The sequence below is a fragment of the Nicotiana tabacum genome, chromosome 16 (assembly GCF_000715075.1).
Source record: "Nicotiana tabacum cultivar K326 chromosome 16, ASM71507v2, whole genome shotgun sequence".
Taxonomy (NCBI): domain Eukaryota; kingdom Viridiplantae; phylum Streptophyta; class Magnoliopsida; order Solanales; family Solanaceae; genus Nicotiana; species Nicotiana tabacum.
In genome coordinates, this window is record NC_134095.1 from 76,643,447 (window position 1) to 76,787,625 (window position 144,179).

The following is a 144,179-nucleotide window of genomic DNA, read 5'->3' on the forward strand; positions in this document are numbered from 1 at the left end:
ATAAAAGCTCAAGATATATAAAACAGTAGAATCAATAGGCTACACAAAGTCTTTACACTTTGAATTAGCAATTTGAAGTTAAAAAAGGCCTTTTATAACCTAGAAGAAATTACAGAAAGATTACCTGGAGACACAAGACTTGCCATTTTGATCATATACATTTCTTTGCACTGGATCACTCAAAACCTGATATGCCTCCCCTAATTCCTGTTTGTTACAATTTAAAACATCAAAACGAATAAATTATCATGCCAAGATTATCAGAATAAGTAAATATAAATAAGGAATAAGCAATATGAGTTTGCCTGAAATCTTTGTGCAGCAAGAGGATCATCTGGATTTTTATCAGGGTGAACTTGCCTGGCCTGCACCAGAGGATGAAAGACGCAGATTTTCCATATCATTCAACAAGCACAAGAAATCTTTCTTTTTGCTTTAATCTGAAATGCATTAAGACTTAGGATTGAACACCGAAGGAAAATCAACAGAGATGTCAAGCTATGTTGCACGCACGGACTCTCCAAAATGATGCTATGCCCGTATCGGATCCTCAAAAATACACTATTTTTGGAGGATCTGACACGCACCCGGTAAAATTTTCGGAGAGTCCGAGCAACGTGATGCAAGTTCTTTCATGAATTTACTAAAATTACTATAATGAATCCTGTAACGGTAACTTCAGCGGCTCTTCAAGCAAACATTTCCTTTCAACAGATCAGAGAGGATGAGACAGTTTCCACAACCATTTTGTACTTCAAATCAAAACAAAAGTTGGTACATTAAACTGTCAAAGCAAATAAACCTTCATTTCTAGAATAAACATTCCATGAATTACACTACTTGGATCCATCTATCAAATCCTACAAGTATAGACGACAGATGAAATTTAAACTATATAACAAAGTAAACAAATCAACGACATCACTAAGTAAAGCTACATAAAATCCAATTATAGAAAGTAAAAAGATTAAGACATAGGTTCGAAAACCTTGAGATAATAGGCCTTGCGAATTTCCTCTTCAGATGCTGAAGGACTAACACCAAGAACATCATAATACTCTGTTTCTTTCACCATTTCCTTTTTCCGAAATCCCAAAAAAAAGTTTGAAAAAACTTCACAAATTTTATGATCAACAAAACTTTAAAGAAGAAGAAGAAGAAGAGGCGGGGTGAGAGGTTTTAGGGGGGGGGGGGGGGGGGTCTGATGAAGATGATGAAAGAAGAATGAGAGTCACCCCACGAGACTAATCTACCTTTCCAGTTCTGAACAAGGATTAAACTAATTGCTTTATGATAGCTTTTCGCGGGAGAAAAACAGTATTTTAACTGTCACTTTGTGGCTTTGATCATTCCATCAACTATCTTTTGAAACTTCCCTTTTTGAGTGATGGGCTGTGGGCTTCTGGTTCTCCTTAGTGGACTTTATTTAGATTTGTTTGGGGGCCCATTTGTTGGTGGGGTTTTGGACCTACCTATACCATATCCAATGTAAAAATTCCACGGGGCGCCTTATTTTGTCGCTCTCATTTAATCTATACCCAATTTTTTTAAAACTTTTAACTTGTACCCAATTTTTAAATAACTTCAGCCCCCTTTCTCCTCATCCTTCTCCCAATGATCTCCATATCTCTCCGGAACTTAACATTGATGTAACAATATCTCTCCTTCTGTGGCTTCACTCAATTCTTCAGAAGCCATCTTACTATATATATAGAAGACAGTATGAGTATACTGATTCTTCTTATTCGATTTTCTTAAATGTGTCACTTACCTTTTCGATTTTCCAACATGTCTTTGGTTTGTAATCCAGAGGATTTCTTGCAAAAATTGAAGGAAAGGCTTTCAAATGCTATTATCTTGGAGGAATCTGAGCAAGTTCAATATAAATATCAGCAAGATAAACTGCTGCAGACCTGTTTAGAAGAAAATGAGGTTTCCGAGTATATTAATGAATTACTAGAATAAATCAATGAAGTCGTCTCCATACTTAGAATATGGAATTTGAAAGGTCAATCTTCCTCCCCCAAAAATAGAAACTTCAGCAGTACATACTCAAGGATTTTAAAAACTTCAGCTCTAGAGCTGAAGTTCGCCAGTTACAAACAAAAACTTCAGCTTTTCGACACAAAAACTTCAGCTCTAGAACTGAAGTTCGCCAGTTACAAACAAAAACTTCGCCAGTTACAAAACAAAAACTTCAGCTCTAGAGCTGAACTTCGCCAGTTACAAAACAAAAACTTCAGCTCTAGAGCTGAACTTCAGGCCCTGCTACTAGAATGCTGAATTTTTGCGTGATTGTCTTTGCTACTTCAGCCCCGTATGCTGAAGTTATGCGAAAAAACGGGTATGCTTGCAATTATTTTTACAAAGCAGGCACAAGTTAAAACGTGACACAAAAAACGGGTATAGATGCAACTGCCCGATATCCAATTGTGTAGTCATAAGTCACTAACTACAGAGAACAAAGTAGTTTTATGGTTCTGTTATGATAAATATCACATTATGGTGGATGTTTACTCTTCTTCCTTGATCTTCATCTCAAATGCTTAATGACATATTCAATGACATATTTTGTATGTTCAATGATATATTCCATTACATATGTTCTTTACTTTTTATGCCTATATAAAGGCCTTGTAATAGATAGGAAAATACACACAATTGAAGAAGAAAATCTCTTCCTTCTCTCTATCTCTATTTCTTGTTCATGTTTTACTAAATTGATTTTATTTCTTGTTCATATTTTACTAAATTGCTTTTATTTTATAACACGTTATCAGCACGAGTCTCTAACCAATTGTATATATATCTACAAAAAATTTCCTACATCCAGAAAAATTGCAATTAGAAGCCATACATATCATCTCATGATTAGATGTAAAGATAAACTACATATGGTAAGTAATTAAACATAAGAAGGTATGATTATCTTATACTTGTCATTTCTTTAATATCTCATATGCACACAACTTCGTACTACACCTGTATTGCATAAGCACATATTAATATTACATCTTTTATATCACATTAATGGAATGAAATTTTCGAAGTTCTATATGTGAAAATCATAGTAGCAGTTAATTGTTGATACGATGCATGTCATGGTAACCAAGGATATGTTATATAAGTTGTCTTATGCATATTTGTGTATTAACTATCTTCAATCTGTCCTGACGCTTTTAATATTTTCTTTAACTTGGATGAATATTTTTTTCTTTTGTGTTTTTGCACTTGCATATAGAAAAAAAAAGGAATAAAAAAAAATTGGTCATACTGATTAGAAGCATAAATCATCTTGAAGAAAACAAGAAATACTTCACATCTTTATCTAGTTTGATTAATTACTTCTTTGAAATTTGGAAAACAAACCAGCTATTGAGAAAGTATACTTCATAATATATGATCGTATCTTTGAAAGCAAACAGTGATTAGTATGACTACTAGAAGAGGTATTTTCGAGTATCCATGACCTACTTGATGCTTTCTATTGACTTACCATTTTCAAGTATTTTATATGAATGATGCATAAGCTACAACTAGTAAGTTGTTATCTATAATGTCACTTTTCAAGTAATATAAATGCTAAATTTATGTATTAGTACTATGTATGTGTTGTTACCTATTATTGTACTTTTGATAAATTTATTCACTAATTGATTGGTTGAATTGAGTGAAGGAAAGTCATGGCGTTAAATCAAATCCAATAGGTAGGATATACCCCGAAAACAATAATATTTTTGAGAGAAGCTCAATAAATATTATGACAATGATTTTATGATACATTTAAACTCTAATATAATTTAGAAGAAATATTCTGACTACAAACAGTTGTATTTCATATAGATGCTACAAATAATTGATAAAGCTTTACGATGTTTTGAGATTTGTACACTTATTTAAGAAAATAAATTTGATTTGCTAAGTTGCAAATTAGCTGTGTACAACTTTCTTGGCATGTGATTGAAATTAAGGCTTGAGAATGAATCCCAATATTGTTTAGCTTATTATGCCATTGATTGAGGGTGAGACATCGGGATCAAGTCCTGATGCCCCATAATGATAAGAGTTGGGTTTGAGTCCCAATTTATTATGGCCTAACATGCCTTTATATATGTAAGACATTGGGCTTGAGTCCCACTGTACCATATTGACGATATAATGATGACTAAAGAAAAATAATATATTTTTCATGAAAAGTCATAAATATTTGCCCACTTGATTTGCTCCATTTTTAAAGTGAATATGGTAGCTGGCATAATAAGTCTAAATAGAGACAAGTGATTGACGAATGAACATTGTTGTGACAAATGAAAAAAATAATAATAGTCATCATTATGGTAATTATAAAAAGGGAGAACAATAATGGTTCTCAAAATATATCCTCGAAAAGGTGAGGGTAATGTTCACCTATCAAATTGGTATGGAAAAATAATAAAACACATCGCTATGATTATACTCCATTCTTGGAAGAGAATGTGACTTGTGATAAACATTGAGAATGCATACTAATTCATGAAGGTGAATGTGACAATATGTGATAAAAGTAATGAATAAAGACATGCAATGCATGATTGGATTAATACCACACAACTCACTTTTAAGGGAGATTTGAGTGAAATAAAAATAATAAATATTATTGTGTGGTTACATGAATATGTCATTCGTCGCTTACATGTGATATGCCAAAAATATTTTGCCATGCCTTATAAAAGTTATTAAAGGCAAAATTAAAGCAAAAAATAACTTTTCTTATGATGAGTTTGACCATGATAATTATGATATAATTTTCTCCATAAAAGAGACATTCACCATATGGATGGTGTGATAAAAGATCTTGTAGTAAAAAATTAACTAAGAGCTTCGGAAGAGCTAATTTGTTACTACTCGGATGAAATTATTCATGATATTGATATTGTAGTAAGTCTCAAAAGAAACTTTGAGTTTCAAATATATTAGCCAAAATGGTTGGCATATTGAGACTATAAATGAAATGAAGATTGAATATCTTTTATATTACTATAATCATACCAGGTATATGAAAGGTTACCTGATTTATCTTCTATTTGTACTACACAAGTATAAGCATGGTGATAGAATCACAAGCTACAAGTAACTAGAGGTTTACTGAAATAAATATTAGTTGGCATCACCATTTGGCCAAATCGGTTCAATTATGATGCGAAAAATTAATTGAGAATTACATTGGCATATATTAGAAGAATAAAAGATTCTTCAAGAATTCTCTTGTGCTGCTTATTCTCATGATACATCAGTTAAGGTTGAGATTGAATCCCTTAATTTCTGGAATGAATAAAAGGTGATAAATATATGGGCCCAATCACCTGCCATGTGGACCGTTTACTATTATTTTAATAGATGCATCTATTCTATGGTCACATGTGCATTTGTTATCAACTTGCAGTTTGGCTTTTTCAAGATTGCATGCTCAAATTATTAGAGCATAGTTCCAAATTATAAATTATGATGATTTATCTTGATAATACTAGTTTAAATCCAAGTTGGTTTAGCAGAAATTGTATGCCTCCCCTTATAGATAAATCATTGGTTATGAGAACAACACTGCCAAAAACGAAATTTGGTATGAGATGTATTATTTAATATACAGCAACACTTGTACGCATCTAGCCAAATTATGAAAATTTCTCCCTATCACAATCGATTCAGGGTCAGGAACCAAACAATTTCTATATAGAAATATCGATGTGCTATATGATTTAATTATGCCACCACAATGCACAGAGATGGGTTCCCAAAGAAGGTTGGAAAATGTGTTGGTGATCCCAACATTAGGGAGAGAAAATGGATAGCTGAGAAAGTGATACGTGAAATGAATTATTGTGAATACATATAGATCCTCGTACAAGAAAATATGAACTTGAAGTTCAAGTGATAATTAATTTATAAATTATTGTCAGACATATTTGCTGACCCAAAGCTAAATGTCATATTTCAACTGCTAATGATCAAAATAGAATAAAGTCCATGAGGGACAGAGTCTATGGCATGCATGAAGCGTAACAGACCAATCAGTTCCAAAGATAAAACTTATTGAAGAAGGAGAGGGGCAAATGTTCAAGATGGTCATAATAAGGTGGCAACTGCTCTAGAAGAGCACCATGACATAACACTTTGTAAGACCTCATGTGAGAGGCTCAGGTACCTGAAATAATGAGATAAAGAGATCTCAATAAGTTATGTCTTTATTGTGTAATAATTGAACCGATATAAAATGATCGTCGACGATATTGTTAACATAATGTAGCGCTCAATATTATTAATATTGACGAGGATCTTGAGCTCAAATCTGTCATGAAATTTGGACAGATAAATGATTGGCCAACTGAAAAATACGCAATGAAAATTGACTTCACTTAAAAAATATAAAGTTGGACGGATAGTCTCAACAACTGAAAGTACAAATCCAGTGGAGGTAAATGTGTTCTTGTGCGAAAAAAGTCAAGTCGATAGACATAAAGACGACTTGTGTCACCAGAATATTTGTAAATATCCTGGAATTGATTATATAGAGACATGTTCTCTTGTGGTGGATGTAGTCATTTAAGATTTTAATCTGGCAATATATGAAAAACTTGATATGCGTATAATGGAAATCATTGAAGGATTTAAATTGTTCTGAAGCATATTAATGTTTCCAAGAAATGTATTAAATAAAGCTTCAAAAATCATTATACGGATTGAAACAATCAGGGCGCATGTGGTATAATCGCCCGAGAGAGTACTTGTTGAAAAAAGGGTACAAGAATAATTCAATTTGTCCTTGTGTCTTTATAAAAGGATATGGATTTGAATTTGTTATAATCGTCATGTATGTTGATGATTCAAATATCATTAGAACTCCCGGAGAGCTTCCTAAAGCAGCAGACTCTTTACAGAAAGAATTTGAAATGAAAGATCTTGGAAAGACAAAATTTTGTCTTGGTCTACAAATTGAGTATATAAAAGATGAAATTTTTGTCCATCAATCAGCATACACTGAAAATATTTTAAAGCGATTCTATATAGATAAAGCACATCCATTGAGTACCCCGATGGTTGTGAGATCACTCGATATAAATAAAGATCCATTCCGACCTCATGAAAATAATGAAGAACTTCTTGGTCCTGAAGTACTATATCTTAGTGCAATTGATGCACTAATGTATCTTGCTAACACTACAAGGTGTGATATAACTTTTTCAGTTAATGTCTTAACAAGATATAGCTCCGCTAAAGGAGACATTGAAATGAAATCAAGCACATATTGCGTTATCTAAGGGGGATTACCGATATGGGCTTATTTTATGGGAATGATTACAATACCAATCTTGTTGGTTATGCCGATGTGGGATATTTATCTGACACACACATGACTTGATCTCAAACGTGCTATGTATTTACATATGGAAGCACTGTCATATCTTGGCGATCGACTAAGCAATCAATCGTGACTACTTTATCTAATCATGCTGAGATAATTGCTATTCATAAAGAAAGTCGAGAATGTGTATGGTTGAGGTCTATAATACATATTATTCGAGACAAATGTGGTTTGAAGTGTTATAAACTACCCACAATTTTGTATAAAGACAATACAACATGCATAGCCGAATTGAAGGCAGGATTCATAAAAAGGAGTCAGGACAAAGCACATTTCACCAAAGTTATTTTTCATACATGATCTTCAAAAAAATGGTGATATCAATGTGCAGCAGATTCGTTCAAGTGATAATATGACTGATTTGTTCACCAAATCTCTACCGACGTCAACCTTCAAGAAACTAGTGTACAAGATTGGGATGTGAATGATCAATGATGTGAATTGATGCTCTCATAAGTGGGAGTTAATACACGTTGTACTCTTTTTCCCTTACAAGATTTTGTCCCACTGGGGTTTTCCTTGCAAGGTTTTTAACGAGGCAACCAAAAGGCGTATTTCTAAACATGTGTACTCGTTTTCCTTCACTAGAATTTTTTCCCATAGGGTTTTTTCCTAGTAAGGTTTTAATGAGGCACATTATCTATGGACATCCAAGGAGGAGTGTTATGATAAATATCACATTATGGCGGATGTCTACTCTTCTTCCATGATCTTCATCTCAAATGCTTAATGGCATATTCAATGACATATTTTGTATGTTCAATGACATATTCCACGACATATCTTCTTCACTTTTTATGCCTATATAAAGGCCTTGTAATAGATAGGAAAATACACACAATTGAAGAAGAAAATCTCTTCCTTCTCTCTATCTCTATTTCTTGTTCATGTTTTACTAAATTGCTTTTATTTCTTGTTTATGTTTTACTAAATTGCTTTTATTTCATAACATATTCAGCTTTCTTTCTTTTTTGGGGTGAATAATAGCCTCTGTCCTTAACCTTCTCAAGTGGACCAAAATATAGATATAGATAAAGAGCACTTAAAATGTTAAGTCCAAATGTGTAATTAGGGGAGAAATTTAAAAATAGCCAGATTTACGAGTGGTCATTCAAAAATAGCCACAGTTTCAAAAGTAATCGAAATTTAGCCACTTTTCATGTAAAGATAAATCTGAATGAAAACACTGTTCAAAATCCGGAAAAATACTCAAGCATAATATACTGGAGTTCCAGTATAATATACTGGAGTTTGGAGCACTGGTGCTCCAGTCTCTAGAATATTATATTGGAGCCAACAAAGTATACCGGTCCAGCATAATATACTGGAAGTTCATACACAGGTGCACCGAACTCCAGTATATTATATTGGACCGGTCTCTATTGCAGCAGAATAGTGGCTATTTTTCAATGATTTGGCAAATGTTGGCTATTTTTGAATGATCAGTCCGAAAACTGGCTAGACCATGTTATTTTAATTGTAATTAGGGGTGGCAATTTGAGCCCAAACCCATCTAACCCGCCCAATCTGCTCAGAGATTAATGGGTTGTGCTACAAACATTTTAGCTCATGGGTCAATTTGGGCTGAGCCCAAGTTAACCCATTATTTTATATCTCATTCTGACCCATTAAGCAGCTCAAATACAACACATGAAACTCATCCAATATAAAGGGATGTCAACTCAACTTTATCTAGAAATTTACTTAGTTGCCCAAATTTTATTGTTTTTTTTTTTGTATTTTTAATTTTGTTTTTACTTTTTTACACCACCCAACCACCCTACCCCTACCCTCCACCCCCACAAACCCCCTTAAAACAATTTACTTTTTTTTTTTTTGTATTTTCAATTTTCTTTTTTCTTTTTTATTTTTCTGCACCACCCACCACCCTACCCCCTCCCCCCTCCTCAAACCCCCTCAAAAAAAAAATTCACTTTTTTTTGTATTTAAAATTTTCTTCTTTTTTATTTTTCTGCATCACCCACCCACCCTACCCCCTCCTCCCGCACAAACTCCGTCAAAAAAAAAATTTCTTTTTTTTTTGGTATTTTTTGTTTTGTTTTTCTGCACCACCTCTACACTCTACCTACCCCTCCAAACCCCTTAAAAAAATTTTATACCTTTTTTATTGTATTTTGAATTTTCTGTTTTTTCATTTTTCTGCACCACCCATCCTCACCCTCGCCCGCAAAATATTTTTCAACTTATACATTTTAAGGTAAAAGGTTTTTTTATGCAAGATGAGCATGGTTCTAAAATATGGGTCAAGTTGGGCGGGTTGGGTTATGATTTATTTAGCCCATCTTGACCCAGCCCATCTTAGCCCAAGTACACTTTGGGTTGGGTTGGGCAATGACCCACTTATTGACCTAACCCATCTTGACCCGCCCAAATTCAACCCAACCAGTACATTTGCCACCCGTACGTGTAATGCCCCTTGACATGATAACTTATGAAACCAGAAAGATAATTATCGAGTGATAGGAAAACCCTATATTTCAAACAACATAGGAAATTTAAATGCTAAATAAAAACAGATAAGTATTTTGGGTTTTTCTTATTTTCCGATTTTTATTCAAAGAAATCCACAATCGAACAAAAAAACAAAATATTTGAATTCTTCATCTGAAACCAAACCAAGAAATATATCAAAAATTTCAGTTTCTTTGATTTTTGACTTAATCTGAATAGTGCAGACCCCTAAATAGTTATCTATTGGTATGACATGGATCCTTGGAGCAATGGTAAAGTTATCTCTGTATGACATATAGGTCATGGGTTTGAACTGTGAAATCAGTTATTAATGCTTGCATCAACGTAGGCTACATACATTACACTCTTTAGGGTGTGACCCTTTTTCAGACCCTGCGTGAACTGGGATGGTGTAACGGGCTGCTCCTTTTTTATGACATGGAAAAAGTGGTCAATTATCTCGATCCTCTTAATTAGAACTCGGCTCTCCTTGTAATTGAAAACCCAACAACGACCGTAGGTAAGGTGCAGCTGAAATCCAAGATCTGTAACTTCTTTTGTTGTAGGGTCATGCATATAGCACCAGCTATGAAGTTTCAGTGATTTTGAAAATCATCTTATCATCCTCCCAGATGCCGCGAGGCCAATGAGCATCTATTAGAGGTTGAATAGAAACAACTTTTGTCCTGCTATCCTTTTGTTTCATTACGCACACATCATATATGGATGTCATAGCCTTACCGGCGTCACCAGCTAACATAGAAAGCAAGTCACCACCCCAAGTCAGTTGGAATAGCTTTCCTTGCATCTCCCCCAAACTGTTCACTGCCCATGTCAAACGAGCGTATGCTGTAGATTTCATTGAGGCCCCTCAAAATCCAATAATAAACCCCGTTGACATAAGTGACATCAAGAAGCACAATATATATTAAGGTACTGCTGGAAAGGAATTCAGGTGTAAGGTTCTTCCACGAGTTGTTGCATAAGGAATAGACGGTCATATATGTGGGGTCCAATCCCTATAATGAATAAGTCTAAGTTACCAAATTGGATTTGCTGGCCAAATTGGTGGGCGTTAGGACGGAAAAATTTGCATTGATACTATGGCTGTCCAACGGGACGGGACGGACCGCTTCAAGTTAAATGGGATGGGCCAATGTTAAACGGGACACGGGATGGGACGGGACGGCCATTTCGTCCCGTTTGTCCCGTCCCATTTCGTCCCGTCCCGTCCCGCCAGTTTTTTTAAAAAAATTAGCCATTGGACAACGACTTAAATTGCAAAAAAAGCCGTTACCAACGGTCCAAACAACCCCTACCCCCCGAAACACCCCCTAACCCCCCCAAACTTTTAATATAACCCCTAAGTTTATTAAATTACACTTTGGACCTATTTTCTACTATAAATACCCCTCATTCTTCTTCATTTTTTCCCACAAAAAATCAATCTTCTCTCTCAAATCTCTTACACTCTAATATTTTATCTATATTCTATATTATTCTCTCAATTTTGTTACTATCAAGTATCAACTATCAACTATCAAGTATCAAGTGATAACTTTCAAGTTTCAACTTTCAAGTATTTGGGCAAATGTTTTGGAGCAACTTTCAAGCTTCAAATTAATTCGTCAAGTATTTGGAGCAATATTCTGGGCAATTTCTTCAAGTTTCAATATTTAATCACGGTGCACTCGTTCCATCTCCTAATTTTAATATATAATTTTTGCGTATCATTTTAGTGCTTAATTTTTGTGTTTACTTTACGTGTTATATTTTCGTATTTCATTTGTGTGTGTTAATATTTGTTTTAGCTTTTTTAATTTAATTTCATATTTAAATTATGGCACCTAAAAATGTATTTGGTATTTTTAAAAAAATAGTAAAAAAAATAGTAAAAGTGAAAGTAGTAGTAATCCTAATCATAACCCTTCTCCTAGACCTAGAATTAGAAAGAATATTGATGAAATGACTCATGTTGATGAAACTTCATCCCCCCAACCCCCCACATTTTATGATGTTCATGTCGGAGAACAATTAGATCATGAAACTTTACAAAGACAATTTGGCAATGATATTTTTTTTGAGGATGAAGAAAATGAGGAAGAAGAATTAGATGAAACACCCACTAGTCCCGCAACACAAGCTCCAACTCAAAGTCAATCTCAGTCTGGAGCTTTACCCCCTGTACCCCCTGTAAGGGGTAAGCCTAAGGCTGAACGTCCCAAAACATCACTTGTATGGAAATTTTTTAAACATGATAAAGTCAATCATCGTGCTATATGTGAAAAATGTAAGCAAGTATTTGCACACACAACAAGTGGTGGGACGGGGGGTTTAAGTAGACACTTAATAAGGGATCACAAATCTTTATGGATACAAGCTAACATAGAAGCCGAAAAAATTATAGATCCTACCATCAGTACTGACACTCCTAGTGGATCTAGTTCTAATCAAATTCAACAACAACTTGACCCTGCTTCTTGTCATGTTTTACGCAAATATAACAAAGATAGAGATCGTGAGAACTTAGCAAAAATGGTGGCTGTCTGTGGCTTACCTTTTACTTTCCCTTCTCACCCTGCTTTTGTGCATTATATATAAGAAACTTATAACCCTGCTTTTCAAGGTTTTCCTAAGACCACGGTTAGAAATAATGTTTTTAAATTTCAAATCGAATATCTTCAGTATATTCGTTGTGTATTTTTTCACTTAGATTGTAAAGTGTCTATCACATCTGATATAGGTCGTAGTCCTAATGGTTGTGATTATTTAACTGTTACATGTCATTGGGTTGATCATCACTGGAACTTGCAAAAACGTATTATCGGTTATAAATTTGTTGATTCAAAACACACTGGAGCATATATTGCAACTACTGTTCTACAAATACTTGATTTTTATTGTGACTGTCACACCTCCTTTTTCGCCCGAGCCGCCTGCAAAGGGGCGCGGAAGGGAGTTTTTTTCCAATTAAAGGACAATCGAAACGGGATTTATTTATTTATTTCAGAGTCACCACTTGGGAGATTTATGGTGTCCCAAGTCACCGGTTGAATCCCGAATCGAGGAAAAGAATGACTCTATTTAACAGTCTGCGCACCAGAAATTCGGATAAGGAATTCTGTTAACCCGGGAGAAGGTGTTAGGCATTCCCGAGTTCCGTGGTTCTAGCACAGTCGCTCAACTGTTATATTCGGCTTGATTATCTGATATAATACATGTTAAACATATGTGCGAATTTTGACTTTTAACCGCTTTTATCATTATTATTATTTTTATCGAAAATTACAACATCGTGAAAATATATCTCGAACCACGTCACATCAATGTACCCGTGGTTATCGACATATTTCGACTCTGTTGAGATTTGAATTTGGGTCACATAAATGTGCACCCGAGTTTAAGAAAATAAATTGTTAAAGGCGCGCCTAAAGCGACTAGCGTATCATTATTTTTTGGGTAAGGTCGTGAAATTTGCTAAACGACCGATCTCGAAGTCTATACAATTATTAACCTTTTATTGAGGGCCCCGCAACTTATACGTTTTATTGGGTGAGGCTCATCTCATTTATTTTAACAGGATAATCCTAAAATGCCTATATTTTTTCTATTAAATTTGTCTCTACAAAATGAAAGAGAAAAGGTCCTAATTTATTTACATGCTTACGAGTTGTTATAGTTGGGTTCCGAATATGATTCGTAAAATCTGAAATGATGCAAGCAGGGCAGTCCGTTGTCAATGCGGGCCCAGACCCAATGTGTATGGTACAAACTGGACCCGGGCCATCTCATTCACATGTTACTACCTAATTACATTATACTAGGCATGCTCACAGTTTGTCAAATTAAAAAAAAACTTGGCAATCTAATTTTAATCCTAAACCGTTTTATATGCTGAAATTAACCAATAGTATTTAGCTAAACAATATTCCTACAAGTTCCGAAATGATCTATTCGTTTAATGAACTAACTGTTGAATGTTTAAAAATAGTCTAAATCAGCTAACATGCTTTTTGAGACATGATAATCATCCAACAATAACGAATTAACTAGACAGAGTTACTACACCATTTATTTATTTTTAGGCAATACATAGATAGTTCGTCCGCTAAGCTACCGTCAGATGTTCCATTATATATATTAAACAGCTACATGTTCTGATTAGAGTAAGCTAAATAATGTATATATATAAATAAAATTCAGAATATAATTAAGATAAATTCAGAACTTCAACTCTTCATTTCATATTCATGCTTCATGTTTCAGTTTACAGTAACCAGCGTGTCAGTTGTGTACCTGATATTGGAAGCAAAAGAAAAGGAAGATCAGCAGAAATGCAGTAGCATACAACAACAGCGACACCCAGCAACCAGTAACAACCAGCAATGAGAAACCAGTGACAGATTTTAAAATCAAGATAAAAATCCAGCAAACCAGTGAAGTAGTGGCAAACAACCAACCAAACTCAAGGAACAAATCAAACGAAAATCCAGAGACACCAATAACAATCAAATGGCATAAGTAAAGGGAATCTTTTCAGATTGAAAGACTAGTTAATGTTTAACCCTTAATTTCTGAATCCGTATATCAGAATATTTAGATTGTATATCAGGTGTATACTACTCTCTCTTTAAATTTCCAGAATGTTTTTTTTGAAGTCTTAATATTTTCGGAATTCCCTCTCTTTTCAATCTCCAGCCCCTTTTTATTTGTGTCCAGCCCCTCTATTTATTACAACTTTCAGCATTTTAAAAATTAAATCCCACTATCTTCTACCCATCCCCCTTTAATTTTTCACTACCTAATGTTTTGTCCCCCATTACTGATTAAACAAATACATTATCCCCTCCATTATATCTTATCCCCCATGCCTACCTTAAACAATTATATTATTCCCCCACTATATTATGTCTTGTCACCCACCATGTACTATTTTAATATTATTTAAATATTATTTAATCTTAATGGATAGAGCACTCAAAATAAAAAATTGTTCAGATTTTCAATTCAAAAAATACCCCTCTGAAATTACTGAAATTATCATTTTACCCCTGAAAATACTGCAATTGACCATTCTAACCCCGTCAGCTATAACCAATTCACCTGATCAATTCTAACCAAAATACAGCAGCTATAACCAATTCCTAATTAAATTTTATGAACAAACTTAAACTAAATGATGAACAACAAGGAAACAACTGGAATTATTTTAGAACAATATGTTTTTAATAACAAACCTATTTTCAGATTCAACAACAATAACAAACAAGTATATTCAAATCATTGAGCTCAAATTCAAATTAAACTTAAACAAAACAAAAAAACAGATTCAAATCACTAAACTCAAATAATCAATTGATCTTCAAATTAAATCCAACAACATTACAACAAAGATGCAAGATTCAAACTAAATCAAAAAATTAAAAACCACAACATAAATTCACATTAAATCACTGGATTAAAATGAACTTCAAACAAAAAAATGAACATGAATTAAATCTAAATTAAACAACAAAGAACGGATTCAAGCGATTAAACTAACACTCTATATTAAAACTAAATCCTTTTAAATTAATAAAAACAAACTGAAGAAATAATTAATTGAACTTCAACTTAAATCTAATAACATTATAATTAAACTAACAATTTCTACATAAAATATTAACAAGAAAAAATGAAACAAACTGAAGAAAATAAAATAAAAAAACGATAAACACGAAATTAATATCAAACATATATTGATTTCAGATCCGAAAATATCAAACAAATTAAGGAAAGAAACGAAACTTAAACCAACTAACCGGATCGGAACGACGATGAACTTGAACGAAAACAAATCTGCCCGGAAACAATTATCGCACCAAAATAACTCGATGCCGAAGACGACCACGAACGGACGATCAAAGAAGATGGTCGTTTGGTATTGTTTGAAAACGAGGCAGTGGCAGCCCGTCGAAGCTGGACGAAGCAGAAGGCAGCAGCAGCCCGGTTTGCTTGGGGACGTTCATGGTGGTTTATGGAGGCGGTGAAGCAGCAGTAGCTGCTACTGCTGAACATGGAGCTCGACGAGGCAGCTGGGAGGTGAAGCAGAAGCTCGTCGAGGCAGCTGGAGGTCGACTGGGCAGTGTCGACGATGAAGACGAAGAAGAAAGCAGCCTGCTTGGCTTTTGTTTGGAGCTGCTGTGCTGTTGGTGATCGCCGGCGGAGAAGGTGATGAAGCAGCAGCAGTGGTCGACGTCATTCATGGTGGTTAGTTTCATGACGGAAAATGAAGACGAAGCAGCGTCAGCACTGGTCGTGGAGGTGAGGACGATGGAGGTTGTTCAAGGTTGTTGTTTGAGCTTGAAGAAGATGAAGACGGGGCAACCATGAGATTGGGGTTCGAGGGGTGTTGATGACGAGGGCTGTGTGTGTGTGCGTGTTGTTGTGGGGGGCAGCCATGGGAGAGGTTCTTGGTGAAGCTTGGAGAAGAAGAAGAAAGAGAGGGGGGGGGTAGTTTAGGTTTTTTTTTAGGTTTAGGTTTCCAAAAATGAAAAAAAAAATTAAAATGGAAGAAGAGGGTTGGGATTTGTTTGGGTTATGGGGCGGACCGGGTCGGGTCGACCCGGTGGGGTTTTATTTGATTTGGTCCATTGTTGATTTAAATTAGAAAGTGGCCCAATCCGATTTTCCTTATATTTTTTTTTGTTCTCTTTTCTTTTACTTATTAATAAAACTAAAATGCTAAAATTAAATTATAAAAACCAAAATTATCTTAAAATATTTAATTAACTCCTAATAATAATTATCACCCAAAATTAAACATCAATAAAAATAAAATCACACAATTTGGACATTAAATGCTAAAAATGCAAAAGATGCCTATTTGTAATTTTTATTCTTGTAAAACAAACTTAATTACTTATAATTGCAAACCTAAATCCTAAATGCAAATGCGATATATTTTTGTATTTTTTTATTAATTTAGCAAATAAACATGCACAAACAAAATGCAAACAATACAAGAAAAATAACACAAAATTCACAACAATTGCAAACAATCAAAAAATTGTTTTATTTTTTGAAATTTTTTTGGAGTAATTCTCATATAGGGCAAAAATCACGTGCTTACAGCTGCCCCTCTTTGTCCAAAGACACGAAGAGTTTTCGTGCAAAGATAAAGTGAGTGATTTTTTGCCCATCCGAGTACTCCGTGTGAAGCATTTTTTGAAAAAAGTTTAACCGAACCTTTGCTTCAAAGGTTTCCTACATATCCCTGGCTAGAAGGGAATCAAGTTAATGTAGTTCGGGAAGTTTTGGTAGCTGGGACTACCATGAGACTGCAATGTTACTGCTGTTGCATGTTGTTTTTACTGCTTTTCGATCTCCTTATTACACCATGCTGAAAGAAAACAAGAAGCTAGACTAGACCATAGTCTATGAATTACAAAATCTTATCTAGATCATGCTCTTGTGTCTCTTGTTGCTTTGATGTCTCGGTGACTCCTCTGGTATTTCTTTACTTCCGATTTGTCTTGTATTCTCCCTTGACTGCCGATCTCGAACTGCTTATTTCCTTTTCGCATTATTTTTCCATCGTGTCTTGGACTTCCTTCCTCTGCTGGGGATTCTTGTTGTTTCCCGCTAGGGATTCCGGTTGGATTCTTCTGCTTTACTGACTTGAAATGTATTCCTCTATTATATGGGTGGGCTCCCAACTTCAACCAACAACTTTGAAAAATAAAATCGTCATTCTGTTCTTCAGGGGGGCTCCTGACCTCGACAACAACTTTAAAATAAATCGCCATTCTGTTCTTCAGGGGGGCTCCTGACCATAACCACAACTTTGAAAATAAATCGCCTTTCCTTTCTTCAGGCGGGCTCCTGACCTCATCAACAACTTTGAAAATAAATTGTCATTCCTCTCTTCAGGCGGGCTCCTGACCTCATAAACAACTTTGAAAATAAATCGCCTTTCCTCTCTTCAGGCGGGCTCCTGACCTCATCAACAACTTTTAAAATAAATCGTCTTTCCTCTCTTCAGGCGGGCTCCTGACCTCATCAACAATTTTGAAAATAAATCGCCATTCCTCTCTTCAGGCGGGCTCCTGACCTCAATAATGACTTGGAAAATAAATTGTCATTCCTCTCTTCAAGCGGGCTCCTGACCTCAACAACAACTTTGAAAATAAATTGCCATTCCTCTCTTCAGGCGGGCTCCTGACCTCAACCATAACTTTGAAAATAAATCGTCATTCCTCTCTTCAGGCGGGCTCTTGACCTCAACCACAACTTTGAAAACAAATCGCCATTCCTCTCTTCAGGCGGGCTCCTTACCTCAACCACAACTTTTGAAAATAAATCGTCATTCCTCTTTTCAGGCGGGCTCCTGACCTCAACACCAACTTTGAAAATAAATCGTCATTCCTCTCTTCAGGTGGGCTCCTGACCTCAACCATAACTTTGAAAATAAATCGCCATTGCTTTCTTCAGGCGGGCTCCTGACCTCAACCATAACTTTGAAAATAAATTGCCATTCCTCTCTTCAGGCGGGCTCCTGACCTCATCAACAACTTTGAAAATAAATTGTCATTCCTCTCTTCAGGCGGGCTCCTGACCTCATCCACAACTTTGAAAATAAATTGCCTTTGGCAATGATTTATGAAACATATATTTTGGCAATGTTCATACAAGCAGGACCACTCGGGTCGAAATAAATTAAACGTTCTTTGGAGAAAGGATTAAATTCAATATCCTGTTCAAGGGCGGATGAACCCGAAATATCCTATTCGAGGGTGGATGAACCCAAAATATCCTATTCAAGGGCGGATGAACCCAAAATATCCTATTCGAGGGTGGATGAACCCAAAATATCCTATTCGAGGGCGGATGAACCCAAAATATCCTATTCGAGGGCGGATGAACCCAAAATATCCTATTCGAGGGCGGATGAACCCAAAATATCCTATTCGAGGGCGGATGAACCCAAAATATCCTATTCGAGGGCGGATGAACCCAAAATATCCTATTCGAGGGCGGATGAACCCAAAATTCTTTAACTTAAATGTAAAGACTGAAATATATTCCTCTGTTATATGGGCGGGCTCCCAACTTCAAAACTTGAAATTTAAATCGCCATTCTACAGGTGGGCTCCTGACTTCTTCAACTTAAAATTTAACAACCTCCGTTCTACAGGCGGGCTCCTTACTTCAACAATTTCTTTGAAAATAAATCGAGCTCCTTTCGAGTGATGGAGAAAGATTCATCGGACTAAGATTTGATATCTTAGGAGAAAATTTCATCGGACTAAGATTGTATCGGGAGGGAAATCCATCAGACTAGGACTTTTATCCTAGGAGGAAAATGTAAAGATCAAAGGTTTGAGAAACTTACCTTTGTAATTTATTCTTTTCTTTTCTTTTTTCCTTGCGCTGCTTTGTTCCTGTTTCAACTCTCAAGCAAAGAAAATTTTATCAGTTTTTTAAAATGGTGGCCGATTTGTGGCCTTGCTGGGGATGGCTTTCTCCTTTAAAAGCTCGTGTTGTCTTTCCCCGAGACTTCTGGGGATAACACTGCTGGGGAATTATTTACTTACTTGTTGGGGGATAATATTATTGGGGAATCTCCTTTCTTCCCCTTTTTCCAAAACTACTTCCTTCAAAACTTTTCTTTCTCAACATTGCTGGGAATAAAATGTTATCAGCTGGGGATAATTCTGTCAAGGATAACACTGCTGGGGGATTTTGATTCCTTCCAAACTAGTGCTTCACTCTTCTGAAGGCTGCTGGGAATGACACTGGCCTTTTGCAATTTTCGAGCACAAGTTTCATCCTTTTGTTCTGTCCGCTGGGGAACAACTTCCTTCATTAAAACTTGTTATGCTGGGGGTAACACTGGTTCAAAGACCACTTCCCTTTAGACTGGTGCTATCTTTATTCTTCCCCAAATGGGTATCTGACTTCCAGAAAATTTTCTAAATGAAAGGAAAATTTTCTGCCCCAGTTTGATAATCTCTCTTGTGGCATGCATTTCCGTCATCAATGCCATTTCCTTTACCTGTTTCAAATCAAACAAAATTTGTTAGTTTAAAACGTGGTGGTTGGTTGTGATACTCCTACTGGGGATGGCTTTTCCCTTTCTCCTTCCCTGATCTGCGTTCCTATTACACTATCAAAACTTGCTTGGGATGATGGTATTTGCTGGGGATGATATTCCTGCTGGTCTTAGAATGACTTGCCCTACTTTGCGTCGTTTGGATATCTTGAAACTTGGGTGATAACTTCCGACCTTATTGCCTATTCCTTATTCACCAACCTCTCAACGTTGTTTTTCCCTCTTGACCAGGTATCTTTTCCATGATAGCTGATTCCCCTTGAGGATTTTGCAATGTTTTGCTGATAAACCACATTCTTTGTTCATTCGTGTCACTGAAAACAACCTTTTCTGCTGGGGATATCCCTCCTCTTTTGTGGCATAGCTCGGAAACTGGCATTTCCACGACCTTTTAGTTTCATATGAATTTCTCAAATCATGCCCATTGCTCTCCGTATTGTTCTTTCTTGATTTGTCCATGGGCCTTGGCCTTGAGGTTTATAACCTTTGATTTCGGCGGGGATATCCCTCCTGACACTCGTCCATCCTTTCGTCAATCTCCTTTTGCTGGAGATATCTTTCTTGACACTGGCCTCGCGCTTGTTCATTCCGGACTTAGACCATTTGGATGTTCTAATCGAATCTAGCCTTGCATAATTGGAAAGCTGATGGCAGATTTTGAAGTCATTTGTCACTTGTTCTGACCAAACAGACTCTACTGGGGAATTTTTCTATGAAAGGAGAAAGATAAACAAAAAGGAACCAAATAAAAGACAAAGGAAAAAGAGGACTCTTTACCAAGAAAAACTATAAATAAAAACCTATCAAACGCCGATACCGACTCCAATGGTCATATGTGGCCTATCCTCTGCCGTCAATCGTCTTTCAAGATCTTCATTTGGCGATTCCCCATCTGATTCTCAATCTTATTCGACTTGTAGTGCCCGAAGGGTTTTCACTATCAAGCCTCTCTCATTTTGATTTTTCTCTCAGCTTTCATCGCCTTACGGTGCCCGTGAAGATCTTCACCGATAAGACTCTCTCATTTGTATTACTTTCCAGCTGGGGATTGGGGTGTTACCTAGAAGACTCTCTTTTTATTTCTTTTCTGTTGGGGATTAGAGTCCTTTCTGTTGTGGATCAGAGTGTTATGTTCACCGGTAAGACTCTCATTTGTTTGACTTGGCATCTTTTGAAGACTAATAAGAAGGTCTTTCTTTGGACCGTAATGTGGGATTTTGGATAAGCTAGAAAGAAAGGGTATTAAAAGCTCAAAAACAAATCAATTTGGGGTTCAAAATTACAACCTTCGGAACCATATTTGTTTACAACAAGCGCAACCCTTGCCCCAGTTTCTTGCTTGGGATTTTTTTTTAATTTTTTGTTACACTATGCACACTATGACCGAGCTGTAAAGCGCCTACGTATCCTCTTTGAGGAATCAGGTCAAACGTAGTTCCCAATTCCTTTGTTTTCTTCTGACTTTTGTTTTTGTTATCACTTTCTCTTTTCTTTTCATTTTTTTGTTGTTGTTTTTTTTTCCGTTTTTGTTGCTTTCTTTTCCCTTTTTTTTCTTTTTCTTTTTCTTCCACGTTTGTGTTTCTAACCTTGGCTACGGATTCCGAACGAGGGGTATGAAAGAAAATAAATAAGGCTCAAAAGGGGTAACGAATGATAAAGTGTTTAGGTAGCAGAACAAAATGTCTTCGTCATTCCAGTCTTCAAAACATGCCAAGTGCAAACAACACAATTAAACAAAGATTTGTAGCCTCTTCTGATGGCGCTGGACTTGACAATTATATTCACATGTTCGCCTTTTCATTTATCATTTTTAAAGCACCGTTGGGCAACACTCTCACTTGCTTTTATGGTTTTTCTTTATGTTTTATTTGCCCCAGTTTCACGTGGCTCGGGCTTCAAAGGATATCAAGCTGTTCCTATTTCCCTTAAGTGTCCCGAACATCTCCCAATGGATTTATGATTAACTCTTGAGATTAGGCCTAAACTGTGCACACATGTCATGTCACTAGAATCGGCGTTGAACGAGGACAAAACAAAAGGATAAAAAGAACTAAACAAAGAAAATGACTGGAAATAATAAAAGGCCGGATTTTGCATTAGACTACCGGTGAAATGGTTTAAATAACAAAACAAACAAAAACAAACCAGAATAAAATCCCGAAACAACCTGGACAAAACTAAACAAAACTCTATGACAAAATGGAAAGATAAGAAAGTTTGACACAAGAAAATATCCGTATTACAACCCTAAGAATAATCCGGACAACAGAAATGACATCAAAATAAGCCACCAAAAGCTTCTCTCTTGCTAACCAAGGAATGGAGCGTCCTCCCACTTATCAAACCTGGCATCTTAGCCACTGAGCTTCGCATCAATATTGCCAAGACTATTACCAACTTCAATATCATCAACCTCAGTCAACAAGTTCCCAATAGGATTCGAGTGCTCCCTGTCATCAGGCAGCTTCCCCACAAAGTGTTCATCATGATGTGCAGGTAAAGGATTCTGCGCGATATTTTGGGTGTCACTATCTTGGATCACAATCAGATTTTCCTGGATCATCCTTTCTATTTCTCTTTTCAAATTACGACAGCTCTCAATGCTGTGCCCTATGACGTTGGAGTGGTATGCGCATCGTGCAGCAGGATCAAAGCTTCTTGCACGTGGATCTGGAGTATATGCGGGGAGCGGCTCAATCAGGCCAGCATTCCTTAGCCTTTCAAACAGACTTGCATAAGATACTCCGATAGGGGTGAAATCCTTTTCTCGTTTCAGCAACCTCTCGTTCCTAAATGCTTGATTGGGCCGGAAACCTGATCTAGAGGGCTTTCGGTAGGCTTGTGAGTGTGGATAGGCCTTTTGTGGAGCTGGGTATTTGGAAAGTGAAGCATGTCTTTGGGAGTCTCGTGGAGAAGAGTAGCGTTGGGGAGGGGAGTAGCGTTGACGAGTGATGGAGCTACTCGGGTAGCTGGGAAAGCTACAATAAGTGGGTTGGGATGGAGAGTGTGGGGGATCATCCGTTATGGTGTTGGGTGCTTGGGTAAGGACAGAGTTCAAGAAGCTTGGCGGTGGCGGGGGTGGTGCTTTCCCAGTCATCCATGCCTGATACATGTCTGCCACATGCTGTCTCAGCATTTTCACTTCTTCTACCAACCCGTTGTTCCGTTCGACCAGTTGTTGTCGGTCATCGGTACCGACCCACTCGGTTCTGAGGTTCTGAGTCATTGTCCTTTGACTTTGCTTTGCAGGGAGGAGTTACCACAACCAACCACTTTTCTATATATGAACACAACAAAGTGAAGCCATCACGTTAGTGTTAGGGCATTTGACAGATAATCATATATCAGAGATGCAGTGCACCTAAGCAGTTAAACCGTTCTATCATGCATTCACTTCAGTTACGTGCGTCGTTCTGGCTTCTTGTAATTGTGCCCCTTTGAAAATCTCCCGCACTTTCCTTTATTTCTCATTCTCTTTTTTTTTATTATTCCTTTTTTCTTCAGTGGTGGTCGAATCTTATGGAGATTGCCTACGTATCATGACCCCGCATGAATCAGACCTTGTGTAGTTCGGACCAATAAAAGGTAAATAATAATAAAACATTTTTTTGGAATTTTCAATTTTCATTTTAAACAAACTTGATTACAAAAGTTTAAAAACTGACCATACTAACAGACTTTGACAAAAGACAACAAACGGTCTCGAAAATCAAATAGCCCGCATACTCTAATCAAAGAATTACAAACTCAAAAACAAACAGCCAGATTCCTTCCCCTATATGCCAATTTTAACCAAATGGTTGTTTTTCGACGTGGCCCCTTCTCAATTTCACATGAATTTTAAGGCCGGGAAGGATTATTTTACGACCTTTCACAAACTTGTTCGTTCTTTTACGAAAATAGCCCTTCGACAACTGAAAGATACTCTAAGGCTATCTTGGCAAGAAGGGTTTAAGACATCACCGAAGTCGTGCCGGCTTATTTTAACTAAAAACCAAACGGTATTCACTTGACCACTGACTATTTTCTTGTTTTTCAAAGAATAAAAGACCTGGTTTTGCAAACACGACCTTTCAGCACTTCGGAGACGAAGATTTTAAGGTTGTGCGGGATAACTGGTCACAACCCAAAAGAATGACCAAAGATGGTCGCTTAGGCAAAGTCAGCCTTCCGGCGTCCCTTTCGAGAACATTCGGCTATTTTTGACAAAACGGCGTGACCCAATTTATTTATGACTCTTTTCTTGTTTTTTTTTTCAAATTAGAATAAAAGACCCGGTATTGCAAACACGACATTTCTGCGCCTCAGGGACGAAAATTTTAAGGCTGTGAGGGTCAAAAATCAAAACATAACCAAAGGTGGCTGTTTATGCAAAATCAGCCTTCCGGCACCCCGTTTGGGAACATTTGGCTAATTTTTTAGCTATTTTAGCAAAAGGGGAGGTTGGACCCGATTAGGGTTGCCTACGTATCTCACATCCGGTGAGAATCAAACCGGCGTAGTTCGCCAATCAGAAATAAAGGAAATAAACTAACTCTTTTTTTTTCGAATAAAAATACTTACAAAGAAGAGAGAAAATATTTTTGGATTTCGATTTTTTTTTTTTTATTTTTTTTTTATTTTTTTTTGAAAAGAAACGACGACTAAAGAAATATTTTTTTTAATTTTAACTTCTTTTCCCCTTATTTTTTTTTGGAAAGTTCGAAAAAATTTCTAAAGAAAAAGGAAATATTTTTGGACTATTACTCTGAATTTCTGAAAGAAATACTACAAAAGAAAAGAAAAAATATTTTTGAATTTTGAATTTTCTTTTGAATTTTTAAACAAATCATTTGGATTTTGAGAGAGATTAAAAGGAAATATTTTTGTATTTTTTTTTTAATTGAGGTCTAAAAGAATGAGTAATGGAAAATATTTTTGGATTTTTTGGAATATGGTGGGCCGGAACCGAAGAGGTTTGCCTACGTATCTCACATCCGGTGAGAATCAGACCCGCGTAGTTCGGGCGATTAACTGAACTATTTTAAAACAAGACTCTTTTTTTCATTCATTTTTGGCAGCAAATAACAAAACCACTTTCAAAGCACGACTCTTTTCCTTTTCATTTTTGGCATTTTCATAAACAAATAAAAAAACTATTTTAAAAATAAGACTCTTTTTCATTTTCATTTTTCATGGCAAGACAAACTATTTTCCTTTTCTATTTTTGAAAAAAAGACAGAACAACGACTTTTTTTTCTATTTTTCCTTTGCTTTTAGTAAAACAAACTAATAAAACATTTTTTTTTCTCATTTTCTCAAAATTTCGGCAGAGTTTTGACAGTATTTGGGCATTGGGTTTTTCAAAAATAAACAATTAATTCCCTAACCGCTATTTCTCTCTTTTTTCTTTCAATTTTACAATATTCCTGATATTCAAAAGCCGGTCAGCATGCGGGCGCGAGACAAATAAATGCACGGAAAACAAATAGGATGCATCAGGATGGTCTTTTCATCTCAGGTTGCTAGTCCAAGTCGGACCCAACCCCTGTGTTGAGTCCCCTAAGTCAAATGCAATGTGATGCAAATAAGCATTCCTACTAGGGATCCGGCATGAAGTCACGTTATTCTATGTTCAAAACCTAGGTCGGTGTTCTAGACAGTGTACCCGAGCGGACAACTCGAGTTGAGGAAGGAGCTCCTTTTCGGGAACCAAAAGGCCAGCCGACTTAGAAACTTTCCGAGCCTCTTTTATTTAGGGTATGACACTAACAGAATAGGGAGTCTCAACCAGTAAGCACATCCCCAAAGGTAAGAAGAGAAGGTTTCGGCACAGTTTATATGTATAGTTCAAATAATATCAAAGCAGTAAAAGCATCATTTTGCACATTTTTAAGCTAAAACATGTAATAAGATCAAATAATAAATAAAGCCAAATATAACAATTCATCTAAGCTCGAATTCTGAACCCTGAACTAGAGATTCTAGGCAGTATCCCCAGCAGAGTCGCCAGAGCTGTCACACCTCCTTTTTCGCCCGCGCCGCCTGCAAAGGGGCGCGGAAGGGAGTTTTTTCCAATTAAAGGACAATCAAAACGAGATTTATTTATTTATTTCAGAGTCGCCACTTGGGAGATTTATGGTATCCCAAGTCACCGGTTGAATCCCGAATCGAGGAAAAGAATGACTCTATTTAACAGTCTGCGCACCAGAATTCCGGATAAGGAATTCTGTTAACCCGGGAGAAGGTGTTAGGCATTCCCGAGTTCCGTGGTTCTAGCACGGTCACTCAACTGTTATATTCGGCTTGATTATCTGATATAATACATGTTGAACATATGTGCGAATTTTGACTTTTAACCGCTTTTATCATTATTATTATTTTTATCGAGAATTACAACATCGTGAAAATATATCTCGAACCACGTCACATCAATGTACCCGTGGTTATCGACATATTTCGACTCTGTTGAGATTTGGATTTGGGTCACATAAATGTGCACCCGAGTTTAAGAAAATAAATTGTTAAAGGCGCGCCTAAAGCGACTAACGTATCATTATTTTTTGGGTAAGGTCGTAAAATTTGCTAAACGACCGATCCCGAAGTCTATACAATTATTAACCTTTTATTGAGGGCCCCGCAACTTATACGTTTTATTGGGTGAGGCTCATCTCATTTATATTAACAGGATAATCCTAAAGTGCCTATATTTTTTCTATTAGATTTGTCTCTACAAAATGAAAGAGAAAAGGTCCTAATTTATTTACATGCTTACGAGTTGTTATAGTTGGGTTCCGAATATGATTCGTAAAATCTGAAAATGATGCAAGCAGGGCAGTCCGTTGCCAATGCGGGCCCAGACCCAATGTGTATGGTACAAACTGGACCCGGGCCATCTCATTCACATGTTACTACCTAATTACATTATACTAGGCATGCTCACAGTTTGTCAAATTAAAAAAAACTTGGCAATCTAATTTTAATCCTAAACCGTTTTACATGCTGAAATTAACCAATAGTATTTAGCTAAACAATATTCCTACAAGTTTCGAAATGATCTATTCGTTTAATGAACTAACTGTTGAATGTTTAAAAATAGTCTAAATCAGCTAACATGCTTTTTGAGACATGATAATCATCCAACAATAACGAATTAACTAGACATAGTTACTACACCATTTATTTATTTTTAGGCAATACATAGATAGTTCGTCCGCTAAGCTACCGTCAGATGTTCCATTATATATATTAAACAGCTACATGATTCTGATTAGAGTAAGCTAAATAATGTATATATACAAATAAAATTCAGAATATAATTAAGATAAATTCAGAACTTCAACTCTTCATTTCATATTCATGCTTCATGTTTCAGTTTACAGTAACCAGCGTGTCAGTTGTGTACCTGATATTGGAAGCAAAAGAAAAGGAAGATCAGCAGAAATACAGTAGCATACAACAACAGCGACACCCAGCAACCAGTAACAACCAGCAATGAGAAACCAGTGACAGATTTTAAAATCAAGATAAAAATCTAGCAAACTAGTGAAGTAGTGGCAAACAACCAACCAAACTCAAGGAACAAATCAAACGAAAATCCAGAGACACCAACAACAATCAACGGGCATAAGTAAAGGGAATCTTTTCAGATTGAAAGACTAGTTAATGTTTAACCCTTAATTTTCGAATCCGTATATCAGAATATTTAGATTGTATATCAGGTGTATACTGCTCTCTCTTTAAATTTCCAGAATGTTTTTATTTTATTTTTTTGAAGTCTTAATATTTTCGGAATTCCCTCTCTTTTCAATCTCCAGCCCCTTTTTATTTGTGTCCAGCCCCTCTATTTATTACCAACTTTCAGCATTTTAAAAATTAAATCCCACTATTTTCTACCCATCCCCCTTTAATTTCCCACTTCCTAATGTTTTGTCCCCCATTACTGATTAAACAAATACATTATCCCCTCCACTATATCTTGTCCCCCATGCCTACCTTAAACAATTATATTATTCCCCCACTACATTATGTCTTGTCCCCCACCATGTACTATTTTAATATTATTTAAATATTATTTAATCTTAATGGACAGAGCACTCAAAAGAAAAAATTGTTCAGATTTTCAATTCCAAAAATACCCCTCTGAAATTACTGCAATAACCATTTTACCCCTGAAAATACTGCAATTGACCATTCTAACCATGTCAGCTATAACCAATTCATCTGGTCACTTCTAACCAAAATACAACAGCTATAACCAATTCCTAATTAAATTTTATGAACAAACTTAAACTAAATGATGAACAACAAGGAAACAACTGGAATTATTTTGACTGAACAATATTTTTTTAACAACAAACCTATTTTCAGATTCAACAACAATAACAAACAAGTATATTCAAATCATTGATCTCAAATTCAAATTAAACTTAAACAAAACAAATAAACATATTCAAATCACTAAACTCAAATAATCAATTGATCTTCAAATTAAATCCAACAACATTACAACAAAGATGCAAGATTCAAACTAAATCAAACAATTAAAAACCAAAACATAAACTCACATTAAATCACTGGATTAAAATGAACTTCAAACAAAAAAATGAACACGAATTAAATCTAAATTAAACAACAAAGAACGGATTCAAGCGATTAAACTAACACTCTATATTAAAACTAAATCCTTTTAAATTAATAAAAACAAATTGAAGAAATAATTAATTGAACTTCAACTTAAATCTAACAACATTATAATTAAACTAACAATTTCTACATAAAAAGTAAACAAGAAAAAATGAAACAAACTAAAGAAAATAAAATAAAAAAACGATAAACACGAAATTAATATCAAACATATATTGATTTCAGATCCGAAAATATCAAACAAATTAAGGACAGACACGAAACTTAAACCAACTAACCGGATCGGAACGACGATGAACTTGAACGAAAACAAATCTGCCCGGAAACAATTATCGCAACAAAATATCTCGACGCCGAAGATGACCACGAACGGACGATCAAAGAAGATGGTCGTTTGGTATCGTTTGAAAACGAGGCAGTGGCAGCCCGTCGAAGATAGACGAAGTAGAAGGCAGCAACATCCCGGTTTGCTTGGGGTCGTTCATGGTGGTTTATGGAGGCGGTGAAGCAGTAGTAGCTGCTACTGCTGAACATGGAGCTCGACGAGGCAGCTGGGAGGTGAAGCAGAAGCTCATCGAGGCAGCTGGAGGTCGACTGGGCAGTGTCGACGATGAAGACGAAGAAGAAAGCAGCCTGCTTGGCTTTTGTTTGGAGCTGCTGTGCTGTTGGTAGTCGCCGGCGGAGAAGGTGATGAAGAAGAAGAAGCAGCAGCAGTGGTCGATGTCGTTCATGGTGGTTAGTTTCACGACGGAAAATGAAGACGAAGCAGCGGCAACACTGGTCGTGGAGGTGAGGACGATGAAGGTTGTTCAAGGTTGTCGTTTGAGCTCGAAGAAGATGAAGACGAGGCAGCCATGAGATTGGGGTTCGAGGGGTGTTGATGACGAGGGCTGTGTGTGTGTGTGTTGCTGTGTGTGTGTGTGTGTGTGTTGCTGTGGGGTGTGTGTGTGTTGCTGTGGGGGGCAGCCATGGGAGAGGTTCTTGGAGAATCTTGGAGAAGAAGAAGAAAAAGAGAGGGGGGGGGTAGTTTAGGTTTTTTTTAGGTTTAGGTTTCCAAAAATGAAAAAAAAATGAAAAATGGAAGAAGAGGGTTGGGATTTGTTTGGGTTATGGGGCGGACCGGGTCGGGTCGACCCGGTGAGGTTTTATTTGAATTGGGCCATTGTTGATTTAAATTAGAAAGTGACCCAATCCGATTTTCCTTATATTTTTTTTGTTCTCTTTTCTTTTACTTATTAATAAAACTAAAATGCTAAAATTAAATTATAAAAACCAAAATTATCTTAAAATATTTAATTAACTCCTAATAATAATTATCACCCAAAATTAAACATCAATAAAAATAAAATCACACAATTTGGACATTAAATGCTAAAAATGCAAAAGATGCCTATTTTTGTAATTTTTATTCTTGTAAAACAAACTTAATTACTCATAACTGCAAACCTAAATCCTAAATGCAAATGCGACATATTTTTGTATTTTTTTTATTAATTTAGCAAATAAACATGCACAGACAAAATGCAAACAATACAAGAAAAATAACACAAAATTCACAACAATTGCAAACAATCAAAAAATTGTTTTATTTTTTGGAATTTTTTGGGAGTAATTCTCATATATGGCAAAAATCACGTTCTTACAGTGACGACCCAAAGGTTCATCACCGATTTTCTCCCTTTTCCCGTGCTTCCAAAGCCTTGAAAACCTCACTTTTAGTTTCCTCGATTTGCGTGCACAGTGCGGGCGCGTAGCTGGAAAAGCTTATGTGTTAAATTATGTGAAATTTGATAAATTGTAGCTTTAAAATGGTTAAAGTTGACTTTGGTCAACATTTTGGGTAACCCGGACCCGTGATTTGACGGTCCCAGAGGGTCCGTAGAAAAATATGGGACTTGGGCGTATGCCCAGAATCTAAATACGAGTCCCGATCACGAGAAATGAATTTTTAAAAGAAATTGTTTTCTGAAATTTAATATGAAAATTTGAAATAAAAATGAATTAGAAAGCATTGGTATCGGACCCGTATTTTGGTTCTGGCGCCCGTTACAGGTCTTATATGTGGTTTAAGAGCTTTATGTGAAATTTGGTTGAAATCAGACGTCGTTTGACGTGATTCGGACTTGAATTCCTAAATTTGAAACTTGATGAAGTTTGAGAAAAACTGGTGATTTTGAGGCTTGATTCGTTGTTTTTGATGTTATTTTGGCAATTTAATCGCATGGTTAAGTTCGTAGGATGTTGTTGAGTTAGTGTGTGTGTTTGGTTAGGAGCCCCAAGGGCTCGGGAGTGTTTCGGAGTGGTTTTGGCCTTAGAAAAAAAACTGTAGAAGTTTCAGTTCTGATGTTCTGGTATCCAGTTCTATGCGATCGCATAGGTAGCATTGCGATCACATAGAGTAATCCTTCAGGTTCCCCACATTTGTTCTATGCGATCGCATAGATTCATCCGCGATCGCATAGCTTAGCCAGATCCTTCAATGCGAACACAACCTTTAATCCGCGTTCGCGTTTCATTATGTCCAAACCTGGAATGCACAACCTTTTCTTCTATGCGTTCGCAGCAGCCCTTCCGCGATCACAATGACCGGCTTCCCCTTACCATATGCGATCACATTACCTTCTTCACGATCGCATAGGGCATTTTTGCCCAGTGATTTTAAATACCCAAAACAGAACAATGACGAGATTTAGTCCATATTTCACACGAGTTCTTCTTCTCCACAGCTCTTGAGCGAATTTTTGAGCACTTCTTCACCAAAGCTTCTTGGGTAAGTAAATTCCCACTCATTTCCTTCATCTTCCTTAATTAATTAATGAGTTTCTAAACCTAAATCATGTAATCTAGGGTTGAAATTGGGGGAAAAGGGGTAGAGTTAGGGCTTTTCGATTTTCTTCGATTTAGACCTCGTTTTGGGGTCGAATTTGAAAACAGATTGTATATCCGGGCTCATGGGGGAATGGGTAACATGGAATTGGTTCGAACCTCGTGTTTTGACCAAGCGGGCCCGGGGACGATTTTTGGAATTTTGGGGGGAAATCTTAGAAATTCATATTTAGGCATTAGCTTTAGTTTGTTTAGCTATTATTAATATTGTAAAGTCAATATTTCATAGATTCGACTGAGTTGGAGCCGAATTCGAGGGGTAAAGCTATACTAGAGGCTTGAGTTGAGTTTGGAGCATTCGAGGTAAGTGTTTGTTCTAACTTTGGCTTGAGGGAATAGGATTAGAGTGTTGTTTGCTATTTGCTAATTGTTGAGTACGGTGTATAGGCATGGTGACGAGTATCTATACACCGGAGTCTAGCATGACCGTGAGTCTTATTTGTGTTTATTCGGATTTTGTGATACCTCTTCCTTGTTAAATTGATAAATTTCATATAATGTGAAGAGTTTGAGGAAGAATTATGATTTGTACATTCTTGGAGCATTGGCTCGAGTATATCATAAAGCGTGAAAGTATATGAAATGATTGAACCCCTTTGGAGCGTTGGCTCAGGTGGTAAAGTGAGATAAGAGGTAAAAGTGAAAGAAAGAGAAAGAATTATTGAATTGCTCCCTTGTCGGGATGCTTGTTGCTTTGTTGACTATCTCCCTTGCCGGGATGCTGAGATTATTGATATTGTTCCCTTGCCGGGTTTTTAACTGCTTAATTGTGCTCCCTTGCCGGGAGTTAGCTGTTTATTTGTATTCCCTTGCCGGGATTTCTATCATTATTTATCTATTCCCTTTCCCCTTGTTTGTGATTATTGCTTGGGTGAGGAAGAGTGATAAAGCACGAAGGGTGATGCCGTGCATTGTTTGCTATTGTGAGGAAAGAGTGTAAAGCACGAAGGGTGATGCCGTGCCACACGATGTACCATTCCGCGCCGATTTTATTAATTATATGGTGAGGAAAGAGAGTAAAAGCACGAAGGGTGATGCCGTGCATATTTCATTTATATGATTGCTTTGGTGAGGACGAGAGCGTAGAGCACGAAGGGTGATGCCGTGTATTTGTTGCTTTCTGATTCTTTGTTGATATCCAAGTTATGTTGTTTCTTTCATTACTTGTTCTTATTTGATTTACTTCGAGGTTATAGATTTCCTTACCCTATTTGCCTTGTGATTGTTGTTTGGGTGAGGAAGAGCGTAAAGCGCGAAGGGTGATGCCATGTATTGTTTTGGTGAGGACGAGAGTAAAAGCACGAAGGGTGATGCCGTGCAAATTGTTGACTTTTGATTCTTGTTGACATTCTGGCTTTGTTACTTCTTTCTGTTATTGAGGATTTCTATTTGAAACTGTTAGCTCCTCATAGCATGCTCCCCCTATTAGCTGTTAAATTCTGTATATTTCCTTTTATTGCATATATCTGCACAAGTTGTTTTTGGTAGGTCCTGTCTAGCCTCGTCACTACTTCGCCGGGGTTAGGCCAAGCACTTACCAGCATATGGGGTCGGTTGTGCTGATGCTACACTCTGTGCATCTTTTTGCACAGATCCAAGAGCAGCTTTTTGACCTCAGCAGTAGGATTTGATCAGGAGCTGACTTAAGTCCAGAGACACCGAGGTAGCTTGCTGACGTCCGCAGGCCCGGAGTCTCTCTCTCGTTATTCAGTTTGTTATCTTTTGTGCCGAAACAAACAGTTTATAATTTTTTTTAGACGATTGTATTTAGTAAATCTTAGAAGTTCGTGAGCATTGTGACACCAATCTTGGGTAGAGGATTATGTTAAACTTTTCGCATTTCTATTCAGTTTTTATATAAGTTAAGACTTCCGCTTGAAATTTTAATTATGTTGCCTTTATTACATGTTGACAATTATGGAAAAGAATGTGTGTTAAACGGAAGGTAATTTAAGTTGGCTTGCCTAGCTCCTATTAGTAGGCGCCATCACTACCCCGAGGGTGGGAAATCCGGGTTGTGACAAGTTGGTATCAGAGCACTAGGTTACTTAGGTCTCACAACTCACGGACAAGCTCGGTAGAGTCTGAGGGATCGGTACGGAGACGTCTATATTTATCCCCCAGAGGCTACTGAGTTAGGAAAACTTCACATATGTTCTTTCTTGTCGTGCGGTTCTATTTCCCCAATATTAATTGAATTTCTACTCCGTTCTTTTGCAGATGGCGAGGACATGTGCTTTCTCATCGACCACATAGCAGCCCGAGCCCCCAACAGCAACTCCTATTAGGGCAGAGGGCGAGGCCGAGGCCGTGCCGAGGCCGAGGCAGGGGCAGAGCTCAGCCCCGAGCAATAGTTCCAGAGGTGGAGCCTCATGTTGATTATGATGAGGAGGTTCCAGCTTCAGCAGCTCCGATGGGCCCAGCTCATGTCCCAGAGGGTTTCATTGCCACCTCAGTTCTTCAGGACGCCCTGGTTCGATTGGTGGGCCTTATGGAGAGAGTCACCCGAACAAGTTTGCTTCCTATAGCACCAGCCACTTCTCAGGTTGGAGGAGGGGCTCAGAATCCTACTACACGCACTCCGGAGCAGGTGGCTCCCCAGATTCAGACTCCAGCGGTTCAGCCAGTTAAGGTAGTTCAGCCGAGTTCCATAGCTCAGACCAGCGATGGAGCGGCTATGTCCGCCGATGCTTTGTGGAGACTGGATAGGTTCACTGATAACTGTGATTTCTACATGTTTTATACCCATTCTTACCTACGCTTTGTGCATTAACTGCCAGAACTTAGTCCCAAAATGCTTACAAGTTGCGCTTGATTGCAGGTTTGAGCTACAAGATGACAAATACTAAAGATCGACTAAAACAGGAGTGAAATCTGCCAAGTGTCAAAAGACAACTGAAAGGGGGGATCAAAAGGACCTGCGCGGTCCGCACTGTTTTGTCACGCAGCCGCGCAGGAGATTTCAGAAGCTGGACATCTTCAAGTCAAGCTATGCGGTCCGCGCCGCTTTTCACGCGGTCCGCGCCTAAGAGTATCAGAGACTCAATCATTCAAGGCAAAAGCCCACGCGGCCGTGCACCTAATCAGTGCGGTCCGCGTGGATGAAGTTCACGCGGCCGCGCGTCATTTTGTGCGGTTCGCGCCCCCCAGTGCCAGAAGCAAGATATGAAGGCCCAAAACCCTACGCGGCCGCGCGTCATTTGTGCGCGGTCCGCGCCAGACCCTCAGGGGTATTTTTGTCTGGTTTTTCCTGTGTAGTATAAATAGAACATTTTACTTTTTAGCAGGAGGTTTTTCCAGATCTGTTTTGAGAGCATAGAGCAGCTGAACTCGGGATTTCATGATTTTAGCCTATTTTGGGCAATTTCTTCTAGTATTAATGTGGATTTGAGTAGATTAACATTGTAGTTAATTGTTATGTCAATTTCATCTATTATTTCTTCAATTTCTGTTCCTATTATGGCTAGCTAAACCTATTAGCTGGGGTTGTGGCTCAACCCTAGTGTGGGTAATTAATGGGTATGATTGTTTAGTGCATGAATGATGTTGGGTATTTGTTATTTGAATTAATCTTATGTTTTCATTAAGATTTGGTGGTTGCAAACACTAAGTCTAGCTTAGTGAGTCTTGACTCTTCTTGAGAAAGAGAGTCTATGACCCCAAGATTAATTCTAACAAGGAATTGGGATGGACCCATGAGAATGGTAGTCCCAATTAACGGGTTAAACCTCGAGAGAGTAATTACCCAACTTGAACCATAAGTTGCTTGGGCAAATTGGCCTACCCAATTGGTCTCGAGAGAGTCAATTGGGCAAAATCACTCTCTCTACCGAGAGGTGTGAGAGTGGGTGCAAAAGTGCAACGGTTATAGCATAAGTCCCATAGTCATCATTCTTGCATTAGGAATCTCTACCCGTTAGTTGACCACCTAAGTACATGCCACGACCCTAGTGCCTTTCTCTATATTGCATACAACTTAGAATCATAATTTTAGCATAACTTAGTGTGAGCCCATGATTTTTGCCCTACGAGAACTACTCCCATAAATTTAAAATAAAATAGTTTTGTGTTGTTTGTGATTTATTTGTAATTGCCTGTGCATGTTTGTTTTTACTTTAATTAAGAAAAAATATAAAATAAGTGTTGCATGTGTAGTTAGGGTTCAATTTCACAATTAGGAATTGATTAAACAATGTTCGTTTTACAAAAAATGAAAAATTGAAAAATAACGTACTTCGCATTTTAAGTGTTTAATGTCAAAGTGGGTGATTATCTTTGTATTTAATCTTGTGTGATAATTGTTATTAAGGGTTAATTAGTATGTTTGAGTTAATTTTGGCTTTACAATTTATTTGACAAATTTTTGGTAATTAGGAATTAAAAAGAAAATAGAAGGAAAAGAAGAAACAAGAGAAGAAAATCGGATTGGGCCAATTTTAAAAGAAAGTTCAGGCCCAGTCCAAATACCCTTTTACCCGGTCCAATCCAACCAGTCTCGCAGCCGCGCAGGAGAGTTCAGAAGCTGGACATCTTCAAGTCAAGCTATGCGGTCCGCGCCGCTTTTCACGTGGTCTGCGCCTAAGAGTATCAGAGACTCAATCATTCAAGGCAAAAGCCCATGCGGCCGCGCACCTAATCAGTGCAGTCCGTGTGGATGAAGTTCACGCGGCCACGCGTCACTTTTGTGCGGTTCGCGCCCCCCAGTGCCAGAAGCAAGATATGAAGGCCCAAAACCCTACGCGGCCGCGCGTCATTTGTGCGCGGTCCGCGCCAGACCCTCAGGGGTATTTTTGTCTGGTTTTTCCTGTGTAGTATAAATAGAACATTTTACTTTTTAGCAGGAGGTTTTTCCAGATCTGTTTTGAGAGCATAGAGCAGCTGAACTCGGGATTTCATGATTTTAGCCTATTTTGGGCAATTTCTTCTAGTATTAATGTGGATTTGAGTAGATTAACATTGTAGTTAATTGTTATGTCAATTTTATCTATTATTTCTTCAATTTCTGTTCCTATTATGGCTAGCTAAACCCATTAGCTAGGGTTGTGGCTCAACCCTAGTGTGGGTAGTTAATGGGTGTGATTGTTTAGTGCATGAATGATGTTGGGTATTTGTTATTTGAATTAATCTTATGTTTTCATTAAGATTTGGTGGTTGCAAACACTAAGTCTAGCTTAGTGAGTCTTGACTCTTCTTAAGAAAGAGAGTCTATGACCCCAAGATTAATTCTAACAAGGAATTGGGATGGACCCATGAGAATGGTAGTCCCAATTAACGGGTTAAACCTCGAGAGAGTAATTACCCAACTTGAACCATAAGTTGCTTGGGAAAATTGGCCTACCCAATTGGTCTCGAGAGAGTCAATTGGGCAAAATCACTCTCTCTACCGAGAGGTGTGAGAGTGAGTGCAAAAGTGCAACAGTTATAGCATAAGTCCCATAGTCATCATTCTTGCATTAGGAATCTCTACCCGTTAGTTGACCACCTAGGTACATGCCACGACCCTAGTGCCTTTCTCTATATTGCATACAACTTAGAATCATAATTTTAGCATAACTTAGTGGGAGCCCATGATTTTTGCCCTACGAGAACTACTCCCAGAAATTTAAAATAAAATAGTTTTGTGTTGTTTGTGATTTATTTGTAATTGCCTGTGCATGTTTGTTTTTACTTTAATTAAGAAAAAATATAAAATAAGTGTTGCATGTGTAGTTAGGGTTCAATTTCACAATTAGGAATTGATTAAACAATGTTCGTTTTACAAAAAATGAAAAATTGAAAAATAACGTACTTCGCATTTTAAGTGTTTAATGTCAAAGTGGGTGATTATCTTTGTATTTAATCTTGTGTGATAATTGTTATTAAGGGTTAATTAGTATGTTTGAGTTAATTTTGGCTTTACAATTTATTTGACAAATTTTTGGTAATTAGGAATTAAAAAGAAAATAGAAGAAAATCGGAATGGGCCAATTTTAAAAGAAAGTTCAGGCCCAGTCCTAATACCCTTTTACCCGGTCCAATCCAACCAGTCTTGGAGACGGGTGGAACGACGTTGTTCGGGCATGAAGAATCTAGGTCGTTGATCTCACTCGATCGAATGGTCCAGTCCATCTCCAGATATATCCAAATGACGTCGTATATGGCCAATAGATCCAGGCCATTCATTTCATTTGATCCAACGCCTCAGAACAATCCCCACAACACGACCCATTGGCCCCCGGATCGACCCAGTCCCCCAACGAAACCAAGCGACACTGTTTCCTATAGGGGGATTGATCTAAGCCATTGATCTCACTTGATCGAACGGCTTGGATCAAATCCCCACCCCACTATATATTCCCAACGTACCCCTCCCCGCCAAACCAGGCCCCCCCTCTCATTCTCTCCCAAGCCTTGTCTCTTTTAGAGACGAGGAACCCTAATAGCCGCCACCCCATCCCTTCACCGTAAACCCGGCGGCGCCGGTTCCGATGGCCGTGAAAATAATACCCCTGAACCTCCTAACCACCCTCAACACGATTCCATACTCCATTAACCTCGAATCATACTACAGCTTCTCGAATCTTCGATCGAAGACCCCCATCCCAAACCCTAGCTTGTCCACTTAACCCCAAAATCACACCCAATAATCCCCTTGACCTCCTCGTCGCTAATCCCTAACCAGATTGGCTCGAATCCGAGTAAAACTCGTCGAATGGCGGATCTAGGGTTCGACAGTTCGAGACTGTTTCGAAGCTGTCAGGGTCGAACGGGTTCTGGTTAGTATTATAAGCCTATTTCTGATGAAATAGACGTATAATACTAACTGGAACTCAAGTTCAAAAGGTCATATTGGTGAGATCCGAGAAAAGAACAGTGAGTTCTTCTTAGCTTCTTCTTTTCCTTTTTTCTATGTGTTTGTTTGTCTGTGTAATTAGTCGCTTCTTTAAGTTTTCAGTTTAAGTTAACCCAGTATATATTCTGCTTCTTTTTCTGATTCTGGTTAGATTAAATACTCCAATGTTTGTTTGAGTAGTTCAATCAATTCTTCATTTGCCTAAATTAGGTTCATTGTAATTCGTCTTTTGTCCGTTATTTTTGCTCTTTCTCCAATCAGACCTTTTATTTGGTCCAATTTTATCATTGCTTCTGTTTGTTGTCGATTATTATATGTTATAATTTGTGTAATCGATTGAATAAGTGTCGTCGATTAGTCTGGTATGCTTGAATGTTAGATTAGCATGATAATAGTTTAATTTGTGGTTCATTCCAGTAGGTTTACCCTCCTGTTTCTTTTCTGTTCTCATTTTGTGTTGAAATAAGCCTGTTGGTATCATTTGTTTCAAATTGTTCCAATTTCCTTTTCTCATTGTTATTCACCATGTTTTTTCATATGAGTTCAGTTCGTTTGTCGATTCAGTACATTTACAGTGATCATTCCTTCTGCCTAAGTTGGATTTAGAATTGTGAATGCAGTCAGTTAATCCCATGTACATATGCATCTTAGTAGCTTTGCATCAGTCTGCTATTTGATCTAATCTGAGTTCTAAGTTCAAACTACTAGGGGAATTGAATTAAACTGGTTATAGCTGCTGCAATTTGCTAATTAATTAGGAATCAGTTTAGTTATCTGATTAAGGAGATTGGTTATAGCTGATGAGGTAAAAGGGATTGGGTAGGACAGTAATTTCAGGGGCTTTAGGAGGGTATTTTGGGGTTTTAAAAGGCTTGAAATGTTTAGTGTTAGTGGTCTGGCCGTAAGGGTACTTAATTGACCATTATACTAATACTTTGTCTAGTAGTAGTGGCTTGGGAAACATAATAACATGGGGGATTAATTGAATATTATAAGCTGCCCATGCCTTTGGACACAAGACACTTGATAATGGGCTGTAAGAGAATATCATGGGAAAAAATGGTGGTGGTATTAGTTTAAGTGTTTCAAGAGGGCCGTGAAGGAGGTCAGTTTTGGTGATATAAATAAAAGCATTGAGGTTTTTTTTACACAGGTAGGGTTTTTTTTTGGGAGGTCTTAAAATCAATTTAAAGAAAGAATTAGAAGAACTAAAAAGAAAAGAAAAGAGTCTTTCAGTGAGTATTGAGAAAGAGTTGAGGTTCAGTTTTAAAACGATAAACTTCAAGGGTCAGTATTTGAGTGTTTTTACTGTTTCATTGGAGTTCAGTTTGGTCCTATTTTGATCTTGAAGAGTTTGGGGTTCAATCAGTTGCTGAATACTACTGCTGATTGGTATTTCCAGTCATTTGCTGTTGTTACTATTGTATTGGTTGGTTTGGTATTTCCAAAGCTGCCTCAGTCGCTGGTGTTATTGTTTCATTGGTTGCTGCTAGAATTTATTTTACTGGTTTTTTTTGATCTATTACTGGGCTGTTGCCGATTGCTGTTGTAGCTGCTGGTTGTCTGTTGTTGCGCTGCTGTTGCAACTGTTGTTTGTTACTGCTGCTGCTGACCTTTCTCTCTTCTTCTTTCCCATTGTATTCCTTCCAGGTACACATTTGTACATTCTTGGCTTGAAGCGAAATGAAGTGTTGACCAGGCTTTGTTCCTGTTGAATTCATCCTGTTTAGATTTGTGCTCGAATAGAGTTTTCCTTTCTCTGTCTAAATATGTAGTTGACTGATTAATGAGTCATAGGGTTGCATATGTATAATGTTTAGTTTTCTGTAATAAAAGTGGATTCCTTACTCGGTAAACAGTTAAAATTTACACATAGGTTCAACATGTATTAAACTCAAATAAACAAGCCGAATATGACAGTTGAGCGACCGTGCTAGAACCATGGAACTCGGGAATGCCTAACACCTTCTCCCGGGTTAACAGAATTCCTTACTCGAATTTCTGGTTCACGGACTGTAATACAGAGTCAATCTTTTCCTCGATTCGGGATTCAACCGGTGACTTGGGACACCATAAATCTCCCAAGTGGCTACTCTGAATTAAATAATAAATCTCGTTTCGATTGTCCTTTAATTAGAAAAACTCCCTTTACTCCCCTTTGCGGGGTGTAGGTAAAAAGGAGGTATGACAGCTCTGGCGACTCTGCTGGGGAATTACCGAACCCAGAATCTCTAGTTCAGGGTTCAGAATTCGAGCTTAGATAAATTATTATATTTGGCTTTGTTTGTTATCTGATTTTTACATGTTTGGGACTAATGTGCTAAATGCTAATTTTACCGCTTTGATATTATCTGAACTGTATATAAACTATCCCGAAACCCTTCTCTTCTTACCTCCGGGGATGTGCTTGCTGGTTAGGACTCCCTATTCTGTTAGTGTCATACCTTGAAATAAGAAAGAGGCCGGACAAGTTACAAAGCTGGACGATCTCGCAGGTCCCCGGTACGTAGCCCCCTCCTCGACTCGAGTTGTCCGCTCGGGTACACAGTCTAGAACAAATACTCAAGTTACAAACCTAGAATAACTCAGCTTCATGCCGGATCCCTAGTAGGAACGTTTGTTTGCATCATGTGCATTTGAATTTGGAGGCTTAACACAGGGGTTGGGTCTGTCTAGGACAAGTGTACCAAAACGACAAAAGACCATCCTGATGCATCCAATTTGCTACCTGTGCATTTGTTTGCTTCGGACTTGCATGCTGACCGACTTTTGAATACTTTGAGGAAAGAGAGATAAAGATGGTTAATTGCCTGTTTTGAAAAAAAATCAATGTCCAAATGGCGTCGAAACTCTGTCGAATTTTTGAGAAAATGAAAAAAAAAGAAAATGAAAAAAAGGGGTTTTGTTTATGAAAATGGTTTTATTTGCCATTGAAAAGAGTCTTGTTTTCAAAAGAAGTTTGTTTTATCTACCCGAACTACACCGGTTTGATTCTCACTAGGTACGGGATACGTAGGCAACCCTCATCGAGTCCAACCTCCCCTTTTACAAAAATAGCCAAAAAATGTAAAATTTTAATTGTTAACATAAATAAGTCGGGTGATGCCATTTTTGGGCAAGAATAGCCGAATGTTCCCGAAAGGGATGCCGGAAGGTTGACTTTGCATAAACGGCCACTTTTAGTCATTTTTGGATTTTTGACCGGTTGACTCACCCAGCTTTAAAATCATCGTTCCCGAAGTGCTGAAAAACCGTGTGCGGAGCCGGATCTTTCTTTTAATCCGTGAAAAATTAAAAAAGAATAGCCAATTGGTTGAGTCAAATAAATTTTATTATTTGCTCAAATCACCTTAATACATGTGCAGGATGAGCACGATGCAAAATTAACCTTTTTCAATAATGACTAAAATCCCTTTCAAAATGCGACTATGGTGGGATGATTTAGGTGGTGAAGGGCAAGATGAGGTAAAGAAATATCAAAAAGGTCTTACGGGTTTACTGGAAATCCAGTGTTGGGAGGATATCATAAGAGCTTTGGTCACCTGCTGGGACCCGGCACACAATGTCTTCCACTTCTCCGATTTTGAACTCACTCCGACTTTGGAGGAAATAGCCGGGTACATCGGAAATGCTGAAGTTCCGTTGAAGCAAAAATACCTGGTTGCTCCAAGAGCTGTCACTGTGCATCGGTTTTTAAATTCGTTAAAGATACCCAGGACGATCCATAACCCAGATTTGGCCGCAGGTTTTTGTAATCCGCGCTTCATATACGATAGATACGGTCATGTCGGAGGATTCAACATCCCGGGTAACAAGTTATGCAGCAAAAGTAACCGTCAGAAATGGGACGAGCATAGATGAGTGGCTTTTATGATAACCTTTTTGGGACTTTTGGTATTTCCAAGGAAAGACGGAAACATTGATCTAAAAATAGCCGGGGTCGTCAGAACCTTGCTCATTCAAGATGAAAGCACTCTTGCGCCTATGATAGTATCTGATATCTTCTGAGCTCTCACAGCCTGCAAAGCCAGAGGGAACTTTTTCGAGGGGTGTAACTTGTTATTACAAATATGGATGACTGAGCATCTCTGCCACCGTTCCCATCTTTTAAGTTATGGTTCCTCGAAGAAAACTTGCATAGAAGAGTTCTATACAAGAATCAAGGGGGTCAGTCTACTCGAGGGAGTTACAGCGTGGACATCATTCTTTCAGACCCTCACCGCCAGCCAAATACAGTGGACACTAGGATGGTTGCCCGTAGACGAGGTCATCCATATGCCGACAGCTAGGACCCACTTTCTATTGATGGGGCTCAAGATCATTCAGCCTTACGCGCCATATAGGGTTTTGAGACAACTCAGGAGATGCCAAACAGTGCCACTGGAGGAAGATCTTAGTGCTCAAGTAATTGAGTTTAGTCCTGACGGACAGTTCCCTGAAGCAAGAATCCGTCAGATCTGGAGTGAATGCCAATATTTAAAAGCAGATACTTGCGTGCAGGATCAGGCCAAAGGCGAAGTGGCGCCAGGATACCTTGCTTGGTACATGAGAGAAATTGAGCACGAAAGGCAGCTAAAAGACCCCACCTCCAGGAATTCATCAAGGCGTCACAAGAACAGTGGGATTGGTTGGCTAAAGAGCATGAGTACAGGGTTACAATAGGCAAGTTGGAGAAGCAAGCTATAGATTTGAAATTTGAGAAAGATTTGCATATCGCTGCAGATGAGGGAGAAAAGAGAAAACTAGCTCAGGAAAACAAGGTCCTCAAAGCTCAAATCCAGGAAATGAAAATAGCTACCAGAAACCCAAAGAGAAGTCGGGCTGATGAAAGGCTCATAAACGGTCTAAAGAAGAAAGTCCTCGAGTATCAAGAAGACCTGGAAAAATCTAAAGCTGGTCTAGCGAGAATCCAGGTGAAATGGATAAAGAAGGCAGAAGAGCGAGCACGGTCTATGCAACAAATGAAGAGGGACTACGAAAGGAACATCGCTATATTGAGAGAAACAATATCCACTCTCAAAGAGCGGATCTTCAGACAAGCCCGAGATGCCAGAGCAGATAGGAAGCGCTACTATGATCTAATGGCCCGAATGGAGAAACAAATGAATGAGTTTCAGGATCAACTCCTTTACAACGCTCAAATGCTGGGGACGCGGAATCAACAAATAGAGCGATTACTTATGGAAAGGGACAAAATCAAGGGAAGAATCGACGATATCGGGCACTACATCACCATAAAGTGCCTAGCTTGTGAGGATATGTCCCGTACCAACTTCTTTGCTTCAATAATGATTTATGTCCACCAGATCATGGAAGATTTGAAAGATCTGCAAAGGGGCCTTGCACCAAAGCCCGCGGCGAGGCCGAACGACGCCCGCAGGCACCAAAATTCAAAACTTTGAAACATTCATAGTTTGAGTCTGTATTTTCCTTGTCTTCGGAGTCTGTTGGCCGTCGGAGTTTGTATTTCCCTTTTTGGCATAAAGTCTGTAGTCTGTATCAATTCTGTCAATTTCCTTTCAAAAATGTTTTGCCTTGTAATAAAACGTTTTGCTAGTAAAGTTTGAAAAATCCAAAAAATGGTGTCTTTATTTTCCGCACTTGTGGCAGAACTACGCGCGGTCTGATTCATGCGGGGACATGATACGTAGGCAATCCACATAAAATTCGACCACAACTAAAGAAAAAGTGAATAAAAGATAGGTAAAGAAAGAAATAAAAAGAGAGATAAAGAAAGATTCAGAAACACTTAAACGAGGCACAAACAAAGTAAGCCGGAATGACGCATGCAGTCGAAGCAAAGACATGTTAGAAATGGTTAAACTGCCTAGGAACATTGCATCCCCTAACGTGAAATTGCAATATGTGTTAAACTCTAACGCTAACAAGTTTGTTGTTTATCCAGAGATTTCGAACCAGTTAGTTTGTTAGAACGTTCTGGCAGATTACCATTACCAAACAAGATCCAAAGGGCCCGTACTAAAAAGCATGACTAGTTCAGACCAAAGTGTCGAGGATGAAAGGACGGAGAATCAAATGCTGAAGGAGGAAATGGATAAGATGAGACAGGAGATGAAAGAAATGCAGCTGGCCTTAGCCAGGGTACAAAAAGTGCCTAACCCTCCCGTTATTCCCACTCTCCCACCAGGACACACGCCGGAATACCCTTCCCCCGGCCCTTCGACAAGCTTCCCCAGTCACCAATACTATCAGGGAAGAAATGCCTATGATCCCCAAGCTTCACAACCCAATCAGAACCCTCATCCACCAAATGTTCCTGTTTTCGTGGCATCCCCACCAGCCACACTGCAAAGATCATCCAGCGAGCCGTTGTTTCAGGCTCACGATAACCAATATTACCCCCTGAACCAACCTTCAAAGCACCCGAGCCTCATACTTATCACTTCGAGATCCCGGTAGAGACTAAAAAGCCGGCTAAGAGCCCAGAGCAAGACGGAGTGCTTCAAAAGTTTAAAAGCCTGGAGCAGTCCTTCAGGAATATCCATGGGTTAGGCAACCAAGTCAGTGTGGCCTATAAAGATCTGTGCCCTTTCCCTGATGTTCAGTTGTTGGCAGGGTTCAAGATGCCAAAGTTTGATCTATACGATGGGCACGACGATCCTATGGCACATTTACGAGGTTTTTGCAGCAAGATGAGAGGAGCAGGTGGTAAAGATAAGCTGCTGATAGCTTACTTTAGTCAGAGTCTGAGCGGTTCTGCACTGGAATGGTATACAAGACAGGATCCGAGTAGGTGGTACACCTGGGACGATCTAGCACAAGCATTTGCAGGTCACTTTCAGTACAATCTTGAGATCGTCCCTGACCGTCTCACATTTCTGAAACTTGAGAAGAAGCCCGGGGAAAGCTTCCGAGAATTTGGGTTCCGCTGGAGAGAGCAGGCAGCAAGAGTTGATCCTCCGATGAGAGAGGGGGAAATGGTGGACTACTTTCTGCAGACTCAGGAGCCAACTTACTTCGGTCACCTGGTGATATCAGTTGGAAAATCTTTCAACGAAGTAGTAAAAATGGGCGGTATGATTGAAGAGGGACTTAAGTCCACCAAAATCCTGAGCTATTCGGCGATTAAAGCAACCACTCAGGCCATCCAGAGAGGCACGGGAGGTGCGCTCGGAAAGAAGAAAAGGGAAGATGTTGCAATAGTCGAGGTAGGTCCTTGGTCCAGATCCAGAGGTCCCCCCTCACTACCAACCTAGACCCCATCACTCAAATTACCCACACACTCCATACGACCCTCTACATCCCTACTACCCACCACAAGAGCCACATTTCTCTGTCCATCATGCCCAAACTTACACCCAGCCTCCGGCTCGCCCACAATGGCATGTGTCATTTCCCCAAAATACCTATCCACCTCCACAGAATACATATCCCCCTCCACAAAACACATATCCACCACCAAGGGCCTACAGGAATCCCGCAGAGCCAGGTTTCCGGGGGAATCAGGCTTTCAGAAATGAAAGGGTGCAGAGACAAAGAACATTCACTGAGTTGGGAGAAACCTATACTACTTTGTTCCACAAATTAAGGCCGTTAGGTTTGTTGAGTCCTGTTGAGCCCAGATTGCCGAATCCCCTTCCCCAAAATATGGACCACTCGGTAAGCTGTGAGTATTGTTCGGGGGCTCCCAGACATGATACCGAGAAGTGCTGGAAATTGAAACGTGCAGTGCAAGATCTTATTGACACCAACAAGATCGAGGTTCAGACACCGGAGACACCCAACATCAATCAGAACCCATTGCCAGCACACCACGAAACCCACATGATCGAGCTTGTGCACGAAGGAGGGGAGATAAATAAACCCTTACAGACGGTGATGATGATCTGTGCCAGTCCAAAAGAAAAGTCAACAGGTGGAGAAGAGGTGGTACAGTTGGAAAAGGTAGACGTCAGGCCAGTAGTGGTGATGGGGAAGAGTTCGCCTGTTGTTGCAAATAATCCAGAGCCGGTCAAAGTAACGGTCGGGTACCAAGCAAGCCAGCATGCATAGGGCCAGTTGTCATCAGGCCAGTAATGCAGATACCGATAACCAGCGAGAAAGCCGTGCCATGGAGCTAAACCGATGGTAATGTACAAAGGGAAGGAGGTTATGGAAGAAGTATGTGAGGCCCAGGGCTTAACTCGTTCAGGAAAGTGTTTTGCTCCCGTAGAGTTAAGAAGGTCCAACCCAGTAGTGGTAAAGAAGCCAGTGACAGAGGAAGAGGCTGAGGAGTTTTTGAAGAAAATGAAAGCACAAGACTACTCCATTGTGGAGCAGTTAAGAAAGACCCCAGCGCAGATTTCGTTACTATCCCTGCTGATCCATTCCAGCGATCATTGCCAGGCACTAATGAAAATCCTGAACGAGGCCCATGTTCCGGATAAAATCTCTGTAAATCACTTGGAGAGGATAGTGCACAAAATCTTCGAGGTAAACCGAGTGACGTTTTCTGATGATGAATTGCCAGCAGAGGGTACAGAACACAACAAAACCCTATACTTGACCGTAAAATGCGAAGACTTGGTGGTCACCCGAGTATTGATTGATAATGGATCAAGTGCCAACATCTATACTTTGACTACTCTGAACAAGCTGAAAATTGATCATGACCGGATTCACAGGAACAATGTCTGCGTCCGAGGTTTCGATGGAGGTGGTACCGACACGGTGGGTGATATAATACTGGGATTGACCATTGGTCCAGTTGAATTCACCATGGAATTCCAAGTGGTAGACGTGGCAGTATCATACAATCTTCTATTGGGGCGACCCTGGATCCATGCCGCCAAAGTAGTGCCTTCTACATTGCACCAGATGGTGAAATTTGAATGGGACATGCAGGAGATAGTGGTGCACGGGTATGACGGTACAGGCATTGTGAGTGATGTCGTTGTGCCATTCATAGAAACTGATGACGACAAAGGTCCATGGGTGTACTAGTTTTTCGACGCGATTTCAGTGGATAGAATTTCTGAAGGCGAGGACCTTCCACTTCCCAGGATCGCAGCTGCGACCTTCATGGTAGCCTTGGAAATGCTAAATAGCGGGTTTGTACCAGGAAAAGGTCTGGGGGTTGATCTGCAAGGTATGGTCCAGCTAGTTTCTTTGCCCAAGAACCTGGACACTTTTGGGCTAGGATTCAAGCCTACGACAGCAGATGTAAGGCGGGCCCGAAAGTTGAAGAAGAAAGTTTGGGTTCTTCCCGATCCAGTTCCACGTCTTTCTAGATCCTTTGTCAGAGCAGGTATCAGAAGTTTGTCAGTCCCCAAAATTCTCGGACCTCTGATTGGGTCAGATGGAGATTTGAATCAGGGTTTTGAAAGGTTGTTCGCCGACGTCAACATGATAGAAGTTGGAGAGGGTTCCAGTAGGGTGGATATACAGTTTATGGGGCCTAGGGCCAATATCAACAATTGGACAGCTACTCCCCTTCCTACCCGGAGGGAGTCTTGGTAGTGGGCTTTGATTTTTTGGATCATTCCAGGGTTGTAATCCAGTTTTGTTTTGTATTCGGCAAAGTGTGAAAATTTGTTATCCCATATTTTGATAAAGTGAAAGTTTTCTCTCTTTATTTTGTTTTAATTCTGTTTTCTTCTTTTCTCTTTCTGAACAGTTCTCTTTATACTGGTTCTAATGACATGGCATGCACAATGGATCTTCAACCTAGTCTAAAAAGTCAATTTGATTCCGAACTAATTGTACAAGAGGTAGATTATGATGATGAATCGGAATACGATGAGGATGAAGCCTTTGAAGAGATAAACATAGAATTAAGCCAGTTCGAAGAGAAACCCAAGCCCAATTTGAACGACACTGAAGCTGTCAATTTAGGGGATGCAGACAATGTCAGGGAAACCAAAATAAGCATCCACATTGAGCCGAACGTCAGGGAGGAACTAATCAAAGCACTCGTTGAATTCAAAGATGTTTTTGCATGGTCATACGATGACATGCCGGGCTTAAGAACCGATCTAGTGGTTCACAGATTGCCCACTGACCCGGCGTGCCCTCCCGTCAAGCAGAAATTGAGGAAGTTCAAGACAGATATGAGTGTGAAGATTAAAGAAGAAGTAACCAAGCAGCTGCAAACAAAGGTTATTCGGGTCACTCGATATCCTGATTGGCTGGCTAATGTGGTGCTAGTGCCGAAGAAAGATGGGAAGATCAGAGTGTGTGTCGATTACTGCAATTTGAATAGGGCAAGCCCCAAGGACAACTTTCCATTATCCAACATCCATATCTTGATCGATAACTGTGCCGGGCGTGAGATCGGGTCTTTTGTAGATTGCTATTCTGGGTATCATCAGATTCTGATGGATGAAGAAGATGCAGAAAAGACTACATTCATTACGCCGTGGGGGACTTATTGCTACCGGGTAATGCCTTTTGGCTTGAAGAATGCTGGGGCAACGTACATAAGAGCAATGACTACGGTGTTTCATGACATGATACACAAAGAGATTGAGGTGTACGTAGATGATGTGATCATAAAATCTAACCGTCAAGAAGACCACGTGGCAGACCTAAGGACATTTTTCCAAAGACTTCGAAGGTACGACATTAAGCTCAACCCGGCCAAATGTGCATTTGGTGTTCCATCTGGAAAGCTGTTGGGATTCATCGTCAGTCGGTGAGGCATTGAGTTGGACCCGTCAAAAATCAAATCCATCCAGGAATTTCCACCGCCAAAGAACAAAACAGAAGTAATGAGTCTGTTGGGAAGGTTGAATTATATCAGCAGGTTCATCTCTCAACTCACGACAACTTGTGAACCCATTTTTCGGCTACCGAAGAAAGATGTTACGGTAGAATGGACGGCAGAATGTCAGGAAGCCTTCGACCAAATCAAGGGGTATCTATCAAACCCACCTGTGTTAGTCCCACCTGAACCAGGAAGACCATTGATTCTCTATCTAACGGTACTGGAGAATTCATTTGGTTGCGTACTGGGGCAACATGATATCACAGGAAGGAAAGAGCAAGCCATCTATTACCTCAGTAAGAAGTTTATGGTCTATGAGGTTAAGTACACTCATCTTAAGAAAACGTGTTGCGCCCTAACTTGGGTGGCCCAAAAGTTGAAGCATTATCTGTCATCCTATACTACTTACCTCATTTCACGCCTGGATCCATTGAAGTATATTTTCCAGAAGCCTATGCCCACAGGGAGGTTGGCGAAATGGCAAATATTACTCACGGAGATCGACATTGTCTATGTAACAAGGACGGCCATGAAAGCCCAAGCATTGGCCGATCACTTGGCCGAGAATCCTGTTGATGAAGTATACGAGCCCTTGAGGACGTATTTTTTTGATGAAGAAGTGATGCATATAGATGAGTTAGAATTAACCGAGGAACCAGGGTGGAAACTTTTATTTGACGGAGCTGCAAATGCAAAGGGAGTTGGAATAAGAGCGGTACTTATTTCTGAAACAGGACATCATCATCTTGTTACGGCTCAACTACATTTCTATTGTACCAACAACATGGTTGAGTATGAGGCATGCATTTTGGGTTTACGGTTAGCTGGAGACATGAATGTCCAGGACGTCTTGGTCTTGGGAGACTCGGACCTCCTGGTGCATCAGATTCAGGGTGAATGGGAAACACGAGATTTGAAGTTTATACCATATCGACAATGTTTGCACGATCTGAGCAAGCAATTTCGATCAGTGGAGTTTAGACACATCTCAAGAGTTTACAATGAGGTTGCTGATACTTTGGCCACTTTAGCATCGATGTTGCACCACCCAGACAAAATTCATGTTGACCCGTTTCATATCCAAGTTCGTGATCAACACGCTTATTGCAACATGTTAGAGGAAGAACTGGATGGAGAACCATGGTTTTATGATGTCAAGGAATACCTCAGCCCGGAGCAGGCCACTGGAGATCAAAAGAGAAACATTCGGCGACTGGCGAATGGATTTTTCCTTAGTGGACGAGTGTTGTACAAAAGAACACCAGATTTGGGATTACTGAGATGTATAGATGCTAGTCAAGCCACGACAGTTGTGACAGAGGTACATACTGGAGTTTGTGGGCCACATATGAGCGGATATGTATTGGCGAAGAAGATTATTCGAGCAGGGTACTATTGGCTCACTATGGAGCGTGATTGTATTAGTTTCGTGCGGAAATACCATCAGTGTCAGATACACGGAGATCTGATTCATTCTCCGCCGACAGAATTGCATACAATGTCAGCACCATGGCCATTTGTTGCCTGGGGCATGGATGTCATTGGACCTATTGAGCCGGCAGCTACCAACGGTCATAGGTTCATTCTGGTGACCATCGATTATTTCACTAAGTGGGTTGAAGCTAAGACTTTCAAGTCGGTAACCAAGAAGGCAGTGGTAGATTTTGTTCATTCCCATATCATTTGTAGATTTGGGATCCCAAAAGTGATCATCACGGATAATGGTGATAATCTTAACAGCAATTTGATGAAAGAGGTATGTCAATAGTTTAAGATTACACACCGCAATTCCACTCTATATCGTCCCAAGGCGAATGGAGCGGTCGAGGCGGCCAACAAGAACATAAAGAAGATACTGAGGAAGATGGTAGAAGGGTCCAGACAATGACATGAGAAGCTACCATTTGCATTGTTGGGATATCGCACTACTGTTCGAACTTCAGTAGGGGCAACTCCTTATTTGTTGGTATATGGAACTGAAGCAGTAATACCAACGGAAGTTGAAATTCCATCCCTTTGGATTATCGCTGAAGCTGAGATTGATGATGACGAGTGGGTCAAAACCCGTTTGGAGCAGTTGAACTTGATTGATGAAAAAAGATTGGCAGCTGTGTGTCATGGCCAGCTATATCAAAAGAGAATGGCAAGAGCATACAACAAAAAGGTGCGTCCCCGGAAGTTTGAAGTGGGCCAGCAAGTGCTGAAACGCATCCTCCCACATCAGGCTGAGGCAAAGGGCAAGTTCGCCCCGAATTAGCAAGGGCCATTCACTATAACCAGAGTGTTGTCCAATGGCACTTTATGTTTAACAGATATCGAAGGGAAATGCATTGACAGGGCTATCAATTCTGATGCAGTTAAGAGATATTATGTATGATTTCTTTTAATTGTAATTGTTGTTTGTTTGCATTTGGCATGGTATCGGAGAATGAAATGATGGAGGCAATTCTTTCTTCCATCCAAACACTTTAACCTTTGCTTCCCCCTTTTGAGCCTTATTTATTCTTTCATACCCCTCTTTTGGAATCAGTAATGAAAATGAAAGAAAAGAAGAAGAAAAATAATGATAATAAAGACAAAAGAAAAGTCACAAAAAAAACAAAGGAATTGGGAACTACGTTTGACTTGATTCCTCAAAGAAGGATACGTAGGCGCCTCACGGCTCGGTCATAGTGTAACATAGTGTAGCATAGTGTAACATAGTGTAACAAAAAACAAAAAATCCCCAAGCAAGAAAAACTGGGGCAGAAGTTGTGTTTATAATTTTGGGAAGGAAGTTTGATTCCAAGAGTTGTAATGTTTTACTCATTAAAATTATTTTGAACCTTTTGATACCCTTTTCTCTTTTAGCCATACACAAAAACCCATATTGATGTCCAAAAAGACCTCCCGATCAGTATCTGAGAAGTGTCAAGTCATGCAAATGGAAGTCGGGAATAACACTCTGATCCCCGGCAGGGAAGAGGATCATAAGCTGGAAATGAATTGGTAGCCGAAAGAATCCCCAGCAGAGAGAGTCATATCGGTAACACTCCGATCCCTAGTTGGAAAAAAATAAAATAAAATGAGAGAGTCTTATCGGTGAAAACCTTCACAGGCACCATAAGGCGACGGGGGTTGAGAGAAATGAGAGAGTCTTAGTAGTGAAAACCCCTAGAAGGGCACTATGAGGCGACAAGACAAGATTGGCGGAAAGGATCCGCATTTGGTAAAGAGTTGAGTGCCTGTTTATCCCCAGCAAGATGAGGCCGTCCGAAAGATTGATTGATACAAATCCGCATTTGGGATCGGTTATATCATTCAGATAAGTTCTTTTCTTTCCTTTTCCCCAACATTTGTTCCGAAAGATTTCTTCTTTTTCTATCTTTTGAAATAATCACTTTTTCATTTCTTGGTCTAAAGACTTTATCTCCCCAGCAGTTTGTTTTTGAAAAAGATTTTCAGAGCTTATTACCAGTTGCCAAGATGGTGCAAAAACACAATGTGGATAGGACGGGCCAAAGATAAGGCGACAAAGCGAAAAGAAGTTTGTCGCAAGACCAAATGATGAATGAGTCTAGATTCCGAGAGGACCAAATTTCCAGGGGAAGTTGAAGAAAAACAGAAAAAACAACAGTTGAAAAGTTATGCATCAAATTCCAAGAGGATCCCCAGCAGATTTGCGAGATGCAGGAACAACTCCGACAGATTATCGACCAAGTTCCGCGATGGTCGGACAACACAGAGCGGGGAAAGAAGAGAAAAGAAAAACCATCCCCAGCAGGAATATCATCCCCAACAAGTTTTGTAATAAAACGCAAAGCAGGGAAAGGAAAAAGGGAAAAATCATCCCCAGCAGGAGTGGCACGACCACTCACCACGTTTTAAACTGATAAATTTTTCTTTGATTTGAAGCAGGGGAAAGGAAATGTTATTGACAACAAAGAAGATTATCAAACTGGGGCAGAAAATTTTCTCTCATTGCGAAAATTTTCTTGAAACCAGATACCCACTTGGGGAAGATAGAAGATAACACAAGTTTTGAAGGAAGTGGAATCCCCAGCAGTTTACGGGAGAAGGCAATACAAGTTTTAAAGAAAGCAATCTTGGAAGAAGCAAGATAACCCAAGTTTTAAGGGTAGTGGTCTTTGAATCAGTATCATCCCCACCATTGTTAAAAGGACGAAAGTAACTAGTCTTAAAGAAGGAAGATAATTCCCCAACAGTGTTATCCCCGGCAGGTTTCAGAGAAGTAAAAACACTAGTTAGAGGGAAGCAGTTCTAAAAAAGATAGTTTCAAGTTAGAAGGAAAATGGTTCAGAAGGCAGGAAGGAGCAACAGCAATAAAATGCATTTTGAAGAAGTAGTAAAGTTAGGAGCCCGCCTGGAGAATGGAGGTGTTATACTTTTAAGTTTAAGTTGAAGTCAGGAACCCACCTGGAGAATAGAGGTGTTATATTTTTAAGAAGAAGTTGAAGTCAGGAACCCGCCTGGAGAATGGAGGTGTTATGTTTTTAAGAAATTGTCGAAGTCAGGAGCCCGCCTGGAAAATGGAGGTATTATCTCTAAATTGTTTATTGAAGTCAGGAGCCCGCCTGGAGAATGGAGGTATTATATTTTTAAGAAGTTGTTGAAGTCAGGAGCCCGCCTGGAAAATGGAGGTGTTATGTCTTTAAGAAATAGTCGAAGTCAGGAGCCCGCCTGAAAAATGGAGGTGTTATATTTTTGAAATTGCTGTTGAAGTCAGGAGCCCGCCTGAAAAATGGAGGTGTTATATTTTTGAGTTGCTGTTGAAGTCAGGAGCCCACCTGGAGAATAGAGGCTGCTTTATCTTTAAATTGTTGTTGAAGTCAGGAGCCCGCCTGTAAAACGGAGGTTGTTACAATTTTAAGTCAAAGAAGTTAGGAGCCTGCCAGTAGAACGGAGGTTGTTATAATTTTAAGTCGAAGAAGTCAGGAGCCCGCCTGGAGAATGGAGGTATTATGTTTTGGGAAGTAGTGAAGTCAGGAGCCCGCCTGAAAAATGGAGGTGTTATATTTTTTAAGTCATAATTGAAGTCAGAGCCCGCCTGGAGAATTGAGGTATTATACTTTTAAGAAGTTGTTGAAGTCAGGAGCCCGCCTAGAGAATGGAGGTGTTATGTCTTTAAGAAATAGTCGAAGTCAGGAGCCCGCCTGAAAAATGGAGGTGTTATATTTTTAAGTTTAAGTCAAAGAAGTTAGGAGCCTGCCAGTAGAACGGAGGTTGTTATAATTTTAAGTCGAAGAAGTCAGGAGCCCGCCTGGAGAATGGAGGTATTATGTTTTGGGAAGTAGTGAAGTCAGGAGCCCGCCTGAAAAATGGAGGTGTTATATTTTTTAAGTCATAATTGAAGTCAGAGCCCGCCTGGAGAATTGAGGTATTATACTTTTAAGAAGTTGTTGAAGTCAGGAGCCCGCCTAGAGAATGGAGGTGTTATGTCTTTAAGAAATAGTCGAAGTCAGGAGCCCGCCTGAAAAATGGAGGTGTTATATATTTAAGAAGCAGTTGAAGTCAGGAGCCCGCTTGGAGAATGGAGGTATTATGTTTTGGGAAGTAGTGAAGTCAGGAGCCCGCCCAAAAAATGGAGGTGTTATATTTTTTAAGTCATAGTTGAAGTCAGGAGTCCGCCTGGAGAATGGAGGTATTATACTTTTAACAAGTTGTTGAAGTTAGGAGCCCGCTTGGAGAATGGAGGTGTTATGTCTTTAAGAAATAGTCGAAGTTAGGAGCCCGCCTGAAAAATGGAGGTATTATATTTTTAAGAAGCAGTTGAAGTCAGGAGCCCGCCTGAAGAATGGAGGTATTATGTTTTGGGAAGTAGTGAAGTCAGGAGCCCGCCTAAAAAATGGAGGTGTTATATTTTTTAAGTCATAGTTGAAGTCAGGAGTCCGCCTGGAGAATGGAGGTATTATACTTTTAACAAGTTGTTGAAGTTAGGAGCCCGCTTGGAGAATGGAGGTGTTATGTCTTTAAGAAATAGTCGAAGTCAGGAGCCCGCCTGAAAAATGGAGGTATTATATTTTTAAGAAGCAGTTGAAGTCAGGAGCCCGCCTGGAGAATGGAGGTATTATGTTTTGGGAAGTAGTGAAGTCAGGAGCCCGCCTGAAAAATGGAGGTGTTATATTTTTTAAGTCATAATTGAAGTCAGAGCCCGCCTGGAGAATGGAGGTATTATACTTTTAAGAAGTTGTTGAAGTCAGGAGCCCGCATGTAGAACGGAGGTTGTCATATGTTAAGTTAAAGGAGTTAGGAGCCCGCATGTAGAACGAAGGTTGTTATATTTTAAGTTGAAGAAGTCAGGAGCCCGCCTGTAGAACGGAGGTTGTTATAATTTTAAGTCGAAGAAGTCAGGAGCCCGCCTGTAGAATGGAGGTCATTAAATTTCAAATTTCTGAAGAAGTCAGGAGCCGCCTGTAGAACGGAGTTTGTTATATTTGAAGTTGATGAAGTCAGGAGCCCGCCTGTAGAACAAAGGAGTACACATTCAAGTTGAAGTTAGGAGCCCGCCTGTAGAACAGAGGAATACATTTCAAGATCAAGATAGAAGTCAGTAATGCGGAGGGTTACAACAAAATACCCCAAGCATGAATCCCATCGCAGAAATCAGAAAGAAGACTACAAGAACAAGTCGGAGATAGATAAGATTTTGTAATTCCTAGTTTAAGTCTAGCTTCTTGTTTTCTTTTGGCACGGTGTAATAAGGAGATAGAAAAGCAGTAGCAACAGCATGCAACAACAGTAACAACAACATTGCAGTCCCATGGTAGTCCCAGCTACCAAAACTTCCCGAACTACATTAACCTGATTCCCTTTTAGCCAGGGATATGTAGGAAACCTTCGAAGCAAAGGTTTGGTCAAATCTTTCAAAATGCTTCACACGGAGTAGCCAAACGGGAAAAAATCGCTCATATCCGCTCACTTTATCTTTGCACGAAAACTCTTCGTGTTTCCGGACAAAGAGGGGCAGCTGTGAGCACGTGATTTTTGCCCTACGAGAACTACTCCCAGAAATTCAATATAAAATAGTTTTGTGTTGTTTGTGATTTATTTGTAATTGCCTGTGCACGTTTGTTTTTACTTTAATTAAGAAAAAATATAAAATATGTGTTGCATGTGTGGTTAGGGTTCAATTTCACAATTAGGAATTGATTAAACAATATTCATTTTACAAAAAATGAAAAATCAAAAAATAACGTACTTCGCATTTTAAGTGTTTAATTTCAAAGTGGGTGATTATCTTTGTATTTAATCTTGTGTGATAATTGTTATTAAGGGTTAATTAGTATTTTTGAGTTAATTTTGGCTTTACAATTTATTTGACAAAATTTTGGTAATTAGGAATTAAAAATAGAAGGAAAAGAAGAAACAAGAGAAAAAAATTGGACAGGGCCAATTTTAAAAGAATGTTTAGGCCCAGTCCAAATACCCTTTTACCCGATCCAATCCAACCAGTCTTGGAGACTGGTGGAACGACGCCGTTCGGGCATGAAGAATCTGGGTCGTTGATCTCACTCGATCGAATGGTCCAGTCCATCTCCAGATATATCCAAACGACGTCGTATATGGCCAATAGATCCAGGCCATTCATTTCATTTGATCCAACGCCTTAGAACAATCCCCACAACCCGACCCATTGGCCCCCGGATCGACCTAGTCCCCTAACGAAACCAAACGACATCGTTTCCTATAGGGGGATTGATCCAAGACATTGATCTCACTTGATCGAACGGCTTGGATCAAATCCCCACCCCACTATATATTCCCAAATCATACCCCGCCCCCCCCCCCAAACCAAGCCCCCCCTCTCATTCTCTCCCAAGCCTCGTCTCTTTCAGAGACGAGGAACCCTAATAACCGCTACCCCATCCCTTCACCGTAAACCCGCTGGCTCCGATGGCCGTGAAAATAACACCCCTGAACCTCCTAACCACCCTCAACATGATTCCATACTCCATTAACCTCGAATTATACTACAGCTTCTCGAATCTTCGATCGAAGACCCCCGTCCCAAACCTTAGCTTGTCCACTTAACCCCAAAATCATACACAATAATCCCCTTGACCTCCTCGTCGCTTATCGCTAACCAGATTGGCTCGAATCCGTGTAAAACTCGTCGAATGGTGGATCTAGGGTTCGACAGTTCGAGACTGTTTCGAAGCTGTCAGGTTCGAACGGGTTCTGGTTAGTATTATAAGCCTATTTCTGATGAAATAAACGTATAATACTAATTGGAACTCAAGTTCGAAAGGGCATATTGGTGAGATCCGAGAAAAGAACACTGAGTTCTTCTTAGCTTCTTCTTTTCCTTTTTTTCTATGTGTTTGTTTGTCTGTGTAATTAGTCGCTTCTTTAGGTTTTCAGTTTAAGTTAACCCAATATATATTCTGCTTCTTTTTCTGATTCTGGTTAGATTAAATACTCCAATGTTTGTTTGAGTAGTTCAATCAATTCTTCGTTTGCCTAAATTAGGTTCATTGTAATTCGTCTTTTGTCCGTTATTTTCTCTCTTTCTCCAATCAGACCTTTTATTTGGTCCAATTTTATCATTGCTTCTGTTTGTTGTCGATTGTTATATGTTATAATTTGTGTAATCGATTGAATAAGTGTCAGCGATTAGTCTGGTATGCTTGAATGTTAGATTAGCATGATAATAGTTTAATTTGTGGTTCATTCCAGTAGGTTTACCCTCCTGTTTCTTTTCTGTTCTCATTTTGTATTGAAATAAGCCTGTTGGTATCATTTGTTTCAAATTGTTCCAATTTCCTTTTCTCATTGTTATTCACCATGTTTTTTCATATGAGTTCAGTTCGTTTGTCGATTCAGTACGTTTACAGTGATCATTCCTTCTGCCTAAGTTGGATTTAGAATTGTGAATGCAGTTAGTTAATCCCATGTACATATGCATCTTAGTAGCTTTGCATCAGTCTGCTATTTGATCTAATCTGAGTTCTAAGTTCAAACTACTAGGGGAATTGAATTAAACTGGTTATAGCTGCTGTAATTTGCTGATTAATTAGGAATCAGTTTAGTTATCTGATTAAGGAGATTGGTTATAGCTGATGAGGTAAAAGGGATTGGGTAGGACAGTAATTTCAGGGGCTTTAGGAGGGTATTTTGGGGTTTTAAAAGGCTTGAAATGTTTAGTGTTAGTGGTCTGGCCGTAAGGGTACTTAATTGACCATTATACTAATACTTTGTCTAGTAGTAGTGGCTTGGGAAACATAATAGCATGGGGGATTAATTGAATATTATAAGCTGCCCATGCCTTTGGACACAAGACACTTGATAATGGGCTGTAAGAGAATATCATGGGAAAAAATGGTGGTGGTATTAGTTTAAGTGTTTCAAGAGGGCCGTGAAGGGGGTCAGTTTTGGTGATATAAATAAAAGCATTGAGGTTTTTTTTACACAGGTAGGGTTTTTTTTTTGGGAGGTCTTAAAATCAATTTAAAGAAAGAATTAGAAGAACTAAAAAGAAAAGAAAAGAGTCTTTCAGTGAGTATTGAGAAAGAGTTGAGGTTCAGTTTTAAAACGATAAACTTCAAGGGTCAATATTTGAGTGTTTTTACTGTTTCATTGGGGTTCAGTTTGGTCCTATTTTGATCTTGAAGAGTTTGGGGTTCAATCAGTTGCTGAATACTACTACTGATTGGGATTTCCGGTCATTTGCTGTTGTTACTATTGTATTGGTTGGTTTGGTCTTTCCAAAGCTGCCTCAGTCGCTGGTGTTATTGTTTCATTGGTTGCTGCTGGAATTTATTTTACTGGTTTTTTTTGATCTGTTACTGGGTTGTTGCCGATTGCTGTTGTAGCTGCTGGTTGTCTGTTGTTGCACTGCTGTTGCAACTGCTATTTGTTACTGCTGCTGCTGCTGACCTTCCTCTCTTCTTCTTTCCCATTGTATTCCTTCCAGGTACACATTTGTACACTCTTGGCTTGAAGCGAAATGAAGTGTTGACCAGGCTTTGTTCTTGTTGAATTCATCCTGTTTAGATTTGTGCTCGAATAGAGTTTTCCTTTCTCTGTCTAAATATGTAGTTGACTGATTAATGAGTCATAGGGTTGCATATGTATGATGTTTAGTTTTCTGTAATAAGACTGGTTTGTGTAAATGTACCTAACTGGACTGTATCTAGACCATGTGAGCTACCGTTTTTCCAAGTTTTTTTTGATTCAAATGAATTGAAGGTATAATCATATAGGTTCAAAGCTAACAAAATGGTTACTTGAATAATGTTATCCTAACGTCAATTTTCAAATACTGAGGTATTTTTGACAGTTGTAAAAAGAGTTCAAAAATGGCTTGGTATTACATTTGGTTCTTCTAATAACCCATTCTTCTAATAATGTTAGTTTAAATTAATCAAAGAATAGTTAGTTTGTTTTGACATTACTGTGTGTCAATCTCGTATTCAATTCATAATCTCAACTTTAGTATTATTAACTAATAGAAAAAGGAACGATACAACCTCCCTCTGAGCAAGCTCGGTTGCAATTTTCCGTTTGCATTTGTCTTAATCTAATAACTAATAAGAGGCACAAGCTTATAAACATGTAACTAATTAGGACTTCTTCTCTTTTATTTTAGAGACGAACTTAATAGAAAAATGTAGTCACTTTAGGATTGTCCTTTTAAAATAAACGAGATGAGCCTCGCCTAGTAAAATTCATAGATTGTGGGGCCCTCACAAATGTATGTATTAATTACTTAGAACTCGAGATCGGCCGCTTAACGAACTTCACGGCCTTTTTCCCAAAATAACCACGCATTAATCTCTTTAGGTGCGTACTTTAAATAACATTACCTTCTCAAACTCGGGTGCACATTTATGTGATCCAAATCCAAATCTCAACAGAGTTAAAATGTGTCAATAACCACGGGTGCATTGATGTGACGTGGTTCGAGATGTATTTTCACGACGTTGCAATTCTCGTCAAAAAATAATAATAATAAAAGCGGTAAACAGTTAAAATTTACACATAGGTTCAACATGTATTAAAATCAGATAAACAAGCCGAATATGACAGTTGAGCAACCGTGCTAGAACCACGGAACTCGGGAATGCCTAACACCTTCTCACGGGTTAACAGAATTCCTTACTTGGATTTCTGGTTCGCGGACTGTAATACAGAGTCAATCTTTTCCTCGATTCGGGATTCAACCGGTGACTTGGGACACCATAAATCTCCCAAGTGGAGACTCTGAATTAAATAATAAATCCCGTTTCGATTGTCCTTTAATTGGAAAAACTCCCTTTACGCCCCTTTGCAGGGGTGTAGGTAAAAAGGAGGTGTGACACTTAGTTTTACAATTGTAGTTGATAAATTGTAGCTATTAATCAAAAGAAAACAAAAAATGTTAGAAGATCAAATAGGAGCTAAAACATAGTCCTAGACTATACAAACACGCAACTCCAAATTGAAGTTCCTTGTGGAAAATTGACCCCGATACCGCTATTGGGTAAAAGTATTAGCGCCCACTCTTCCTCAGGTTGAGTCCGCTGCGATCACTTTTTGGCGCCGTTGCCGGGGAACTTTACGGTGTTGACTATTTGTGCAGCTAGTATTGTGTTTTGCTTCTCTTTCCTTCTTATTTACTAACTTGGTGTGTGTCGATCAATCAGGTACAATGGCTCTTAATGCAAATGACCCTCTCGGCAATGTGATAGCGGGGGAGGAGGTAGAAGATCTAGAACAAGATGAGGTCTTACCTCAACTTCCACGGAGAGGCCGACATGTCAATATAAATGCAAATGAGAACAACAACATTCCAGACCGTCCTCCGGCACTGCCGAGAGTGGCTCCCAGAGTTCTACCGAATCAAGGATACGCCAGTGCTATTGTTCCTCCTCGAATTCGGGCGGGGAACTTTCAAATCACAAATGTTATGCTGACCTTGCTCGAGCAAAGAGGTTATTTCACGGGTGCCTCCGATCAAAACGCCTACAAGAACTTGAAGGGGTTCGTGGATACATATTGGGGTAGCAAGCAGACAAATGTGTCCGATGATGCGTTGAGATTGAGGCTTTTCCCGTTTTCTCTTTGGGGTAAAGCATTGGATTGGTTAGAAAGGCTCCCCAATCATTCTATTACAACATGGGATGAATTGGTGGACAAATATATTGCCAAGTTCTTCTCTCCAAGTCATATGGCAGCTCTTCGGGATGAAATTCTAGCTTTCAAGCAAGAGCCAACAGAACCTTTGCATGAGATATGGGAAAGATATAGAACAATGGTCAAAGAGTGCCCTAATAACGACATGACCGAGGCTATGATTCAACAAACCTTTTATCGGGGCATCAACAACACAAATCAATGCATTGTGAACCAATTGGCCGGAGGGAATTTTATGAAACTTTCTTACCAAGAGGCATGTGATGTACTTGATGAAATGTCTGACACCTCTTCGGCATGGCAAAGCCGAGCAAACGTGCCCCAAGGTGACCCCACGGTCATCTATTTGCATAAGGAATTGCACGATCATGGCCAAGCTATAGCCGAGCTTACAACAACTATGAATCAATTGGCAAAGGCGCAATTGCAACAAGTCCAAAATCCGCGCCAAGTCAACGCAATGGAAGGTGTTGCTATGTTGAAAAGGAGGCAAAGAGGACAACAACCTCAAAGTAATTGTGAACAATATGACAACAATAATGATGGTGGTGGATATTCGAACGAAGGTTTTAATGACCAAAGTGAGGAAGTCCAATATGTCAACAACTACCAAGGGAATAGAGGTAATCAAGGGAATCAACAATGGAGACCCCAAGGTAATTGGGGCAATCAACAAGGTGGCAATTGGAATTACAACAACAATCAAGGAGGCAATTGGAGGAACAATAATTCGGGGAATCAAGGTAATTGGAACGGGAACAACAATTGGAACAACAACAATGGTGGTCAAGGTGGTTGGAACAACTATAGTGGACAAGGTAATAGAGGGCAAGGCTTTCAAAGGCCCCCAATGTATCAACAACCCAATAACCCGCCTCCGTTTCAATCTCAAGGGTCGAGTTCGTCGGGCAATGACATGGGTCGAATAGAGAGCATGTTCGAGCAAATGATGAAAAAGAGTCAAGATTTCGAGGCCCAATTAGCTTCGCATAACACATCTATCCGGAACTTGGAAGTACAATTAGGCCAAATCTCTCAATCTTTAAATACTCGCCCAAAGGGTGCTCTACCAAGTGATACGGTAGTAAACCCCAAGGGTGGGCACAATAATCATGTGATGGCAGTGACAACGCGAAGTGGAAGAGGCGGTGATGTGCATGCCTCAAGAGGAAACCAAGTTACGGTGGATGAAGATGAGTTGCAAAATAATGAGATCCCGTTGGTAGTTGAGGATGTTGTTGAACCAAGTGCAAATGATGATGTGATAACTGAAATTGATGAAGGTGAGGAGGAGACTCAAGAGGCCATGAACCCATCTAGGGAACACGTCATTGATATACCCGAACCGGTGGTGCCAAAAGCCAAGGCACCCTTACCTAGACCTCCTCCACCCTATCATCAACGGTTGGCCAAGCAAAAGGGTGACAACCAATTTAAGAAATTCATTGAAATGATGAAGAGTTTGACTATCAACGTGCCTTTGGTGGAGGCACTCGAGCAAATGCCGGGATACGCAAAGTTCATGAAAGATTTGGTTACAAAAAATAGATCAATGGAGTGTGAGACAATCAAGATGACCCATCAAGTGAGCGCAATTGTGCATTCTATGGCTCCAAAACTTGAGGATCCCGGCGCATTCACTATCCCATGTACCATTGGAAGTGCCGACTTTGCAAAAGCCCTTTGTGACTTGGGGTCAAGTATCAATTTAATGCCATATTCGGTCTTCAAGACCTTGGGAATCGGACAACCTCGTCCAACTTCTATGAGGCTTCAGGCGGACCGGTCATTGAAGCGGCCTTTGGGAATTATTGATGATGTCCTTGTTCGTGTTGATAAGTTCATATTGCCGGCCGATTTTGTAATTTTGGATTGCGAAGTGGATTTCGAGGTGCCTATTATTCTTGGGTGGCCCTTCCTAGCTACGGGGAAGGCCTTGGTTGATGTGGAAACATGAGAATTGACCTTCCGTGTTGGTGATGAAAAGGTGGTGTTCTACGTATGCAAATAAATGAGGCAACCAAATAGCACCGAGGTGTGCTCATTTGTTGACATTGTCATGGCGGTGATAGTGGATGACACAAGCACAATGGCAAATGTTGAGGACCCACTTGAGGTCGTGCTATTGAACATGGATGTTGATGATGATGCTAGAAGGGTGGAGTGTGTGAACGCATTACATGGCATGGGCTCGTATTCTTATGAACCGAGGACATTATCTCTTGATCTTGAAAATCGCAAAACTCCTCCCACCAAGCCATCTATTGAGGAGCCACCGGTGTTGGAGTTGAAACCACTTATTCCTCACCTCAGGTATGAATTTCTTGGTCCTAATTTCACTTTGCCGGTTATTCTTTCTTCTTGCTTGACTACTGTGCCGGTTGATGCCACTTTGGCGGTTCTTCAAAAGCGCAAGCGGGCGATTGAATGGACCTTGGCAGATATTCGGGGTATTAGCCCCGCGTTTTGCATGCACAAGATAATATTGGAGGAGGATGCTAGGTCGTCTCTTGAACATCAAAGGAGCCTCAATGAGGCCATGCAAGAGGTGATTAAAAAGGAAGTCATCAAGTGGCTTGACGCCGGTGTGGTGTATCCAATTTCTGACAGTTCGTGGACTTTTCCGGTACAATGTGTGCCAAATAAAGGAGGAATGATGGTGGTGACCAATGACAACAATGAACTTATTCCGACTCGTACGGTGACGGGTTGGAGGGTATGCATGGACTATCAGAAGTTGAACAAGGTGACTAGAAAGGATCATTTCCCATTGCCGTTCTTGGACCAAATGCTTGATCGTCTTGCGGGCCGGGCTTTCTATTGTTTTCTGGATGGGTATTCAGGCTATAACCAAATTCTCATTGCCCCGGAAGACCAAGAAAAGACAACCTTCACATGTCCTTATGGCACATTCGCCTTCTCTCGAATGCCATTTGGATTATGCAATGCACCGGCGACCTTCCAACGATGTATGATGGCAATCTTCACCGACATGGTGGAGGACATTTTGGAGGTCTTCATGGATGATTTTAGTATGGTTGGGGACTCATTTGGTGATTGCTTGCAAAACTTGGATCGTGTGTTGGCCCGATGCGAAGACACAAACTTGGTTCTTAATTGGGAGAAATGCCATTTTATGGTAGAAGAAGGAATTGTGTTGGGTCACAAAATTTCAAAAAGAGGGATTGAGGTTGATAAGGCGAAAATTGAGGTTATCTCAAGGCTCCCTCCCCCTACTTCTGTCAAAGGGGTGAGGAGTTTTCTTGGTCACGCGGGTTTCTACCGAAGATTCATCAAAGACTTCTCTAAGGTAGTTAACCCGTTGTGTAAATTGCTAGAGAAAGATGCCAAATATGTGTTCGATGAGAAATGTATGGAGGCTTTCGAGCTTCTAAAGCAAAAGTTGACGACTACCCCCATCATTACTGCACCAAATTGGAGCTTGCCCTTTGAGCTCATGTGCGACGCTAGTGATGTTGCAGTGGGGGCAGTCTTGGGCTAAAGAATCAACAAAATGTTCCATCTGGTGTACTACGCAAGTAAGACAATGAATAAAGCTCAAAGGAACTACACGGTCACCGAGAAGGAATTGCTTGGCATTGTTTTTGCCATGGAGAAGTTTCGCCCATACCTTATGGGGGCCAAAGTGATTATTCATACCGATCACGCTGCCCTTAGGTATTTGATGACGAAGAAAGATTCTAAAGCAAGGTTAATGAGATGGGTGCTTCTTCTTCAAGAATTTGATTTGGAGATAGAAAGGGTAGTGAAAATCAAGTGGCGGACCACTTGTCTCGATTGGAGGAGGAAGGGAGGCCTTTGGACGGCCTTGAGATAAATGATGCTTTTCCGGATGAACAACTCCTCTCGGTTTCAATGCTAGACATGCCATGGTTTGCCGACATTGCCAATTATCTTGTTACCGGTGTGGTTCTGTATGAGCTATCTTCTAACCAAAGGAAGAAGCTCAAGCGGGATTGCTTGGACTACTATTGGGATGAGCCGTATCTTTTCAAAATTTGCACCGATGGTGTAATTCGCCGGTGTGTTTCCGAAGAAGAGCAATTGAGTATTGTGGAAGCTTGTCACTCTTCGCCCTATGGTGGCCATCATGGCGGGGCGAGGACGGCGTCTAAAGTGTTGAGCTGTGGTTTCTATTGGCCTTCATTGTTCAAGGATACCGGTGACTTTGTGAAAAGATGTGATGAATGCCAACGTACTGAAGGGATTTCGAAGAAAGATGAGATGCCCCTTAACACGATTCTAGAGGTTGACATTTTTTATGTTTGGGGGATAGACTTTATGGGACCATTCGTAAGTTCTTGTGGCAACACTTACATCTTGGTAGCGGTTGATTATGTGTCGAAATGGGTTGAGGCCATAGCTTTGCCAAATAATGAGGCTCGAAGTGTGGTGGCGTTCTTGAAAAGAGTATCTTCACGAGGTTTGGCACTCCACGTGCTATCATCAGTGACGGGGGTTCTTATTTTTGCAACCGGGCTTTTGACTCTTTGCTAGCCAAGTATGGGGTAAATCACAAGGTGACCACTTCTTATCATCCTCAAGCGAGTGGCCAAGTTGAAGTGTCCAACCGTGAGATCAAGAGTATTTTGTCCAAGACTGTTAATGCAAATAGGACCAACTGGTCGAAGAAATTGGATGATGCTCTTTGGGCTTATCGTACAGCTTTCAAAACTCTGATTGGTATGTTGCCGTATCGTTTGGTGTTTGGGAAGGCTTGTCATCTTCCGGTAGAATTGGAACATAAGGCTATGTGGGCTCTGAAAAAGTTGAACTTAGAATGGGATGTAGCTGCAAATCTCCGGGTTGAGCAATTGAATGAACTTGATGAGTTTAGGTTTCATGCTTACTCTAGCTCGTCCTTGTATAAGGACAAGATGAAGTACCTTCATGACAAGTATGCCCGAGGGAAGGAATTCAAAGTTGGTGACATGGTTCTTCTTTTCAATTCCCGGTTGAGGTTATTTCCGGGCAAGCTGAAGTCTAAGTGGAACGGCCCTTTTGAAGTGGTTGGTGTAACTCCCTTTGGTGCCATTGATCTCAAAATAAAAATGGTGAAGTTTTCCGAGTCAATGGGCATCGTGTCAAGCACTATTTGGGAAAGATTGATGACAGTCACATGGTGGCACGCATTCATTTGAAATGACTGTGATGGTAACATGCATCGTGCCGCGACGTTAAATCAGGCGCTTCTTGGGAGGCAACCCATGTCTTTTCCTTTTCTTTGTTTTTCTGTTGTAGAATAATATTTTTGAGCTGATAATTTGTGAAGTGTTGCAGGGAATAATGTTGAACCAGTGCAGGGCAAAAGTGCAAAAAATGGTCAGTCCCTGAAAATGGCCTACGCGGCCGCGCACCAAAGTAGTGCGGTCCGCGTGGGCTTGAGCAGCTGAAAGTTCATTCTCAGAAGATTCAACGTGGTTCGCGTCCCTTGCTGTGCGGTCCGCATGTGGAAACTTAAAATGGCATGCTCTCTGATAAAATTCATATGCGGCCACGGTCCAAAGCAGTGCGGTCCGCGTGGGAAAAGCTGAAATCACCAAGTCTCTGATAACTTCCACGCGGCCGCGTACCAAAACAGTGCGGTCCGCGTGGGCTGAGCAGTCAAATGTGAAGGAATGAAAACCAGCGTGGACCGCGGCCATTTTCGTGCGGCCGCGCTGGTCGGTAAGTTGTGAGTCCCCAGGGTTTTTCTATAAATAGAAGCCTTGGGCCTCATTTGAACCATTTTGCAAATTTTCATCTGGAGCTTTAATTTTCACTGTACATCCGCATCTCTTGCTCAGTTAGTTGATTTCTCATTAATCCCTGGTAACAGCTCTTGTTTATTTCATTCATAGCCTAATTTTTGTTTCTTTTAATCACTCCCTACTAGTATAACTTCTTATTTTCGTCCTTTTTCTTCTTAGTTAACTGTTAGTTTAGATTTTTATTGTTTTGGTTGAATCATGGGGCATAAATGCATGTTAATTAATTGAGTAGGGACACTTAGGACTCAAATTGTGAACAAAAATGGGACTTAATGGAAAAATATCCCGTCTCAGTTATATTTGCCCTACGCGGCCGCGCAGCATTCTTGCGCGGTCCGCGTGGCCCCTTGTGTGCAATGACGAACCTTCTCAGTGCAGTCCACATGCCATTTCTATGCGGTCCGCGTGAGCCCAGTCCAAAATAGTGCGGACCGCGTGTGAAGAGTTTAGAGAGGTTAACATTTTGGCATTTCACCTACGCGGACCGCATACCATTTCTGTGTGGTCCGCGCTGAAGCCACGCGGCCGCGGTCCAAAATAGTGCGGACCGCATCGGCTTATTCAGAGAAACATGTGTGGGTATTAGTATACTGCGCGGACTGCGTGCCTTTTGTTGCGGTCCGCGCCCCTCTGTCTGTGTAACTGTGTCTGCAACTATGCATTCAACTGAACTGTTTATTTCATATTATGTGCTTCTACTAACAATGTTAGACACGTATTCCTTGCGGAAAATGGTTCAAAAGCAAGTGGCTAAAAAACGAGCGGGAAAACAAATACAACCAGGGAGAGGTGGTTCCTCCCATGGGGGAAAAGGAAAAAGAATTGTAAAGTTGAATCCTCAAACCAGTGAAGCGATAAAGAAAAATCGGAAGATAATCCGAGAAGCTGATTGAGCTGCATCTCACTCCACGGGGAGTGAGTATGCACCTTCGAGGAGTGTCACTTCAGAGTCTGCCCCCACACACATGTCCACATCTTTTCAGCTACGGGATTCCCCATCTCCGGGTTGTGCTGATGTAGCCACTTCTCAAAAGCCGGTAAATGTCATCTCGGACTCGTCTGATGAGTACAGAGCAAAAAAAGCAAATGAGAACACCTACTCCACTTCTCCCACAGCTTCACTATCAGGGGAAAGTGGAGGATATGCCAAAGGAGGTGCACCACAGGTTGGAGGTATAGAGAGGACCAGGAGATCGAAGGCATAGGAAGATAGGTTTGTCAGTGAGGTCGCTTTCCACAAATTTAGGGAATGGTGGCCCAAGAGAAAGTTGATTCCAGAAAGGCGGTTCATAGATGCCGATCTTGTCCCACTCAACCCTCATGTGCAAGCACAATTCCTCACTAGAGAGGGTTGGGGATTCTTCAAAGAGCGAGTTGAAATTGCAAACGAGCACATGGTGAAGGAGTTTTATTGCAATGTCCACCACACAGTTCGGGACTCCAAAGCAACAAAAGTGAGGGACAAGATCGTGATATTTGATGGGAAGGCGCTGAATGACTTCTTGGGGTTTGAAGAAGAGGATGAGTCTAAGTATCTTGAGAAGCTGGCAATGAAAGAGGAGGTTTGTCCGTGGTTGGCCGAGCATTTAGCAGCTCTAGGTAAAGTCCATGTGTGGTTGAAGGCACAGGAAAAGATTTTTCGGAACACCCTCAACTTTGAAGCAAAAGGGAGGTTGACCTTCATGTGTAGTCGACTTGACCCGTCTATACACGATCACTCTGTTCCCCTTCTTTGGGCTGTCTTAGTAGCATCTATCATGGTGGGTTTCCCTCTGAATGTAGGTAATATAATGTCGAGAGTGATTTCTACTGTCGGTAATGAGACAAAAACAAACTACCCCTTTCCTAACACACTCTCCCTTTACTTCAGAGAGTTGAAAGTGAAGAAGAAAAGATATGATGTTATGGTACCTCTAGTGGCCCCCTACTCGTGGTATGATCAGTTGGGTCCGGACAACCGAAAGAGAGGTAAAAAGACTCAAGCTTCTACCTCCTCCGCACCTGGCCAGTCTGAAGAGCCAGTTGCTACTGAGCAGCCCCCTGAGCCTACTACTGATGAGGCACTGCCCCCAGGCCCTTCCTCTACAGCTGGTCCATCTGTCGCAGCTGATCCGGTGATTCCTTCATCAAAGACTCACCGGTTCACTGCCAAATAGCTCACTCACTCCCTTGCCAGTTTGAACAACTGGATGTCAGTTGCGACATCCAAGTTGTCTACTTTGACCACTGTTGTGCAGGCACAGGGAGCACCAACTACTGTTGAGATTCCCTCCTTCATTGAGGATGCATTGAAGAAGATCCTGTCCAACCAGGAAAAGATGATGGCAACGCAGGATGCCTTAACTAAGGATGTTGGGGCATATGGAAAGGCCTTGGAAAAGTTGGCTCAGGAGCACAAGAAGCTAAGGAAGCAGAAAGCTTCCAAGGAGTCAGTTGCACAGTTGAGAGTGGATGTGGACAAGCTGCTAGCGGATCAGATGCCACTCGACTTACTATTTGGAGATCCAACTGGAGAGCCAACAGCAATGCAGCCACAGGCAGAGGAGGATAGGCCAAGGAAGAAGAGAAAGCTCCCTAGCACAGAGGGAATAGTGATCGAGGTGGCTCCAGCTCAGGTGGGCCCATCTAGTACTACAAATGTTGAGCCCTCTTCAGTTCCATCAGTTGATGAGCCGGATCAGGAGCAGACACCTGTCCCAGCAGCACAGCAGCAGCGGGCTGGGGACCAGTTTGATGAGGCTTGAGGGGCCGCTCTATATCCTTTGCTGATTTTTGATGTTTTATTTGGTAGTTAGCATTGGGGACAATGCTAGCTTTTATTCGTGGGGGTGTGGCCCTACTATTTTGATTAACTGTTGGATTACTGTACATATTATCTTTACATTTAGCTTGTTGACATTAGTAATTGGTAGATGGTTTGTACATAACTGTTCATTCCAGATGCTCTTCAGATTCTATGTATATATTCATTCCCCCTGGTTGTATATTTTACTCCCCTTTTGTACATATTCATTCGGTTTTCATTTTGTTTTTCTATTTTTCGATAAAATTTTTCGTTTTAGTTGCATGTTTTTCTATTTCTCGTTAAAATTCTTCGTCTTAGTTGCAAAGTTAGGCTCGTAGCCTTTTTGTCTTGTTTTGACGTTTGCAATAAGCCCTTGGTTTTCTTAATGCCACGGTTCTTTCCAAGGGTAGATGTTGTGCGAACCGGGTGGCTCTTCCTAATGACAGATGGCGTGACAACCTTCTTAAGGGTTTGAGTCCGTTTTTTATTTTTCTTTTTTGATTTTCAAGTTTTTATAGTTAAGGGTACCTCAAGCAAAGCCTCACTTGGACCTAGCACATTTGCCTTTGATCCTATGGTCAAAGACATTATGTTGTGTTTAGGATGGTGAAAATTATGGCCTTGAGACTCTTGTGTTGACCAAACAATCATCATGTGGTCATTTTAGGCCATTGTGCGCTTGAATCATATCTAAGGTCGTTGTGGGCCCTCGATTCCGTCTTAAGCAATCCTTGAGTGTGTATAGTGAGAATTCGAATCGTGAGCCCAAGTACCGAACCGATGGTCTAGAACTTGCCCTGAATGTTTGTTGAGGCGAAATCATAGGTGGAACTTGACTTGACACGTGATTATAGGCTCTCCTTGATCCAAAATGCAAAAATTTGAACAATTTCCATGACCTACCAATGAAATAATCTCTAGTTCAACCCTTTTGAGCCTTAAACCTTTTTCGTTCATGAACCAAGCTACAAGCCTATACCCGTTCTTAACGAAACCCTCTCTTGGCACTCAAACTTTCCCTTGAGTAAATGGCAAATGTCTAATTTTGGGGGGGGGACAAGAAAGGCATCAATGTGGTAAAAAGGCGCAAAAGCAAAAGAAATTGAAGGCAATGAAAAAGAGAAAAAGACAAAAAGAAAGACAAAAATGAATAAGAACCAAAAAGGGAATCCAAGGACAACAAAAAAGTGAAAAAGGTGTGGAAAAGGGATAAAAAGGAGAAAGGATTTGAATTGCAAAAGAAAGAGTGACAATGCGTCTCTCTAACCCCTTGAGAGAAGTGAATTACTCAATTGAGTCAAGAAAGTGTGCCAAAATAAATCAAAAGAAGTGCTTGAGAGAAGATTGAACCCATTTGAACAAAAACACATCCTACCTTTACCCAAAGCCTTCACAATGACTCCTCAAAAGCCCTATATGATCTTGAGTTGAGAAAAGCCTATATTAGTGGATACTTACATAAGGGGCAAGCATATGGTACTTAGAGCCGGACTTAGGGCCTTTCTTTGTGAGAGATGAGAGAGAAGTCCATTCACCTCGATTTATGTGCGAATACTCTAAAAGGTGAGGTTCACTCAAGGAAAGTCGAGGATGTGTGAGTTTGGGTTCTACAATGACCAAAGAAATTGAGAAAGGTTCCTTGATGAAATGTGTCAACTCTTGATGCTCTTGCGTCGCACTTGATCCACAAGTTTGCAAAGTTTAAATGTGTTAATGATGCATTTGCATTGAGGGCAATTTTTAGTCCCAATTGAGGCTTGTTGAGGTTATTTTAGAATAAACAGGAATTTCTCGAGTGTTTTCCATTGAGGGGTAGGTCTCATTTTATTTGCTTGAGGACAAGCAAAGGTTTAGGTTTGGGGGAGTTGATAACTGTGATTTCTACATGTTTTATACCCATTATTACCTAAGCTTTGTGCATTAACTGCCATAAATTAGTCCCAAAATGCTTACAAGTTGCGCTTGATTGCAGGTTTGAGCGACAAGATGACAAATACTAAAGATCGGCTCAAAAAGGAGTGAAATCTGCCAAGTGTCAAAAGACAACTGAAAGGGGGGATCAAAAGGACCTGCGTGGTCCGCACTGTTTTGTCACGCGGCCGCGCAGGAGAGTTCAGAAGCGGGACATCTTCAAGTCAAGCTGCGCAGTCCCCGCCCCTTTTCACGTGGTCCGCGCGTAAGAGTATCAGAGACTCAATCATTCAAGGCAAAAGCCCACGCGGCCACGTACCTAATCAGTGCGATCCGCATGGATGAAGTTCACGCGGCCGCGCGCCACTTTTGTACGGTCCGCGCCCCCCAGTGCCAGAAGCAAGATATGAAGGCCCAAAACCTTACGTTGTCGTGCGTCATTTGTGCGCGGTCCGCGCCAGACCCTCAGGGGTATTTTTGTCCGGTTTTTCCTGTGTAGTATAAATAGAACATTTTACTTTTTAGCATGAGATTTTTTCAGATCTGTTTTGAGAGCATAGAGCAGCTGAACTCGGGATTTCATGATTTTAGCCTATTTTGGGCAATTTCTTCTAGTATTAACGTGGATTTGAGTAGATTAACATTGTAGTTAATTGTTATGTCAATTTCATCTATTATTTCTTCAATTTCAATTCCTATTATGGCTAGCTAAACCCATTAGCTAGGGTTGTGGCTCAACCCTAGTGTGGGTAATTAATGGGTGTGATTGTTTAGTGCATGAATGATGTTGGGTATTTGTTATTTGAATTAATCTTATGTTTTCATTAAGATTTGGTGGTTGCAAACACTAAGTCTAGCTTAGTGAGTCTTGACTCTTCTTGAGAAAGAGAGTCTATGACCCCAAGATTAATTCTAACAAGGAATTGGGATGGACCCATGAGAATGGTAGTCCCAATTAACGGGTTAAACCTCGAGAGAGTAATTACCCAACTTGAACCATAAGTTGCTTGGGCAAATTGGCCTACCCAATTGGTCTCGAGAGAGTCAATTGGGCAAAATCACTCTCTCTACCGAGAGGTGTGAGAGTGGGTGCAAAAGTGCAACGGTTATAGCATAAGTCCCATATTCGTCATTCTTTCATTAGGAATCTCTACCCATTAGTTGACCACCTAGGTACATGCCACGACCCTAGTGCCTTTCTCTATATTGCATATAACTTAGGATTATAATTTTAGCATAACTTAGTTTTACAATTGTAGTTGATAAATTGTAGCTATTAATCAAAAGAAAACCAAAAATGTTAGAAGATCAATTAGGAGCTAAAACATAGTCCTAGACTATACAAACACGCAACTCCAAATTGAAGTTCCCTGTGGAAAATTGACCCTGATACCGCTATTGGTTAAAAGTATTAGCGCCCACTCTTCCACAGGTTGAGTTCGCTGTGATCATTCACCAAGCTCTTCACTTCTACTTTTGCCGGTGCATCTACTGAGGATCCTCAGGATTATCTAGACAGCTGCCACGAGGTTCTCAGAAACATGGGTATTGTTGAGACCAATGGGGTTGATTTTGCTACATTTCGCTTGTCTGGATCCGCCAAGACTTGGTGGAGGGATTATTGCTTAGCGAAGCCAGCCGGATCGCCATCTTTGACTTGGGAGCAGTTTACAGTGTTGTTTCTTGAGAAGTTTCTCCCCGTTACTCAGAGAGAGGCCTATAGGAGGCAGTTTGAGCGCCTCCAGCAGGGTTCTATGACTGTTACCCAGTATGAGACCAGGTTCATCGATTTAGCTTTCCATGTTCTCATCATACTTCCCACCGAGAGAGAGAGAGGGTAAGAAGGTTTATTGATGGTCTCATTCTGCCAATTCATCTTCAGATGGACAAGGAGGCCGGGAGCGAGATCACATTTCAGGAGGCAGCCAATGTGGCCCGCAGAGTTGAGATGGTTCTGTCACAGGGAGGTGGTCATGGGTCGGATAAGAGGCCCCATCATTCAGGCAGATTCAGTGGTACCTCGTCTGGAGGTAGAGATTCGTATGGTAGAGGCCATCCTCCTAGGCCCTTTCAGTCAGCTCTCCAGGTATCACATGGTATCTTAGGTGGTCGTGGTTCTCATAAGCATTATTTGAATCAGCAGTCCTTCAGTACACCCCAGCTCCTATCAGTGCACCGCCGCTTCAGAGTTTTCGAGGTGGTCATCTAGGGCGACAGGGTGATCAGTCTCAGCAGCCGAGGGCTTGTTACACTTGTGGTGATATGGGTCACATTGCTAGGTTTTGCCCTTGAGCTTCGGGTAGTTCTCAGCAGCAGGGTACTCGTCCTATGATTCAGGCACAAGTTTCTCCACAACCTACCCAGCCAGCTAGAGGCGGGGGTAGAGGACATAGAGGTGGAGGTAGAGGTCATAGTGGTGGAGCTCAGACCGCCAGAGGTAGGGGTCAGCCAGCAGCCGATCGTCCAGGGGATGTGATTCAGGAAGGTGGGGCCCAGCCTCGATGTTATGCTTTGCCAGCCAGGCCAGAGGCTAAGTCATCTGATGTTGTTATTACATGTACTATTTTGGTCTGTGATAGAGATGCTTCAGTGCTATTTGACCCTGGATCTACGTATTCATATGTGTCATCCTATTTTGCACCCTACCTGGTTATGCCTAGTGAGGCCTTGAGTATTCTTGTGTATGTATCTACATCAGTGGGTGATTCTATAGTGGTTGATCGGGTTCATCATTCCTGTGTTGTGGTGTTTAGGGGACTCGAGACTCGTGTTGATTTGTTGCTCTTAGATATGGTGGATTTTGACGTTATATTTGGGATGGATTGGTTGTCCCCGTATCATGCGATCTTGGATTGTCATGCCAAGACTGTGACTTTAGCCTTACCGAATTTTCCCCATTTAGAGTGGAGAAGGACTCTTGGTCATTCTACCCGCAGTGTTATTTCGTATGTGAAGGCTCGGCGTATGGTCGAGATGGGGTGTTTGGCCTACTTGGCTTATGTTCGTGATTCCAGTGCTGAGATTCCCTCTATTGATTCTATGCCTGTGGTTTGTGAGTTTCCTGAGGTTTTCCCATCAGACTTACCAGGGATGCCACCCGATAGGGATATTGATTTTTGCATCAATTTGGCTCCGGGCACTCAGGCCATTTCTATTCCGCCATATCGCATGGCCCCGCCAGAGTTGAAAGAGTTAAAAGAGCAGTTGCAAGACTTTCTTGAGAAGGGTTTCATTAGACCTAGCGTATCGCCTTGGGGTGCGCCGATTCTGTTTGTAAAGAAAAAGGATGGCTCGATGAGAATGTGCATTGATTACCGGTAATTGAACAAGGTTACAATTAAGAATAAGTATCCACTGTCGAGGATTGATGATTTGTTCGATCAGCTTCAGGGTGCCAAGTTATTTTCAAAGATTGACTTGAGATCTGGCTACCATCAGTTGAGGATTAGGGCATCCGATGTCCCTAAGACAGCATTCCGCACTCGGTACGGGCATTATGAGTTCTTGGTTATGTCATTTGGGTTGACCAATGTCCAAGCAGCCTTTATGGATTTGATGAACCGAGTGTTCAGGCCTTATTTGGACTCGTTCGTGATAGTCTTCATTGATGATATTTTGATATATTCCCGCAGCTGGGAGGAGCACGAGCAGCATTTTAGAGTGGTTCTTCAGACCTTGAGGGATAGTCAGTTATATGCTAAGTTCTCGAAGTGCGAGTTCTGGTTGAGCTCAGTTGCATTTCTGGGTCATGTTGTATCAGCAGAGGGTTTTTAGGTTGATCCATAGAAGATTGAGGCAGTCAAGAACTGGCCTAGACCAGCATCAGCCACAGAGATTCGGAGTTTCTTGGGGTTAGCAGGTTACTATCGTCGGTTCGTGGAGGGGTTCTCATCTATTGCAGCCCCAATGACCAGGTTGACCCAGAAGGGAACCCAATTTAGATGGTCGGACGAGTGTGAGGCGAGCTTTCAGAAGCTCAAGACAGCTCTGACTACGGCACCGGTATTGGTTTTGCCCATAGGTTCAGGGCCTTATACAGTCTATTGTGATGCATCTCGTATTGGACTTGGCGCAGTGTTGATGCAGGATGGCAAGGTCATTGCCTATGCTTCGAGGTAGTTGAAGGTTCATGAGAAGAACTATCCAGTGCATGATTTGGAGTTGGCAGCCATTGTTCACACATTGAAGATTTAGAGACACTATCTGTATGGCGTGGCGTGTGAGGTGTTCACGGATCATAAGAGTCTCCAGAATTTGTTCAAGCAAAAGGAGTTGAATTTGAGGCAGAGGAGGTGGTTGGAGTTGTTGAAAGATTATGACATCACTATCCTATATCACCCGGGAAAGGCCAATGTGGTGGTCGATGCCTTGAGTAGGAAGTCAGCCAGTATGGGCAGTCTTGTTTATATTCCGGTCGGCGAGAGACCGCTTGCTTTGGACGTTTAGGCTTTGACCAATCAGTTAGTGAGGTTGGATATTTCTGAACCTAGTAGAGTATTAGCTTGCACGGTCGCTCGTTCTTCATTATGGGAGCGTATTCGTGATCGGCAGTTTGATGATCCCCATTTGTGTGTCCTTAGAGACGCGGTGCAACGTAGAGGTGCCAAGCAGGTTACCTTAGGTAATGATGGAGTTTTGAGATTGCAGGGTCGAGTTTGTGTGTCTAATGTGGGTAGGCTTCGAGAGTTGATTTTAGAGGAGGCCCATAGCTCCCAATACTCTATTCATCCGGGCACCGCGAAGATGTATCAGGACTTGCGACAGCATTATTGGTGGCGTAGAATGAAGAAGGATATCGTTGCCTATGTGGGTTGGTGTTTGAATTGTCAGCAGGTTAAGTATAAGAATCAGAGCCCTGGTGGTTTATTTCAGAGGATTGAGCTTCCCGAGTGGAAGTGGGAGCGGATCACCATGGACTTCATTGTTGGGCTCCCGCAGACTCGGAGGAAGTTCGACGTAGTTTGGGTCATTGTTGATAGGCTGACTAAGTCAGCGCATTTCATTCCTGTGGCAGTCTCCTCTTCATCCGAGAGGTTAGCTGAGATCTATATATGGGAGATTGTTCGCCTTCATGGTGTGCCGGTATCTATCATTTCGGACCAAGGTACGCAGTTTACCTCGCATTTCTAGAAAGCAGTCCAGCGAGAGTTAGGCACCCAGGTTAAGTTGAGTACAACATTTCATCCTTAGATGGACGGGCAGTCCGAACGGACTATTCAGATATTGGAGGATATGCTCCAAGCTTGTGTCATTGACTTTGGAGGTTCGTGGGAACAGTTCTTGCCTTTAGCAGAGTTTGCCTACAACAACAGCGACCAGTCGAGTATCCAGATGGCTCCTTATGAGGCTTTGTATGGTAGGCGATGTCGATCTCCGGTTGGATGGTTTGAGCTGGGAGAGGCTCGATTGTTGGGTACAGATTTGGTTTAGGAGGCTTTGGACAAGGTCAGGATCATTCAGGATAGACTTCGTACAGCTCAGTCCAGGCAAAAGAGCTATGTAGATCGAAAGGTTTGAGATGTGGCTTTCATGGTGGGTGAGCAGATATTGCTCCGGGTGTCGCCTATGAAGGGCGTGATGAGATTTGGTAAGAAGGGCAAGCTTAGCCCTAGGTTCATTGGTCCATTTGAGATTCTTGATCGAGTGGGAGAGGTGGCTTATAGACTTGCATTGCCACCGAGCCTATCAGCCGTAGATCCAGTGTTTCATGTGTCCATGCTTCAAAAATATCACGGCAATCCATCCCACGTGTTAGATTTCAGCACTGTCCAGTTAAAAAAGGACTTATCTTATGAGGAGGAGCCGGTAGCTATTCTAGACCGGCAGGTTCGCCAGTTGAGGTCGAAGAGTTTTCCTTCGGTTCGTGTTCTATGGAGAGGTCATCCTCCTGAGGCATCGACCTGGGAGTCCGAGTCTGATATGTGGGACCATTATCCTCACTTTTTTCCCAACTCAGGTACTTCCTTCTTATGTCCGTTCGAGGACGAACGGTTGTTTTAGAGGTGGAGAATGTGACGAAAGGGTCATCACTAGTTTTCTCCCTTTTCCCATGCTTCCGAGGCCTTGAAAACCTCACCTTTATTTGCCTCGATTTGCGTGAACAATCCAGGCGCGTAGCCGGAAAAGCTTATGTGTTAAATTATGTGAAATTTGATAAATTGTGGCTTTAAAATGGTTAAAGTTGACTTTGGTCAACATTTTGGGTAAACGGACCCGGACCCGTGATTTGACAGTCCCTGAGGGTCCGTAGAAAACTATGGGACACAGGAAGATGCCCGGAATCAAAATCTGAGGTCCCGAGCCCGAGAAATGAATTTTTAAAAGAAATTATTTTCTGAAATTTAATATGAAAATTTGAAATAAAAATGAATTAGAAAGCATTGGTATCGGGCCCGTATTTTGGTTTCGGCGCCCGGTACAGGTCTTATAAGTGGTTTAAGCACTTTCTGTGAAATTTGGTTGAAATCGGACGTCGTTTGACGTGATTCGGACTTGAATTCCAAAATTTGAAACTTGACGAAGTTTGAGAAAAACTAGTGATTTTGAGGCTTAATTCGTTGTTTGTGATGTTATTTTGGCGATTTAATCGCATGGTTAAGTTCGTATGATGTTGTTTAGTTAGTGTGTGTGTTTGGTTAGGATCCCCGAGGGCTCGGGAGTGTTTCGGAGTGGTTTTGGCCTTAGAAAGAAAACTGCAGAAGTTTCTGTTCTGATGTTCTGGTATCCAATTATATGCAATCGCATAGGTAACATTGCGATTGCATAGAGTAATCCTTCAGGTGCCCCACATTTGTTCTATGTGATCACATAGATTCATCCGCGATCGCATAGCTTAGCCAGATCCTTCAATGCGAACGCAACCTTTAATCCGCGTTCGCGTTTCATTAAGTCCAAACCTAGAATGCACAGCCTTTTCTTCTATGCGTTCGCAGCAGCCCTTCCGCGATCGCAATGACCGGCTTCCCCTTACCCTATGCAATCGCATTACCTTCTTCGCGATCGCATAGGGCATTTTTGCCCAATGATTTTAAATACCCAAAACAGAACAGTGACGAGATTTAGTCCATATTTCACACGAGTTCTTCTTCTCCACAGCTCTTGAGCGAATTTTTGAGCACTTCTTCACCAAAGCTTCTTGGGTAAGTAAATTCCCACTCATTTCCTTCATCTTCCTTCATTAATTAATGAGTTTCTAAACCTAAATCATGTAATCTAGGGTTGAAATTGGGGGGAAAGGGGTAGAGTTAGGGCTTTTCGATTTTCTTTGATTTAGACCTCGTTTTGGGGTCGAATTTGAAAACAGATTGTATATCCGGGCTCGTGGGGGAATGGGTAACATGGAATTGGTTCGAACCTCGTGTTTGACCAAGCGGACCCGGGGTCAATTTTTAGAATTTTGGGAGGAAAGCTTAGAAATTCATATTTAGGCATTGGATTTAGTTTGTTTAGCTATTATTAATATTGTAAAGTCAATATTTCATAGATTCGACTGAGTTGGAGCCGAATTCGAGGGGTAAAGCTATACTAGAGGCTTGAGTTGAGTTTGGAGCATTCTAGGTAAGTGTTTGTTCTAACTTTGGCTTGAGGGAATAGGATTAGAGTGTTGTTTGCTATTTGCTAATTGTTGAGTACGGTGTATAGGCATGGTGACGAGTATCTATACACCGGAGTCTAGCATGACCGTGAGTCTTATTTGTGTTTATTCGGATTTTGTGATACCTCTTCCTTGTTAAATTGATAAATTTCATATAATGTGAAGAGTTTGAGGAAGAATTATGATTTGTACATTCTTGGAGCATTGGCTCGAGTATATCATAAAGCATGAAAGTTTAAGAAATGATTGAACCCCTTGGGAGCGTTGGCTCATGCGGTAAAGTGGGATAAGAGGTAAAAGTAAAAGAAAGAGAAAAAAATATTGAATTGCTCCCTTGCCGGGATGCTTGTTGCTTTGTTGACTATCTCCCTTGCCGGGATGCTGAGATTATTGATATTGTTCCCTTGCCGGGTTTTTAACTGCTTAATTGTGCTCCCTTGCCGGGAGTTAGCTGTTTATTTGTATTCCCTTGCCGGGATTTCTATCATTATTTGTCTATTCCCTTGCCCCTTGTTTGTGATTGTTGCTTGGGTGAGGAAGAGTGATAAAGCACGAAGGGTGATGTCGTGCATTGTTTGCTATTGTGAGGAAAGAGTGTAAAGCACGAAGGGTGATGTCGTGCCGCACGATGTACCATTCCGTGCCGATTTTATTAATTATATGGTGAGGAAAGAGAGTAAAAGCACGAAGGGTGATGTCGTGCATATTTCATTTATATGATTGCTTTGGTGAGGACGAGAGCGTAAAGCACGAAGGGTGATGCCGTGTATTTGTTGTTTTCTAATTCTTTGTTGATATCCGAGTTATGTTGTTTCTTTCATTACTTGTTCTTATTTGATTTACTTTGAGGTTATAGATTTCCTTACCCTATTTGCCTTGTGATTGTTGTTTGGCTGAGGAAGAGCGTAAAGCACGAAGAGTGATGTCGTGTATTGTTTTGGTGAGGACGAGAGTAAAAGCACGAAGGGTGATGCCGTGCAAATTGTTGGCTTTTGATTCTTATTGACATTCTGGCTTTGTTACTTCTTTCTGTTATTGAGGATTTCTATTTGAAACTGTTAGCTCCCCATAGCATGCTCCCCCCCCCCCCCCCTTAGCTGTTAAATTCTGTATATTTCCTTTTATTGCATATACCTGCACAGGTTGTTTTTGGTAGGTCCTGTCTAGCCTCGTCACTACTTCGTCGGGGTTAGGCCATGCATTTACCAGCACATAGGGTCGGTTGTGCTGATGCTACACTCTGTGCATCTTTTTGCACAGATCCAGGAGCAGCTTTTGGACCTCAGCAGTAGGATTTGATCGGGAGCTGACTTCAGTCCAGAGACACCGAGGTAGCCTTGCTGACGTCCGCAGGCCCGGAGTCTCTCTCTCGTTATTCAGTTTGTTATCTTTTGTACCGAAACAAACAGTTTATAAATTTCTTTCAGACGATTGTATTTAGTAAATCTTAGAATTTCGTGAGCATTGTGACACCAATCTTGGGTTGAGGATTATGTTAAACTTTCCGCATTTCTATTCAGTTTTTATATAAGTTAAGACTTCCGTGAAATTTTAATTATGTTGCCTTTATTACATGTTGACAATTATGGAAAAGAATGTGTGTTAAACGAAAGGTAATTTAAGTTGGCTTGCCTAGCTCCTATTATTAGGCGCCATCAGTCCCCAAGGGTCGAAAATCTGGGTCGTGACATTTATGGACTCATTAATAAAGTTTTAACTATCACCTTAGATAATGCTTCTTCTAAACAACCGCAGCAAATAGCTTAAAATCTAGACTTTGTCCAATTAATCCAACAATTTTTCATGTTAGATGTGCATGCCATATTTTTAACTTGGTTGTAAAAGATGGTCTTAATTTATTTTCTGATGCTAGCAGTAAAATACAACATGCTTGTGGCTATATTTTTCGTGCTCATAAATAAAGTAAAATTCGTGAATTTGCTCAACAATGTGCTAGTTAACCTTCCATTTAGAAAAGTTCCAAAAGATATTTGTACTAGGTGGAATTCTACTTATGAAATGCTTAAAGTTGCTTATGATTATCGGGTGCCTATCCAAAAAGTATTTAATATGCATAATGCTCACCCTGTTGATCAAATTGTTGATTCTGATTGGGATGAGATCAGAGAGCTTACTAAATTTTTAGAAAAATTTTATTATGCTACAAAATAATTTTCTGGTATATATTATCCTACTGTTATACAAATATTATGGTATATTTGTGGAATTTCTGTTGTATTTGGTAAGTATAAAACAAATCAAACTTATGCACCGGCCATTAAAGAAATGATTTTAAAATTTTAAAAGTATTTTTTCCCTATTCCCGAAGTTTATTTAATTTCTACTCTACTTAACCCATCTTTATAACTAAGACGTGCAAAGGGACTTGTTCGTAAAATTTATGAGAATTTTGAAATTCAAGAAAATGAACAATCATCTCTCGAAAACTGTCAAGCTAGCATATATTCTTATGCTAGATCAATGTTAGATAAATATAAATCTATGGGTACAACTGGTTGTGAAACTGCTCCTTCTACTTTTAAGTCTAGAGCAGAAGTTTTATGGGAAGATATGGAGATATAATAGGTTTTGATTCCTCTATTGATGATGAACTTGATTCTTATCTTAATCAAGGATTGGAAAATATTAAAGACGAAGAAGGCAAGGAACAACTTTTGTCATGGTGGAGGGAGCGTGGCAAGGTTTTTCCAACACTTTCAATTATGGCCCGAGATATCCTGGCTATTCAAGCATCATCAGTAGCATCGGAGAGTGCTTTTAGCGCGACAAGATTTCAAATTGGAGATCATAGACATTCATTAGCGGAGGACAGTCTAGAGATTTCCGTATTATTCAGAGATTGGATTAATGCAGAAAGAAGAAATCTTGGTTTTGAAAAATTAACCACTAGGGAAGAAGAAGAATACAATGAGATACTAACCACTGGGAGCGATGACGGCATGGAGCTCATGGAACATCAATCAACATTGCCAATTCCAGCAGAATGTCCGAGAGATATTATTGATAAGTTACAAAGAAGCTATATAGGAGCTTACAAATATTAGTATGATAATTTGTAATTGGCTACTAAGAGGCCTAGTTCAAACAGAACCCTTCCTAGAAGGTGGCTGCGTAGATTAGGTGCTCTTCAAAAGAATTATATTTGTATTTGAGATTTGAAAGTTCTATTAATAAAATAAAAGGCTCTAAGCGTTGAATTTTATTTATGAATTGTCTTAGTTACTTAATAGTTAATACTTTGAAATTATATTAAATAAATTATAACTCTATTATAAATTTACAATTACTAGAATATTTCATTACAAGTCTTTTGTTTTAATATTTTATAATTCTTTACTTAGTTTTTAATTTTCATTTTAACATAGTAGTATTTAAGTTTATTAAATAAGTCAAAAATCTAGCCGTTGCAAAGTTTAAAAACATAGTAATTTTCAAAAAAACTAGACGTTTTATTTTTAAAAAAATACACTTAAGGCCCACGAACCCGTCCCGTCCCATCCCGTTTGTTAGCGGGACAGGATGGGATGAATGTTTTGTCCCGTTTGTCCCATCCCGTTTCGTCCCATCCCGCCACCATCCCGCTTAAATATTGTCCCGTCCCATCCCATCCCGTTAATTTGGTCTCGTCCTGTCCCGTCCCGTTGGACAGCCATATTCGCAACCAATACTTCATTCTAATTGGTTGATGAGGTAGGCCATTTCTCTTATAAAAGAAGAGCTTCGGCTCTCATTTCTACATACCAACAAAGAGAGAAAGAAAGAGTGGGGCATCACATACATAATATAAGAAAATAGTCTGTGAGAAAAATAGAGAGCGAGCGATATTGTAGTGAGGTGGAAATATCAAAAGAGAGTTATTTCTATTGAGTGTTGTAGTGGTCTTTGGAGTATTTTACTCGAACCTACAAAGTGTAAAATTCTGTCCTATAGTGATATCAGTTGCTCATCTCAGGGTCGTGATTTTTCTCTTATTCAAAAAGGTTTTTCACGTAAAAATCTTGATGTCATTATCACTCTTTTATTCTTGTTAATTACCGTATCTCAGTGCTATGTTATTATTTCGCTAGTGTTACCATGAATATAATTTTTGTGGGGGTTTATTCCCAATAACTGGTATCAACACATGTTTTACTCATTCACAGAAATACTATTCATTGTTGGTAGTGCTATAACAACAACAACAACAACCCAGTGTAATCCCACTAGTGGGGTCTGGAGAGGGTAGTGTGTACGCAGACCTTACCCCTACCCTGAAGGAGTAGAGAGTCTACTTCCGAAAGACCCTCGGCTCAATAAGACAAAAGGACAAAAGAAAACAATATTAGTAACACCACAGAAACAATATGAAAGAAATACATATATATATGAGAAAAATAAGAACATGAAATCAAGAGGAATGATACCAAGCAAAAGCAAAATAGTATCCTTACCAAACTAGTCCCCCAAAGTTATGACATAAGACAATACTCAGCTACCTCCTAGCCTACAACCTTAATACTCGACCTCCACATATTCCTATCAAGTGCCATGTCCTCGGAAATCTGAAGCATCGCCATATCCTGCCTAATCACCTCCCCCCAATACTTCTTAGGCCGCCCTCTACCTCTTCTCGAGCCCTCCACAACCAGCCATTCACACCTCCTTACCGGAGCATCTGGGCTTCTCCTCTGAACATGCCCGAACCACCTGAGCCTTGCTTCCTGCATCTTGTCATCAATGGGAGCCACGCACACCTTCTCTCGAATATCATCATTCCTAATCTTATCCATCCTACTATGCCCGCACATCCACCTCAACATCCTCATTTATGCTACCTTCATCTTCTGGATATGTGATTTCTTAATCGGCCAACACTCAGCCCCATACATCATGGTCGGCCTAACCACCGCTTTATAGAACTTACCTTTGAGTGTCAGTGGCACTCTTTTGTCACACAATACTCCAGATGCTAACCTCCACTTCATCCATCCTACCCCGATACGGTGTGTAACATCCTTGTCGATCTCCCCTCCCCCCTGGATAACCGACCTAAGGTACTTGAAACTGTCTCACCTTTGGATGACCTGTGATTCAAGCCTCACATCCACGCCCACTTCCCTTTGCTCAACGCTGAACTTACACTCCAGGTATTCTGTCTTTGTCCTGCTAAGATTGAAACCCTTAGATTCAAGAGCTTGTCTCCAAACCTCCAACTTCTCGTTAACACCGGTTCGCGTCTCATCAATTAGAACTATGTCATCAGCGAATAGCATGCACCATGGCACATCCCCTTGAATGTGATGTGTTAACGCATCCATCACCAGGGCGAATAGGAATGGATTGAGCGCAGAACCTTGGTGTAACCCCATAACAACCGGAAAATCGGTAGTGCTATACTCGGTGAAAAATAAAAAGGTCCTAAGTAAAGTACGAGGTAGAAAAATTCAACGGAGATAACGATTTCTCAACATGGCAAAGAAGGATGAGGGATCTACTCATCCAAAAATGATTACACAAAGTACTAGATGTTGATGCCAAAAGGCCCAATACCATGAAAGCTGAGGATTGGGCTGACTTGGATAAAAGGGCTGCTAGTGTAATCAGGTTACACTTATCAAATGATATGGTAAATAACATATTGATGAAGACACCATATGTGGCATTTGGACAAGGTTGGAAAGCCTGTACATGTCCAAAATGCTAACAAATAAATTGTACTTGAAGAAGTAGCTATACACTAGAAAGCAGAACAAACCTTCTTGGATATTTTGAGACAAGAGGGGTTGCTCTGATGGTAAGCAACCTCCACTTCCAACCAAGAGGTTGTGAGTTCGAGTCTCCCCAAGAGCAAGGTGGGAAGTTCTTGGAGGGAAGGATGTCGGGGGTCTATTTGGAAACAGCCTCTCTACCCTAGGGTAGGGGTAAGGTCTGCGTACACACTACCCTCCCCAGACTCCACTAAGTGGGATTATACTGGGTTGTTGTTATCGTTGTTGTTGTTGTATTTAAATGTGTTTAACGGACTAATCACACAGCTCGCCAATCTCTGAGTGAAAATCGAGGAAGAAGATAAATCCATCTTGTTATTGAACTCGTTGCCATCTTCATACAATAATTTGGCAACAACCATCATACACGGTAAGACTACCATTGAGTTGAAAGGTGTCACATCAGCTCTTCTATTGAATGAGAAGATGAGAAAGAAGCCTGAAAATCAAGGACATGCTCTCATTACAGAAGGTAGAGGCGGTAGTTATCAAAGGAGTTCAAGAAACTATGGTAGATTCGGAGTTAGAGGGAAGTCTAAGAACCAATCCAAATCAAGAGCTAGAAATTGCTATAATTATGATCAACCAGGTCACTTCAAAAGAGATTGCCTAAATCCAAGGAAGGGCAAAGGCGAAAGTAGTGGCCAAAAGAATGACGACAACACAACCGCCATGGTGCAAAATAATGATAATGTTGTCCTCATTATAAATGAGGAAGATGAATGAATGCACTTATCAGGTCCAGAGTCAGAATAGGTGGTTGATACAATAGCATCTTACCATGCCACACAGGTAAGAGAATTTTTTTGCAGCTATGTAACAGGTGATTTTGGAACTGTGATAATGGATAACACGAGTTACTCAAAGATTGCGGGGATGGTGACATTCGTATCAAGAAAAATGTCGGATGTACATTGGTTCTAAAGGACGTGCATTATGTACCTGATTTACGAATGAACTTGATCTCGGGAATTGCTTTAGACCGAGATGGATACGAGAACTATTTTGCAAATCAAAAGTGGAGACTCACCAAGGGATCATTGGTGATTGTAAAGGGAGTTGCTCGTGGCACGTTGTACATGACAAATGCAGAAATATGCCAAGGTGAATTGAACGCGGCACTAGATGAGATTTTTGTAGATTTGTGGCACAAAAGAATGGGTCATATGAGCGAGAAGGGATCACAGATTCTTGCCAAGAAATTATTCATTTCTTATGCCAAAGGTACAACGGTAAAATCTTGTGACTACTGCTTATTTGGTTAGCAACATAGAGTCTCATTTCAGACATCGTCTGAAAGAAAATTGAATATACTTGATTTGATATATTCTGATGTTTGTGGTCCATTAGAAATTGAATCGATGGGCGGTAACAAATATTTTTTTACTTTTATTAATGATGCTTCATGAAAATTATGGGTTTGTATTTTAAAAACCAAAGATCAGGTGTTTCAAGCTCTAGTGGAAAGAGAGACAGTCCAAAAGCTAAAGCATCTCTGAAGTGACAATGGAGGTGAGTACACTTCAAGGAAATTTGAATCGTTCGAGCCATGGGATCAGACATGAAAAGACAGTTCCTAGAACCCCATAGCACAATGACGTAGACAAAAGAATTAACCGCACCATTGTGGAGAAGGTGAGAAGCATGCTCAGAATGGCTAAACTACCTAAGTCATTCGAGGGTGAAGCAGTTCAGATAGTCTGTTACCTAATCAATAGGAGTCCATCAGTTTCGTTTCCGTTTGACATCCCAGAGAGAGTTTGGACCAACAAGGAGGTGTTTTACTCGCATCTGAAGGTGTTTGATTGTAGAGCTTTTACACATATACCAAAGGAGCAAAGAACAAAGTTGGATGATAAATTTGTTCCCTCCATATTCATCGGATATGAAGATGAATAGTTTAGGTATAGATTGTGGGATCCTATAAAGAATAAGGTCATCGGAAGCATAGATGTAGTTTTCCAAGAAAGTGAAGTTCGAACGGCTGATGATATGCCAAAGAAGGCCAAGAATGGTATAATCCCTGACCTTGTTATTACTTCTAACAATCCCATAAGTGCAGAAAGTAGGACCGATAAGGTTGCCGAGCAGGGGGAGAAACCTGATGAGGTTATTGAGCAAGAGGAGCAACTTGATAATGGTGTCGAGCAAGTGGAGCACCCCACTCAGGGAGAAGAACAACCTCAACCTTTGAGGAGATCAGAAGGCCAAGGGTAGAGTCATGCAGATACCCTTCACAAAGTATGTGCTCATCAATGAAGAGGAGGAGCCAGAAAGTCTTAAGGAGGTGTTTTCCCATCCAGAAAAGAACCAGTGCATGAAAGCCATGCAAGAAGAGATGGAATCTCTATAAAACAAATGGCACATACAAGCTGGTTGAACTTCCAAAGGGTAAAAGACCACTCAAATGAAAATGAGCCTTTATACTCAAGAAAGATAGAAATGGTAAGCTGGTCAGATACAAAGCTCGATTAGTGGTAAAAGGCTTCGAATAGAAGAAAGATATTGATTTTGATGAAAAATTTTCACCTGTTGTCAAAATGACTTCTATTCAAACAATCTTGAGCTTAACGGCTAGCCTAGATCTTGAAGTGGAGCAGTTGAACGTGAAAACTGCATTTCTTCATGGAGAATTGGAAGAGGAGATTTATATGGAGCAGCCAAAAGGATTTGAAGTAGCTGGAAAGAACCACATAGTCTGCAAATTGAATAAGAGTCTTTATGGATTAAAGCAAGCACCAGGGCAGTGGTACATGAAGTTTGACTCATTCATGAAAAGTCAAACATACATAAAGACCTATTCTGATCCATGTATATACTCAAAAGATTTTCTGAGAATAACTTTATTATATTATTATTGTATGTGAATGACATGGTGATTGTAGGACAAGAAAGGAGTTGATTGAAAAATTGAAGAGAGATTTGTCCAGTGTACTGGAACGTTTCAACATGAAAAGTGCTAAGCCAGTCAGAACACCTCTTGATGGTCATCTAAAGTTGAGCAAGAAGATGTGTCCTACAATAGTGGAGGAGAAAAGGAACATGCCTAGAGTTCCTTATTCTTCAGCACCCGAAAGCTTGATGCATGCGATGGTATACACCAAACCAGATATTGCTCATGCAATTGGTGTTGTTAGCAGATTCCTTGAAAATCCTGGAAAAGAATATTGGAAGCAGTTAAGTGGATACTCAGGTACCTAAGAGGTACTGTAGGAGATTGCTTGGAGGATCTGATCCAATCTTGAAGGGCTACACAGATGCTAATATAGCAGGTGTGAGCACGTGATTTTTGGCCTATATGAATTACTCCCATAAATTCAAGAAAAATAATTTTCTCCATTGTTTGCAATTTTGTGGATTTTTGTGGCATTTTCTATTATTGTTTGCATATTATCTGTGCATGTTTATTTTGTTTAATTAATGAAAAATACAAAAATATGTTGCATTTGCATTTAGAATTTAATTTCACTTTTTAGGATTAATTAACAAATTAGTTGTTTGTTTTATGAAAATGGAAAAATCACAGAAAAAAATAGTTTATTTTGCACTTTTAATTTTAATTGTGAATTTTGGTAGTTTTTCCTTCAATTTGGTTTTATTTAATTATAGAAAGCATTATTTGTAGTAATTAATTTTATAAGATAATTTTATTTAGGAATTAATTTAGGATTTATTTTTAGTTTTATTTTAAAAGAAATTAAAAAAAGTAAAAGGAAAAGAAAAAGAAAGCAAAAGAATGAGAAGTCAATTTTGGGCCTTTAATCTTAAATCCCCTTAGCCCAAATCTCTTGGCCCCAAATACCCGCCTAGTACCCACTTACCTGAGGCCCAAACTCGTTCCCCACCTGGTCCCCCTCAACAACCCAAAACGACCCCGTTTTAGTTAGTTTGATTAGGGTCGTCGATGTTCTTTGATCGGATGGTCGAGAACTGCCTCCCCTAGACTATTAAACTGTCCGAACACGGTAAATCTCTCCCTCAAACTCAAAACCCTAGAGACATAACCTACCCGCCCCAAACCCCTCAGCTTATCTGCCGGTGGCGCTACCCCAACCCCACCCAAATTCACACCAAACAACCACCACACTCAACTCATCTCATATCTACCATTAATTTCCCCAAAACCCTCACCCATTTGCTTCAATTCCAAATCTGAAATTCCAAAAAAAAAACCCTAATCCGTTCCTCGTTCTGATCTCTAATGGTTTCAAGGCTCGATCCGAGCCAAAATTTATGCCAGTCGATTGTTCTCAGTAAGCACAATCGATTAGTGTCATTTTTGGCTCATTTCGAAGCTCACTGGATTCCGGCCAAATCAACACTGACCGACCCAACTTCGTCGTCATCGTTCATCGATTCGCTTCGCTGTGTCAAGATATCCTGGCGTTCAATTGGTATTGCCCACTCTCTTGTCCTACGACTCTACTAGTTGAGTATTTCTGTTTCTTGTTTTTTTTTACTTGCTTCATTTCTGTCTTATTTTCTTTAATAATGAAGTTCATTTAGTTGGTAATTAATGTTAGGTTTAATCGCAAAGTTTGGAATTATTGTTTATTTTCTTTTTCTAAATTTGAACTTCTTTGCTTGATCATTCGTGATGGTTTATGTTCTTGTATTAACTGTGGTCAATTATTGACCCAGTTAAGAGACTCGTTCATTTGGGGTCATGGGTTAACTTGACCTAGGTAAGTAATTAAAAAGTAAATACATGGGTGTCCGGGGTAAATATAGGGATTCAAGGGATAAGGGAATCAAATTCTGTTAGGATAGAAGGTTCCAAAGAATAGGATAAGAGCTGAAAGTTTCAGATATTTTTGAAAAGGGTTAAAAGGGTAAAAGATAACTAAGGAAGGAGGGGTAAATAAGGAATTGGCTAACTGTACTAGGGCTGCCTTAGGCATGCCTATATAAGCTATCTTTCCATTTTTTTTTATTTTTTTTTTGGTAATCCGCTAGGCAAGCGCCCAGGGCTAATTTTTATATATAACAAAATCAAAATCATACAATACAAAGGGTACAATCTCAGGAGGTCTTGCACAAACAAAGCGTACAATCTCAGGAGGTCTTGCAAAATGGAAATAATAACCTATGTTTGTTACGTAGTACCTAATACCAATAGTGAGTAGTGGACTCAAAATTGGTATCACATATGAACTAATGTACGCATTGATATAGTATTGTAGCCCATGCATCAGATTATCTCTTAAGTCCAATTTCGAAAATATTACTTCCAAGCCTTGTACTCGAATTCTTGTCTCTGCCCCGATTAGTTGGTGGTATTTGCTTGAATATTCCCTATTAATCCTCCGCTGTAAATAAGAGTTCCAAAAAATGCTCACACTTACTTGTGATAGATCCCTTATGATTGCATATGATTGAAAGCTGAAGAGACTATTTCCTTCGAACATGGCTGCCCAGCATGTGTCATGTTCTCCTCTCGTGTATTTTGTTTTGCAACATGGAAAGATGGTCCATGAATTTAATATATACTGCACGAGACCCCAGATTAATAACCCAATGTGCTTGTCTTCATTATCAACTTCATTGTTTGGTATTTGAACCCATACTTCACATCCTTTTGCTCCTTTTGATACATGAGTTTGTATTTCCAAAAAATCCTGATTGCATAGCTCAATGTCTTTCCTGTCACAAGTTACAAACAGCATCATGCGATCGAATTGCATTGGCCAGTACATTTTGCATTTGTTTAATGTATCTATCGTCCGTAAGGGATCTAGTTTTATTGTCTCAAGGCGCCTATCTACATTGTGAAGCATATCCATTGGTCTGTGCACCCACGCCTCTATGCCTTTTGCTCCTAACGAGTAATCATCCTCAGCCTTATTCCAGTTTTTTGAGCTCCTCTTTCGTTCTGCTTGTGTCTGTATCACTGATGCTAATAGGCAGCTATATGTTATCCATGTTGTACGACCTGTGATTTCCCTTAGAGAATAACTGTATATGTCTCCCTTGAACTGAATTTCTACATCATTATTTTTCTAGTTGTGTCTTATCCTTTTTGTGCTTGCCATCTTTTCTTCTTCAAGGGAATGAGCACCTAGTGCTAATACCTCCCTTTGAAGTCGTAATAAATGGAGAAGCATTTGTAGCACGACTGAGCTGTTGTTGAACCTTCTTTGCAGTATATGTTTTGAGTTGTTACTTTGTGTTGCCATCTGTTGTTGTAATATGGAGTGTGCAGTTAACTTCCGTTGGAGAATCATCAGAAAAAATGGCCCAGGTATAGTTAAATTTCCTGCAAAAGAACAAACCATGTTAGAAATAACCATGAGCTCTTCCCCTAGGATTTGCTCATGATATCCACTGCATAGATCTTTCAGATGCATCCCTTGCATTTGGTCACCATTCTTTTCCTTATTCCTTACACAACCTTTGCTCATCAGTTCTAACATCTTACAACTTTGATTCTCAAATTTGGACATCTAAGTTTGTCTACATTGATTAACCTTCTTCCTTGTGTATCCAGCTGGTGAAACTCGTAGCATTCCAGATTTCCCATGTCGAGTGCATAGTTTGCCAGGTGATCAGCAAGTTTATTGCCCTCCCTATAAATATGAGACACTCTTCCATTACCCCCTATTAACAATTCCTTTATTTCCTCCACCTCCTCCTCTATGATCCAAGGAGGTTTTCAATTTCCTTCAATGGTATTTTTCAGAAGCATTGAATCAGTTTCAAGCCATATTTGCTGTGTATGATGAATGGTGCAGTATCTCAAAGCCTCCAAAATAGCTCTTGCTTCAGCTTGTGTATTAGTAGTTTCCTTAATCTCCTTCCCAACTGCATATACTAAATCCCCATTATCATTTCTGATGCAGTAACCTATCGAGCTCCTACCTGGGTTTCCCCTTGATGCCCCGTCAGTGTTAATCTTAATCCAACCAGCAAGAGGGAATTCCCAAGTCACCTTATTGAACTTCAGTATTGGCCTATAGTTTTCCATCATATTTAGCACATCTGGCCATCTGTGTGGGACAAAGATAATGCCTGGTTTTCTAACCTTGACCAGAGATTGAATTGTAGTACAAATCTGATGCACTACCCTATTGATCGAGACAGGTTCGTCATTCTTATTGCAATTTCTTCTTTTCTATAACTCCCAAACAATGATACTTGGTAGTGTAAGAAAAATTTGTTTAAGGCGTTGAATTACATTGACTGACCAACATCTAACAATGGCCTGATGCAGGCTCAATCCCTCAAGAGATAAACCTGCATACGAGAAGAAATATGTCCACACCTTCTTTGTTGCGTAAGATGTAAAAAACACATGGTCTACTGTTTCCTCTTGTGGCTTCACACAACACTAGCATTCGATGCCATTCTGTATCCCATTCTCTTTATTGCATCATCTAAAGGTATCCTACCCTTCCACAATTTCCACATGAAGAAAGAAATCTTAAAAGGTAGTCCCTTTACCCACATGCTCTTGTAGGTAATGGTAGTTCCTTTTCTTTTCCTTAGATATTCCCAAGCTGTTTTAGTAGAAAATGTCCCTTTTGTTTCCAAGTTCCAAATAGGTTTATCCATGATATTAGAAGAAGTGGGAGGTGCAATGTTGTCCAAAATGTGTTTAGCAAACTCTTCAGGAAGCAAATCGTACAGTTTAAAATAATCCCACCCTCCTCCATTCACAACATCGTAGACATTTTGAGTCGTTTCATCACAAAAGAAATCTGGTGGGGTGACAAAATAAAGAGCACCTAGGCCAGTCCAGTTATCAAACCAAAAAAGGGCAGATCCCATTTTTAGTTTCCATTCAATCAAATTCTCCACAAGATCCCTACATTGTAGCATTTTTCTCCAAATATGTGAGCCATTTTTCCAAGGAACAACTAGGGCATTTAGTTTCTTGCAGTATTGTTGACTTATGAATGAGCTCCAAAGTGATGGTTTAGTCCTAAACCTCCACCATAGTTTACAGAATAGGGCTTTGGCCGTATCATGTAGTGATCGGAATCCTACACCTCCTTCTTCGTTAGGCAAGCAAAGTGTATCCCAAGAAGCCCAATGCCTAGCCCTACCATCTACTGAGTTGCTCCAAAAGAATTTAGCAAAAAGCTTATAGAGTTTGTTTAGAACAAATGTTGGAGGGTTGACAGCTGATAACAAAATGTACGGGTATGCTTTGCAAGGCATGAGCAATCAAAACAGCCCTTCCTCCGATGGACAGCAATTTCCCTTTCCAGGATTGTAGTTTGTCCAGAACTTTGCTCATAAGTCCTTCATAGAATTCCATCTTTCTTCTAGTGTAGAAGATCGGGCATCCCAGGTAAATGAGTGGGAAATCTTGCCTTTCAATCCCTGTAATCCCTTCCACATTTCTGATCACAACATCACTGGTGAAATGGTGCATGTATATTGCAGACTTGGTTTTGTTTATCAGCTGTCCGGATGCTACTTCATAAGCTGTCAATATATCCATTATCAGTTGTAGTGAAGTATCATCGGATGATACAAAGATGATTGTATCGTCGGCATAAGACAAATGATTAATCTTGGGACTCCACTTAGGTAAGCCAAAACCATTAAACTGAGAGTTCAAGTGTAATGAATTTAATCCTCTTGAAAGTGCTTCTGCTGCAAGTATGAATAAGGTCGGGGATAGTGGATCTCCTTGTTTCACCCTTCTTGTTGATTTGAAGAAACCATGGGGTTGCCCATTTATAAGCACTGAGTAAAAATTATTAGAAATAATTCCAAACACCACATCAATAAATCTCTCCCCGAAACCCATTTTTCTTAGAACCTTCGTTAAGAAGAGCCAAGATAATCTATCATAGGCTTTTGTCATGTCAAGTTTAATGACGACATTTGGTCCTGCCTTGGTTCTGAGCCTTATATCAGTTATAATTTCTTGAGTAAGCAACACATTTTCTACAATGCTTCTTCCTTTTACAAATCCCGCTTGCTCCTCAGAGATAAGATTAGGTAGAAATCCAACTAACCTTTCATGAATGACCCTTGAGAAGACCTTGTTGATGAAGTTACTCAAACTAATTGGTCTCATGTCTGAAAAGCTGATAACATCTTTCTTTTTTGGAATTAACACTATGTTAGAATGAGTTATAAACTTAGGTATTTCTTACCCGTTGAAAAATGCCTTAACCATCTGTACCACATCTTCACTTATGATATCCCAACAAGATTTGAAAAAATTGCCATTGAAACCATCCGGACCCCCCGCACTATCCCCATTCAATCCAAAAACAACTCGTTTTACTTCTTCACATATTGGTTGTCTTATTAAATCAAGGTTCTGCTCTGGAGTTATTAACTGAGGGATGTGATCGATGATATCAAAATTGTTGGGCATAGCCTCCTCATGAAACTGAGCTGTAAGACCCTCACTACCTCTTCAGCAATTGTTTCCTGTTCTTCGAGCCACATACCATTACTATCTTGGATCCTCTTCAGTTGCAAACATTTTCTTCTTCCTCGAACTTGAGCATGGAAAAACTTCGTGTTTCTGTCTCTATTTTGAGACTATGCCATGCCTGATTTCTGCTTCCATATTCCTCTTCCAGTGCCATGACCTTAAAAAGGTCAGCCTGCACTCTTTGCAGCCTTTCTCTATTCTATAACGTCGACCATAGGACAAACTGAGCCTCATGAACTTTCACAACCTCTTCTAAGCTCGAAAGCTTTTGAAAAATGTCACCATAGGTAGCCTTACTCCATGTTGAGAGAACTTTCTTCAGTTTCTTCAGTTTCTTCAGTTTATGGTTGAACATGATGAATGGATTAGCGAAACAATCTGCCTGCCAGTTCTGTCTAACAACTTCGTGAAAGGACTCATTTTTTAACCAGAAATTTAAGAATCTGAAGGATTTCTTAATTGGTGCCACTTCTGGACTTAGTTTAATCAGCAAAAGGCTATGTCTGACCCAATTTTTGTCAAATGTCCACCTCTATTCCAGGACATAAATTCTGGAATTTGAGATTAGCCAAACACCTATCCAATCGCTTAAAGATACAGTTATCTTCAGCCCTTCCGTTCCACCATGTATAAATACTCCCTTTGAAACCAAGATCAAAAAGATTGCTAGTGTTAATACAGTGTCGAAAGTTATCGACCTCGTTGATGTGGACTTCTCTTCTTCATCCCATATCACATTAAAATCTCCCCCTGCGATCCATGGAAGATTCATGTCACTTCCTAAAGAATACAAAGAATCCCAAAGTTCAGTCCTTTCAATAGCGTCGCATTTAGCATACACCATGGTAAGGTAGAATTCTTGCTGATCTTCAATATCAAACACCTTTAAAGTCAGTTGTTGTACCTTGTCCATGACCACTGTTACTTCAAATCTTTCACTAAAGAATGCCCAAATTTTGTTTGACACATTTGAAATAGCTAGTGGAAGGTCAATTTTCCTCTGATATTTCTCTAGCTTTTTCCTTTGTTGCTTTGGTTCCATCAAGCCTATGAACTGTAATTTGTGCTGCTTATGCATTAGTATTAATCTTTCAAAATCTCTTTGTGTCTTAACCGACCGGATATTCCAAATCATAGCATTCATTATTAAATAGTGGATTTGGAAATTGTCCTCCTTGTTTGCACTCCAGGTGCTTGTGTATTTGGTTCCTTAGCCTGTTTTCTTCTCCCTCTTCCTGCTGATTTTACTTTCTCCATTATTCTTGGTGAAATATCTCCTTGCCTAGCAACATGAATAAAATTCTGTTTTGTCGACTCTGCATCCATGTCTTTTCCTTTGCCCCGCTGATCAATTTCATCTTCATTGTGAATTTCTCGAGCTGCCAACTGCTTGTTAGAACTATTTGGAATTAAGTTCTTGCCTGTCTTCTCCTTTTAAGCTTGGCCATCTAACTCTTTTGTTTTTTGATATTGTAACTGGAATAGCCTGGACTTGTGTAGGAGATTTAGGATCACCTACTTTATCAATTTCCAGATGATTGATCAATTGGGCATCCATAGCTACTTGATTTTCTGCACCTGTATCTCCTGGATCAATAGGATCACCTTCTTTATCAATTTCAAATTGCTTGATCAATTGTGCGTACATCGCTACTTGATTTTCTGCACCTGTATCTCCTGTATCCATAGGGACAGATGTCCCAGCTTCAATTAAATCGTCCTTGGGCAGATCTTCTGTTGATTTTGAAGTATCAGTTTCTTGTTGTATCAACAGCTTCTCATTGTTATCATTGACGGCAAACTGTTTCTCTACTTCCTCATCTATTTGTTCCTCAGATTGATTGCACCATAATTTTCCTCCTATAAAATCAATCCTGTCTTGGAAGTCTTCTTGTTTTCAATAGCAGCTGTGTCAATAGATTGTGATGGTATCTCTTGACATGATTGATTGGTAGTAACAATATTGGTAAATGCTCTATTGATCCATTGGTTGGTGGGTTCATTCACCTTCTGCCTTTGGTTGCCATCTTCATTAGGTGCTTCAGTTATTCCTCTTGCTTGTAGTGTAGATATATCTTTGTTTGATTCACCATGTGCTCCCTTTACTGCTACTACATTACCCTTGAAAGATGTAAATGTTTTGTTGACCATATTTGATGATGCACTCCCTATATTTGCAGGTTTAAAGGCTGCTGCAGCTGCATTCAAAGGCCCAAATTTATTGGCACCTTGGCTATTTATTATTCGACCTGAGGTCTCCTCCACAAGTACAAGTTGATTGTCTTTATTACTCTCACTATCATCCACCTCTAACACAGCAAATTTGTTAGTTGTTTGGACTTGTTGTGCAGTAGCAACAGACACAATTTCCCTTCCAGATGGCACTATCTCTTTTTCAGTAATATTTTGTGGTTCCTTATGATTTGCAGTAGTCTTTACTCGATGGTCCCTTACTTCTTTCCATTGTTACTTACCAATAACAGTCGTATTAGCCACATTGCCTACAACCTTTCCATTTGACAGAATCATTACAGGTTGATTGTTGGCCTTTGGTTGCTCATTGTTAACTGCATGTTGTTTGGCTTTGGTTTTGTCCTCAAAAAGTTGAGGATGTAATCTCCAGCATTCCATCATGTCATGGCCTTGTAACTTATATTCTTTACAGTACTTAGGTAGCATTTCATATTTGATAGGTACCCATTCTGTCCGTGATTCCCCAGTCGCATCATTGTCGATATCTATCCTTACTTTCTTCGGTAGTTCAGATTGTAAATCAACTGAGACATTAACCTTAGCACAACTAGGTCTCGTCTTATTGATGGTAGCAATATCAAGTTGTAATGGTTTCCCAACAGCTGAAGCTAATGAAAATAAACATTCTTTTACAAAATACATAGGTAGTAAGCCTGGAAACGATATCCATGCAATAGCTTTTGGAGTCTCCTCTTCAGCTTTAAACCTTGTATCGTAGATTAATGGCCTCAACTGGTATTCGTAGTCATCTCTATCCTTAATATAGTATGCAGCCTTCGATGTGAAATTCAGGTAGTCTTCCCATAATGTCAGACGAATTAAAACGTGTTTGTCCCTAAGGTATCCAATAGTGCATTCTCCTTTGATCCCACACTGTTCAGGAATCATACTACGCAATTGTTGCAAATCTGGCCACCCATAGGATAGCTTTCCAACGATAGCATACGGTAGACCTTCGATCACATTCATTCTTTCCACCTCAACTTCTGTGAATTTGACTATATGCATTCCATTTATCAAAGTTGCTTGACGAAAAATAATTGGTTCAACTGCTAAAGTTTTTTCATCCATTGCATTGTTCAAAGTGGAAGGTTTCAGAATTTTTAAGTAGTCTAAAGGCTGGGTTAATGTCATTGGAGGTTGGGCGTTGGTGGAGGGTGGCTGACCAGCCAGAGATGGCTGGTCGCCGGCCACATTGGCCATGACAGCACTCTCACTATTCCTGTAATTTGTAACAACTACATATGAACAGACAACATCCAAAATTCTAGGAATCTGCCTGCTACAGTGATTTTCGAAGAGAAAATCAAGATCTGCCTCAAATTGTTACGAGATTATATAAGAAACCAACAGGGATCAGGTCTCCAATGATCAAAGATTTTGACTTGAACAGAAAACTTATGAAGAACAGAAAAAACTGGACAATCTTTGATGCAACAGTAAATCCAAAATTTAATTTTAAGATCTACTTCGTTTTGATATAGAAAATGAGAAAAACACAAAGGAAGGTTGTTCACAATTGGAAGTGTGTTCTTTTGGGATTAAAATTATGATGAAACCTTACCGGTTGAAGGATTTATGGCCGATGAATAGTGACGGAATCACTATTCATGGTCTTCTTCCTAGAGAGAGAAATATCGGTTGTCTTATAGCTATCTTTCCATTCATTGAAGGGGCGGAACAAAAATACTTTGGAAATCCTAAAAGTTGGAATGGCTGAGATTTGAGTAAAAGCTCTGAAATAACATTGAAAACCTTGATTTTTCTTTGTTAAAAAACACTCAAATTCCATTTGGTTTCAGTTTGTCCTAATGCTCTTTGCTAGTTTTAAAGTTTCTAAAAAAATTTCAAGTTTCTTGCACCTGATTAGAAAATGCCTTGAACTTGGGGTTTCAAAAATTGGTTTGAGTTGCTGATTTCATCACTATTCCATTGCTGATTTGCAAGCTTATCATGCTGTGGTTTTCCTCTTTATTTGAGCTCACTACTGATGTTGCTTCTATTAACTCCCAGCTCATCTTTGTTTGTTTTGCTGTTGTAACCAGGTACATATTTTTGAATCCCATCTATGTGAAGTTCAAATGAGAATTTGAAATGAAGAATAGTAATTTGAAGCATGGCTTTAAAATTGCCAGTTTTTTGTTATTCTTGTATTATTTTGTTTTCCTCCCTACCCTCAATCCTTACTATTCTGATTTAATGTTAAAGCATACTATGTCGGTTGTTGAAGACTTCTCTAAAAGGGTGCATTTGATTCATACCCCAATCTATGATGTAATGTTCTGTTAATTTTATGGCTAAATGATGGCTCAGATCCTTGAGTCTTCACTTTAGTTTTGATTTGAATGTTAAAGAGGCTTGCTGAACAATATATGAGGTTGAGTCATCAGTAGGTCGTGGTTCTTCTTTCTTTTGCTATCATAATGTGTTGATTGTACTCGAATAATGCTACTAGGTATCTGAATTTAGTTTGTTTAAACATCATATTGGGGAAAAGGGGAAATGGTCTATGTTTGTTTTGAGAGGGGCAAAAGCATGCATCAATTTACTTTTGAAGGGGTATGTGAGTATTTTTAACTTAAGCTTGGTACCTGAATTTCAGAATATTCAATTTGCTTATCTAAGTTTGAATGGTTAGAATGCAAAAGTCAAAAATATGGACTTAGTGTTATGCTCCATATAGCCTTGATTGTATTCTTGATTTGGTATGCCCTTCATGCCTGGGGACTCGAACTCAAGTCCTTTCTCTTCTTCAGGTTTTAGTTCTACGATTTGGGCCAGGCTTTGGGCCTGGGGTCAAGAGACTACCTAAAATCGATTTGCAGGCCTTCATGGCATTGGGCCTGCTTGCTTCAGATTTCTTCCGCGTGGTTGAAAGGTCACGAGCAAATTAACAAACGTATATGTCTCCTTCTGTTTATTTTCTTTCACACAAAGTTTCCTGTTTAGCTAACATGAACATTAGAATTAAATTAGCTTCGGGTGTGCCATACTAATAGAAATAGTCTATGGCCCTCTTGGTTTCAAATAAGGAATATTAGACAATTAATTGAGGTGTGTCATACTTAGCTAATATAGTTATGGTCCTCACGAGTTAGCTTAGAAACCTTTCGGTTAGAATAAATCGAGGGGTGCTGTGCCAAACAAAATGATAATTGCACAGCCCTCGTTTAATTAATTTTGTTTATTCTTAGAAATCAAGGTGCGCCATTTAGCGAATTTCTCATGGCCCTTGCAAAGTTGCAAATGCGTAGTTGCTTTAGGCGCGCTATTTTAAAAATTACTTTTCTAAACTCGGGTGCACATTTCATGTAACCCAAATCTAAATCTTAACAATGTTAAATAAAATGTGTCTCGGACTGCGGGTGCATTTCATGTGGCGAGGTCCAAAGATGCGTTTTAGATGACGTTGAAATCTTCCTTAAAATAATTAAAAGCGGTTTTCTTAAAGTTAAAATTACACCATAGGTTAAAACATGTTTCAAAATCAGATAATTAGGCCAATAATAACAGTTGAGCGACCATGCTAGAACCACGGAACTCGGGAATGCCTAACACCTTCTCTCGGGTTAACAGAACTCCTTACCTAAATTTCTGTGTTCGCAGACTGTAATACAGAGTCAATCTTTTCCTCGATTCGGGATCTGAATCGGTGACTTGGGACACCATAATTATCCCAAGTGGCGAATCTAAATTTAATAAATAAATAGTCCCGTTTCGATTGTCACTTTAAGTTGGAAAAAACTCCCTTATACATCCCTTTATGGGGGTGTAGGTAAAAAAGGAGGTGTGACAGCTCTGGCGACTCTGTTGGGGATCGAACCCAGAATCTCTGGCTCAGGATTTAAGAATTCGAGCTTAGATGAATTGTTATAATTGGCTTTATCCATTATCTGATTTTGTTACATGTTTGGGCCTAATGTGCTAATTGTTACTTTTACCGCTTTGATATTATGTAAACTGTATATAAACTGCCACGAAACCCCTCCTCTCTGAGTCTTCTAAATCATGGATAAGTGTGCACTTCGTGTGACTTCTCTTCTGTTTGAGTCATATCCTAAATTTAGAACGAGGTTCGGACAAGTTGCAAAGCTGGTGAAGCTTCTGTATTCCTGGTACGCTGCCCCCCTCCCCCCCTCGGCTCGAGTTGTCCGCTCGGGTAAGCCAGGTTTAGAACAATAAACCAAGGTTTTAAATCTAATATAACAAGACCTCATGTCGGATCCCTAGTAGGAACGTTGCTTGCATCACGTGCATTTGACTTTGGAGACTCAACACAGAGGTTGAATCTGTCTAGGACAGGTGTACCAAAGATGAAAAGACCATCCTAATGCATCTTGCTTGCAACTTGTGCATTTATTTGATTTGGATTTGCAAGCTGATTAGCTTTTGAATAATGGGAAAAAGTTGGAAAAAAGGGAATAGCTATGTGAGGGTTAAGTGAGTTAAATCACCTGTTCTGGAAAAGCCAATGTCCAAATGGTACTGAAACTCTGTCTATATTTATTTTTGAGAAAAATGAAAAAAAAAAGAAGAAAAGTTTTTCAGTTGGTTTTATTTTATTTGTCAGAACACGCCAGTTTGACTCTCACCGGATGTGAGATACGTAGGCAACCCCCATCGGGTCCAACTTTTTTTTTTGCAAAAATAGCCCAAAAAACACAAAAATTTTATGTTTATTGCAAATAAGTAAGGTGATGTCATTCTTGTCAAAAATAGTTGAATGCCCCTCAGGCCAGAAGGCTGTTTTTACAAAGAACAACCGCCTTTAGTCATGGTTTTGGCCGGTTAGCCGACACACCTTTAAAATCTTTGTTTTCGAAGTGCTGAAAGGTCGTATTGGCAAAGACGGATATTTTTGTGAAAATTTTAAAAAAATGGTCATTTTTCTTGAGTCAAAATGAGTCATAATTTTCTTTTAATTAAAATCACCTTAATAAATGTGCAGGATGAGCATAATTCAAAATGAACCTTTCTCAATCCGTGAAGAGATCCCGTTGGAGCTACATATGTGGTGGCATGATTTGGGGGACAATAGCAGGAAAGTTGTGACAAAAGCGTTGGGTGGTCTTGTCGGTCTCTTGAAGGTTAAGCCGAGAAAGGACATAATTGAGGCCTTGATACCATTTTGGGATCCAACATATAATATATTCGACTTTCCTGATTTCGAGATAACTCCTACACCGGAAGAGATAGCAGGCTACACCGATTTCGAGGGGAATCTTAGAAATCAATACCCGGTAGAACAGTAACCCCTCATAAATATTTGGACTTGTTAAGCATCAGTCGGGACATCCGAGACGGAAATTTGGCCAAAGGATTCTGTACCTTCTACGTTTTGTACCGACGTTACGGGAATCCCCGTGGCTTCGAGACGCCAGATACCGGTCTTACACACATGGGAAACCAAGACAAGTGGGAAGCTCGGAGAGGATTAGCTTTTATAATGGCATTGCTAGGTACTTTGATTTGCCCTAGAAAAGACAGGAACATAGAGTTGGGACTCGTGGGGATAGCTGACTTTATAATGAAAAGGCAAATGGGACCATAGTGCCCCGATGATTTTGGCAGAAATTTACCGAGATCTGACCCTTTGTCGAGAAGGGGGAAAGTTCTTTGAAGGGTGCAATATGTTGTTACAACTATGGATGGAGGAACACCTTTGCCACCGTCCCGGATACTTGAATTATGGTATGACTGGCCTCGAGTGCATTGAAAAACATGAAAAGCGGGTAGAGGGTTATGAGTTCCCGGATGGTACAAAAGCATGGCCTGCCCACTTGAGATCCTTGACTGTAAACAAGATCGAATGGACGTTTGGGTGGCTCTCGGTCGTTGAAATAATTTATATGTCGGTTGAGGTGTGTTTTCTGCTGTTGATGGGTCTTTGGAGTATCCAGCCTTACGCTCCGCACCGAGTTCTACGTCAGTTAGGCCGATACCAGACCATCCCACATGATGAGGATTTGAGTCGGTAGGTCATTGAGTTAGAACCAAAAGCTGTTTTCCCAGAAGAAAAAGTGCGTCGGATTTGGCATTAGTGCAGATTCTTAGGACCTAAGACTCAAGTGCGAGATCTATCCAGAGGCGAATTAGAGCCCAGTTATACTTCTTGGTATGGTAAAAGATCTCGAGTCCATCAAGAGCTCGAACGGCCCGCAAAGAGACCCCATGTCCAACAATTCATCGATGGAGTACAGGTGCAATGGGACTGGTTGATCAAAGAAAACGAGTACAGGGCTTCCATAAGCAAGTTGAAAACACAAGTTAGGGATCTTCGATTTGAGAATGGTTTGCAAGCCGCCGCAGATGAAAGGGAAAAGAAAAAGCTAACTCAGGAAAATGAAGCCCTCAAAGCTCAAATCCAGAAAATGAGGATAGCTACTAGAAACCCAGAAAGAAGCCGAGCAGATGAAAGGCTTATAGGCAGTCTAAGAAAGAAAGCACTTGAGTGTCAAGAATACCTAGAAAAGTCTGAAGCCAGTCTAGCAAAAGTCCGGGCTCAATTTGCAGAAAATGCAAAAGGGAGAGCACAGTTTGTGCAACAAATGAAAAGAAAGTATGAAGGGACAATCACCAGCCTGAAGAGAAAAGTCACTACTCTCGAGAATGAAGTAGTCAAGCAGGCCAAAGATTTTAAAGCTGATAGAGAACACTGTTATGATTTGATGGCTCAGATGGAGGAAGGAATACAACAGTTGCAAAATCCTTCACGACACTTAGGTGTTAGAAGCCCGGAATCAGCAGGTCGGGCGTCTACTTCAGGAAAAGGGTAGAATCCGAGAGCGGGTCAGAGCCATTTCTAACTACATTCTTGTGAAATGCCAAGCATCTGAGGATATGACTCGCACCACTTTCTTTGCGGCAGTGATGACGTTAGTCCGACAGATAATGAGTGACTTGGAGAGGCTTCAAAGGGATCTTGCATATAGGCCCATGGCGAGACCGAATGATGTCCCGCGGGCCCCAAGAACATTTGAGGCATTAATGTATTCATGATTTTCATTGGAGTGTGTTAGTCTGTTTGTGAGTTTATATTTTCTTTTATTGGAGCCTGTTAGTTTGTTTTCCAGTCTGGGTTTTCATCTTTCTACTAGGGTCTGTTAGTCTGTTTTGAGTTCGACGGAGTCTGTTAATTTCCCTTTTTGAGTCTGTTAGTTTTATAATCTGGTAGGATGAGTCGTTGTAATCAAAACTGTTTTATTTTATGGAAAAATTTGGAAATCCCAAAATGTTTTGTTTATTTTTACATTTATCTCCCAGAACTACGCTCGGTCTGATTCATGCGGGGTCATGATACGTAGGCAATCTCCATAGGATTTGACCATAACCAAAATTAAAAAAAAAAAGAGAGAAAAGAATAGAAAAAGAGAGGAAAGACAAAGAAAAAAAAACAAGAAAAGAAAAGAGAGAAAAATAAGAAACCATGAGGAGGAAACAATGGCAAAACAAGAGAGAGAAATTAGAGGATAAAAACAAAGAGAAATCAAGCATAGAAAGGCATGAGTGAAAATAAAGGAGAAGAAGTTGCAAATGGAAATAAGGAAAAGCCGGGATGACGCAAGCAACCGATCAAATGCATAATAGAAACGGCTAACTGCTTAGGTGCATTCATTCCCCAAATGTGCGGTTGCCTATCTGTTAAGCTCTAATCACTAACAAGTTTGTTGTTGACAATTCAGCACAGAAAGGTGGTTGGTTTGTGGTTCCTGAAGTAGTAACTCCTCTTCGTAACATAAATTCAAAAGGCAATGGCGGACAACAACAAAATTGGGTTGGTTGATACCGGTGCCCGAAAGCAGTTAGTTGAATGGGACACTAGTTTTGCTGATGAGGTAAGGATATTAAGACAACACATGACGGACATGTATCATACTTGGATGACTAGGAAGGCACCACCCCCGCCACCTCCTAGCTTCCTAAATGCTACCCTTACCCAAACACCGGTCACAGTGCCAGATGATCCCCCCACACTCTCCAGAACGACCCGCTTATTATGTCTTTCCCAACCACCCTAGTAGCTCCATCACTCATATTCCAATTACCTTTCCCAAAAATTGCCCTCCTGTCTTATCCACCATCACCAACAATGAACACCCACTCAAAGCTCATGATGCCCAATATTACCCCTCAGAGGTTTCCCATAAGGTTCCCAAATCATACAAGTAGGGCCCGCGGGATGAGCCTCATGTTGAAAATGAAAAGTTCATAGAAAGAAAAGGGCGAGATGGGATACCCAGGAGGCTGAAAGTCATAGAACTGTCCTTAAAGAACAAGCAAGAAACGGGAGACCAGGGTAGCATGTCTTACAAAGAATTGTCTATGTCCCCCGATGTTTGTCTGCCTGCGAGGTTTAAAGTGCCAAAGTTTAACTTGTATGATGGGTGTGGAGATCCGATATCCCATTTGAGGGATTATTGCAGTGAAATGAGAAGTGTTGGCGAGAAAGATGATTTGTTGATGGTGTATTTCAGTTAGAGCCTGACTGGGGCAGATTTGGAATGGCATAATCGTCAAGATGTTGGTAAGTGGCCTACATTAGGTGACATGGCTCAAGATTTTGTTCGGTGCTTTCAATACAGATTAGGTGTTACCCCAGACTGCTCCTCCCTATCTAAAATGGAAAAGAAACCGGAGGAAAGCTTTAGGGAGTTTGGGCTCAGATGGAGGGAGCAAGCTGCTCGAGTCAATACCACGATTGGTGAAGAAGAACTGGTTGAGCTTTTCCTACAAGCCCAGGGGCCCACCTACTTCAGTCATTTGATCCCGGTCTTGGGAAATCCTTTCAATGATGTGTTAAAAATGGGGGAACTAGTAGAAGAGGGAATCAAGTCAGGCAAAATCATGAGTTGTTCGAAAGACATTTAGAACATCCCAGTATACTTGGGTGGAAGAAAGAGAAACAGAAAAGATGATCTGATGGTCCTTCTTGCTCAACACTTCTAGTCCCGACATCGTCCCCCTGGATATCCTTGTGCACCAGATGACCCTCCCCAATGCTACTTCTCTTCATAGAATTCCCAAAGTCATACATCACTTTCCCAGTACCCAGCTCCACAAAATGCTTATCTGCCCCCACGAGCCTACCGAAAACCCCCTGGATCAGGTTTCCGGCCCAATCAAGCATTTAAGAATGAGAGGTTATGGAAGAAGAAAACATTCACTCCATTGGGAGAGTCATATGCCAGTCTATTACAGAGGCTAAGGAAATTGGACATGTTAAAGCCGACCCAGATAAAAATGTCAAACCCTCTTCCAAAGAAGTTTGATTTTTCTCAAAGGTGCACATATTGCTCAAATGCCCCGGGTCATGACATAGAGAAGTGTTGGAATCTGAAGAATGTGATTCAGAAGCTTATTGATGCAGGCGACAGTATCGTGCAAAATCCAGATGCAGCAGACACCAGCCAAACTCCATCGCTTGTGCACAATGAGACGCACATGGTGGGTATGATTTATTTGGAAAGAGAATGTGAGAATTCTTCTGGGAGCCTCGAATGTCCATGTGCTACTAAGCTTTCAGCGCTATCAGAGTTTGATCATAAGAATGAGCCGGCAAAAGGAACCCAAAAGCAATTTGTTAAAAACAATGTGATGAAGACTTGTGAAGGTCCTACTATTGTTGATGCAGAATTCAGTGGCTAGGATACCGTGCTTGGTAATTGGAAAAACGCTCCATTTCTTGGTCGGCCGGAGAAGAGTTTTGGTGGTTTAGTTAGTTGTCATTTCTGTTGTCTGGGTTATTTCAGGGTTGTAATCCGGATATTATCTTGTGACTCAAACCCTTCTATCCTTTTATTTTGTCTAGTTCCTTTAGTCGTAGTATCTAATTTAGTGTTATCTAGGTTAGTTTTATGGTTGTACCCCAGTTTATTTTGCTTGTTTTGTTGTTCAAACCCTTTCACCGTCTGTCTAATGCAATTCTCTGTTTTCTGCTATTTCTAGTCATTTTTTTAGTTCTCTTCTCCTTTTACAGTTCTTTTCATGATGGTTCTAGTGACATGACATGCACAGCATAATTCTCAGCCTGATCTTTAAAAGTCAGCTTAGTCAGGAAGCAATGAAACAATTTTGAAGATGATGGGGACATTTGAGGGAAATAAGTAAAGGCATTGTGAGATCATTTCAAGCCCAAATTGTGTGAAATTGGGACAGATAAAACATAAAGAAACCATATTAAAATGCATCATGCCGCATCAGTTTGAAGCTAAAGGCAAGTTTGCCCAAATTGATAGAGGTCGTTCGTGGTAATGGGAGTAAAGGTGTTGTCCAAAGGTGCTTTGTAGTTAATAGATGCAGAAGGCGAATGTGTGGATATGGTTATCAAATCTCGTACAATCAAAAGATGTTACAAATGTTTTCCTTGGTTTGTTTAATTGTGTAGTTTGCACTTGGTATGTTTTGGAGATTGGAATGACGAAGTCATTTTATTCTGCTATCTAAACACTCTATCCTTCGTTACCCCTTTGAGCCTTATTTTTTTTTTTTTATACCCCTCTTTCGGAATCAGTAGGAAAGATCAGAAACGCAAGCGTGAAAGATAAGTAAAGGAAAAAGAGAAAAGAAAAAGAAGAAAAAGAGAGAAAAAGAAGAAGAAAAGGAAAAAAAAAGAAGAAAAAGAAAAAGAAAAAAAACAACAAAACAACAAAAAGAGAAAAAGAAGAAAGAAAAGAAAAGAGGAGAAAGAGGAAGAAAGAGGAAAAAAAATCACAACAACAAAGTAATTCCTATGACATGAACTACGTTTGACCTGATTCTTTTTAAGGATACGTAGGCAGCCTCACGGTTCGGTCCCATCAAAAAAAATTTAAAAGTCCCCAAGCAAGAAACTGGGGCAGAAGTTGTGGTTCTTGTAAGAAATTTGATTCTGAAAGTTGTAATCTTGAACCCAAATGAGTTGCTTTGAGCCTTTTGATACCCTTTCACTCTAACCCCATCCAAAAGCCCACGTTACGGTCCAAAGAAAGACCTTCCGATCAGTCTTTGAGAGATGCCAAGGCGAGCAAGTAGAGGTGAATCATATTAGGGGCAACACTCCGATCCAAACAAGGGAAATGAAAAACGAGAGAGTCTTATTGATGAAAACCCTCACAGCTACCGCAAGGCGATGAAAGCTGAGAAAACTCAAAATGAGAGAGTCTTATGGGTGAAAACTTTCACGGGCACCTTGAGGTGACTATAAGTTGAGAGAAAGAACAAAATAAGAGAGGCTTGATGGTGAAACCCTTCAGGCACTACAAGTCGAATAAGGATTGTGAGTCAGATTGGATAATCGAAGCATTGAAGCCTAGTTTCACGGTTTAAGGATACAACAAGAGTTGAACATCACACTTGCTCAACAGAATAGGCCACAGGTGCATGTCATGGTCATTAGAGTTGGTATCCACATCTGATAGGTTTCTACTTTGTAGTTTTCTTGTTAGGAATCATCTCTTTCCTTTGTCCTTTACTCTGTTCCTTGTGTCTTATTTACTTCCTCTTCCTGAGTCTATGTGGTCAAAATAAGTGAGAAATGACTTCAAAATTTGCCACGAGCTTTCCAATTGCACAAAACAGGATCTGGCCAGCACATCAAAGTGGCATAACTTAGGAAAGAACAACGTGCGCACTAAGTTGGTAACAATCAACATGCTTTGGGATTCATGTGAAATACAAAGGTTTGGTATATATCAATTCATGAACAATACAACAGATGGATGGTGTAGGGTGAACGTCAAAGGTATTTTCTGTGATAAGATTAACAAAGAAAGTGGTTAACCAGTGACAAGCAAGGTCTTCCAAGTAGAAATCAAAGTTATCATGGCAAGTGAAGGAGCAATAGACCTCAAGGCCAAGGCCAGTGGTATAAGTCAAGAAAGAACATCATACGCACTGAGTAGGTGGCAATTGACGTGCTTTGGGATTCATGTGAGACACAAAGATTTGGTAAAGGTCAATTCATGAGCAATGCAACAGATAGAGGGTATTGGGTATGAACGGAGAAGAGGTATTTTCTGTGATAAGGATGACAGAGAAAGTGGTTAGCAAGGTCTTCGAGTAGAAGTCAAAGTTATCATGGAAAATGGAGGAGCAATCGCCCTCAAAGTAAAGGCCACAAACCCACCACCGCATTTTAATCTGACAAGATTTTTCTTTGATTGAAACAGGGGCAGAAACTTTTGTTTGTTTCGGAGAAACCCTCCGTATGGAAAAGAAAGCATCAGATAGGTTTGACCGTAAATTTTCAGGACCCTCCTGGAAAATGGGACCTAGTTTAAAATTCAAAACAATCATGAATAGCAAAATCTAGCATAAATGTACCCCCAAAGGAATATAAGTTGGTTTCAAGGTTTTCAGTTTTGAGATAGGATTCAATTAGGAGTTGTTAGGACCCTCCTGAATAATGGGACTTAGCTTTAATACTTCCATTAGATAATAAGATTTAGCATAAGCTCTGTTGTAGGGTAGTGCAATTCAGTTGTAAAAACTGTCACTTTTAAGATAATACTTGATTTTTTATTTTCAGGACCCTTCTGGATAATGGGGTGTAGTTTAAGACCCTCTTAGATAACAAGATTTAGCGGAAGTCACATCTTTAGAAGTATAACTTAGATTTAAAATTGTCGTTTAATTAAGAGTTGTCAGGACCCCTCCTGGATAATGGGACCTAGCTTTCAAAATCTTAGTAATATTTGGTAACATGATTCAGTTTAACGCTCACATATATGCCCAGCTACCAAACTGGGGCAGAAAATTTTCTTTGTTTTGTCTATTTTTGTTAAAATCAGGCACCCACTTGGAGAACAGGGAGAAGCAGTTCAAGTTCAGCAGTCAGGCGCTCACTTGGAGAGCACGGGAATACAGTTCAAGTTCAGCAATCGGGCGCCCACCTGGAGAGCACAGGGAGAAACAATTCAGTTCAGCAGTCAGGCGCCCACCTGGAGAGCATGGGAATACAATTCAAGTTCAGCAATCAGGCGCCCACCTGGAGAGCACGGGAATACAATTCAAGATCAGCAGTCAGGATCCCACCTAGAGAGCACGGAAATACAATTCAAGTTCAGCAGTTAGGCACCCACCTGGAGAGCATGGGAATACAGTTCAAGTTCAGCAGTCAGGCATCCACCTGGAGAAAGGGAAAGCATCTCAAAGTACAATTCGAGTTCAGCAATCAGGCGTCCCCCTGGAGAAAGGAAAAACATCTCAGATTACAATTCAAGTCGGCAACAAAGGGACTTCACTGAGAGAATACAAGTCAACAAGGCAACAAGAACCACAAGAGCAAGTTTGAAGATATAGATAGGATTTTTGTAATGCATAGATCATAGTCTAGTCTAGCTTCTTTTTATTTTGACATGGTGTAATAAGGGGTTCATTAAGCAGTAGTAGTAGCAACAACAGTGAAATCACAGCTTCATGGTAGTCCCAGCTACCAAAAATTCCCGAACTACACTGACCTGATTCCTTTATAGCCAAGAATATGTAGGCAACCTCGAAAGTAGGGTGCGGTCAAATCTTTCAAAAATGCTTCCCACGGAGTATTCAAACGGGCAAAAATCGCTCGTATCTGCTCACTTTATCTTTGCACGAAAACTCTTCGTGTTTTCGAGCAAAGAGGGGCAGCTGTGAGCACGTGATTTTGCCCTATATGAATTACTCCCATAAATTCAAGAAAAATAATTTTCTCCATTGTTTGCAATTTTGTGGATTTTTGTGGCAATTTCTGTTATTGTTTGCATATTGTCTGTGCATGTTTATTTTGTTTAATTAATAAAAAAATACAAAAAATATATTGCATTTGCATTTAGGATTTAATTTCATATTTTAAGATTAATTAACAAATTAGTTGTTTGTTTTATGAAAATGGAAAAAACACAGAAAAAATAGTTTATTTTGTACTTTTAATTTTAATTGTGAATTTTGGTAGTTTTTCTTCAATTTGGCTTTAATTAATTATAGAAAGCATTATTTGTAGTAATTAATTTTATAAGATAATTTGATTTAGGAATTAATTTAGGATTTATTTTTAGTTTTATTTTAAAAGAAATTAAAAAAAAAAGTAAAAGGAAAAGAAAAAGAAAGCAAAAGAATGAGAAGTCAATTTTGGGCCTTTAATCTTAAATCCCATCAACCCAAATCCTTTGGCCCCAAATACCCGCCCAGTACCCACTTACCTGAGGCCCAAACCCGTTCCCCACCTGGTCCCCCTCAACAACCCAAAACGACCCTGTTTTAGTTAGTTTGATCAGGGTCGTCGATGTTCTTTGATCGGATGGTCGAAAACTGCCTCCCCTAGACTATTAAACTGTCTGAACCCAGTAATCCCCCCCTCATCGTCTCTCATCTCCCTCAAACTCAAAACCCTAGAGACATAACCTACCCGCCCCAAACCTCTCAGCTTCTCTGCCGGCGGCGCTACCCTAACCCACCCAAATTCACACCAAACAACCACCACACTCTCCTTATCACATATCTACCACCAATTTCCCCAAAACCCTCACCTATTTGCTTCAATACCAAATCTGAAATTCTAAAAAAAACCCTAATCCGTTCCTCCTTCTGATTTCTAATGGTTTCAAGGCTCGATCCGAGCAAAAATTTATGCCAGTCGATTGTTCTCAGTAAGAAAAATCGATTAGTGTCATTTTTGGCTCATTTTGAAGCTCACCGGATTCCGGCCAAATCAACACTGACCGGCCCAGCTTCGTCGTCATCGTTCATCGATTCGCTTCGCTATGTCAAGATATCCTGGCGTTCAATTGGTATTGCCCACTCTCTTGTCCCATGACTCTGCTAGTTGAGTATTTCTTTTTCTTGTTTTTTTTACTTGCATCATTTCTGTCTTATTTTCTTTAATAATGAAGGTCATTTAGTCGGTAATTAAAGTTAGGTTTAATCGTAAAGTTTGGAATTATTGTTTATTTTCTTTTTCTAAATTTGAACTTTTTTGCTTGATCATTCGTGATGGTTTATGTTCTTGTATTAACTGTGGTCAATCATTGACCCAGTTAAGAGACTCGTTCATTTGGGGTCATGGGTTAACTTGACCTAGGTAAGTAATTGAAAAGTAAATACATGGGTGTCCGGGGTCAATATAGGGATTTAAAGGATAAGGGAATCAAATTCTGTTAGGATAGAAGGTTCCAAAGAATATGATAAGAGCTGAAAGTTTCAGATATTTTTCAAAAGGGTTAAAAGTGTAAAAAATAACTAAGGAAGGAGGGGTAAATAAGGAATTGGCTAGTTGTACTAGAGCTGCCTTAGAAATGCCTACATAAAGTATCTTTCCATTCATTGAAGGGGCGAAAGAAAATACTCTGAAAATCCTAAAAGTTGGAACGGCTGAGATTTGAGTAAAAGCTCTGAAATAACATTGCAAACCTTGATTTTTCTTTGTTGAAAACCACTCAAATTCCATTTGGTTTCAGTTTGTCCTGATGCTCTTTGCCAGTTTTAAAGTTTCTGAAAAAATTTCAAGTTTCTTGCACCTGATTAGAAAATGCCTTGAACTTGGGGTTTCAAAAATTGGTTTGAGTTGCTGATTTCATCACTATTCCATTGTTGATTTGCAAGCTTATCCTGCTGTGGTTTTCCTCTTTATTTGAGCTCACTACTGCTGCTGCTTCTGTTAGCTCCCAGCTCATTATTGTTTGTTTTGCTGGTGTAACCAGGTACATATTTTTGAATCCCATCTATGTGAAGTTCAAATGAGAAGATGAAATGAAGAATAGTAATTTGAAGCATGGCTTTAAGATTGCCTGTTTTTTGTTATTCTTGTATTATTTTGTTTTCCTCCCTACCCTCAATCCTTACTATTCTGATTTACTGTTAAAGCATACTATGTCGGTTGTTGAAGACTTCTCTAAAAGGGTGCATTTGATTCATACCCCTATCTATGATGTAATGTTCTGTTAATTTTATGGCTAAATGATGGCACAGATCCTTGAGTCTTCACTTTAGTTTTGATTTGAATGTTAAAGAGGCTTGCTGAACAATATATGAGGTTGAGTCATCAGTAGGTCGTGGTTCTTCTTTCTTTTACTATCATAATGTGTTGATTGTACTCGAATAATGCTACTAGGTATCTGAATTTAGTTTGTTTAAACATCATGTTGGGGAAAAGGGGAAATGGTCTATCTTTGTTTTGAGAGGGGCAAAAGCATGCATCAATTTACTTTTGAAGGGGTATGAGAGTATTTTTAACTTAAGGTTGGTACTTGAATTTTAGAATATTCAATTAGCTTATCTAAGTTTGAATGGTTAGAATGCAAAAGTCAAAAATATGGACTTAGTGTTATGCTTCATATAGCCTTGTTGGGATTGTATTCTTGATTTGGTATGCCCTTCGTGCCTGGGGACTCGAACTCGAGTCCTTTCTCTTCTTCAGGCTTTAGTTCTACGATTTGGGGCAGTCTTTGGGCCTGGGGTCAAGAGACTACCTAAAATCTATTTGCAGGCCTTCATGGCATTGGGCCTGCTTGCTTCAGATTTCTTCCGCGTGGTTGAAAGGTCACGAGCCAATTAACAAACGTATATGTCTCCTTTTGTTTATTTTCTTTCACACAAAGTTTCTTGTTTAGCTAACATGAACATTAGAATTAAATTAGCTTCGAGTGTGACATATTAATAGAAATAGTCTATGGCCCTCTTGGTTTCAAAAAAGGAATTTTAGACAATTAATTGAGGTGTGTCATACTTAGCTAATATAGTTATGGCCCTCACGAGTTAGCTTAGAAACCTTTCGGTTAGAATAAATCGAGGGGTGTTGTGCCAAACAAAATGATAATTGCACGGCCCTCGTTTAATTAATTTTGTTTATTCTTAGAAATCAAGGCGCGCCATTTAGCGAATTTCTCATGGCCCTTGCAAAGTTGCAAATGCGTAGTTGCTTTAGGCGCGCTATTTTAAAAATTATTTTCCTAAACTGGGGTGCACATTTCATGTGACCCAAATCTAAATCTTAACAACGTTAAATAAAATGTGTCTCGGACTGCGGGTGCATTTCATGTGGCGAGGTCCAAAGACGCGTTTTAGATGACGTTGAAATCTTCCTTAAAATAATTAAAAGCGGTTTTTTTAAAGTTAAAATTATACCATAGGTTAAAACATGTTTCAAAATCAGATAATTAGGCCAATAATAATAGTTGAGCGACCGTGCTAGAATCACGGAACTCGGGAATGCCTAACACCTTCTCCCGGGTTAACAGAATTCCTTACCCGGATTTCTGTGTTCGCAGACTGTAATACAGAGTCAATATTTTTCTCGATTCGGGATCTGAACCGGTGACTTGGGACACCATAATTATCCCAAGTGGCGAATCTAAATTTAATAGATAAATAATCCCGTTTCGATTGTCACTTTAAGTTGGAAAAAACTCCCTTATACATCCCTTTACGGGGGTGTAGGTAAAAAAGGAGGTGTGATAGCAGGTGATCTTGATAATTGTAAATCTACTACAAGATACATGTTCACATTTTCAGAGGGAGCTATGTCATGGTAGTCGAAGTTGCAGAAGTGTGTTGCACTCTCTACAACTAAAGCAGAGTATATTGTCGCTACTGAAGCTGGCAAGGAGACGGTTTGGCTGAAATGGTTCCTTCGAGAGCTTAGACTACATCAAAACGAGTATGTCGTCTATTGTGACAGTCGAAGTGCAACAGATCTGAGCAAAAAAAAATGTATCATGTAAGGACGAATCATATCGACATGAGATATCACTGGATTCGAGAAAGAATAGATGATGGATCTATACATGTCAAGAAGATCCATACAAGTGAGAATCCTTCGGATATGCTGACCAAGGTGGTACCAAAAGACAAGTTCGAGCTATGCAAAGAACTTGTCGGTATGCACTCAAACTAAAGGTCTGGTGCTACCTTCTTCAGATGAATGGGTCTGGAGGGGGAGTTTGTGGGGTCCATCCCTATAATGAATAAGTCCAAGTTGCCAAATTGGACTTGGTTGCCAAATTGTTGGGCGTCAGGAAGGAAAAATTTGCATTCAATACTTCGTTCTGATTGGTTGAAGAGGTAGGCCATTTCTCCTATAGAAGGAGAGATTCGGCTCTCATTTCTATACAACAACAAAGAGAGAAATAAAGAGTGAGGCATCACAGATACGGTATAAGAAAATAGTCTGTGAGAAAAATAGAGAGTGAGCGATATTGTAGTGAGGTGAGAATATCAAAATAGGGTTATTTCTTTTGAGTGTTGTAGTGGTCTTTGGAGTATTTTACTTGGATCTACAAAGTGTAAAATTTTTTGCTATAGTGATATCAGTTGCTCCTCTCAGGGTCGTGGTTTTACCCTTATTCAAAAAGGTTTTTCACGTAAAAATTATGGTGTCATTATGACTCATTTATTCTTGTTAATTACCATATCCCGGTGCTACATTATTATTCCGCTTTTATTACTGTGAATATTATTTATGTGGGGGTTTATTCCCAACAATATATAGACATTAGGATAAACGCATCCTTCCAATTCATCCCAAAACACTCGAATCCATACAACCCTATAATCTCAAGTCAACAGGTCAAACCCCAATCCGAATTGATGACCATGGCCTGACAAGAAGTGCTCAATCTCAAAAAACGTAGGAGGCAGAGGTCGAAACTCTTTGGTACGATGACATGATTTCACAAACCCAGGCGGACACTGTCTCCATAAAACACTTTCTGCACTAAGAATAGGCCATCAACATATGTGAAATCAATGACCCTTTGAAGCTGATGGAGAGTTTTTTTTCAGGGGTCACATCTGGAACTATTTTTTAAGGGAGTAAGGAAAAATCAACAGATTTTACAATGACGTGTCCTTCATGCGCTGCTTTCAAGTTACAAATGAGGAGATTTGCACAATTGTTCTTGTGATGATAATGCTTTTCTATAAAACTTGGTATTTTGATTAGAGAAAACCAATGTTTGCATACACACATTTAAAATGCAAGAGTGATTCCACAAGCAAACTCAATAGAATATCCACTACTAGATCTTCTGTTAAAGGATAACGAACATCCATTCTGGTGGGTTGTTTGCTACACAACTTTTTAACCTGGAAACGTAAGTAGAACTCTGGTTTAGAAGAAACAAAATGATGCAACTTACAAACATACTGAAAAAGAACATATCAAGAAAACAGGCTTTAATAGAATAAAAAGTGTAATAAAAAAACAAGCAACAGATGTGTTCAAACTTAATTACGAAAACTGAAAAGACAACAACAATCAGAAAAAATTGACAAAAAGGAATTCCTAAAAGATTACAATTCTGCAGTATTTTCTTGCTAAACATAAAAGGGGAGAGACTAAATCAACAAAAATAAAACCTCAAAACGAGAAAAAGAATTGAAAGTGCAAGTTTGCAGCTGCAACACCCCAGATGATCACAAAGTCAATATCAAGAAGAAATTTGGTTACTGATAACCAAAATTTACTTCACTTTCTGAATAATTGAAGAATAAGGAAAATAATAGAAACAATTGACAAGGAAATAAAACTCAAAACAGATTGATAATCTCTACCCAAATTGCGGTTAGAACCTTTTGAATAAAGTAAAAGAATAATTACATATATTGATCAAAAATCAGATACCATTACAAATGAGGACTGGGCCCGTATATAAGAGTACATAATTATAATTTCCTTACTTAATTTGGGCTTGTTAATGGTATTAATGTATTACCCGTTATCATATATAATTATGACGTAAGCATTTATGACTGAAGATTTTCCATAACCATGATTGATGTCGATTTCCCTTCCTTATTTATAACAGATTTGTGCATCTTCCATCTTTATGGTCTTTATCCATTCCGCTCCTATTTCTTCTTTTCCAGCTGTCAGGGTTGGTTCTTTTCCTAGATAAACTGCGGGGGTGTTTCTCCTCTGCCTTCTTGAATTCTTTAATTTGTTTAATTGGAAATTCCACCAGTCACCTTGATGGTAGTCCATGTGTCATGCCTTTTTCCACCAATACAGACAGTCCCCTCACTTTTTGAATATTTTCAACTAAATATTCGGGAAGTGGTAAGTATTTATGGCGCGAATTCCTTGCTGCCATTTCTCGAGTAACATAATGCCTTTGTTAGAACCGATATGATGTACGTCATGTCCATTTAATGCTCAAGACACATGTCTCACTATAATTAGTTCTGCAATTTTCAATGCCTTTTTAGGGTTTTCTTGCGGCTGCATCAGTCACGAAGTGACGGTTCCATGATGACAGTTCATAATGATCAACCCTGATGACGGTTGCTTTCCTCTATAAATGCCTCATCATACTTAATTTTGAAAATCTCTTCCTTCTTCCTTGCATTCATCTCCATAACTTTTCCTTGTATTTCTTCATCTTTTTTCTTGTATTTATTTCATTAAAAATGTCTTTTTCAATACCAAACCCACATAAAGTGGTGATTGTTGATGAACTTGCTCCTTCTACTGCCCCATCAGGAGTAGGAGAGGTGGAAGACTCTGTAGTTTAGGTTCATTATCTACTCGTAGTTCTACTCCTCAAAGTAGTACTTTTATCCCATCTTCTTCTAGGGCTAAAGCTCCCTTAACCCCTAAATTTTCTTCTAAGGGGAGAGATCAGAACGAACCCATGTGTGAGCCCACAGTTTCTGAGATTGTCCCTCAAGAGTTTTCTTTCGTATCAAACCGTGAAGCTATGAAAAAATAGGTTTCTTCTATAGCATCTCTTAACCCCGCTGAACATTACCCAAACTTGATTACTCCAGGACTTCTTTCTTTGCTTCGACATGAATGCCACTGGAAACCGGATTTTCTAGTATTGATTCCTGGTGCTAATCAAAGCATCACTTCTTACTATGCTGGTTTTTCTTTTGTTTACACATATCTTTTCATCTTAGGTTTTAAACCTCCCATAGACCTTGTGATTATTGAGTTCTGGCACTACTTCAATGTTTGCCTCGGTCAAATCGATCCTAATATATGGAGGCTAGATGTTTTTCTTCGCTACTTGTCAGATTTGGTTTTCGCCCCTTTTACCTTCCATCACTTACTCCACCTTTATTCTCCAAAACTGTTTTATGAAGGTGTCTTTTCCCTCGTGGCTAGAAGTAAAAGGATTTTAGTTAGCCCCAAGGATGACCGTGGCCATGGCTAGTATGCTCGATTTGTTGCTACCCTCACTCGTGGATTAGTGGGTGATGAAAATATGCCTTTTCCTGAGAAATTGAACTTTACACGTAAGTGTTTTTCCACTTTTCCTTAACTTTTTTGATGTCTTGATTTTCTTTACATGAATGTATGTTCATTTTTTTAGCAACCATGGAAGTTTTCGAAGAAATTCTTGACTTACATGCTTGGGTAGAAAAAAATTCGACTGCTGCTCCCATGGATAAAAGATCCTGAAAAATATCTTTCACATAAATTTGGATGTAAAGTGAAGACTCACGGTAACTTTTTATTCCATGGTTTCCTTTCTCTTTGTTTGTCCCTTCCTTTTAATGCATATAATTTTTTGTTATTATTAGGATTTGTCATTCATGGCATCAACCCTGCTTTTGTTCCCTCTGTGAGGCTTTCTGTAAGCTCTTCACAAGACCAAATTTTAATTTCTTCCTCCAAGAGGAAAACTGCTGAAGACCGTGGGTCTGAAGTTGAAGAGGATGTCGAAGAAGGTTCTTTGGTAAAGAAACCGCGTATTAGAAGGCTCGTGGTTTCGGATGATGAAACTCATGTCTCTCAAGATGGATTTTAAGTTGAATTCCTTTTAGTTTCATTGATGAGCCAGAGAATGTCCATTTGGATATCTCTGATGAATATGCTGGTAACTTTGACAGCCCTCCCTCAAGCCCTGTTGAAAGGTTATTTACCCATAGTTTTGAGGGTGAAGAAGAATTTGGACCTGTTTCTGAATAGCCATCAATTGCCTCTCTTCTAATGTTATTAGTTACACCTACTGTTTACCCCCTCTCCATCCCCCTCCCCCTTCCCCCATCCCTCGTTTCTCCGCCTACAATTACCCTAGTGGTTTCCCCCGCTACTGCCCCTCTTGAAGAAGCTTAACCTTCTAGCGGTAGGCGGGGTATGAAAAAGTTCTATTTGAAGTCCCCGATGGTGGGAATATGTTGAAAATTTGGACAAGCCGTTGTGTGGCTAAAACCATTTCTTAGACTCGTGGAAAGAAAAAAGCTCGAGGGTCATAGTTCTTTAACCTTGATGAATGACATCATCCACTCTTTCCTTAAGGAATATCTTCCATTATTTATTTTTCTTTCCTTCTCTTCTTGTTCATAACTCTCCTTTTTTTGTCTTTTTGTAGATCAATTTGATAGGTAAGGAGTTAATTAGAGGGATTGCTTGGACAGATCAGCAGTTGATCGAGTTGCGCACCGAGGCAGATAATTGGAAAGAGCAATTTGAAGGCCTTTAACTGGAGAAAGACGTTCTTGCTGAGGAGGAAGGAACTTTAAAACAACAATTGAGGATGATCTCCGCTGAACTAGAATTTTTAAAAGCTTCTTCCAATCAAGTTGAGAAAGACAAGGACATATTGGAATCCTCTTTTGCCATACAACACTCCAAGACAACTGAAGAGATAAGGATTTTGAAAGAGCTCCTTAATCAAAAAGAGGTGTACGTGGGTGATCTGGTTCAGATGCTTACCCATGCTCAAGAAGACCTCCGCGCCTCTACAGGAAAGATTCAATTCCTTGAGAGTTCTCTTTCTCCTTTAAAGGCTGCTTATGAAGCCTCAGAAGTAGAAAAAGAAGAGTTGAAGGCTGAGATCGGGCAGTGGGAGAAGGATTATGAGGCCTTTGAAGACAAGTTAACTCTTGATGTTAGTTGGATTTTCTTGAACACTCGATTCGAGACTCTAACTGAAGCTAACCAGGAGGATTTTGACCTCAATACTGAAATTACAAAAGCTAAAGAGACGATTTAATAGACTCAGCAGCATCAAATCTTCTCTACACCCGAGGATGAAAGTTCCAAGGGTGATGCTGATGGACTTACTCCTGGTGAAGCTAATGTTCAACCTTCATCTTCTCAAGTTAATTGTCCTCTCCTGTGGACGATGCTCCCTAGTTCTTTCCCTCTTGACTTTTGTTAAAATTGTTTGTTTTTTAGTTTTTGTTGGAATTCTCTTCTTTTGTTTTGGATAATTTTTGGAAGATTTTCCGCTCCTTTTTTTGGGTGATGATATAAATATCTTTTTGCTGCATATTATGCTTTCTGTTCTTTGAGTTTTTGAGCTTATACTTACATTTAAAATGCTTTAGTAGACTGTGACTTCAATATGCACGAGTTTTTATAAAAGAGGGCCATTTTATATTAACAACACGGATGAAGATGGCGTCTTATCTTCATATTGGTGCAAAAATATGAAACATGAAGTAATTTGAGGAAGTTTTATTTTTTTAACTTTTAAATAAGTAAGTTTGTACATCATTTTCATAACTGATTTCTTTATAGCAGGTTTACAAATTCGGGTATATCTTCCCCTGACTAGATTTATGGCCTTAACCTAGAAGCTCGTGAGAATATTTTGCACTTTCTATTGCCCATCCTTTCTGCGAGCTTGAACACCTTTGAATTTTTTTCTTCAAGGGTTTCTTCAAGGTTTTAATTTTGACTGAACTATGCTCTTGGTATGCATATTCTTTCCTTGTGTATCCTTCTATATGCATAGTGCCCCTAGTGTTAGAGCATTGAAGCATGAGATCTCGAACACTGGATCAACTCATTACTTTTGATCCTTTTCCTGAAAAAGGAAATACATACGGGACTCGGAGATAATATTTTAGATGATGACTACATGGCCCTTTTGCCATCAGAAATGTTGTAAACTAGACCGAGAATAATTTAGTATATCATTATTTGGTACGGGCCAGCTTTTTGCCTATCATCTAAAATGGTTAGTAAAATTCAAATGAACAAAATAAAATCGAACCTGCATGACACCTGACCGTGGGTAGTAACCTCTTTTTAGAAGAAATAGTTCTTCAAATGGAATGCATTCCAATGTTATGGTAACACCTTGCCATCCATGGTTTCTAACTCGTATACTCCTTTTCCAGCTATGCCTCTAACCCTATATGGGCCTTCCCAATTTGGACTAAACTCTCATGTGTTTTCCGCTTTTGTTGACCGGAACACCTTTTTGAGGACGAAGTCCCCAATTTTGAAGTACCTCATGTTGGACTTCATGCTATAGTATCGTTCAATCATCTGCTTTTGAGCAGCCATCCGAATTAATGTTGCTTCCATCCTTTCTTCTGCAAATCCAAATTTACTCGTAACTCTTCTTCATTTGTTGCTTTAGTAGTATGTGTGTAACTCATATTTGGTTCTCATATCTCCACCGGAATTAAAGCTTCTGTTTTGTACACAAGTGAAAATGGGGTTTCTCTCGTACTAGTTTTTGTCATTGTTCGGTAAGTCCAGAGCACACCAGGTAGCTCTTTTGGCCATTTGCGTTTTGATTCTTCCAATTGCTTTTTTAAGTTGTTGATGATAACCCTATTTGTCGACTCAGCTTAACCGTTAGCCACTGGATGGTAAGGTGCAGAAGTGATTTATTTAATCTGCCAGCTTCGGAAAAAGTCAGTGACTTTTGCACCTATGAACTATGGGCCATTGTCATAGATGATCTCCTTTGGGACTCCAAATCGACATATAATATTTCTCCAAATGAAATCCATAACTTCTTTTTCCCGCACTTGTTTAAAGGTACTTGCTTCTACTCATTTTGAGAAATAATTCGTTAGAATTAAAAATAAATTATACCTTTCCTTTAGCTTGAGGCAAAGGTCCTACGATGTATATCCCCCACTTCATGAAGGGTCATGGTGATATGACCGAATGCAACAGTTCTGCTGGTCGATGCATATTATTAGCGTATCGTTGGCATTTATCGCACCTTGCTACGAAGTTTTCTGCTTCCTCTTCTATTTTTGGCCAATAATATCATGTCCTTATTAATGTCTTCACCGATGATCTTCCCACGGCATGATTGCCATAACGCCCCTCGTGTACTTCTCTCATTACATATTCTATTTGTGATGGTCCAATGTATCGTGCTAAAGATCAACCAAACATTTTTCTATATAAATTCCTGCGAATTAAGCAATATTGAGCAACTTTCAACCGTAACAATCGGGATTTCTTCTTATCTTCAGGAAAAATACCATACTACAAAAAGTTCACAAACTCATTTCTCCAATCCCAAGTTAAATTATTGAAATTTTTATCAATATTGGTTTGGTCGAGGGCCGAATGAAACAGATGTACTTCAACAATGTTTTTCGCATTTGTTGCATCAGCACCAGACGTGAGATTTGCTAATGCGTCTGCTTCTGCATTTTCCTCCCTGGGTATTTGCACGGCTTTCCATGTCTAAAATTATCTAAGCAATTCTAGTACCTTTTCGAAGGACTGCTGCATTCGTGTATCTCTTGCCACGTAAGTACCCTACATTTAATTGACTACTAGCTGCGAGTCACTTTTCATCACATTTTATTAAAAACCAAACTCTTGTACGAGTTCCAATCCTGCAATCACAACTTCATACTCTGCCTTATTGTTAGTAATTGGGTAACATTTTATCGTTTGTCTTATGATTTCTACCGAGGGTGGAATTAAAACAATCCCCAAACTTGCTCCTTTAACATTTGAAGAACCGTCAGTAAATAAGGTCCAAGTCCCCGGATTAGCTCTGGTAAATATTCTTAGCTCTTTTTCTATTTCAGGAACTAAGCTCGAGCTAAAATCTACTAATCCGGAGATTTTATAGCAGTTCTAGGCTAATATGTAATATCATATTCACTGAGTTCTATAGCCCATTTAGTTAACCTACCTGATAATTCTTGTTTATGCAATATATTCCTTAGTAGGAAAGCAGTTATAACAGATAAAGATGACAGTGAAAGTAAGGTCGAAACTTTCTTGACGCCATAATTAAAGTTAAAGCAAGCTTTTATAGGTGAGGATACTGTATCTCAACATCTAATAAAGACTTACTAACATAATAAATCTGAGATTGTTTTCCTTTATCTTCACGTACCAATACCGTGCATACCGCAATTTCTCACACAGTGAGGTAGATGAGCAACCTCTCTGTGTCTTTTGGTTTTGCTAACAGAGATGGATTTGATAGATACACCTTTAAGTACTTCAGAGCTTGTTGACACTCATCGGTCCATTCAAACTGATTTTGCTTTTTCAATACTGAGAAGAACTTAAAGCATTTTTTCGATGATTTTGATATAAACCTTCCTGGAGCTGCTACTCTACCTGTTGATCTTCGCACTTCTTTCTTGCTCGTGACTATATCTAGTATTTCTTCAATAGCTTTGATCTTTGCGGGATTTAATTCAATACCCCTGTTAGAAACAATAAAACCTAAAAATTTACCTAATACCACACCAAAAGAGCATTTTTCCGAATTTAACTTCATGTTGTATTTGTGGAGAATTTCAAAGGTCTCAGACAAATGTTGAAAATGATCTCCCGCTTGTGTTTACTTGACTAACATATCATCTATGTAGACTTTCACAGTTTTTCCCATGTGTTCTTGAAACATTTTGATCACCAATATCTGACATGTGGCCCCAGCATTTTTCGAACGAAATGGCATGACTTTGTAGCAATAAGTCCCCCTGTCTGTGATAAATGAGGTTTTCTCCTCATCTAGTGGGTCCATTTGTATCTGATTATCTCCAAATAACCATCTAAAAACTTAAAAGCTCATGACTCTGTGGTAGAATCAATTAATTGATCTATGTGTGACAAAGGAAATGAATCTTTATGACAAGCATTATTTAAATCAGTATAATCAACACAGACTCCCCATTTCCCATTCTTTTTTGGAACCACAACAATATTAGCTAACCAGTCAGGGTACTTTACCTCTCGTATTGAACTAATTTTCAGAAGTTTCTGTACCTTATCCTGGATTACTTGATTTTTGAAGGCCCATTGCTTCCTTTTCTTTTGCTTGACAGGTGGGTGTAATAGGTCCTCATTTAGCGTATGAGTCATCACCTCTGGTGGTATACCTGTCATATCTGAATGCGACCAAGCAAAGCAATCTGCATTAGCATGTAAATATTTAATTAACTTACCTTTTATTTCTGGGCTCAAATTTGCTCTGATGTAAACTTTTTTATCTGGCCACTGGATAAATAATATTACATCCTCGAGCTCATCCGTGGTTGTTTCAATGTTCTCATTTTCCTCTGGCTCTTGAATTACAGCAGGTCTTGAATCGACATCAGTATTCCCTTGTGTGTTTTCAGTTGAGGCATGAATAGAGATGTCCTCAACCGAATTATTTAATTGCTATTTCACATCTGTATCGTTGGTTGTTGTGTTTTCAATCACCATTGAATTAATACTTTGCGAAGCCTGTTGATCTCCACGGATTTGTCGGGTCCCCCACTGTGAAGGAAATTTAATAACTTGATGCAACATGGACAGGACAACATCCATATCATGAATCCATGGTCTTCCCAAGATTATATTGTAGTTCATGTTCGCATCTATTACCTGGATTTTGTATCTTTGATGACTCCTTCTGCAAACGTGGGCAGTACAGCTTCTCCTTTTGTGATAATGCTTGAATTATCAAATCTAGACAAAGATCGTGCCTTTGGTAGGACCTTGTCATTAGCTTGCATTTCATTTACCACCTTCAGTAAAATGATATTTATTGAGCTACCTAGATCAATCGAAACTCGTTTTACATTAGTATCATATACTAGTAAAGATATTACCAGCGCATCATTATGGAGAATCATCAAGTCATCCGTATCTTTGTCATCAAAAGTTACACTGTTACCATCCAAGACTTGGCAAACTCATTTTCCGTGAGTGACAGTAACTTTTGATGTCTTTTTCGTGGTTGTGTATGTTACCCCATTGACTTCATCTCCTCCAGTTAGGATGTTAACTTTACTCTTTGGTGATGGAGGCTTTTTGGGCCTTTGTTTTCATGTATAATTGTCTCCCTTTCTCACTGAACAGATCGGTAAGATAACCTTGCTTTAGCAAATGTTCAACCTCCCCTTACAAAAGCCTTCAATTTGTTGTTCTATGGCCATGGTCATTGTGATACTCGTACAAAAAATCTAGGTTCCTTTTGTTCGAATTTGACTCATCCCCTTCGGCCATTGCACCTTATCTCCTACACCCCCTATAGAACAGCCACCAATTTAGAGGTGCTAACGTTAAAGCTATAATCTTCTATTCTTGCTTGAGTACCGGAATCATTGCTTCCGGCATCTCGCTCCTTTTTTAATCTGGATAAAGAACTCGCCTCTTTTTGCCTTGATCTTGAATCAAATCGTGCATTTTCTTGTTTAGGTCAAGATTCTCTCCGCACGGGTCCTATGTAAGGCTCATACTTATTTTTACCAAATCTTATCTCTAATTCTGAGCGTCTTGAACCTAGTCTTTCATCTACCCTTGGTTGTGCAACCGTATCGTCTTCTGTCCGCAGCTTCGTGATGTATCGATTGTACACATAGTTCCAAGCTATTGCAGGAAACTTCCACAAACTTTCTTTTAACCTCCTCGTGGCTTCTGAACTTTTCTCATTCAAGTTGCTAGTGGATGCCATAGCCTCCCAACTATCAGGTACTCGTAGTAGCATCATTCTCTCTCGTTGGAATCTATCTACAAATTCTCTAAGTAATTTTATACTATGTTAACGCCATTTTGTGAGAGTTTTGCCAAAGTTTTTAACCAAAACTGATTCAATATCCTACTTGGTTAAATCGTTACCTTTCACACCGATGGTAAACACGGTTACATGATCCCGTGGGCAGACGTCCCGTCATATTTGGGAATATCAGACATTTTAAAAATTTTAGTAATCGATAATGGTGCCGCACTTAGCTTCTAGGGTTGTTGTGAATACTTGTCAATATCCACACCTTTGATCACGGGAGTCACGCCAAGTATTTGCTCTATACGCTCATTTTTCTCATTCAGTTGTTGCTGCAAAGTTCGTACTAAACTTTGTAAACTAAAATTATTTGGTGTACCTGACCCTTCATCGCGAGATTTATTGGGTATTTCTTCACTTCCAGAGTTATCGAGTCCCGAACACGAATTTTCCAAGGTTGTTGTATTAACCGGTGGTGGAGTTTGTGCTACATTGGGTAATCCTCTAACAAAAACTTACAGTGCTTCATTCAGATGTTCAACAATCAATTGCTTCAAAGCATCCTGCTCAACTGTTTGGTCACCCCCATATTGTCCATCAGTGAGCGAAGCAGACCTTCCAGGTGAACTTTCACGTGAATGCTGAAAAGTTCTTGTGGGTGTGTAATGTGTTAGAGTTTCGCCTTGTTGATTCAGCTAGTTGTTCTCGTTAGCAATTGACATATTTGGTTGTTAAAAATGAAGTTTGGAAAGTGAACAGATTATAAGATTTTCGATAATGGAACCAATTTGTTTAATCCAAAAATAGATGTCTCGGTCAAAGTCAATATCATGAAGAAATTGGGTTACTGATAATCAAAATTTACTTCAATTTCTTAATAATTCGAAAAGTAAGACAAATAATGAAAATAATTGACAGGAAAGAAAACTCAAAACAGATTAATAATCTCTCCCAAATTGCGGTCCGAATCTTTTGAATAAAGTAAAGAATAATTGCATATATTGATAAAAAATTAGTTACCATTACAAATGAGGACTAGGCCCTTACTTAATTCGTACTTGTTAATGACATTAACTACCTTGATTACTCGTTACCATATATAATTATAATGTAAGCATTTATGACTGAAGTTTTCCCGTAATCACGATTGATGTCGATTTCCCTCCCTTATTTATACCAGATTCGTGCATCTTCCATCCTTATGGTCTTTATCCATTCCGATCTTATTTCTTCTTTTTTAGTTGTTAGGGTCGGTTCTTTTCCTAGAGAAACTCCGTGGGTGTTTCTCCTGTGCCTTCTTGAATTCTTTAATTTGTTTAATTGGAAGTGTCACCTGTCACCTTGATGGTAGTCCACGTGTCATGTCTTTTTCCCACCCATACATCATCCTCTTTTCGGAACTATATAGGGCCTCACATATGGAAGCCACTTTTGTAGTCGCTACAGACAATCACCAAAAGATATGGCAGGTGGAGACAAAGGAATATTAAAAATTTAAGGAAAATATTTGGCATGGATTAGTTTGTTTACTCTCCATGTATACTTGTATTTTGAAGTTTCTAAAGTGTTTATTTTGCTTGTTCTGTCACACACTTAATGAAAAAATAAAAGTATTTTAGACGTACAATAATAGTATGCTTGTCATGTTATTCGTAAAAGGGCCGGCGCAGAAGTTAGCACAGAAAACTTGGATGTTTGTTAGTATAATACGAAAAATTATTCTCTCGAGTACCTATTCTTCCAATATATTTGTAACAAATTGATACTTTATTAAGTTTCTACCAGTTTCAGTTACTCAAGAAGAGCTCTGATCGATTGAGGGGGGGGGGGGGGGTTCGATTTTGGGTATAATTAGCACATTACTGTATCAAAATTTTCAAGTTTTAGGTATGAACTCTTTTTGGGAATAGACTCTATGTTATGCATGCTATTAAACATGAGAGAGTTGTGCAATCGAAAGCATCGTTATTGAGGGAAAAACATAAAAACAGTCGTAACGTGATGGACACCCAACGACATAACCCCCAAGAGCAAATCCATTGTAATCCCTGCCGAACAACATGACAAAGAAAAACACAAGGGGGTGCAAGAGTCGCGTACCATCAAACACATACAAGTGGGGCTCCGCGTGTTGGAAACAAAAGGCAGACTCTATAAAAGAGATACGAAATAAAGCTTTTTTTACTGCTCAATTCACTTCCTTAAAAACAAGAACATCTACTGCCTTTTATAGGCTTACAAATTAACTACTAAGCCTAAAAAATAGCAACTAACAGATAATGGAGAACATGAGGAAAAGTGAAAAACATGGTCCACTACTAAGTGATAATACTGTAAAACTAACAAGAAAGACCAAGTAAAAACACAAGTTCACTACGGCTAGAAAAGAGAGTCATGACCAAATCATGTGCAACTGAACTGTTTTGAAGAATTAGTCAACACTCCCCCTTTCTTCAAAATCACATACGCTCATTTGTAGTCTGAAAAAGTCATGCTTGTTGCGAGGCAACGATTTCATAAGAACATTAGCAATTTGATCATTTGTGCCACAAAATTCCAGTGAGATTACTCCACCAATGACTAGATTGCGAATGAAGTGATAGCGAGTGTCGATGTGCTTCGTTCTACTGTGAAAAGCAGGATTCTTTGCCATAACAATTGTTGCCTTGTTGGCACACGATATTTCAGTTCGACTAATATGCTCCTGTTGAAGATCCTTTAACAATTTTCTTAACCAGATAGCTTGACAACTTGCCGTAGTTGCAGCCAAGTATTCTGCTTCCGAAGATGACAAAGCCACTGTATTTTTTTTTCTTTGAACTCCATGAGATTGCTCCAGAACAAGACTAAAAACATTCCCAGATGCGCTCTTGCGATCATCCAAGCTACCTCGCTTCTTCACATAGAGTGTATGTTCATTCTCACTTTTTTTGAACTGGTTCTCTTGAAAAAATGAGTCAAATTTTCTATACCATGCCCGAGGAGCTTGCTTCAGACCATACAATGCCTTTTCCAATATATATACTTTGTTCTTGCCTTCACTAGAAATGAAGCCTTCAGGTTGGGAAACATATACTTCTTCTTGTAAGTCGTCATTTAGGAAGGAAGACTTAATATCAAATTGGTACACAGGCCAACCAAGTTGAGCAGCCAAAGCTAGAATAGTTCTAACCGTTTCAAAGCGAGTTGCTGGTGAGAACGTCTCTTTAAAGTCGATGCCTTGTTGTTGGATTTTGCAACAAGTCGAGCTTATGCCTTTTGACGCATCCATCAGCATTGCATTTTGTTTTGAAAATCCATTTTAGCCCGATAACATTCTTCCCTTCTGGTAAATCAACTAGCTCCTTGGTCTGATTTTTCTCAATGGACTGAATCTTTTCAATCATTGCATTCTGCCACTCTGGTTGCTCTGCAGCTTCTTCATAACACATTGGATCAGCAGCTCTGACAAGGCAAAACTACAAGCTGAATAAACATCTTTCAGCGATCTGAACTTTGCTGGCGTTTCGCTGGATGATGCTGAAGTTGGAGAATGAGAGCTTGCTGGAGTAGAATTTTTGGTACTTCCATGAGAAGAGAAATCAGTATTGCTGCTACCAGGAGAGGAAGGGTCCAAACTTCCTGATTCAACTATCTCCATATGCTCCACATCTGTGTGAAATGGAATATCGACTGATGAATCTTCCTTTTTGTCATTCAACTCCCAAGTTGCTTCTTCATTAAACACCACACTCTTGTTGATAATCACTTTGCCATTAGTAGGATTGTATCGTCTATATGCTTTGGATTGAGGAATATAACCAATGAAAATGCATTTTTCTGATTTTTCATCAAGTTTAGAGAGTAAATTAATCAAAGCATAAGCTATACAACCAAAGACTTTTAAGTGGCTTACTCGTGGTTTTTGTCCCGTCCATGTTTCATATGGAGTCTGATCCAAAACTGCTTTTGTTGGAGAGATGTTCAAGAGGTACACAACTGCTGTCACTGCCTCTCCCCAAAATTTAACAGGAAGTCCTCTTGCATTAAGTAAGCTTCTGGCCATCTCAACCACCGTACGATTTTTTCGCTCGACGACTCCATTTTATTGTGGTGTGTACGGTGCTGTAAGCTCCCTACGAATTCCATTCTATTCACAAAATAAATTAAAATCATTAGATAAAAATTCACCACCACAATTTGTGCGAAGAATCTTTATGTTGCAGCCTGATTGCTTCTCCACGAGTGCGTTGAAATTTCTGAAATTCTCAAAAGCTTCTGATTTAAATTTCAAAAGGTAAACCCAACTCATATGGCTATAATCATCGTAAATAGCAGAAAATACTGACTCCCACCAAGCGACTCAGTCTTTATTGGTCCACACAAGTCAGCATGTACAAGCTCAAGATAGCATGTAGCCCTCCATGATTGTCCTACAGGAAAGGATTTTCTACTTTATTTCCCAAATATGCAACCTTCACACAAGTCAAGCTCACCAATTTCTGATAACCCAGCAACCATATTCTTCTTAGTCAACAATTTTAACCCATTAATATTTGAATGACCATAGCGAAGATGCCAAAGCTGAGTTTCATTAACACCTTTAGCAACTAAAGCATTTTTCACAACATTTGAAACATTAAGGGGAAACATGTTCTGTGTCACATGAACAACTGCAATAGTCTGACCAAATTTTTTTAGCACGAACAATACATTCTCCATTATCAAACAGAATAGAGTAACTACTAGCCATCAATTGTCCAACACTCAGTAAATTATGAGCCAAATTAGGAACAAATTGCACATTACAGAGAAGTTTTACATTACCATGTATTGTCTTTATTGCTATGGTACCTTTGCCTTCAGCTCGAACTTACTTGCCCTCACCAAGTCGAACTTCACTCTTCTGTGACACATCGAGGTCTCTAAGCAAAGACCTTGTGCCAGACATATGGTTCGAGCATCCACTATCAATGAACCAAACACCATCAGAAGAGTTAGTAATTGGAGAATGAGCCATGAACAACTTACTTTCTTCCTCTACTTTCTCTGAGAAATTGGCATGCTTCTGCTCATTTTTTTTGCTTAGTCCAGCAATAAGCTTCAGTATGACTGTACTTCTTGCAATATCAGCATTGCATGTCACTCTTTTGCTAACCTGTCTCATTAAATTGACCTTTGCCTCTGCCGCGGCCTCAACCTCGACCATGATATCCACCTCTTCCTCTACCTCAGCTAGAAAAATTTGCAATTTTTTTTCTGGAGAAAGATGACTCTTATTTCACCTGGAATGCTTTTTATTCAATTTTCTCATGAGACCTGTTTGACCTATCTTCATGTGCTAACAAAAAACTCATTAATTCATCAAATGAATAATTAGATAAATCCTTGGATTCTTCAATTGCAGCAACCACATGCTCAGATTTATTGGTTAAAGACTTCAACGCCTTTGCTACAATAATTTTATCACTAACAATCTCCCCATAAGATTTCATGAGATTAACAATGGAAGAGACTCTAGACATATAATCTTGCACCGATTCATTATTTTTCATGCTCAAAGTTTCAAAATCACGACGCAAAGTTTGCAATTTTACTTCAATTACCTTCTTATCCCCCATATACTCCTACTGTAAAATTTCCCAAGCTTCATGGGAAGTCTCTGCTGCTGAAATTCGGGAGAAGATATCATCATTAAGGGCTTGTTGAATCAGAAATAATGCCTTCGAATCCTTCTTGCAATTTTCCCGTAGCCGTTGTGCATGGCCTTCATCCGTGTCTGGAATCCATTCTCCACCAAGTCCTATAATTCCGGAGACTTGAAGAGAATCTTCATCTTAACACTCCAAAAAGTGATAATTCACCCCTTTGAAAATTGGAAGATATTGGGAGTTACTGTGAGAGTTGGAATTTGCTGCCATTTTTATCTCTGGTTTGTGTTTAGTAACTTTCTCTCTAACTTAGCTATTTGGTGCACGGGAGAATGAAATCTGAAAATAGAAAAGAAGAAGATTTATGTAGTAACCCACTTCTTTTTCTAATAGCTCTGCAAAAGGTAGAATCTATAAAAGAAATATACGAAATAGCTTTTTTTATTGTTCAAATTCACTTCCTTAAAATATAAGAACACCTGCTGTGTTTTATAGGCTTACAATTTAATTACTAAGCCTAAAAAATAGCAACTAATAGATAATAGAGAACTGTTAAAAATGAAGCTGAAAATAGTAAAATTATTTTAGTGTTTCAGCTTAAGAGTTATTTACTACATTAATTTATTTTGAATTTGAAATAATTTTGAACTATTCTTAGGAATTTGTTATTTTTAGCAAATTTTGCGCTGAATTTTAGGTCTTTTATGTTAGCATCTATCTTATAAATTATAATCCAGATGCGCGAAATAATATAAAATTTTAAGCTTTAGTTCCTTTTACATCTATTCCAATATACTCTTTTTATTTTCATGACATCTTCCCTGTTATTTCTCTTAGTTTCTTTTATCAAGAACCAACAATTGGTATCAAGAGACATCTTCTTAAGGTACCTGAGTAAAAAAAATTCTTGAGTGAGATGGAGACTGAAACGAGTTTTCTCAATTGACTCCTCCAATCTTTGATGGTGAAAATTACCAACTTTGGGCAATGAGAATGAAGACTTACTTGGAGGCTTTACATCTTAGGGAGGTCGTCGAAGAGGATTATGATGTTCTTCCGCTGCCTAGCAATCCCACAATGGCCCAGAGAGTCACAAGGAAAAGAAAACCAAGAAAAACCAAGAAATCAAAGGCGAAGGCAACTTTGTTTGCTGGTGTGTCTGCAACAATTTTCACGAGAGTTATGGCTCTCAAATCAGCAAAAGAAATCTGGGATTATCTGAAGGGAGAATATACAAGAGATGAAAGAATTCGAAGCATGAAGGTGTTGAATTTAATAAGAGAATTCGAGTTGCAAAAAATGAAGGAATCTGAGACTGTCAAAGAATACTCAGATCGGTTGTTTGGCATTGTTACAAAGATAAGATTGCTTGGTACTAAATTTAAAGATTCAAGAATTGTTGAAAAATTCTTATTAAGGTGACTGAAAAATATGAAGTAACCATAACTACCTTAGAAAACACAAAGGATCTATTCAAGATTACCTTGGCAAGATTGTTAAATACATTGCATGCACAAGAGATAAGGAGTCTTATAATGCAAGATGGCATGGTTGAAGGAGCATTGACAGCCAACCATAAAACTTAAAGCAAGGGTAATGATGATAGGCTATAATTACGTATTTTAGTCTCTTATTACACTTAAATTTACTGCACTTTAATTGAGTTTGAGCTTTAATCGCTAGTGTCTTGCACTAATTGTGTGTTTTATGTCTTGTAGAAGTGATTTCGAGCTATATAGATATTATGGAATAAATTCAAATGATTTGGAGCTTTAAAGTCTGAGTAAAAGCCCAAGTAATTAAGCCGGGATCGTATTCGGAGATCAATGGATGATAGAGCAACAAAACGAAGAATCGAGTAGGCATATTGCGCACTGTCTAATAAAATGCACATAACTTTTTTCTCAGAATTCCATTTGGGCTACACAATATAGGGTTGGAAAGATAATTCAAAGGGCTACAACATTCATGTTTTACATTTTTCCAAATTCCAAAAGTAACATGGTGAAGAATGCGATCGCAATCGCGACCGCTGACCTGAGGCGGGTAGAGGCAGTATACCTGCCATATACCGCATTCGTACCGCAGTCGGACCACGGCCGCGGCGTCCAGACCTGAAAAAATTGTCCTTTTTCGCGTATGAGAAGATATAATTGTTTGGGTCCGGCCCTACTTGGTATATATACATGGAAAACGTTATTTTTAAGGGGTTGGACATAATTTAGACCTAGGGAGGCTGAGGTTGGACAGATTTGAGACACAGATTTGACCTAAGGAGGCAGAGACACAATAGGAGCAAGGCGGGGAATTTTTCTACGAGTTTTTCCTTCCTCTTCCTATTTTTCATTGTTGGTTATGACTTTTAGTATTGTAGTTTTACATATTATTATGAATAGCTAATTTGTTATCTAGGGTTTTGATGGAACCTTTTGTAGAATAAATTCTTGTTATGTTTTTATATAATTGAGCCGTAGTATTTTCTCTAGTTGTTCAACTATATTATTCTTGTGGTTGATTGAAGGGCCCTCAATTAGCTGTGCCTATTTAGTATGTATTACTCGGGAGAGAGTGCATATTTAGGTAGTTGTTGAACAACATCACTCCCGACGTATGTGAGGAATCAATAACCAAGAGTTTAAAGGTAGGATTAGGGATAACGAAACCCTGGGTGCGATCTAAGTAAGCTGTAATTATAGCCAGCTAGCGCAACTCGGGAGAGTATGTCTAGTTAATTGTCGTAATTACTCGGGAGAGAATTACAATACGCAGAGCGCTCATGATCGGCGGAGAATACTTAGGTGAAATTATAGAAGACATAGAGGGAAGAATTCCGACAATTGAGGAAATCATAACTCTAGACCTCCTTAATCTTGTCTCTAACCCTTAGTATCTGTAGTTGTTAATTTACTATTTTAATTTGTTAGTTAATTAGTTAAACACAAGAATCTTAATATCTATAAGTCAGGAACTGTTCAAGCTTGTCTTCTTGGTGATAGTGAACAGCTGTAGCTAGGCCTTAGTTCTCTGTGGGATTCGACTTCAGACTTGTAAACTGGATTATATTTGCAACGATCACTTGGTCCTTTTTATAAGGCATAGTTGGACGTGATCAAATTTTGGTGCCGTTGCCGGGGAACTAACAGTCTAGTTGTAGTTGTATATATTGCTAGGGTTCAAGTTTGAACTTTTATTTTGTTTTTTCTTTTTCTTTTTTATTTTTCTTATAACTGTTGATTTGAGAAACAAGACATCTTGGAATTATGGGAATTTAGGTGTAGATAATTCTACTATTGATCTCCATACATATTGTGAAGGAAACCACCCGTGGAAAAATTTTCAAAACGTTCCTGAGAGCGAGTTATGTGCGCCAACTCAATCTTATTTATGAAATGTGTGTGATGTGTGTGGTGGTAAAAATGGCCATTTTTATTGTTGCGCTTATATTTCTTATCTTCCCCCAACCCCTTACTATGATAGTTCTACCATTTCTTGTGAAGTTAATAAGAATAAATAACTTGGGGATGCAGACCTAAAGGAGATCAATGATATGTTAAAGTACCTTCTAAAACAAAATAATGAAAACAATTGGAGATAGAAAGGCAAAAGACAACTATTCGCAAGTTGGAGGCTCAATTGAGTCAAGTGGTTGGAGCTTTTAATGCTCAACAAGCCAATATTGAGGATAGTAGCCAAGAAGAGCATGAATTTGAGGTGTTAACTGGGGAGGTCAGAGTAGAACATCAACAACCTATCCAACTAAAATTTGAGGATGTCAATGTTGAAGAAGTGAGACTAGAGTCAGCCAAAGACATTGAGGATACAAATTTTGTTGACTCTAGTATCATTGATGTTGAGGATGCTGAAAGTCCTGAAGTTCATGTGTGTGAGCGCATTGGTCCTCACTCCAAATATTTTTCTACATTGTGCTTGGATGACAATATGGAAATAGAGTCATCCGAGCCGATTGAGAAGTCAAGGAATGAGGAACAAGGAGCCTACATTCTAGAATTTTTCTTGCCAGAAAGACAGGACTACATACCTCATCTAAAAGCCAAAAAGTGTAGTACAATGATTGCTTGGGCCAATTAGATTTGTTCCACCACCCCCGGAGCATAGCCGAAAACTTGATGCCAAATTGGGGGTTCAATTCATAAGCTCGAGGTGGAGGCAAAAATTAATTCGCGTCGTGCCGCGACGTTAAATCAAGCGCTTATTGGGAGGCAACCCAACTTTATTGCTTTCTTTTATTTATTTATTTATTTTTAACTGTATTACTTTTGGAGATAGAAAGGCAAAAGACAACTATTCGCAAGTTGGAGGCTCAATTGAGTCAAGTGGTTGGAGCTTTTAATGCTCAACAAGCCAATATTGAGGATAGTAGCCAAGAAGAGCATGAATTTGAGGTGTTAACTGGGGAGGTCAGAGTAGAACATCAACAACCTATCCAACTAAAATTTGAGGATGTCAATGTTGAAGAAGTGAGACTAGAGTCAGCCAAAGACATTGAGGATACAAATTTGGTTGACTCTAGTATCATTGATGTTGAGGATGCTGAAAGTCCTGAAGTTCATGTGTGTGAGCGCATTGGTCCTCACTCCAAATATTTTTTTACATTGTTCTTGGATGACAATATGGAAATAGAGTCATCCGAGCCGATTGAGAAGTCAAGGAATGAGGAACAAGGAGCCTGCATTCTAGAATTTTTCTTGCCAGAAAGACAGGACTACATACCTCATCTAAAAGCCAAAAAGTGTAGTACAATGATTGCTTGGGCCAATTAGATTTGTTCCTCCACCCCCGGAGCATAGCCGAAAACTTGATGCCAAATTGGGGGTTCAATTCATAAGCTCGAGGTGGAGGCAAAAAGTAATTCGCGTCGTGCCGCGACGTTAAATCAAGCGCTTATTGGGAGGCAACCCAACTTTATTGCTTTCTTTTATTTATTTATTTATTTTTAACTGTATTACTTTTGGAGATAGGAAGGCAAAAGACAACTATTCGCAAGTTGGAGGCTCAATTAAGTCAAGTGGTTGGAGTTTTTAATGCTCAACAAGCCAATATTGAGGATAGTAGCCAAGAAAAGCATGAATTTGAGATGTTAACTGGGGAGGTCAGAGTAGAACATCAACAACGTATCCAACTACAATTTGAGGATGTCAATGTTGAAGAAGTGAGACTAGAGTCAGCCAAAGACATTGAGGATACAAATTTTGTTGACTCTAGTATCATTGATGTTGAGGATGCTGAAAGTCCTGAAGTTCATGTGTGTGAGCGCATTGGTCCTCACTCCAAATATTTTTCTACATTGTGCTTGGATAACAATATGGAAATAGAGTCATCCGAGCCGATTGAGAAGTCAAGGAATGAGGAACAAGGAGTCTACATTCTAGAATTTTTCTTGCCAGAAAGACAGGACTACATACCTCATCTAAAAGCCAAAAAGTGTAGTACAATGATTGCTTGGGCCAATTAGATTTGTTCCTCCATCCCCGGAGCATATCCGAAAACTTGATGCCAAATTGGGGGTTCAATTCATAAGCTCGAGGTGGATGCAAAAAGTAATTCGCGTCGTGCCGCGATGTTAAATCAAGCGCTTATTGGGAGGCAACCCAGCTTTATTGCTTTCTTTTATTTATTTATTTATTTTTAACTGTATTACTTTTGGAGTGTCAATTTTTTATGTTCTAGGAGCATGGAAAGCAAATGTATTGGAAGAATGCAACAATAAACCAAATGGTTGGAACTAAGTGTGAGGTACCCACACGGAGGACCAAGCTTGGGAGAAGTCTGAGTACCTCATGAGCTATTAGTGCTTCGGCTTTTGGCTTACTAGGGAGTCTCTTTTACCCTTTTATTAATTATGGTGTGCATTGGGGACAATGCATAATTTTAAGTGTGGGGTGAGGAGATTGTCTAGGTGATTTTCTATGTTATTTCAGTTGTGCTAGTTTAATTGAATAATTTTTTTAAAAATAGAAAATATTGGACTTTTCCCGACGATGGATCTATTAGACAATTTTCTTGAGGGATTTAAATCTAAAGAAAAAAATAAAATAAAAAGATTTTCTTTTGTTAGGTAGTGTAGTAATTCTCCCTTGGTTTTCCTTTGTGCCGTAGTTCTTTTCCAAGGGTTTTGTTTGAACCGGGTGTAGTTAGTTTTATTTTTGGAGTAGGAGTCATTGTGTTGTGTTTTGAATTGAAGCAATATCTCTCGACTTTGTTATGCCTTGAGAATAGTGAGTACTTGGGTTGTGACGCTTAGGCTCAATTTTTAACTCTTGTATAAGTACCTTAAATTTGCTTAACTGCTTTGACTAGAGTGTCTTGATGAGTGCAATCTTGAGTGAGTTATGTGTCATGCGTGTGTAAGGATTTGTTATATTCTGTGCATTGCATTTGATGCCTAGAACTTGCCCTGTGTGTTTGCAAAGCGAAATAGTAGTTTTGTTTAACCTTGGAAGTGATATAGGAGTTTCTTTGTTGAGCCAGATATGTATATTTTACCCACCTAATTGTTATGTATCGTAGTTAACCCATTTGAGCCTGTAATCTTGTTTCTTTGGCAATCACATTACAAGCATTACCCATTAGTTTGAATTAATCATCCATTTGAACCTTGTAACCTCTCATGAGCACTTAAATTGTTTACGAACTTTGTAAAAGTTAAAGTGTGGGGTGGTTGGTTTGGCTTTTGAGTGGAACTAATTAAATAAGGAGAAAGGTGCACTATTTTGAAAAAGTAAGAGCCACTTGAATTGAAAAAAAAAACAAAAATAGTTGGATTGTTGTAAAAAAAAAATCCTTGATAAGTGGTGGCTCTTGATGTAAGTGTGCTTAAAGAAGAATGGGGTAATATACGTTGATGTGAAGGTGGAGTTTTGATTTGACATAAGTATTAGGTTTGAATGTTAAAGTATATGTATTAAAGTGCTTAGGGAGGTGTAGTCACTCTTATATCTAAATGTATCCTACCTGTCCCATAGCCTACATTACAACCAAATAAAGTCCTAATTGATCCTAGATTGAATGAGCTCGATTAGTGGAGTAGTACACTACGGGCAAGCTTATGGTGCATCTTTTGTGGCATATGAATGTTATTTCTGAGAGTGAGTGAATTCTTTCTATCTTGAGTTCCTAAGTGTTCTTAAATTTATTGTGTGGAACTACTCTATTTTGTTGTATAAGAGCACTTGATTCATGAAGGAAATGTAATGTCAGTGACCTCTATGTTAGAGTAAGTGGGTGAATTGTAAATAATGCATGGTACTTGTGAGTCAAATCTTGAGGTGAATATGTTATGCTTTTGTGCTTAGTCTATTTTAAATACTCTTGGTGTGATGAGTTAGGAGAATTGTTTAAAAAGGTCGTGTCTATAAAAAAGTGTAGTTTGATTGCTCGAGGACGAGCAATGGTTTAAGTGTGGGGTGTTGATGATAGGCTATAATTACGTATTTTATTCTCTTATTACACTCAAATTTACTGCACTTTAATTGAGTTTGAGCTTTAATCGCTAGTATCTTGCACTAATTTTGTGTTTTATACCTTGTAGGAGTGATTCCGAGCTATATGGATGTTATGGAATGAATTCAAGTGATTTGGAGCTTTGAAGTTTGAGTAAAATCCCAAGTAATTAAGTCGGGATCGTATTCGGGGATCAATAGATGATTGAGCAACAAAACGAAGAATCGAGTAGGCATATTGCGCACTGTCTAGTAAAATACACATAACGTTTTGCTCAGAACTCTATTTGGGTTCCACAATATATGAGCCGTAGTATTTTCTCTATTTGTTCAACTATATTATTCTTGTGATTGGTTGAAGGGCCCTCAATTAGTTGTGCCTATTTAGTATGTATTACTCAGGAGAGAGTGCATATTTAGGTAGTTGTTGAACAACATCACTCCCGACGTATGTGAGGAATCAATAACCAAGGGTTTAAAGGTAGGATTAGGGATAACGAAACCTTGGATGCGATCTAAGTGAGCTGTAATTATAGCCAGCTAGCATAACTCGGGAGAGTATGTCTAGTAAATTGTCGTAATTACTCGGGAGAGAACAACACGCAGAGCGCTCATGATCGATAGAGAATACTTAGGCGAAATTATAGAAGACATAGCGGGAAGGATTCCGACAATTGGGAAAATCATAACTCTAGACCTCCTTAATCTTGTCTCTAACCCTTAGTATCTGTAGTTGTTAATTTACTATTTTAATTTGTTAGTTAATTAGTTAAACACAAGAATCTTAATATCTATAAGTTAGTAACTGTTCAAGCTTGTCTTCTTGGTGATAGTGAACAGCTGTAGCTAGACCTTAGTTCTCTGTGGGATTCGACTCCGAACTTGTAAACCGGATTATATTTGTAATGACCGCTTAGTCCTTTTTATAAGACATAGTTAGGCGTGATCAGGTAATAATGCAAAGAAAAATTTCCCACCTTGTCAGCACTGTGGCAAAAAAGGTCATCCACTATTCAAATGTTGGAAGAGGCTAGATGCAAAGTGCAAAATTTGCAACCAACTTGGTCATGAAGCTTTAATTTGCAAAGGCAAATCTCAAAAGCATAAAGCAGATGCCCAAGTCGCCAATGAAGAGGAAGAAGATCACTTGTTTGTGGCAACTCTTCTTTCAACCAAGAAATTTGATTTTTGGATGACTGATAGTGGTTGTACAAACCACATGACATATGACAGAAATCTTTTCAAAGAATTCAAGTCTATGGAAAATAAGAAAGTCAGAATTGGGAATGGTGATTATATTCTTGTTAAGGGAAAAAGAACTGTTGCAATCCCAACAAAGTCAGGTACTAAAAAAATTTCAAATGTTCTTTATGTTCCTCATATTTATCAAAATTTATTGAGTGTTGGACATGGAAAAAATATTTAAAGTATTCTTTGAAGATAAACATTGTTTCATTTATGATGCAACTGGAATTGAGATTTTAAGGGTTAAAATGGGAGGTAAAAACTTCTTATTTAATCCAACAAAAGATGAAAAATGGAGCCAAAAGAATCTACAAAGTGCAGATAATTCTCCAAATGAGCACATATGTGAAAATGAAGCAAAGAAGAAGTTGTCAATATTTCAGACAAATAAAATTTGGAAGAAACTTGACAAGCCTCAAGGCAAAATGAAATCTGGAAGAAAGTTGACCAGCCTCAAGGCAAGATGCAAATGAAGCCGAAAAAAGAGCCAACTTATTTCATTGAAAATCATAAGATGCAGCAAAATAGAAAAGTGAACTCAATTTAGTGCAAGTCCAAAGATCAGTTGGCAGATTTACGTACAAAGTCGCTTCCGATTAAAGGTTTACAAGGCATAAATTCAGAATTTGCAGCTTCAAAAACAAGGAGGAATGTTAGAAATATGTTTTAGAAGCTGAAAATAGTAAAATTATTTTACTTTTTCAGCTTAAGAGTTGTTTATTGCAGTAATTTATTTTGAATTTGAAATAATTTTGAACTAGTCTCTAGGAGTTTGTTATTTTCAGCAGATTTTGTGCTGATTTTTAGGTCTTTTAAGTTAGCATTTATCTTATAAATTGTAGTCTAAATGCAGTGAAATAATATAAAATTTTAAGCTTCTGCTCCTTTTACATCTATTCCAGTATATTTTTTTTTATTTTCCTGTCATCTTCCCGTGTTATTTCCCTTAGTTTCTTTTATCAAGAACCACCAAGAACATGAGGAAAAGTGAGAAACATGGTCCACTACTAAGTGATCATGCTGTAAAACTAACAAGAAAGACCAAGTAAAAACATAAGTCCACTACTGCTAGAAAAAAGAGTCACGACCAAATGATGATCAACTCAACTGTTTTGAAGAATTAGCCGACACCGCGCGGCCCATAGCATCATGCAACGGAATACACAATCGATAACGCGAGCAAGAAATTATTTATATAAAGGTCCTCAGGCATCAACATAGTTATATAGGTCGCGGACAGGGACATGAAACCTTGTGTATAACCCATTAGGAATAATCAAGAGCCTTTATGAGTACAAAAAGAATACATCAATGTACTCCCGACTATGCAAAAGAATAAGAATTCTAAAATAGGGCACCACGGGAGTGAGGGGACATGTGTGGATGAAATACCCCAACCTCGAGCACGTTTTAAATATCATTGAACAAGTGATGGGTTGAATTCCAAAAATGAGAGTTCAAGTAACATAGGAGCGACATTAGCCAAGGACCAATCAAAACTAACATCAACTGGACTAACCCCATACTATAAATGCATATATCATCACATAATACACCCTTGTCAATTTAACCTTCAAGCCATTACAGCACCAAGACCAACCCATGGGTATAGTTTTTCTGTCAATTCTTCATCTACAAAATGTTGCTACTCTTCACTTAGCACCATACTTGCAGGGCTTTACAGACATATTACTAATATGGGAAATACAGCTCGGGCAAAACTAGATTAGTTCTATTTCCTATGGACATTCTGTTCCAAACTAAGATAAAATGCAGTGTTAGATTTTATATAACAACCAACAGGCCCGGATCTTCTTCGTAATCTATATTGAAGAAGTGGTCGATTTTCTTGACTGCATTGTCCTGGCCGAGGTTATCGTTTCCTCTCGTTATTGGAACTAGGCTCTCCTTGTAATTGAAAACCCAACATTGACCCCAGGTTCGGTCCAGCTGAAATCCAAGCTCTGTAACTTCTCTTGTTGTAGGATCATATAGCACCAGCTGTGAAGTTTCAGTGATTTTGAAAATCATCTTATCATCCTCCCAGATGCCGCGAGGCCAATGAGCATCTATAAGAGGTTGAACAGTAAGAACTTTGGTCCAACTACCCTCTTGTTTCATTACCCACACTTCATATATGGATGTCATAGCCTTACCAGGCTGGTCACAAACTAAGAGAGCAAGCGAGTCACCACGCAACATAAGTGCTCCCCACCGTGCTTTTGGAATATCTAGTGCGTGCATCTCCCCAAACTGTTCACTGGCCATGTCAAATGAGCGTATCCTGCAGATTTTGTCTAGGCCTCCTGAGAGCCAATAATATACCCCGTTGAGATAAGTGGCACCAATGGTTTCATTTAAGTGACAACAGGAAGGGAATTCAGATCTCAGGTTCTTCCATGAGTTGTTGCGTAACGAATAGACACTGACAAAGACTCGAGTGAAAGCGCCTTGTCCAAAGTTATCCCAAAATCTTCGAATACATACAACCTTATAATCTCGAGTCGACGGGTCATATCCCAGTGCAAATTGTTCATCATAATCCTCTGACTGAAGCTCAAAAGACACAGGAGGCAGAGGCCAGAACTCTCTGGTGGAAGGATTCCACAAAGCCAAGCAAACATCGTCGTCATAAAACGGTTTTTGCACCAAGAATAAGCCATCAACCGGGCCAGTAATGGACATGAAATCAGTCCTCTGAAACTGATAGAGAGTTTTTTGTTCAGGGGTCACACCTGGAACTATTTTACCAGGGAGCAAGCAAAAAGCAACGGATTTTGATAAATTTGATATTGTTAAGTTACAAATGAGGAGACGGGCACGATTGTTCTTGTAATGAAAATGTTTTTCTATGAAACTTGGACTTTTGATGAGAGCATACCAATGCTTGGACACACATTTGAAACGCAAGAGTGACTCCACAGGCAACCTCAATAGAATTTCCACTAATAGATCTTCTGGTAAAGGACGGCTACCATCCATACTGGTGGTCGTTTGCTCCCCAATTTATCTTCTAGAAATATAAGCAAATATATGGTATATAAGAAACAAAATGACACAACATACAAACATGTTGAGAGAGAATCACGAAAACAGGCAATAATAAAACATAAAGTGCAATTATAAAAAAAGCAAGAAGCACTATTATCATGTGATCAAATTATAATCAAACTTAGGAAAACTGAAAAGACAAAAACAAGTAGAAAAATGGACACAAAAGAATTCAAAAATGGCTACGATTTGGTAGTATTTCCCTGCTTGGAGAAGAAGAAAGACTAGATCAAGAAAAATGAAACCTCGTAACGGAAAAAAAAGAAAAGAAATAGAAGTGCAAGTTGCAGCTGCAACACCCCACATGAAAAATTAGAAGAAAAACCAAGGGTTTCTCATCTCTCTAATGTAATTCTTGATTTGTCATCTCTCTAATGTAATTCTTGACTATGTTACATGCAAGTCAACTTGAGCTTTTATATCTGTCCCAATATATACCAGCAGTGGCGGATCCAGAATTTTGAGCAAGGGGTAAAAGTGAATAGTAAAAAGTTTCTTCAAAGAGGTTCATCGAAAAAAAATTAATCCAAATGTAACGTCAAACGGGTTCATCAAAAAAAGTTGAATGTAAACTAAAGTATTGTTAAAAATCAAACTAAATATGTTAGATCAAAACTAATACAGTGAATGTTATTTTGAAGTAATCTTTTTTTTTCCCAAAAGAAAAAAATTAAAACACTTGTGTAAAAGGCATTTAAAAGAAGAAAAGGCAAAAATAATCATACTATAAGAAACAAAAAATGAACTGAAGATGATCGCAAAAATAACTTATAAGTAAAAAAAAATCCTAATTAAAAGTATAAAAACAATATACTTGCTCTAGAGAATGTTTGTATTACTGAGAAACATAAATACACACACACCCATAATAAGTATTTCAATTACATAATAAGTATTTTTATTACATAAGTAATTATTTTAATAGTGAAAAGTGTTACGAAGAAGAATTTCAAGTAGTAAAGTCTAGTGTTATCGAAGGCGAAAAACGCAAAAAAGCTCTAAGGTCCATTGAAGCTTTAAGCGCAATGTGCAAATAAAGTGTGGGTTTTAATGAAAAAAGCGCAACTGGAGAAAAAGTAATAATATGTATATGTAGTCCAAGACTAATAATTATAAGCATGAATAACAAATATATGGGCAAAGAAATTTAAAAAAAATTACGAAAAAGTAAAATATCAATTGTTTAATGTCGCCTTTTCAGGATTACACTCATTGGTAGGGAAAAGTATGCCTTAAAGCCTTGATGCGATACTAAAGCGCCCATAAAGCGAGGCGAAGCGCTCAACATGTTTTGAGCTTCGCTTTAGGGCTTAAGCGCGCCTTTGACAACACTGGTAAAGCTTATGGCCATTTTCTATATTGGGAACATCAATTTTTAGTACTAAAACACCTTTAGTTTATTGGTCTTCATACAGGGATAAGAATATTAATCCCGGTACGAATATTGGGGTAATAGGTATTCCATGTTTGGTTGTGAGTATTAGCTAATACCAGTGTAAAACTGTAAATTTTATACCAAAATGGTGGTATTAGCTACACTCAATGTAGGAGGTGGGACAAAAACTCCCATGG

General features: G+C 39.3%; 5 protein-coding genes and 1 pseudogene across 6 annotated transcripts in view; 1 reads left to right on the forward strand and 5 right to left on the reverse strand.

Annotated features, from left to right (window-relative positions):
• LOC107807572 (chaperone protein dnaJ 10) overlaps window positions 1-1,178 on the reverse strand; it is a 4,343-nt gene extending 3,165 nt beyond the window's left edge. Inside the window, exons 1-3 of the mRNA XM_016631984.2 lie at window positions 989-1,178; window positions 306-365; window positions 125-207 (exon numbers count right to left, since the gene is read on the reverse strand). Of these exons, the coding sequence (XP_016487470.1) occupies window positions 125-207; window positions 306-365; window positions 989-1,075 (230 nt within the window). The 5' untranslated portion in view covers window positions 1,076-1,178. The remainder of the gene's footprint in view (window positions 1-124; window positions 208-305; window positions 366-988) is intronic.
• Window positions 1,179-10,192: 9,014 nt separating this feature from the next.
• Window positions 10,193-116,912, reverse strand: LOC142170293 (F-box protein At2g34280-like; annotated as a pseudogene).
• Window positions 116,913-127,382: 10,470 nt separating this feature from the next.
• LOC142170711 (uncharacterized) lies at window positions 127,383-131,287 on the reverse strand. Its single transcript, XM_075232964.1, has 2 exons — window positions 129,117-131,287; window positions 127,383-129,040 (listed from the first exon to the last, which is right to left on the reverse strand). Exons 1-2 carry the CDS (start codon window positions 129,136-129,138, stop codon window positions 128,604-128,606), a joined length of 459 nt encoding a protein of 152 aa, XP_075089065.1. The 5' UTR covers window positions 129,139-131,287; the 3' UTR covers window positions 127,383-128,603.
• Window positions 130,074-130,821, reverse strand: LOC107802483 (uncharacterized). Its single transcript, XM_016625996.1, has 2 exons — window positions 130,554-130,821; window positions 130,074-130,435 (listed from the first exon to the last, which is right to left on the reverse strand). The coding sequence occupies exons 1-2, from the start codon at window positions 130,819-130,821 to the stop codon at window positions 130,074-130,076; spliced, it is 630 nt and encodes a 209-aa protein (XP_016481482.1).
• Window positions 131,288-131,844: 557 nt separating the features above from the next.
• On the forward strand, window positions 131,845-140,029 carry LOC142170294 (uncharacterized). The gene is made up of 4 exons (XM_075232172.1): window positions 131,845-132,223; window positions 135,831-135,961; window positions 139,297-139,654; window positions 139,740-140,029. Exons 1-4 carry the CDS (start codon window positions 131,845-131,847, stop codon window positions 140,027-140,029), a joined length of 1,158 nt encoding a protein of 385 aa, XP_075088273.1.
• A 1,014-nt stretch (window positions 140,030-141,043) lies between these two features.
• LOC107771866 (F-box only protein 8) overlaps window positions 141,044-144,179 on the reverse strand; it is a 4,140-nt gene continuing 1,004 nt past the window's right edge. Inside the window, exon 2 of one of the 2 annotated variants that reach the window (XM_016591325.2) lies at window positions 141,044-142,566. In XM_016591325.2, the coding sequence (XP_016446811.1) occupies window positions 141,342-142,538 (1,197 nt within the window). In that variant the 5' untranslated portion in view covers window positions 142,539-142,566 and the 3' untranslated portion in view covers window positions 141,044-141,341. Of the gene's footprint in view, window positions 142,570-144,179 lie in introns of both variants that reach the window. The other variant, XM_016591324.2, reaches the window with a different exon arrangement.

Coding starts and splice junctions, on each gene's coding strand:
- LOC142170711 (XM_075232964.1), bottom strand. CDS start 129,138: ATGGACGGGACAAAAACCACGA. Junction 129,041..129,116: donor GGACGGGACAAAAACCACGA/GTAAGCCACTTA, acceptor ATGAAAAATCAG/AAAAATGCATTTTCATTGGT.
- LOC107802483 (XM_016625996.1), bottom strand. CDS start 130,821: ATGGGGGATAAGAAGGTAATTGAAGTAAAATTGCAAACTTTGCGTCGT. Junction 130,436..130,553: donor TTCATTTGATGAATTAATGA/GTTTTTTGTTAG, acceptor AAATTTTTCTAG/CTGAGGTAGAGGAAGAGGTG.
- LOC142170294 (XM_075232172.1), top strand. CDS start 131,845: ATGAAGACTTACTTGGAGGCTTTACATCTTAGGGAGGTCGTCGAAGAG. Junction 132,224..135,830: donor TACAAAGATAAGATTGCTTG/GTACTAAATTTA, acceptor TTTTGGAGATAG/GAAGGCAAAAGACAACTATT. Junction 135,962..139,296: donor TTGAGATGTTAACTGGGGAG/GTCAGAGTAGAA, acceptor CCACCTTGTCAG/CACTGTGGCAAAAAAGGTCA.